At 38.4% G+C, this 144,179-nt stretch overlaps 4 protein-coding genes across 8 annotated transcripts; 3 read left to right on the forward strand and 1 right to left on the reverse strand.

Annotated features, from left to right (window-relative positions):
* Positions 1-16,724: 16,724 nt before the first annotated feature.
* On the forward strand, positions 16,725-18,713 carry LOC107766132 (putative glutamine amidotransferase GAT1_2.1). Its single transcript, XM_016584873.2, has 4 exons — positions 16,725-17,053; positions 17,159-17,889; positions 17,987-18,196; positions 18,338-18,713. Exons 1-4 carry the CDS (start codon positions 16,966-16,968, stop codon positions 18,587-18,589), a joined length of 1,281 nt encoding a protein of 426 aa, XP_016440359.1. The 5' UTR covers positions 16,725-16,965; the 3' UTR covers positions 18,590-18,713.
* Positions 18,714-20,867: 2,154 nt separating this feature from the next.
* Positions 20,868-27,838, reverse strand: LOC107777235 (kinetochore protein NUF2 homolog). 2 transcript variants are annotated; one of them, XM_075249880.1, is made up of 11 exons: positions 27,538-27,838; positions 27,231-27,449; positions 27,011-27,101; positions 26,759-26,938; positions 25,730-25,819; positions 24,918-25,025; positions 24,028-24,081; positions 23,288-23,402; positions 23,050-23,207; positions 22,871-22,966; positions 20,868-21,218 (listed from the first exon to the last, which is right to left on the reverse strand). In XM_075249880.1, exons 1-11 carry the CDS (start codon positions 27,696-27,698, stop codon positions 21,138-21,140), a joined length of 1,353 nt encoding a protein of 450 aa, XP_075105981.1. In that variant the 5' UTR covers positions 27,699-27,838; the 3' UTR covers positions 20,868-21,137. The 2 variants fall into 2 exon arrangements, with proteins under 2 accessions (XP_075105981.1, XP_075105982.1); XM_075249881.1 differs by having other exon boundaries at positions 27,231-27,444; positions 27,538-27,813.
* A 7,946-nt stretch (positions 27,839-35,784) lies between these two features.
* LOC107791391 (LEAF RUST 10 DISEASE-RESISTANCE LOCUS RECEPTOR-LIKE PROTEIN KINASE-like 1.4) lies at positions 35,785-56,173 on the forward strand. 4 transcript variants are annotated; one of them, XM_016613452.2, is made up of 5 exons: positions 35,802-36,701; positions 45,683-45,736; positions 54,471-54,506; positions 54,593-54,946; positions 55,026-56,173. In XM_016613452.2, the coding sequence occupies exons 1-5, from the start codon at positions 35,876-35,878 to the stop codon at positions 55,910-55,912; spliced, it is 2,157 nt and encodes a 718-aa protein (XP_016468938.1). In that variant the 5' UTR covers positions 35,802-35,875; the 3' UTR covers positions 55,913-56,173. The 4 variants fall into 4 exon arrangements, with proteins under 4 accessions (XP_016468939.1, XP_016468938.1, XP_075105984.1 ...); XM_016613453.2 differs by lacking the exon at positions 45,683-45,736 and having other exon boundaries at positions 35,785-36,701; XM_075249883.1 differs by lacking the exon at positions 35,802-36,701 and having other exon boundaries at positions 44,782-45,736.
* Positions 56,174-80,185: 24,012 nt separating this feature from the next.
* On the forward strand, positions 80,186-80,632 carry LOC107791390 (uncharacterized). Its single transcript, XM_016613451.2, has one exon. It carries the CDS (start codon positions 80,186-80,188, stop codon positions 80,630-80,632), a length of 447 nt encoding a protein of 148 aa, XP_016468937.1.
* Positions 80,633-144,179: the final 63,547 nt, after the last annotated feature.

A 144,179-nucleotide genomic window follows, 5' to 3' on the forward strand; every position in this document is an offset into this window, starting at 1 on the left:
TGGGATTTTTGGGTGGAGTTGCGTATTGATTTGGTGCGGGAGGATTTTGTGGATATTGGTTTTGTGTGCTTTGGGGAGGTGCTGGGTTCTTTATGTTCTGTTGGTTGATATCAGGGACATTCAGGGTGAGTGACAAGTTTGCCAAGTTGCGAACCTACTCAAGTTCTTCTTGTAATTCCAATATCTTTTGTTCCAATCTCAAGACTAGGTCATTTGGTGCTGGAGTACTCTGTCCATCTGAAGTTTCTGCATTCTCAGCATTCTCCTTTCGGATACCACTTAAGTCGTCCATTTTTGTTTTTACTTTGCTTTTTGTATTGCTTGGAAGAGGAGAAGGTGGAGGGCCTCTAGATCTGGTATGGTACGCTAATGATGCCAGTATGAGTGAACCAACCTAAGGGAATAGGAATAATCAAAAATAAGAAAAAACAAAAAGGTAACAAGTCAGTGAGGATTCTAAAATGTTCGTAGTATTTAAACACATATTGCGGAAATGTAAATTCGCGTCTTAATTTAGGAGCCTCGTTGTGCCCGAGGTAGGCCTAGTGACAAATAGATTTGGAGAACTTTAAATGCCAATAAATGCTTCATTTCATAACATGAAAAATAGACAAATCCCAAATGACACTAAGATAATAGAAAAAATAAGTCACTACTGGCACTTGGCGTTATTACATTTTTAGAAAAGCAAATAAATCTAGCTTATTTGGTCCCAGAAGGACCTTCCCCAGATTCGATCTTCCTGACTCCATCATATAGGTCCCCCAACTCTCACAGACCCAATAGCAAGTAGGCATTGGCCAGATGTCCTCCTTCAGCTCCTTTAGCATTCCGGCAATCCTCGGTCCTCTTTATGACTTTACCTCCAGCTCCACTATTCCTCGCCCTAGATACTCCAATTTCTTGTTGGAAGTGACTGCCATTTCTTTCCATTCTTCGATCGACCTCACATTCCTCTCTTGTATTTCCCGATACTCATTCTAAAAGTCGCGGACCCTCTTACGCAGCCTGTTGTATTTGAGTTGAGCTTCAGCTTCTTCGTCTATGATTCTATTTCCTCGACTGGCCCCTGGCATAACCATTCCTTTCAGATTGTCTTCTAACCATTCCGGGTAGAGAGGTTCGCACCCTGCATGATACCTGTCTGGCTCAATGGTGTTCTTTTCTACAATAATCTTGCAGTGCCACATATGCTGAGCTTGGAATTTGTAAGGGACATCGTCGTCTTGAAAGTTTGCCCTGAAATGACTCATATTGGCAACTTTTGGTACAACCTATTTCCTGGATGCTTGCCTCATAACTTGGATATGGACATAGGGGTATATCCCTCTCAACCCGACCAGCACCAAGTGTGGAGCATCCCTGGATCTGATAATTAATTTGTCTGCTGGGAACCATTCAAACATCCATTGCACATGTTCCTCGATCAGACTGTCGAAGAACTCTACCCATTCTTTGGCACTTTCCGGCTGAGCAAACCTATCTGGAATGTAAGTCATCCACTTGGGGTGATGGAAGGCAATATGGTCGTTCCAAGCTCTTCGCGAAAATTCTTGGTGATAGTGACCCTTTTGGAAATGTTCTAACAACCACAACTGCAGCAACAAGTTACAACCCTTGAAATGCTTGACCCCTCTTTGACAGCACTCCAGAGCACTGTAGATTTCGGCTATGATCATGGGGACTATGGTGTATGTCTGTCCATTAATCCCTTCCATCAAAGTCTTGGCGACCATGACCAACCTAGTCTGGATTCTTTCCTTTTTCATTGGGAACACTATCAATCCTAAGAAGCATACGATGAACACTAACACTCTACGGTGGATGTGGCCCAAAGAAGTGAGAGAGAGCTCATCATGGTAGGTACGACAGGACTTACTATGGCCATACCTCTCATACAGATATTCGAAGGTTATGTAAGATTCCTTCAGGTACACTAGGTCGGCATTCTTCTTCAGCCCCATCATCTTCAAAAATCCTTTACCAGTACGGTTCTCTGGCACCAATAGCCAGGGACTATCCTAAATCAATCCTGCAAGCCCTCCAATTTCTTCTAGAAGTGGTGTCATTTCTATGTCGCCGAAACGGTACACAGACCTCTCACTATCCCAGAACGAAGTGGCAGCCTCGATCAACTTGTTGTTTGGCTCAATGTCTAGCAGGGAAGGCAAGTTACCCAGGTACTTTCTTAGATGTTTCTTGTCACTCGAGGAAAGGTCCTCCCACCAATCTAGCAGCAATGGTGGGATGTTGCTAACCATACCGAATCTGGGGACCTCGTGCCTCATTTTCTGCAGAACAAAAGGGTTATATGCTTTATTTGAAGTTGTATTTATGCAATTATGATTAGCATATTGGCATTTAGTTCTCCAAATTAATGCATAGAACGTGGTTGTGTCCGTTGGGATTATGGAAACCCCGATGGACTTTTGGATAAGGCTCATCTTAAAGGATCATTATGTGGACAACATATTGATCCGACTAGGTTCGACCATGATGCATGCATAATTTTGACTAGAGTGAGTTTACTATGGGGGTTTCGACTGGTACCCTCAAGCGAACAACTTGAGGGGGAAAGGCACGGAACCGTCGAATGCACCGCTTATCGACTAGTTTTACCGCAAATAAGCCTTTCCGAATTTAAGGGTAATAAATAGGAAGAGCGCAACCACTCATCAAGCACTGCAATAGGATTTGATACGCACGAGTGGAATATGATGTGGAGCATGATTTATGCAACAATAAATATCATTTAGTCAAGTATTTGCACATAGAAAAATAAATGTGGTATTTAAATAATTAAAAAACAGTTACGGAAAAGAAAACAAAGAGACAAGTCAGTTTCAGGAAAATAAAAAAACCATGAATGCTTGAAAGTAATTAAAATCCAAATAAAGGGGGGAAAGGGTACACGGGATAAAGCATGCTTAGACTAAAATAAGTTCGTTATGGTAAGAGCCTAAGATATCCCCAGCAGAGTCTATATGCTGGCGCGCCCCCTTTTTTCCCTTTTGACGGGGAAGTTTGGGTTTCGACATTCATGGGAGTAATAACTCATTTCCTTTCGGGAATTTGGGTATTTTGAAGAGTAGCCACCTAACGGATTATGATGTATTAGCGAACCTAGAGCGATTAACTCTTAGACTAGTTTACATTACCAGAGATTTAGGGTAAGGGATCGAAATAACCTTGAGGGGAAGGTGTTAAGAACCCCTCTTGGTCCACAACGGTGGGTTCCGGCCGAACTTATACTTAGAAATTAGTCCTTTTAACAAATAAACAGTTTAAACACATATTTGCAAATAAGGGCAAGTTTTGGATATTATATGACTCAAATAATGAGAAAAAAGGAAAAGACTTGAACCTATTGCATACATATAGAAAAGTAAAGTTTAAACATTGAGAATTTGGGAAGGAGGGGTCCTAGGTTGGTTAGCCTACAGGATCACCCCACACAATGCCTGGTAAACACTTCTCAATAAGGCTACACATGACATTAGTGCATAGTCATCATATCCCTTTCTACCCAATCCCCTCCCCTGGGTCATAGCCTAAAGCGTTCTAGCAACCTTGAAAATTTCCTATGCGTGCACTACCCATCCTTCCTCGTGACCCTGGAGGTATTTTAGGACCTCTATTTTTTGGACAATTCTAGAAGGGATAATAGTCTAGGCGTCAATCAAGAATAGTTGGGACTGCATTTAAAGGGAACACCTTATAGGCCCATAGTTACCTCCACAAATATAACAAGTAAATGCACGCCTTCAAATAATAGTCAAGTATTTTAAGAGAAAATCCTTGAACATGATATCTAGGTGAGCAGAAATTATACAGTATTAAACTAGGGCAAAGTGTCAAAATCCTATTTAGTTTGCCTACTGATTTAGATCTGTTAAATCTAGATAGTTTTAAATAACAAAAGCACAGTTTCAGAGTTGCAGAATTTAAATCGCTCTATAGGCTTGCCTAAACGCAACACAGTGATGTCCTAAGAGCATGACATCTACATTGATGCAGTAAAACAATGAACAATTTTAAACAGACAATTGAGATCCTATAGACATGCTTTCTAGCGTTAGTAAATTAAGGTAGTGTTTGAAAAGTCATTTAAAGAAGCGGATAGTTGATTAAACCAATTCAGAATGAACTAACATGGATTAAACTGATTTGTTTAACTAAACAGATTTTAAGTTCTCTAGGCAGGATTTCATATTTTAATTCCTATAGGCATGGTATCTAATTGTTAAGAGCTGATTTTTGAACTTATAGGCATGATTTCTAGTGAGACGAATGTAAATACATGTTGTAGAAGAAACTGAACTCAATCACTTTACACTCTATAGGCATGATATCTAATTATAAAGTTGATTTCAACCCTATAGACATGATTTCTATTATTGAAGTCATTTAGATCCTATAGGCATAATTTCTAATGTTGTGAAAGCAAAGCAAACATAGCAAATGCATTAACACAATCCTATATGCATGGTATCTACCCGAGTTACCCAACATGTATATAGCTACCCACCCTTTTTCACTAATCACTCCAATGTTGTTTACAAATAATTATTACAGACCAGCTAAATAAATTACATAAACAATAGAGAAAAAGAAGAAGCTAACTATAGGAAGCCTGAAGCAAGCCCAAATGACTTCCCCAAGCCTCCAATAGCCTTAAATGCCAAAGTTCCATAGACAGTATCATGTCTAGGTGTGTCAGAGTTCCCTAAGGACCTCAAGGATCCCGGGCAGTGCCCACACCTAGACTTTTTCTCATACAAGAACTGATTTAAATGTAGTATGGAAAGGCTAGATCTGAAATGCCAGAGTTTAGAGAGATCTCAAGGATCTCAAGGCAGTACACATGCTAGAAGGGCAGAACCTAATATTCTAGGAGTAATGTGAGATTGTATGACACGATTTTGAAATGATTTTGATATGAAAAATAGTGTTGGAAAGGGCTCAATTAAGTAAAGAAGTTTTTTGAAAAATAGGAATTGATTAGTAATAAAACAGTTTTGAAAATAGTGAACTTGTAAAAAATCAACAAACCATTCAGGCACAGGTTTCACTCAAGGGGTATGGGAATTGGGAACACATAGAACATATTAATGTAACAACAAGAGCACATAAGTTTCTTTTTCAGAGTTCTTTATATGGTTTAGCATTCAATCACACAGCTATAGTACAAAAATAGAACAAACAATTGAGAACATAGTTATACTAGGCAGAGTTGAACATAGGGTCAGAAGTACTTAGGGGTAGCAAATATTCTAGCAAAGTAGATTACTATCAGGGATTGGGTAAACAAACAGACAGGCAATCAAACATACATACATGGAGTAGAGTCAGATTGAGACATACTAGAGAAAGAAATATACAAGTCATTAGAAATGTTGATCATAAGTTGTACAGGTAGAACTCATATATGCTAAGTGAAACTAGGATTTAAGCATGCTAGTTACATATCGAAAAGCCAAGTAGTAGATAGGAATCAGTAAACTATTGCAGTAAGAGAACACATAGAGTATTGAACTTGTAATTAAATAAGGACATACCAGTTAAGGAGAGCAGACACAAAGTATAGAGCAGTGTAGTGAAATGACTAGCCTTGGTTTACAGCCGGCTAGTTCAATGGAAGTAGCAAGTAACATAAAAGAGCAGAAAGCTAAGTATAAGAGAGAGTTTATGAACTAGTCTCGTTGTTGTTGTGAACTTAAAATTGGGGGGGGGGGGTTATATAGTAATAAAAAACTTACAAATAGGGTAAGAGATTAATTAAATAGCAAAATCAAGGAAGTCACATGCAAATCAGCAAGATTTTCCCTTAATTAAGGGACATCGAAATCAACGGTAAAATATACTAAGTATTTAAGAAAAAGAATCAAGTAAAGTTTTAGGTATAGAATAGGTAATTAGGGGTAAATGCACGGCAGTTTAATTAAGGAAATAAATCAGTAATAATCAGCGGAATACAAACAAGGCAGGGAAAAGCAATTCAATCAAATGGAATAGAGAGGTAAGAATCAAGAATTAAATGGAAAGAGTTCAAACTAAACCAGGAAATAAGGGATTCAGAGTAATCAAGGGTTCAGAAATCATGAAAGAGGCAGCATGCTTAGCATATAAAATAAGGTAGAGCATGAATAGTCAGGATTTCACATGGCTTTAACAAAACCCATAGTTAAACGACATTGATTCAAGGAGAAGTATTCAAGTCTTGCATGAATAGTCAATATGAACACAAGTACATAATATCAGTGAAAGGTCAATTAGATGTACTGATATCCAGAAACCAAACAAAAAAACCCAAAAAATTAGGGTTTTCAGTACAAACGGGCTAAGGTTGTAGCGGGATCATAAAATCAGTTAAAATGTATGAGAAGCAGAAGATTAAGCACGAAAAATCATTAAACAATTTTTTAAAAAGAAATTCCGGAAACCCTAGTTTTAGGAAAAGATGAAAAATCACTTGAAATCATACGATTCTTGTAAAGAATCTCAAGGCTATTGTAAAAATCACAGGAAACAAACTCAAATCATCTTAGATCTGTACAAATCTAGGAGGTTTAGAAAAGAAATTAGGGTTTCGAAGAGGACCACACAGAGATGAAGAAACCTATTTAGAAAACCATAGATCGTAGCTAATATAGGATGATCTCACCCCGAAACCACACAGGAATGGCCTGGAATAGGCAAGGGATGAACCCTAGATGCAGGTTGACATAGCCCTGGTCCCTTGAGGGCCTTAGAGATGGAAAGAATGACACGAGCGAGGCCATTGGAGGCCTGAGAGGTGGTGATAAACCACTGGAGATAGCCATAGATGAGGGTCAACGTTTGGAGATAAGGGTTAGGTTGAGAGAGTTTGAGAGCGGAGGGGTTTTCAGGGCGGCGGGGTAGGGTGTAAAATGAATTAGGTTAGAGGGGGTAAAGGTTAGTTTAATTATGGAAGGGGGAACCTGGACCGTTGATCAAAAAGATCAACGGCCAGGATTTGGCCGGGTATTGGGTTGGGGCGGATGGGTATTGGGCCTGGGTAGGTTTAGGTTTAGGAATTGGGCTGGGTATTGGGGCTGAAATTGAAAAGAAATTAGGCTATATTTTAAATAGTCATTTTAACACTATATAATTTACAAGAAATAATAAATGATTTCTGAAAAATAATTTCGTGTATGAAAATGCATTTTAAAAATATAAAAGATCATTTTATGCATCAACAACGTAATTATACATTAATAGGGCTAGTATTGCAAATATATGCAAATTAGCTTAAAAAATATAAGTACAATTATAAAAAATGCACTAAGATATTTAAACAATATTTGGCATAAATATAGAGTTTAGATGGCTAAATCACCACAAAAATAATTTGAGGTATAATTGTTGGGAATTTTATAAGTAAAAAAGGGAAGAAATAAATCAATTTGAAGCCTTTAAAATTATCAAAAAAATTATAAAAATGCTTATGCATGATTATATATGCATATATGCTAATTTGAAAGTATATATATGTATTAAAAATATATAGAAAAAAATTGGGTATCAACATTGATCGTATTGTATTGTTTGTGACCAGATTCGGGACGTTCTAAGACCGATTTGCGAGGCAAAGGCGTATTGGAGTAGGGATTTTGCTTGGATTGAGGTAAGTAATTGTTCTAAATCTAGTTCTGAGGGTATGATACCTCGGATTTGTATGTTATGTGATTGACTTGGAGGTGACGCACATTCTAGGTGATGGGTTTGTGGGCGTGCACGTAGGAATAGGAACTTTATCCATTCCATGGAAGTTTTAAAGTTGAATAACATGTTGCTAGCTATATATTCTCCATGTGTTATAGAAATTTAACTACAATTCGTGATAAAAATCATGTTTAGGCTATGTGTTGATACTGTTGGGGCCACAGAGGCCGTGTACATGTTGAATTACCTGTTATTTGTTGTTTGCACTCAGTCTCAGATTCTACTTGCATATCATATCTCACTCTTTATTATTCTTTGTTGATACTTCATGTTATTGTTGTTTGGGATAATTTTCGGAATCAAAGAAAGATAATAAATGGCTCTTATGGTGTGACTTGGAAGAAAGGTTTCTCTGTAGAGGAAAGGCATAACAATTTCTTCCTATAATTTATGACTTTTGAGAGCTCAAGAGACTGGAGAGGTTGGTGACTGAGCTAGGGCTTGAGCGCGGAGCTATGAGCGATATGTATATATATGGATCGAGTTTCACACCGCAACGAGCCTTAGGACTATGATATGTGGATCGCGTTACACGCGCAACGAGCCTTAGGGCTCTATATGTGTGGATCAGGTTGCGCACCGCAAGAAGCCTTATGGATGTTTAAATATTGATGGGATCGGGCTGCAAGCTGCAGCGATACAGCGCCTGGGCTGAAGGAGCCCCTCCTAAGTCTGTACAGCCCTAGTGAGTGCAAGTACTTATTGAGTATGGGTGTTGAGTGCCGAGTGCCGAGTGCTGAGATATTGAGAAAATTGAGTGACTGTTGCTATGAGAGGATGCTCTTGATGTCATTATTATTACACTTAGCTGTCATATATCACTGTTTGGAAGTTTTCTGAAAGATGTTATTTTCTATTTTACTCGAATTTGATATGAGATAGCTGATATGGCCTAAATTGTCAAAATTGAAGCATGCCTAATTTTTCCTATGTTGAAAATTACTTAAATTTTAACTATAATTGTGTAGCTCATCACTATCTTCCATTTCTTTATCTAGTATTGCTACTTGTTGAGTTGATTGTACTCATGCTATACCCTACACTTCGTGTGCAGATCCAGGTGTTTCCAGACATAGTGGGTGTTGATACCTTGTAAATCTGATCTTTGGAAACTTCGAGGTAGTTGTCCGGCATTCGCAGCCCTTATTTTCTCCTTCTCTATCTTTTCTTTTCATTGTTTCTAGTTTTGGACTATGTTAGATAGTGTATTCCAAACTTGTGACACTTAGATGCTCATGTACTCTGTGACACCCTGATTTGGGAGTTGATATTCCGCGCTGCATATTGGATCTTTCTATTCTGCTTATGGGAAATTGTGTATTTAAAGTGCTTTAAAACCTTTTTTGTCAAAAGTGTTAGAATTTTTGGTAAACGTAAGCTTGCCTAGTACCACGATAAGTTTCTGTCACGACCCGGATTTTTCACGCTCGGGAGTCGTGATGGCGCCTACTGGTGAAAGCTAGGCAAGCCAATCATTCTAATTATTTTACCCTTAATGTTTTTCAATCCCTTAACAATTGCGAGTTAACATTTTATAAACAACGGAAATATTAAAGAGAAAGAATGAAATTTAACAATTCAAGCTAATACTGATACAAATCCATAACATAAACCACTCAGAACTGGTGTCACAATCTCACAGACTATCTAAGAATACTACAAATAGGGTCCGAACAAAATAGATACATGTCTGTCTCTGAAATAGTAAAGAAGAGAAGAAAGACTAGATAGAAAGGGGACGCCAAGGCTTGCGGACGCTTGTAGGACTACCTCGGGTCTCCTGATGGACTGAAGGCAGCAACCTCAATGTGGTCCAAAAGCTCCAGCACTGGGATCTGCACACAGTGCAGAGTGTGGTATCAGCACAACCGACCCTATGTGCTGGTAAGTGTCAAGCATAACCTCGGCGAAGTAGTGACGAGGCTAGGACAAGACTACCAAATAAACCTGTGTAGTTATATTATATACAACAAGTAATCACGACATAATCTAGTAGTTAAAGATGGGAAGGGGAAACTTGCTTGGGGAAAATATCATGTACTAACCGAAATTTAGTAAGAAGCATAAGAAACACCAAAATTCAACTATAAGCAATAATAAAGAGCACAATAACAAGTGCACGGCATCACCCTTCGTGCTTTTACTCTCGTTCTCACCATAAGAATCAATATATTCAGCACGGCATCACCCTTCGTGCTTTTACCTCACATAATCATGGCACGGAATTATCCTTCATGCATTATCACTCATATCATGGCACGACATTGTACATCGTGCGGCACGACATCACCCTTCGTGCATTAATAATCGTAATATCGGCACGACATCACCCTTTGTGCATTAACACCTACTCACAAATATCACGCACGACATCATCCTTCGTGTTTTCCACTCATCCTTACCCAAGCAACAATCACAAGCAATTCGGTCAAGGGAATCAATAAAATCATAATAGAATCCTGGCAAGGGAACAATAGTATAACAATAATATCCCGACAAGGGAAACAATATCATAAGCAATAGCGTCACGGCCAGAGAGACAATATCAAGAATAATAACATCTCGGCAAGGGAAACAATTTCATAAACCTCTTCTCTTTTCCACAATTACTTCACACCTCAATTCTCAACATGGAGCCAATGCTCGACAATGTTCAATTACCAAGAATACTTCCATAAGCTTTGTTCAACATTAAAATCATCATATCAAGCATAGAAAATACAAAACGGATTCACATCAATAATAGTATAAGACTCACGGGCATGCTCGACACCAACGTATAGATAGTCATCACCACACCTATACGTCGTACTCAACAATTAACACATAGCACATAAGACCAAGACTCTTATTCCCTCAAGCTAAGGTTAGACCAAACACTTACCTCAATGCCACGAACACAATCAAGCCTCAACTACCGCTTTACCCCTCGATTCCACCACCAATTTGCTTGTATCAAGCCACAATTTACTTAATGATATCAATAAATGCTAAATGAATTAATTCTAATGCATAAAAATAGGTTTTTCTAATGATTTCTCCAAAAAGTCAAAAATCGACCCCGGGCCCACATGGTAAAAACCCAAGGTTCGAACCAAAACTCGATCACCCATTCCCCCACGAACTCAAATATATAATTTGTTTTGAAATCAGACCTTAAATCGAGGTCTAAATCCCCAAAATTTGAAAATCCTAAGTTCTACCCAAAATCACTCAATTCCCCATGAAAAACCCTTGATTTTGAATTGAAATCATGTAAAAAGATGTTATAGATTATAGAAAGGGAGTTGGAAATGACTTACTAATGATTTGGAGAAGTTGATGCCTTTGAAAAATCGCCCAAGATGTTTTTAGGGTTTGAAGAGTTGTAAAACTGAATGAATTCCCGTCAAAATCCCAATTAACTGGTCGTAGATGTCACAATTGCAACGGGAGCTTAGCAATTGCGAAGCTCGCAAATGCAAACCAGGCTTCTCATTTGTGTACCTGTGCATTTTCTGCTTCCCTTGCAATTGTGAACAAGTTTTCGCAATTGCAATGACTGACTCTCCCCTGATAGCTTCGCAATTGCGAAGGGAAGATCACATATGCGATCATAGGCTGGCCAGACTTCCTCGCATTTGCGATGAATTCCTCGCAATTCCCAGGTCTGATAGACTCGCAATTGTGACATTTGACCTTGCAATTGCGAGATCAGAGCATGCAACACATACCAGATGAAAATTTGAAACTTCCTAAGTCCAATTTCACTCTGTGGCCTATCCAAAACTCACCCGAGCCCTTGGGGCTCCAAACCAAACATGCACGCAAGTCCAAAAATATCATACGGACTTGCTCGTGCGATCAAATCATCAAAATATCATCAACAACTATGAATTAAACCTCAAATTCATGAAATCACTCAAGAACATCAAAATTACTATTTTCTGAACTATAGGTCCGTTCAATTTAATTATTATATAAGACCTGTATCGAGCTGTAAAACCAAAATACGGGCCCGATACCATTAATTTCAAACATCTTTACCTTTCCAAAATCTCTTATAATTCTGTTAAACAATTTCTTTCAAAAATTCATTTCTCAGGCTTGGGACCTCGGAATTCAATTCTAGTTATATGCCCAAGTCCCATATTTTACTACGGACCCTACGAGACCGTCAGATCACGGGTCCGAGTCCGTTTACCAAGAATATTGACCAAAATCAACTTTAATCAATTTTAAAAGCCATATTCCTTATTTTACTTAGATTTCACATAAAAGCTTTCTGGAAATGCGTCCGGACTGCACAGGCCAATCAAGGTGAGACAAAAAGAGGTTTTTAAGTCCTCGGAACACATAATTAACTTTCAAAATGTGTGATGACCTTTTGGGTCATCACATTCTCCACCTCTAAAACAACCGTTCGTCCTCGAACAGATATAAGATAAGTACCTGAGTCGGAGAAAAGATGGGGATATCGGCTCCCCATATCGGACTCGGACTCCCAGATCGCTGCCTCAACACTTTGATCTCAACTAACGAACCTGCCGGTCTAGAATAGCTACCGGCTCCTCCTCATAGGACAAGTCCTTGTCCAACTGGACAGTGCTGAAGTCTAACACGTGGGATGGATCGCCGTGATACTTCCGAAGCATGGACACGTGAAATGCTGGATGCACGACTGATAAACTCGGGGGCAACGCAAGTCTGTAAGCCACCTCTCCCACTCGATCAAGAATCTCAAATGGGCCAATGAATCTAGGGCTAAGCTTGCCCTTCTTCCCAAAAAAGTTTTTTATTTGATATTTAGATTATTAAAATTATTAAAAAATAAAATGAATAGGGGTTGTTTTGGCGGGTGTAATAAAATTCAGGAGGAAAAGTAACCGTTCCAATAGAAATTTTTACAATGAAAGCGTTCCCGTAGATAGTTTTATTGGGATGGTTCTTATAACCGTTGCACCAAATGCATCTATGGCAACGGCTGTTTTACAATTGCAACGGTTCTATAGTTAAAGTGTGTTGATATCACCTTAATGCCACTGTAACGGTTGTAACCGTTACCATATGTTCTATGGCAACGGTTGTTGAACCGTTGCTAAAATAATTGTTGCCATAGGCCCATTTTCTGGTAGTGACCTCTCGATTTCGGCAGGCACTTCGATCTTGATGTCTCGTCCTCGAGCTCGGATCTGATTCATTGCGAGGTTACCCCGATGGAAGTTCCTTGTCTCAATCAAATAGCAAAATCGGGTAGGCCCGATTTTGATTGTATACACAACTCAAATAAAATAAAATGATCCGCAAATATTTCTTATGTTTTTTATAGATCTTCTATGTTATTTTATACTGATCTTCTATGAAAAGGGTTATATAATTAGAATAATATTTGTGACTACCAAATCAAATCTCTCACAGTAAAACACTGAGTATAAGATTTTTACTTTTGACTTATATATTATAAATTATTGTAATAATAGTGGAAATAAATGTTAAGATAATGACTAAAAAGTTAGTTCTTCAAATCAAAGGGTAACATGTGAATAATTTAATGAATTTAAAGTTGGTAAAAATTGTAAAAGTTATAGCGAAATGAGATAGTGTTAGTGTCAAATATCAAAATGCATGTAATGCAAAAAGTGTTATATGACGTGAAAAGAATTATATATGGAAAGAACAAATATGACAGCCTCACTTTCAAGGGGATTATTTTAGACCCAAAATCGAAATTTTGTGGATCATAATGTTTTCACTTTTTTGGTAAACCCCTCCCCCAATTCTTTTTCTTGACGGCGCTGGAAATAACGTGCCTTTTCTTTTCTAATTTTCCGCTTAGTGATTACTCCTTATTGATTATTACGCACTTCCTTCTCTATCGGTGTTATGTTAATGATGAATTGTCCACCAAAAAGTTTGTCTTTTTTTTTCGAGTAAGAGTTGTTAATGCACTTATGCACCGCCAAAGATTATAGTGGGATAAGAAAAAAAATTCATCATTAACTAAAAGTCTCACGTTCGAGCTTAGCGGGAACATAGTCCTCTTTAGTAGAAGGGCGAGAACCCTCTAGTGAACATTTATAGCCGGAATATAAATTAGTCGTGTCAACAAATTTCGGACAAGAGATTAAAAAAAGTTGAGAATACAATAGATTCGTCTATGAGTACCCAAAACAAGAAACTCGTGGAGGCTCACGCAATACTAAGCTAGAAAATTCGCAGTAATAATACTGAATTTCTGAGTAGTTAAAAGTCCATGAAAATTAAAGTGGTGACCCTAGTCTATGATAACAGACTCTAGATGACTCCAGGGGAATGGAAGAGCCACTTAATTTTTGCAACTTAATAAAAAGACCTGAAGAAGACTCCTTGTCGTCCTAATCGTGGAATCAATCATAAGAGCAATTAATATTGAGAAGTCTTAAATCCAAGGAAAATTTAGCAAAAATATACACTTCAGCGCAAAATCCATGAAGGAAAAAGATGTGTTGCATATATACAGTATTATCACTTAATCATAGCTAAAAGATACTTATCTTTACTTTAGATTATATCGCGTAGAGGGACATTTACATCTATACCCGCTTTTTGGGTCACGTTTTAACTTGTATCCGCTTTAAAAAAAAATTACAAGCGTACCTACTTTTTCGCGTAACTTCAGCATACGGGGCTGAAGTAGCAAAGACAATCACGCAAAACTTCAGCATTCTAGTATACGGGCCTGAAGTAGCAAGTTTGCTGAACCAAGTGTGCTTAAGTTTTTGTTTGTAATTGTTGAACTTAAGCATAGTAGCTGGAGTTTTGTTCTCTATTTGCTGAAGTTTTTGTTTGTAATTGCTGAACTTAAGCATAGTAGCTGAAGTTTTGTTCTCTATTTGCTGAAATTTTTGTTTGTAATTGCTGAACTTAAACATAGTAGCTGAAGTTTTGTTCTCTATTTACTGAAGTTTTTGTTTGTAATTGCACTAAACAAGGTGAAGTTCTTTTGTCCTAGATTCATTAGTTTTGTCATAAAGCTTGTTCAAAAACTTCAGCAGAAGATGCTGAAGTTATTTAATTCATTTGTAAAAACTTTAGCACCAAATAAGCTGAAGTTTTTTTGTCCTGGATTCATTAGTTTTGTTATAATCAGACTACTATAAAATAAAGAAAGATTGTCAACAGTATCTAAATCATAAAATTTTGGAAACAAATAAATGTGGAAAGAACAGAATTATCATGAAAAGAATCACTAAGTATGACCTTAAACTTCCCGTACGTGGAAATATTCACAGATTATTGTCTACTAACCTACGTAGTTATTTATAATTTATTTTTAAATAATCTAATAAACATACTTATGGCAATCATCCCATGAACTGAAGTTAACAGCAGCAGCAGCAGCAGCAGCAGCAGCAGCAGAAGAAGAAGAAGAAGAAGAAGAAGAAGAAGAAGAAGAAGAAGAAGAAGAAGAAGAAGAAGAAGAAGAAGAAGAAGAAGAAGAAGAAGAAGAAGAAGAAGAAGAATGAGAGGGAGAAAGGGGGCTTAAGTTGTTTAAAAAGTGGGTACAAATTAAAACTTTTTAAAAAAATGGGTATAGGTTAAATGAGGGCGACCAAATAGGGCGCCCCGTACAATTTCTAGCGGAGAGGTCCTTAAACTTATACCGATATTAACGGGGCATTTGTATCTATACCCGCTTTTTGGATCACGTTTATACCTGCTTTGCAAAAAAAAAAACTTTTCGCGTAACTTCAGGCATACAGGCCTGAAGTAGCAAAGGCAATCACGCAAATTTCAGCATTCTAGTAGACGGGCCTGAAGTAGCAAATTACTGAACCAAGTGTTGTTTGAAGTTTTTGTTTATAATTGCTGAACTAATTAAACATTCTAGTAGCTGAAGTTTTGTTCTCTATTTGCTAAAGTTTTTGTTTGTAATTGTTGAACTGAAGCATTCTAGTAGCTGAAGTTTTGTTCTCTATTTGCTGAAGTTTTTGTTCGTATCTGCTGAACTTAAGCATTCTAGTAGCTGAAGTTTTGTTCTCTATTTGTTGAACATCAGCATGTTTAAGTTGAAGTTTTATTCTATATTTGATGAACTTCAGCACGTTTTAGCTTCACAACCCATGCTCTCAAGATATGTCAACAATCTTACCATAAGTTGAATATGAGGACAAAATCGTGAAGTACTCTGAAAACTCAACACATGTTTGTGAGGATTTCCCTATAAAACCATCATATATGAATGGACTTCAATTGATTTCAAGTAATATAATCTAATATATAGTTAAAACCACATTTAAATTGTAATTTATAGTTATATATAAACTTCCAAATTTGGACTGAAACTAAATTATCAAGCCCAGGTGAAGAGTGTAACCTATGAACTGAAGTTTCATAGTAGCACCAACAGAGGAGAAGAAGAAGAAGAAGAAGAAGAAGGAGGAGGAGGAGGAGGAGGAGGAGGAGGAGAAGGAGGAGGAGAAAGGGGGCTGAAGTTATTTAAAAAGTGGGTACAAGTTAAAAGTTTTAAAAAAAAAAACTTTTTTAAAAAATAGGTATAGGTTAAATGGAGGCGACCAAATAAAGCACCCGTATAATTTTTACGATATTAACTAATAATCATAATCAAATATGAGATAAATGTAATTTTAAATTTTATCCTGACATTAGTTTCCCTATCCTAGTAACCAAATGACTCCTTAAAATTTAATTATCTAATTAGTGTAAACATATGAATACTTTCGAAATATGCAAACTGCACGAGGTATTTTTCACTTGTTCACAAAAATGTCGTGATGAGAAATTATTGCAATCTCTATACTTGATTTATTTTGCCTATATTGGGGAGAAAGGTTATCCGAATATAGGCAGATCCACATCAGCAATTCCTCAGCGTTGATCCGTCTTAGAAAAGCCTCCATTAATGTGCATTTATCCACGTGTTATCCAACATTAATTATTTAACAAAACCTCAAAAGTTGTTTATTATTGGATCAAATCTTGTACTCTCTCCTAGTCACCTTATACACAACTATTACTAATAGTTACATTCGCAATTACGCGGCGATCATCTTATAAAACCGCACACTTTTCTCTCTTAACCGTTCACTAATTCAACTCTATGTTTCCCATTTCTCGCCCCCTAAATAGCTAAGCTTTATCTAAATTGGAATTTCAAACTCACTATATTATACCCCTTAATCTTCTTTTGTTTTTACAATTTAGATACAAAAAAACAATTAAAAAAATTATATTACTGCCATGGCTGCCGATCTCTCAGTAGTCCTACCTCGTGTCCTCATCGTCTCTAGACGTACCGTTCGCAAAAACAAGTTCGTCGATTTTGTTGGTACGTTACTTCTTCGTCTCTCCTCTCTTCATTTTCTCGCATTTAAATGGAATGAATTTAAAAAAAAATAAAAAATTGTTGATATCATTTTATTATTATTTTCAGGAGAATATCATCTTGATCTTATAGTAAGTTATGGAGCTGTACCTGTCATTGTACCTCGAGTTTCAGGGGTTCATATGTTATTAGACAGTTTTGAACCAATTCACGGTGTTCTTCTCTGTGAAGGAGAAGACATAGACCCTTCTCTATACAATGATGAACTCTCTGATCTTTCACCTGATGAATTAGAAGAAATCAGGAGATTACACGCTAGTGATACTGCAATTGACAAAGAAAAAGACACAATTGAACTCAGATTAGCTAAGCTTTGTCTAGAAAGGAACATACCTTATTTGGGTATATGCAGAGGTTCACAGGTACTAAATGTTGCATGTGGGGGCACCCTTTTACAAGATATTGGCAAAGAAATATCAATAAACCTCCCTGAAAATCAGAGGGTAAGTCACATGGATTATGATAATTATGATGGTCATAGGCATGTGATCAACGTTGTCGCGCAAACGCCGTTGCACCATTGGTTTAAGGATTCTTTAGAAGATGAAAAAATGGAAATTTCAGTCAATAGTTATCACCATCAAGGAGTTAAAAAATTGGCTCAGAGGTTTGTTCCTATGGCATTTGCACCTGATGGTTTAATTGAAGGATTTTATGATCCAGATGCTTATAATGCTACAGAAGGTAAGTTTATCATGGGACTTCAATTTCATCCTGAACGAATGAGGCAATCAGATACTGATGAATTTGATTATCCTGGATGTACATTTGCTTATCAGGTAACAAGAAATTGTCACATGTATTTATAATATAGCACTATATTATACTACTATTTAAAATCTTATTCTTACACTTTGTTGAATGTAATTTTGACAGGAGTTTGTAAAGGCTGTAGTTGCTTATCAAAAGAAGCTAATTAGCAACTCAACCAGAATCCAAAAACCGTTGAAGCTTAATCAAGAAATGGAGAAGAGGAGGAAAATTATAGTCAGAAGTTTTTCCCTTGCGAGAGATATATATGAAAGAGGTCGAACCATGCAGCCATCTAAAACTGCTGACCTAGATGCAGGAGCAGAATTCCTTGAGGTAGGACATAATTCTCAGCAGCCAAAGTTATGCATTACTAAAGGCAGATTTAGGACGGGTTTTGTGGGTTCAACTAAACTTACGGACTCTTATCACATAAATTCACATGTATATCAAAACTTGATTATGTCAATTTTGCAGTCTAATACAGCATTGAGTTTGGCACAAGAGGCAAGGTTAATGCAAATGGGAGCAACAGTAAGGAATGCATCATCCTATTTGGAAAAACTGAAGATGAATGAAGAGAAAGAGGCATTGGCGAGGAAAGTAATGGGGAAAATGTCAATGGAGCAACTATCTGATCTCAAGTCATTTTACCATATGATGGGACAGATTTGTTCAGAAGTTTTGGAGAAAAAACTCCAAGGAATTGTTAATGAAGTTGCCTTTTGAGATCTATATGCACGAGTTCTCCTTTTTAAACTTTATTTGTTGTCAAGTTTATGTACTTGTAAAGTAATGTGAATGAAAATCCTTTTTTGGATCAAATCACTTGTAGTTTTGCTCAAACTAGTCCGTCTGCCACTACATAGCCAATTGCCTAATTTTATTAAGATATCCGAGTCGTAACTTAAGCAAATTAATGTTAAATGCATCAATTAGAGATACAAAATTGAAACAATTTCCTTTTTCTTCTTTAACCATTTTACCCTCGTATTAAAAGGTCTACACAGTACGAATAAATCAAGATAGATCTAGTTTGTAGTTAGATTCTTTTTCCGTTATTCATTTTGGTAGATTGATATAAAAGCACTTGAATTTGCTGGAGCAATCCACTCATACAGACAAATTACGGGGTTTTAATTTCATTTTATAAATATAACATCTACCAATGACTATAAAAACATGAACATCTCATTTGATAGAGATTTTATTTTATCGCATTTTAACGTAAAGCATACTTTGACGTTCAAATCAAAGTTGGGAGAATCAGGTAAAAATGATGTTTATTAGAGTAAATAAAACCAAAAAGGAAAAAATCTTTGTAAAATTTTTGATAAACCAAAAAATCAGTGAATGAACAAAATACTCTGTTCACGGGTACTATATTGAGGAAAGTTTCAAGTCTGTCCTATAAAGAACAACGCGACAAAATAAACATAGAAATAAGTTGTCCCAATGGTCCGAAGAGGGATAGCTAACATTTGATGCAGTACATTCTTGGAACAAGGTTATATGCGATATGATGTACTATGTAATATCATGGTGCCTAACCAAAAGGACTGTCGCTTCTCATTTCAGTATTTAACTACTCCAGACTCATTCGAGGTAAAAGTTTTAAACAGGATATCTGAAGTGACTAAAGAAATTTAGGCTTCGCAATTATTTCTCAATTGAGTGTCCATCTGTGTCTCGGGATAAGAAGAATTGGACAAAGGTGTAAAGTTGAGAGAAGAACCGAGCCTTAAAATGCACTCCCTCATCCTCAAATTAGTAAAAATTGCACGGGGCGCTCTATTTGGTCGCCCCCATTTAACCTATACCTATTTTTTTAAAGTTTTAATTTGTACTCACTTTTTAAATAACTTCAGCTCTCCTTCTCCTCCTCCTTCTCCTCCTTTGTTTTCTTAAGATATTTTCAGTACGATAACATAGGTTAGCATCTGATCTTTATTGGGAGTTGGGACAACTAAATTTAAGTCTCAATAAATTGATTACGGCTTATCAATAATAATGAATCAACTAACATAAGCTGCAAGATTTCTTTTTATTTTTTTCGCATTTTTTATGTAATCTTTTTTTCTTTGAATCAAATGAATTGATATGTGGGGTTAAACTTTATAATTATTTGATTTATTTCCACTCAAGGCACCTTTTTCTAATGTAATTATTGATCTGCTCCAAAAAAACAATCAGAAAGAAGAAAAAAAAACGAAGATCCAATATAGTGATTGTATGGGTCAAAAAACTATATAAGCTTTTTCAAAAACTTCAGCTTATTTAGTGCGGAAGTTTTTACAAATGAACTAAATAACTTCAACTTCTTCTGCTGAAATTTTTGAAAAAGCTTATCCAGGACAAAAAAATTTCAGCTTTATTTAGTGTTGAAGTTTTTACAAATGAACTAAATAACTTCAGCATCTTTTGTTGAAAATTTTGAAAAAGCTTTATGACAAAACTAATGAATCCAGGACAAAAAAGATTCAACTTATTTAATGCTGAAATTTTTACAAATGAACTAAATAACTTCAGCATCTTATGCTGAAATTTTTTAAAAAGCTTATCCAGGACAAAAAACTTCAACATATTGCCTTTGCTACTTCAGGTCCGTCTACTAGAATGCTGAAATTTTGCGTAATTGTCTTTGCTACTTCAACCTCGTATGCTGAAGTTACACGAAAAAGTGGGTACGCTTGTAATTTTTTTTTGCAAAGCAGGCACAAGTTAAAACGTGACCCAAAAAGCAAGTATAGATGCAAACGCCCCCTCAAATTATGTCGTGTTTCTCTTTTACACGTCTCTTAAGAATATATATTAAATAGGAGATGTTTTTGACTGTTATATCTTTATTTATATGTTAAGATATAATCTCTTCATTAAATATTTACTCATAATTGAGGTATTTGTAATCTTCGGGAACAATTAATACTAAGGGTAAAATGAAGGGGAAAAAAAAAAGAATTAGTTTTGAACTTCTAAATTGACAAAAAAATTGAGACAACTATGTTCAGAAATCACGAAAAATAATTTGAGACAAAGAGTATAAGCTAAGGTAAAATATAGACAACTGTACACAACTGTATCAGAATTTCCGAACTGAGCAACAAACCATGCCTTTCAATTCTTACATGTTGCAGATCATAATATCGTCATCTGAGTCGTGAAGGTTTTCACCATTCCCGCTCTTTCCTAAGGGAGAAAAAGAAGAGGGATTTGGACACTCCAACTTGTTACTGTAGAACGGCTCTACTCTACTTCATAAAATTGACAGAATAAAAGATCAGCTCCTTTTCTCAACAACTACCTGGTCCACTTCAGTGGGCGGTAGCAAGTCTACAATTGAGCTTGAGTGCCGATAAAACTGACATGAGAGCAAGATTATCAATCAAACATGATCAACAAGACACTAAAAAGCAGTGCTATCGCTTCTCAGATATCTATTACCGTGGCAAAAAACACATAAAGCAATATTTGCGTTCGAAGTTAGCAATGAGAACACAGCAGTGAAGCAATGCAAACCAAATAACTAAAGGAAAATTCTTTTTTTTTTTAAAAAAAAAAAAAAAAAACACATATACAGCATAGACAAAGAAAACTCTTGGATATACTGTTGAGAATCGAAAAGAGCAGAATCAATATACTAAGCCCATCTTCAAAAAGTGTTTCTCCTAAAAAGAAAGGTCAGAGGGAATTGAAAGAAGGTAATAGTGGCTACCAAACAAAACTAAAAATAGTTAGTTGGAATGTGAGGGGACTAAGCGACAAAGAAAAAAGAAATTTGATGAAAATGATCATAATAAATTGGAATGCAGATATATATATTGTCCACTGGAAACAAAAGTCTGCTCTTCAAATATCTCCTTCTTTCGACAACTTGGGGCAGCAGGTGGGTGGAATGGACAGAAATGGATGCACAAGGAAGTAGTGGGGGAATCATTGTGTTTTGGGATAAAAGATGGAATTGCAAAGAAGAATTATTTGGGCTCCACTCTGTAACAGTATTTCTGAAGGAATCAAACATAGGTTTTAGCTGTATCTTTCCGGAGTTTATGGGCCATGTAACAGGAAAGGAAGAAAGAATCGTGGCAAGAGTTGGCAAAAATCAGTGATCTGGCAGAACTTCCATGGGCAATTGGAGGAGATTCAATGCAGTAAGATTTCAGGACGAACGAACAGGGAGAACTGGGAGAATAATTGACCTTGAAAGATGTTATGGAGAACAAAGGAAGCACCTAAAGCAGCTTGCTTTGGTTGGGGTAGCAGCAAAAGATGCTTGCGTAACTCAAGTTGCATTACAGAGAAGAGGCTGTTCTCTCTGCAGCAGGTGTATTTCATGTGAAGATACAATTGAAACCAGCAATCATCTCCTTTTTCATTGCAAATTCACTTGGCAGAATTGGTCCCTATTCTTAAATATTTTTGGAATTCTTTGAGTGATGCCCCAGGATGTGAGAAGTCTATTATCTTGCTGGCAGGGTCAAAAGATTGAGAAAAATAGAAGGCAAATATGGAAGACTATGCCATTATGCATCACGGGGACTACTATATGGTTGGAAAGAACTTAGTAGATGTTTCAAAGGAAGGATACAACACTCTTCTTTTGTAAAGTATAGATGTCTAGAATCTTTGTATTCATGGTGTAGGTTTAATATGTTAGACAACCCAGCCTTTCTTTTGGAATTTCTGGATGCAATTATGTAGACGAACTTGATACTCTCTTTTGTACTTCTATAGTACCTCCTTGGTACTATTTATTAATAAAATACCTTACTTTATCAAAAAAAGCATAGACAAGTAGGGTTTGAGTGATCTGCTTATAGTGTATCTATCATTGACCCGGAGGGAAGAACGCCTTGAGGATAATGGGGGGGGGGGGGGGGGGGGCTTACAGACAGAGAAAAGGATCCAGATTAACACAGCCATCGGCCTCAATTATATTAGCTCCCATTGTTTGAATCCCCATTTGAATTACCAAAATAGATATGTAGAAGATAGATGTCGAGGGAATTGTACCTCTGCTACAACTTCTTCGCAATGACGGCCCAACTCTTGGCATTTGGATGCTCCAGACTCCCTTACTGAGTTAATTTTTGCAGTTATTGCATCAGCCTAATGAAAAAGGTGGTATTTAAGTACGGAGCAAACCCGAACAAGATATACTGTTTTAGCAAATAAAGACATGATAACAGTACCTCTGCAAGCACACCTTCCACCTCTTTTTGCCTTGCTTCAAGACCATGCCTCTTTGATTCCATTTCCAAATTAAAAAAATTCATTTCTTTGGCAGCCTCCTCACAACTAAGATCTCTTTCTTTCTTTAATTGCTTTCTTAATTCTTCCAATTGGTCCGCTGGATAAGATATAAATTTAGTGTTGGAGGTAAGAGGAAATTACAGATGAAAGTAATAAAACAGCTCAAAGCACGGCTACCTTTTCCTTGCCTTTCAACTAGTTTAGCTTCAAGGGATTTGTCCAGTACCTCCTCGTCACTCAGCTTTTGTTTGAGAGCCTTAATATCTTTCTCAATAGATTTAGTTGAATTAACCTGTCAATATCATTCATATTATTTGGGCAAAATGTAAAGGGATTCATGACTGCTTTGCCTAGAATGATGACTATCAAGTACAAAAATAGAGTAAAACTCTAGACAACCATGGTCTACAGCGAGTGACTCACACAACATTAAATTTCACCGTAGTCATTCTTAGACTCCGTTGTAATTTCCTCTTCTTCTTCTTTTTTTGATAAAAGGAAAGCAATATACAACCAAAAGGAGAAATTAAGTGGCATGTGATGATGTGAAATTCGGACAGTTCCATGTCATCAACGGAGATTCAGAATATTTGACATCTTATATGAGAATGCACAAGGATTTACTTCAAGTCATCATACATGGACTTACACATAGAAATAATTCACATATATTTCTCAGCCCCATTATACACAAGTTAGCTATTCATAAATTATTCCATTTCCTTATTCTACTGAACAAATTTTTCACTTGTTTCCATACAATAGTAAATGATTCAAGTAAAATAATTTATAACGGAAAATTAAGAGGTATCCTCTGAAAAACGCAGAAGAGCTATGACAAATTACTAATCAAACAAAAGAGCTAAGAAAAACTTTATCTCAAAACAAGACATGCAAATACTGCAGAAAATGGTAACCTGCTCCTGTATAGCCTGCATCTGATTGAAGTGCTTGGACATTTTTTGGTGAGCCTGATATTGAAAAGACAATTTAAAAATAATTAGAAACAAGTAAAAGCAAAATGAGAGCGAACGGCACAAGCATTTCCACTCAAAGTTGTACATCTTAACAATTTCATTGCAACTGGTATGAAGGTAACAGTTTTTACATGCAAGCGTACATGTCATAAATTAGTTATAATCATCCCAGCCAACTCTTCTTCAGAATGAGAAAAATTGAATGCAGACGGTACATTCACTCAAATTCTTTCTTTCGCAATTTTCTATTTTCCCTTCTCAAGAAAAAGCTTACGACATGTCCAGCAGCAAACTGGCCACACATGCCAATCAAATATTCTTACCTTGTAGAATAAGCTGCTAACATCTAGTAAACAATTATCCAATCAATTGAACGCATAACTAAACACTTTGTGCAATGTAGAAAAGGGTGATTTGGCCAAATAGGCTGTTTCTTCCTGGCCAAGTAGCACATTCGTGGAAAAGGGGATGTCATGACCCGTGAGGCACTCATGCACGGAGTAAACCACTCGAATAAGAGGTTAGTACACAATTCCACCTTTTATAAATCTCCAAAAAGTTCTGCAAGTTTTCTTGTCAAAGATTTTCCTGTTCTACTTAAAACCAGTAACATAGAATCAAGGAGTTAAGATTCTATCTATATAGCTATTAATTGATCAGAAATCAAAGTTCAAACAAACTCAAACAGGTCGAAAATAAAAGATTATAAATTATGAGTATGAACGCAAATGGACGCTCGATTTCTTCTAGTGAAGCTAAGATACTAGTATATAGTACTTATTCGTTACTACACGATAGGAAAGTAATATAGCATTTTGCATGTGAAGTACCTTTGTGTAAACCTCAAGAATGGAAGTTTTATTTTGAAAAGACTGCATTGCTGCTCTTTCAGCATTCCTTGCCTCAGCTTGAAATGATTTCTTTTCCTCCAGTGCTCTCTAAAAATTTCAAATAGTCAAAGGATAACACTTCAAATGTGGGGAAAGCTGTAGTAACTTGATATCAGAGGAGCAAGTGCAGAAAATTTGTGATTAATCTCACCAATAGAATCTGTACTGATCTAACTAAAAGACAGGTAGAGTTATTGAAACCAAGCCACATGCAGCAAAGAACCAAGTGATATTGTTTTAGCAAATAAAGATCAAAAATCTTAGCATTTCTTCAAAAAGCTTAGCTACTAAAGTAGAGATTCAAATTTTCACGAAAACTTGAATTACCAACACAGAAACAAAGTCTACTGCTTAACAGTTTTGACCATGAACTTTTAGAACAATTCAACCATGAACCTTAGCTTGTGCCGCGCAGTCCAGTTCAATCAAGACAGCAGAAAAGAACAAAGGATGATATGTCATAGGCAGGGTTCTATTCTACCACTAGACAACTGGTGCAGGCAGATATGTGATAGGTTCACCAAAGAAAAAGAAAAAAAGCAAACAAATCCAGCTTAGAAACTTTTCTTCAGTGTGTAAATCAGTTTTATTTGTAATTGTATTCGAGATAAATAGACCTGCATGCGTAATGTCATCAAACCCTTGCCTTGACAAGTAACAAAATCACATCCTTTGCACAAGATATCTAGAAGACATAGCTGATGCAGATACTCAATATAAACAAGCTCAAGGGTCCATAATAAAACTCATACCTGAAGCTTAACCGGTGATTGGACAATCTTAGAACGTAAATTGGCATTTTCATGAACAGCTTGTACCAATGCAAAGTCTGCATTAGAAATCTGGAAGGAGGCGCAAATGCAAATGTTATATTAGCTTAGAAACACATACTCCCTCTGTCCCAATTTATGTGACGCACTTTCATTCTCAGTCTGTCCCAAAAAGAATGAAACTTTTCTATTTTAGGAACAGTTTACTTTTGAATTTCTTATTTTACCCTTAATCATATGATTTATAACCATACAAATTTCTCTGACTTGTATTACACTACAAGTTTCAAAGTCTTTCTCTCTTAAACTCCGTGCTCAATCAAACTGCATTGGATAAAATGGGACGGAGAGAATATCTTTTTGGAACCAGCGTGAATCCTAAATGAATATTAAAATATCAATGTAGTCACATTTAAATTGCATGGAGGAAAGTGTAGATAAGAGGAAATATTACTAAAGTCTCAAATATACCGGCAAGAGCTACGCTCTAGCTTGTATTGAATAATAACAACCAAACCAAGGTTATAGCCTAGCGGTCAATGAAGTCGGCGAAAATCATGGAAGACCAGGGTTCAAATACCAACAGAGACACAAAAGTATTAGATATTTTTTTCCCATCTAACAAAAAATAGGTAGGTAGAGTTACTCGGTACTTTTGATGGGAAGTAGCAAATAACTGTTGAAATAGTCGAGGAGCGTACAAGATGAGCAGACACCACTATTATACAATCAAAACTACATTTCTATGCAAAGTAAGTTGGGGTCAATAATACCAATCCTCATTGACCATGTCGCTTCATTTAAACACATCTCATACCAATATTATACAAAATAAAAATAAAAGGTACTAGAAGTTCTCTACAATTTCTAGTAGCATATAAATATTTGACAGGACAAAAAGATCCGCGAAACCTTAAGACCTAAAGACCTAAAGTAGAGCAACACCATGACAATCAGCAATTCATGAAGCAAATATGATATTAGAAGGAGCTAACAAGCCAAACAACTAACCTTCTCATCCATCTCTTTAGTCCTCTCCTTAAGTTTTTTTAATGAGGCTTTCAAGGACATTTGGTGATTGTTAAGACCAGAAATGGTTTGCCTCAGTTCCTTAACATTAGAGTCTATTTGTTGAACCATTGGCATCTCCCTTTCTCTTGATTCAGTATATTCCGCAATCTCTTCATTTATCTGCGAGGCACAGTGTAAGTAACTCGAGAGTAACTTTGAGAAACAAGCTTCATGTCAAAAAGTTTTTACAACCTGAGATATTCTAGCCTCCAAAGCTCGTCGTTGCTCATCAATAAGAGTCAGCTCTTCTACAATCGGACTTATAGCACTTAATTTAGTGTCCCTATATTATCAAGGCATATAAAAAGACAAATCCATATGTTTGCCTCAGCACTAACAGAATAGAACCAATTTATGTGCAGGCAATTGGGCTTCCAGAAAAGAAAAAAAAAAATGGGAGAGAGAAATGGACCTGTGAAGTGAAAAATTGAGCATAGCGCCGACAAAGAACCTAGTGCGCTCAGGGTCAGGCTTGATTAAATCCCTGAGAGTAAATGGTTCGGGACAATCTAAAGTAGTCAACATCTCCCGTATCTTATGAAACAAATTCATGATCCGAAACGATTCCACATGAACATCCGGGTTCTCTAGGTGCTCCAGAGCAGAAAAATCCACCTGGTCATCATCTTCCCTAGCAACCAAAAAAAATCAGAAAAATAATGAAAAGGATTAGGGCTTTTGCCCTAAAGGGTGGCAGGGGTGGAAGAAATGTACTGAACTGGAGAGAGTCGACATGGAGAAGAACGGTGGAGTAGAGGTTGGTGACGAAGTCGGGAGTGGGTTTGAGGAGATCTTGGTCGGAGACGGTGGCTAGTTGAGATTCGGCTAATACGGCGATGATGTCTTGCCGGGAGAGCGTTGGATAATCAAATCTCGACATTAAGGAAATTGTGGAGTGCAGTCAGAGATGGTAGTGCCCCTTTTTTAGTTGTGGAGTGTTATCGGCAGTGTGCTAGCACAGACACACACTACGGCAACAAGTTCTTCCCGCCCATACCAAAAGGAAGAGAGTATTTTTATTCAAATAGTGGCTATAGCATGTCTGGACAAGTAGTATTTTTATTTTGAGAATTATTATAAAACAATAAAAAAAAAAAGCCTATTGCATAGAAAAGTAGGTAGAGCGAATTCTTATTGATTTGGGATCAATTACAATAGAACCCCTCTATTTATAGGGAAAAAGTGACTTAGTCACCAAGTAACAAATTCTAGAATCTCTCTAGAAAAGGAAAAAAAATACACATATCTAATAATACGCCTTTTGGTTGCCTCGTTAAAAACCTTGCAAGGAAAACTCAGTGAGACAAAACCTTATAATGGAAAAAGAGTGCAACGCGCATTAACTCCCCTTGATGAGAGCATTAATTCACATCCTTGAGCCTTCGCATCCCAATCTTGTACACTAGCTTCTTGAAGGTTGACGTCGGTAGAGACTTGGTGAACAAATCAACCATATTATCACTTGAACGAATTTGTTGCACACTAATATCACCATTATTTTGAAGATCATGTGTGAAAAATAACTTTGGTGAAATATGCTTTGTCTTATCTCCTTTTATGAATCCTCCCTTCGATTGGGCTATGTATGCTACATTGTCTTCATACAAAATTGTGGATAGTTTGTCACACTTCAAACCACATTTGTCTCAAATAAGATGTATTATAGACCTCAATAACACACATTCTCGACTTGCTTCATGAATAGCAATTATCTCAGCATGATTAGATGAAGTAGACACAATTGATTGCTTAATCGATCACCAAGATATGGTAGTGCCTCCACATGTAAACACATAGCCTGTTTGAGATTGAGTCTTGTGTGGATCGGATAAATACCCAGCATAGGCATAACCAAAAAGATCAGGACTGCAATTATTGCCATAAAATAAGCCCATATCGGTAGTTCCTTGAGGTCGGAATGGATCCTTATTCACATCAAGTGATCGAATAACCATCGGAGTACTTAATGGATGCGCTCCATCTATGTAAAACCGTTTCAATACCTTTTCTATGTATGTGGATTGATGAAACAAAATTTCTGTTTGCCAAATGTTCAATTTGCAAACCAAGCTATAATTTTGTCTTTCCGAGATCTTTCATCTCGAATTCCTTCTTTAAATAATCAATTGCCTTTTGGAGTTCTATAGGAGTTCCAATAAGGTTTATGTCATCAACATATATGGCAAGTACAACAAATTTTGATGTTGTTTTCTTTATAAAAATACATGGAAAAATGACACCATGTATATAGAATTCCTTTAATAAATACTCACTAAGACAATTATACCACATTCGTCCTGATTGCTTTAGACCATACAAAGATCTTTGCAATTTGATTGAACATTTTCCGGGACTTTGAATTATGTGCGTTAAGCATTTTAAATCCCTCGGAAATTTTTATGTATATCTCATTATCAAGTGAGCCATAAAGGTAGGCGGTAACCACATCCATTAAATGCATGTCAAGCTTTTCATGGACATCAAAACTAATGAGATAATGGAACGTTATAGCGTCCATAAGAGGTGAATATGACTCTTCATAATCGACACCAGGCCTTGTGAAAATTCTTGTGCAACAAGGCGTGTCTTATATCTTTGTACCTCATTTTCTCATTCCTCTTGCATTCAAAGACCCATTTATAGCCAATAGGCTTAACATCATTAGGTGTTTGGACTACAGGCCCAAAAACTTCACGTTTTGCAAGTGAATTCAACTTTGATTGGATTGCTTCTTGCCATTTTGGCTAATCAAGTCTTTTTTGACATTCTCCAACAGATTGAGGTTCAAGATCCTCACTTTCTTGCACAATGCTAGATGCAACATTATATGCAAAGACATAATCCACCACTATATCCATTCGATTCAAATTTGTCTTAATATCGATTGGTTTTATTGATAGTTCCTTATTTTATTGAGTCTCGGGCTCAGTGGATTCCTCATGAATCTCAGAATTTATTAAATCGTAGATTTCTTCATGAGATTCTTTCGTAGTGTCATTTTGATAATTTGTTTTCCTTTTTCTAGGATTTCGATCTTTGGAACCCAATGGTCTGCCACGTTTTAGGCATGCTTTTGACTCATTGGCTATGACACTAGAAAATTGTCCAATAAGGACATCAATACGGATTAGAACATTCTCTGCAAGGATATGCGATTTTGTTATCCTTTTTAAATCCGTAAATGCGTTTGGCATTTAATTTGCTATTCTCTGCAAATGGATAATCTTTTGTACCTCTATTTCACAAATAGAGGCACGTGGATCAAGATGAGATAATGATGGATTTTTTCACAAAATTTTCTGTTTGATTTCACCAACTTCTCCCCCTAATTTTGGGAAAAGTGTCTCATCGAATCGACAGTCTGGAAATCATGTAGTAAACAAATCCCCCGTCAATGTTTAGAGGTAGCGAATAATGGAGGGCGATTCAAACCCAACATATATTCCTAACCTTCTTTGCGGACCCATTTTGGTGCGATATGGCGGTGGTACATGCACATATACTGCGCATCCAAAAATTCTTAAATGGGATATATTAGGTTCATGACCTAAAACTAATTGCAACGAGGAATATTTATGATAATTTGTCGGTTTGAGACGAACTAGCGTTGATGCATGCAAAATGGCGTGACCCCAAGCAGAAATGGGTAACCTCATTTTCATGAGTAACGGTCCTGCTATCAATTGCAGGCGTTTAATTAAAGTCTCTGCAACGCCATTTTGAGTGTGAACATGAGCTACATGATGTTCCACTTTTATCACAATTGATAAGCAATAATCATTAAATAATTGGGATAAAACCCAACAGTATTATCAAGTTTAATAGGCTTAATTGGATTATCGGGGAATTGCGCCCGTAATCGAATTATTTGTGCTATTAATTTTGCAAACGCGAGGTTGCGTGATGACAATAGGCACACATGAAACCATTTAGAAGATGCATCTATTAAGACCATGAAATATCTAAACGACCCACTAGGTGGGTGAATAGGTCCACGAATGTCTCCTTGTATACGTTCCAAAAACGCAGAGGACTCAATTCTAAACTTTGTTGGTGGTGGTCTAATAATTAACTTGTCTTGATAACAAGAAGTGCAAGAAAATTCATTATTTAAAAGAATCTTTAAATTTTTTAATGGATGCCAATTTGAGTTTTCTATAATTCGTCTCATCATAATTAATCCAGGGTGTCCCAATCAATCATGCCAAAGTACAAAAGTATTGGAATCAGTAACCTTTTGGTTTACAATAGAATGTGCCTCAATTGCACTAATTCTTGTCCAATACAGGCCACAAGACAAAGATGGGAACTTCTCAATAACCCTCTTTTGCCCAAAGACATTCTTGATAATGATGAGATATTTGCCCAGAGACATTCTTGATAATAGATTATTCTCATCTATTGTCTCAATATGATATCCACTTCGACGAATATCTTTAAAACTCAACAAGTTCCTCTTGGACTTGGAGGAGAACATTGTATTCTCCATGATAAGTATTGTTCCCCAAATTTTATGTTATTGTAGTTATATTTAACTAGGTAGAAATAATGTGTGAAAGTTGTAGAAAATTATAGATAAATTGTATTCCTCTATATCGGGAGATATTGGCATATCAAGTAACTTTAGTGTTCTAGACGAACATGCATGAAAATAAAGATAAATTCTGTTATGAACAGTTTGTAAAAATTTTGTAGATAATTTGTAGAAACATTGAAATTCTGTATTTTCATATTAATTTTTCAAATGATATGTAGTTTTGTTGTAAATTAAAGGTAGAAAACAAGCCATTGTGAGTCTTATTTGACTCATTCCTCACATTCAACCTATTCTACAAATTCACGCCTTTTTAAATACAATACAACCATACTTTCTTGAATTTAAAGGTATAGTCCTCTGCAAAAGTTAGCTCCAAAACATACGAAGTGGAATAACAAGCTCCCATCAAAACTTTTAACACAAAAACACAAAAGCTCAAAAATAAATAAACAACAATCTACAATTTATCTACAATTGTTGCAATATAATGTATGTCATGTCTACTTCTACTTCTTCTTCTTCTTCTTCTTCTTCTTCGAGTTTCAATATGAAATTCAGCCAAAACCCAAACCATATTGAGATATAAACTCCAAACCATATTCCCAATTATTAACAACAACACCCAATCCAAACAAATAATCATTTTTGAAAACCCAAATTTGAATTCAAAGCTTCAAAACTTTTTAATGGCTGCCAATGGTGGAATTACTGCTCTCTTTCCCTTTCCTCTTATATTACTGAAGGAACCCGAAATCATAATCATCAAATCGACCAGGCTTGTGCTCATCTTCCCCGGGCACAAAAACATTGTGACAAGATTGCAGAGATGCCGACAGTGCCTTGGCTATGGAAGAAATAATGGAATTTTTTATACATCAATCATGGGTGTGGGAGAAAAATATGGGTGAAGGTGTGAGAATTGGAGAGAGAAACGTGGGGGGAGTGGTATTAGAAGGAATATACGGTACCATTAAATTAGGAGTGTAATTAATACCTTTAAAAATCACTAATGATATATAATTGATAATTAGGTATACTAAATGTAATTATATCAAATCTTAAACATTGAGGGTAATATAATTTCCTATATGGCATAGGAATGTAAAAAATCCTTTAAAATATATTACAATAGGTTAAAATACTGTCATGTGTATATTACGTAAATCCTTAAAGCTTCTAGATACTCCAAAGCATAAAAAAGTTGTACAATATTAAATAAGACTAGCCTTAGTGTACGCGCGTTGCGCGTGTACCCCATCTCGATGAATAATTCTTTTTTAAAACGAAATCACATAATATTATATATATATTAAAAAATGTGTTTGTGTCTGAGGTGTAATATAAAATTTTAAGCTTATAATTTTTACTAATATTGATTCTACATGGCTAACTCAATAAAAGAAGAAACTTTGTAACATAAAAGTCCTCAATCATTTTTCAATATGTTCAACTTAAACTTAATTTTTTTCCACGAGCAAAATGCCACATCGTTCTATTTCTCTGGTCAATAATTTGCATTATATGAATTATTTCTACTTTATTTTTATCTTGAAGAACTTTCTTTCTCTATCCATGCACACAGTCATACATGTAATGACTGTCAAGTATATAAATACCACGTGCAACAAGTCCTGCATAGTAATAACTAACTGACGAACTGCGCGTGTACCCCATCTCGATGAATAATTCTTTTTTAAAACGAAATCACATAATATATATATATATATATATATATATATATATATATATATATATATATATATATATTAAAAATATTTTTGTGTTTGCGGTGTAGAATAAAATTTTAAGCTTATAATATTTATTAATATTGATTCTACATGGCTAACTCAATAATAAAGATACTTTGTAAAATAAAAGTCCTCAATCATCTTTCAATATATTCAACTTAAACTTAGTTTTTTCCCACGAGCAAAATGTCATATCGTTCTATTTCTCTAGTCAATAATTAGCATTATATGAATAATTTCTACTTTTATTATTGTCTTGAAGAGCTTTCTTTCTCTATGAATCCCATTTAATTTGTTACGTATCTTAACTAAGAGCATTCTTCGATATTTTTTTATGCAAAATATGGTACCTATTGTTAATCTAACTTTACTTAAGATGTCATCAAAATACAGTAGTATAAAAATAACTAAATAATATGAAGTTTAGTTTCTACCAATTTTCCTCAGAAAGTTACTATTTGTATATGTGTTTTGACAGACCGATGACTATTTGATTTTAACACTTCTCAAATGCAAATTATTTTTTAATACCGCTAACCATTTGAATTCACAAAATTGAGTTAGCTTTTTCCAATGGTATTCAAATGATGCAAAGCAGATTTAATTTTTCCTGTAAATAACTCTTATATTACCTTTCGTTCACGAAAATTCATTGGAAATGCCTACTTATTTTTATTAAAGTTTATCATTAAAAAGTTTGATAGACAGTGCCGATAGGAGTAAAACAAAGACATGAAAATCCCTGTTGAATCCTTGGCGATACTTTTGATACTTGCATACGTGAATTATAGAAGATAAGGGTAAAACTACTGCTAATATAAATTCTTTGTGCTCAAAGAAAGAGAAAGTAAAAACTAAAAAGATAATATTGAAAATTACTTTTATGTTATGAATCCAATAACCCAAACAACTTTTGCAAAATTAGTAAAGAATCAGTTTTAAAGTGATGATTATAAATAAAATATTGTAAACAAAAATTACAATTGACAACCTTTCAATTTGTAATTATGTTCAAGAATACACGAACGTTTATTATTATATAACTTCAAGAACAAAACTATTAGTTAGAAAGTTTACCTCAAATTACAAGCAAGTTGTCAATAATATCAATGGTTTTTGATAAAGCATATAAAGTATGAAAATTATTTTGGTCCTAGAATTCTTGAACTATGCAAAATTTGTAAATAAGTCAGTTTTAAACTGATGATCGTACATAAGATATTGTAAACAAAAATCACATTTGACAATCTTTCAAGAATGCATGAACGTTTGTTATTGCATAACTTCAAGAACAGACTACAAGGTTAGAAAGTTTACCTCAAATTACAAGTAAGTTGTTGATACTATCAAGAGTTTCTGTTAAACAATATAGAGTATGAAAAATATTTTGATTTTAAAATTCTAGCAATCTAAAGCGAATCCTAAACATAAATAAAGAAAAGACACAACATAAAAGAATTTTATACCTTCAAAAGCAATTCAATTTGCGGTAGTAATTTACAATTGCAATAAAAGAATTATAACTATGAGAAAAGCCCCACGTTAGTAATAAATACAACAACAACAACCCAGTGTAATCCCACAAGTGGGGTCTGGGGAGGGTAATATGTACGCAGACCTTACCTCTACCCCGAGGGGCAGAGAGGCTGTTTCCAGGAGACCCTCGGCTCAAAGAGGCAACAAGAGACACTATATTAGTACTATCAATAGACTCATAATAAAACAACATAAAGTACCATAAAATCCATAACATAACATAAATACCATAAAAAACAAAGTAACAACAATATAAGAGATATAGGAAATACGAGAAAGATGTAAGGTATTAATACACAGGAGATAAAGCCCATCATCAGTAGTTGATCAATAGCATCCTAAGACTACTTCCTAACTGGCTAGTCTCACTCTAGTGCGTTGTAACAAAGACATCACAATTTCCCTAACCTACCACCTTAATGCTCGATCTCCACAATTCTCTGTTTAGGGCCATGTCCTCAGTAACCCTAAGTCGCGCCATATCCTGCCTGATCACCTTTTCCCAATACTTCTTAGGTCTCCCCCTACCTCTCCTCGTACCCACCACCGCCGGTCGTTCACACCTTCTCACCGGTGCATCAGTGTTCCTCCTCTGAATGTGCCCGAACCATCTGAGTCTTGCTTCCCGCATCTTGTCCTCCATGGGGGCCACACCCACCTTCTCTCGAATATCTTCATTTCTAATCTTATCCTTCCTTGTATGCCCGCACATGCACATCAACATCCTCATCTCTGCAACTTTCATCCTCTGGATGTGTGAGATCTTCACCGGCCAACACTCGGTCCCATACAACATAGCAGGCCTAACCACTGCCCTATAAAATTTATTACGTTAGTAATAAATAAAGAAAGAAAAACCTAAAGGAAAGCCAACGACAATGAAGAAACCTAATCCTAAACAAAGAAAAGCCTAAAGAATCTCAAACTTAAACAAAAGAAATTGTGTAGCCCATAAAAATTGAAATAAACGACAATTCTTATTTTTGGTAAAAAAAATTATTAATGATTATAACTACAATTATGTCCGGTATAAAATATACTTGCGAAGGATAAAAAAGACGAACGACATTTCGATAAGGACTTCGCTTTTAATATAGTATAGATAAAAATAACTACAGATAGCGGACAACGGAGTGCTCTAATATAAATTCGGCCGCCGTTTATTTGTTCTTTCTATACGCCTACTAGAGTACTAGTTAACTAGTCGGTGCAACAATTTGTGTCTGGGCATTCGACATGGAAGGCCTTCTCTCCTTTCAATTTCTAGCTTACACGCTACTCTTATTCTTAATTCATCTTCCTCCTCTTTCTTCCCTAGAAAACCAGTGGTTTGCCAGCTGCGGCAAATCCTTCCACTGTGGAAACTTAGCTGGGATTAGTTACCCTTTCTGGGGAAATGACCGACCAAAGGAATGTGGTTATCCTGGATTCGAGCTTCAATGTGAAGATCAAGGTAGCACCATAATACAAATTTCAAACGTAAATTACTTAGTTCTCGATATTAAAATGGACGCCCAAATTATAACAGTTACTAGAAAAGATGTAGCAGAAGGGATTTGTCAATTTAACACGACAATGGATTCCAATATATTTGAGTATGCTTTGAGCTTAGTGAATGTCACGGTTAATTACGTGTGTCCCCCTTGGACCGGAAATACTGGAATTGCACCTTCGGCTGGGTCGTTTAATTGTGCGATAAACGGATTGAGTTATAAGAATGATTTGAACGGAGTTGGAACATGTCATGCTAATATAGTTGTACCAGCTCGTAAGGAGTACTATTCGTCTGGAGGAATAATTGGAAATTTGGGGGATTTGAAGAAGTTGCTGGAACAGGGGTTTGATTTGAAATGGAAAGTGGATAGCAGTCCTTGTAAGGAGTGTGAAAAGTTTGGGGGAAGTTGTGGATTTGATGCTGGTGCGAAACAGTTCACTTGTTTATGCCCTGATCATCAATCTTCTTCTTCGTTAAACGCGTGCACCACCGGAATTCCTGCAGCTGGTTCAGGTTCCCCTGGAGCTGGAAAAAGTAGTCCGCTTTCATCCCTTGCTACACCGTCGGGTACGTTTTGCCTTAGCCTTCTTAACCACTCCATTTCCCTACCATTAACTTTGAATTTTAATCATCTCAAAGATAATTGTTGAAAATGGCAAACTCCCACATCAGTGGGAGACATAATGTTTAGGATTTAAACATCGGTATAAAGAAGTCCTAATGTTTAGGATTTAAACACACATCTCATTTGCCTTCTTATCTTCTTAAGTCATTTGTATCTTCTCTCTTTAGTATTATTTCACTTGTATTTTTGGAGTGAAATAAAATATTGGTTGTGTCCGAGGAAATATACAAAATTGGCCGAACCTCGTAAATTCTGGTGTTCCTTTTATTGTTGTTTTATTGTCTTATTTATTATTTGGTGGCTGTCATAATTTTTGGTATAGTAGTTGTGACTCATTCACACTATATATATTTGGCTTCCGCAACAATTGGTATCAGAGTCAAAGTACTGTCTAAGTATGCTCTGTGGTTGCAGCATAATCTGATCTTCCATATCAGAAAAGATTTATCTTGGTAACTGAGTCAAGGTTCTGTCTGAATATGCTCTATGGTTGCAGCTTAGTCTGATCTTCCACACCAGAAAGGAAATAATCTTGATTTGTGTCGTCAGCTATTAAATAATATTTGTGTCAAAGATGGGAGACAATAAACAAGCAGAATCTACATCAAGTGTCAACAATATATTATCATTGGCATATTCGATTATGACAAGAATTATGTCAAATGCGAAATTTGCGGTAGAAATTTTTGTCGGTTTAGGACATTTTGGGATGTGGCAAGGCGAGGTTCTAGATGTCTTTTTTCAACAAGGGCTAGATCTTGCCATTGAAGAAAAAAGACCAGATGTTATTGGAGAAGAAGATTGGAGAATTATCAACCGTGTTGCTTGCGGTACCATTCGATCCTACCTTGCTAGAGAGCAGAAATATCCATACACAAAGGAAACTTCTGCAAGTAAATTATGGAAAGCACTGGAGGATAAATTTTTGAAGAAAAATAGTCAAAATAAATTGTACATGAAGAAGAGACTGTTTCACTTCACCTATGTTCCTGGTACCACGATGAATGAACATATCACCAGTTTCAATAAGTTGGTCACAGATTTGCAAAATATGGATACAACTTTTGATGATGGTGACTTGGCTTTGATGTTGTTGGGGTCACTTCGTGATGAGTACGAGCACCTTGAAACAACTCTACTCCATGGAAATGACGAAATTTCTCTCAGAGAAGTTTGTTCGGCTTTGTACAGCTATGAAGAAAGAAAGGGAGAAAAATAGAAGGGCGGAGAAGGAGAAGCACTGGTTGTGAGGTGTCGTCCTCAAAATCAAACAAGGACAAAGAAGAGAAGATCCAAGTCAAGATCTAGACCCAGCAAAGATGAATGTGCCTTTTGTCGAGAAAAAGGGCACTGGAAGAAAGACTGTCCGAAGTTGAAGAATAAAGCCAAACATAACAATGGAAAGACCATTATGGATTCAAATGTAGCTGATGGTGATGATTCAGACTTTTCATTAGTTACAACATAACCATCAACATTATCAGACATATGGTTGATGGACTCGGCTTGTAGCTATCATATGTGTCCCAACAAGGACTGGTTCGTGGATTTTCAAGAAGGAGAATATGGAGTCGTCCACACAGCGGATAACAGCCCTCTTACCTCATATGGCATTGGTTCAATACGATTAAGGAACCATGATGGAATGATCAAAACATTAACAGATGTTCGATATGTATCGGGTTTGAAGAAAAATCTCATCTCTGTGGGAGCCCTAGAATCAAAAGGGATCAAAATCATTGCAGAAAATAGAGTAATGAGAGTATGTTCCGTGCACTAGTGGTAATGAAGGCCAATCGGAAGAACAATAACATGTACCGTTATCGCGGTAGTACAGTTATTGGGACAACGACAGTAACATCCAGTGACGAAAAAGAGGAAGAAGCAACCAGACTATGGCACATGCGCTTGGGACATGCTGGAGGTAAATCCTTGAAAACTTTATCAGATCAAGGATTGTTAAAAGGAGTAAAGGCTTGCAACTTGGAGTTTTGCGAGCATTGTGTCAAAGGGAAACATACAAGGGTTAAATTTGGTACAGCGATACATAATACTAAAGGCATTTTGGATTATGTACACTCTGATGTTTGGGGTCCTTCCAATACACCTTCATTGGATGGGAAACACTATTTTGTAACCTTTGTTGATGATTTTTTCCGAAGAGTGTGAGTGTATACAATGAAGAGCAAAGATGAACTGTTGGAAATTTTTCTCAAATGGAAGACGATGGTGGAGAATCAAACAGGCTAGAGGATCAAGTATATTCGCACAGACAATGGAGGTGAATATAAAAATGATCATTTCAATAAGGTCTGTGAAAATGATGACATCGTCCGACACTTCTTTGTCAGACATACACCACAACAGAATGGAGTGGCAGAACGTATGAATCAGACCTTGCTGGAGAGGTACGATGTATGTTGTCCAATGCTGGCTTGGACAAAGAATTTGGGCTGAGGCAGTTACATATGCATGTCACCTCATTAATCGCTTACCATCTACTGCTATTGATGGAAAGACACCATTTGAAAAATGTTATGGAAAGCCTGCTGTAGATTATGACTCTTTGCACGTATTTGGCTCAACTGCATATTATTATGTGACAGAGTCAAAATTGGATCCAAGGGCAAAGAAAGCTATTTTTATGGGGATTACTTCTGGAGTCAAAGGATATCGCTTATGGTGTCCTATGACAAAGAAAGTAATATTCAGCAGGGATGTTACCTTTGATGAATCTGCTATGGTAAATAAGGTAACAATAGATACCAAACAAAATGAGGGTGCTTCTAAGCAGGTGGAGTTTGAGGGAAAATTTATTTTTCCTACACAAGAAGCAGAGGAGGAAACAAATAAAGATTATCCTCTGGAAGAATAGCCAGTAGAAAGGGAGATTCCAACTCAGGAACCTCAACAACAACTTGAATCAATAGCAACTAGCAGGCCAAAAAGGACAATAACAAAACCTGTTCGTCTCATAGAGATGGTTGCTTGTGCCGCCTCAATTATAGCTGATGATCTTCCTACCACTTATAAAGACGCAGTCCAAAGTTCAGAAGAAGATAAGTGGAGGGTTTCCATGAACGATGAAATACAATCTCTTCATCAGAATCATACATGGAGATTTACCAATCTGCCGAAGGGAAAGAAAGCAATTAGAAGCAAATGGGTATTTGCAAAGAAAGAAGGATTTCCTAACCAAGAAGATGTTCGCTACAAAGCAAGATTGGTGGCCAAAAGATATGCTCAAAAGGAGGGAATTGATTACAATGAAGTGTTTTCTCCAGTTGTAAAACATTCCTCCATTAGAATTATGTTGACTTTGGTAGCACAATTGGATTTGGAACTAGTTCAAATGGATGTAAAAACTGCATTTTTACATGGAAACTTGGAGGAGGAAATCTACATGACTCAGCCAGAAGGATTCAAAGTTGCTGGAAAGGAAAATATGATATGCAAACTTGAAAAATCATTGTACGGATTGAAACAATCTTCTAGACAATGGTACAAGCAATTTGATAAGTTTATGTTGCGGCAAGGGTACAAGAGAAGCAAATACGATCATTGTGTGTATTTGCGCAAGATTAAAGATGGTTCCTTTGTATATCTTCTCCTATATGTTGATGATATGTTGATAGCTTCCGAAAATTCGGAAGAAATTGATAAGTTGAAGATTCAACTGAAGAAGGAGTTCGAGATGAAGGATCTAGGCGAGACAAAGAAAATTCTTGGCATAGAGATAATAAGAGATAGACGTTCAAAGAAACTCTGTTTACCTCAGAAAGAATATTTGAGAGTACTGCAGCGTTTTGGCATAGATGAGAAGACTAAGTCGGTTAGTACTCCACTTGCTCCCCATTTTAAGCTAAGTACTACTATGTCGCCAAAAGATGAAGCTGAAAAGGAGTATATGTCAAGGGTACCATATGCAAATGTTGTTGGTAGCTTGATGTATGCAATAGTCCGTACGAGACCTGACATTTCACAAGCTGTTGGAGTTATTAGCAGATATATGCATAATCCAGGAAAGGAGCATTGACAAGCTGTGAAGTGGATTCTATGGTATATTCACAATAATGTAGATGTTGGGTTAGTTTTTTAGCAGGAAGACAATCAGTCTGTAGTTGGATATTGTGACTCAGATTTTGCGGGTGATCTGGACAAACGAAGATCAACTACAGGTTATGTGTTTACTTTTGCAAAGACACCAGTTAGTTGGAAGTCTACTTTGCAGTCAACAGTTGCTTTGTCTACAACAGAGGCGGAGTACATGGCTATTACAGAGGCTGTGAAAGAGACAATTTGGCTTCAGGGATTGCTAAAAGAGCTTGGTGTTGAACAAAAAATTATCACAATTTTTTGTGATAGTCAAAGTGCTATTCAGTTAGCGAAGAACCAAGTTTATCATGCAAGGACGAAGCACATTAATGTTCGGTATCATTTCGTACGAGAAATCATAGAAGAAGGTGGAGTCACGATGAAGAAAATTCATACTACAGAGAATCCTGCTGATATGCTGACAAAAGTGATGACTGCGGTCAAGTTTCAACATTGTTTGGATTTTATCAACATTGTTGAACACTGAAGATTGAAAATGGAGACACAACCAAAATTTGTTACTGAGAGAAAATTGAAGATGTGGAATTTTGCCAAGGTGGGGATTTGTTGAAAATGGCAAACTCCCACATCGGTGGGAGACTTAATTTGGGGAGAATTTCTCCCTATAAAAGAAGGCCTAATGTTTAGGATTTAAACACACCTCTCATTTGCCTTCTTATCTTCTTAAGACATTTGTATCTTCTCTTTAGTATTATTTCACTTGTATTTTTGGAGTGAAATAAAATATTGGTTGTGTCCGAGGAAGTAGGCAAAATTGGCCGAACCTCGTAAATTCTGGTGTTCCTTTTATTGTTGTTTTATTGTCTTATTTATTATTTGGTGGTTGTCATAATTTTTGGTATAGTAGTTGTGACTCATTCACACTATATACATTTGGCTTCCGCAACAATAATTCCATCTAACATTATAATAACTGAAACTAGGTACACGTATGATAGGTTATACTACTGTGACGGTAAATGTTTTACATTATCAGATAATTTAAGTTAAATTCTTAAGTTCTATACTATGGTTAAGTGCAACAGATAGTTTTATTGCAGAAATGATGATAGTTGTGTATCCAATGCTTGGACCGAATTCCATTTGAATTTGGCATTTGTTTGAAATTCTTTTTAGGGTGAATAGGAACCAGCTAGAAAAGGAAATAGAGGAAAAACACCTCGAAGATATTTGAACCAGTGCACTGCACCAAAAGTTTATTATATAAAATTTTGTGCATCGGGCTCAGTAGAAAGCAAGAATAACATATTTCAAATATGAGAGTCAAATATATATATATAAATTGGAGTTAAAAAAATCTGATTAATTCTCTTAAAGAGCAATGGTGTAATTAAATGAAGTCGAGAGAGTATTTTCTTCGATTTTCATAGTAGAAGCCAAAAGGAATTCATTCTACTAATTTGTGGTTCTCGACGTTTCCAGTCTCTCGATTCGAGATACAAATGAAGAGTATGGATTTTTTCCTATTAATTAATTCCCAAGTTTCTAGCTGAAGTCGTATAGTTCCATTTATAGATTTATAATTATGGTTGGGGGAGTTGAGCGTTGGGACTTGGGAGCGAGGTGGCTGCTGGTAATCGTCACGTCAGTATTTGGCATGTCACTGAACGAAGAGCGGTGCGTAGATAAGGATTTCCAACCCAATTTACACAATATTTTGTCTACTTAAAAGTTGAACACGTCCTGTTTGCTACTATCATTCGCAGTGCCAAAATGGACTTGAAAATGTAACTGTGGCCCCCAATCAATTTCTTCCAATTCCATACTAATGTTAGCACCTGGGCTTCAATGGACCTGGGTTGTTAAACTAGCACCTATTAAGGGGAGAAATTTAAAAATAGTCATATTTACAAGTGGTTATTCAAAAATAGCTACAGTTTCAAAAGTAATCGAAATTTAAGTCACTTTTCATGTAAAGATAAATTTGAACGAAAACAATATTCAAAATTCGGAAAATACTCCAGTATAATATACTAGAACTCTAGTATATTGTACTGAAGTTCCAGCATCAGTATACCGGTCCAGCATAATATACTGAACTAATATACTTATTGGAGTTCCAGCATAATATGCTGGAAGTTCATACATAGGTGCACCGATCTCCAGTACATTATGTTGGAACTTTCCATGTTGCAGCAAAATAGTGACTATTTTTCAATGACTTTGCAAATGCTGACTATTTTTAAATGACCAGTCCGAAAACTGGCTAGCCCGTGCTATTTTTACCCTATTCAGAGTGAAGATTAGAAGCCCAATTCCTTTTTTTTTTTTTTGGGTTTCAGGAAAGCCCAGTTACTTATCTGTTGTATTCCTTTTACTAGTTGGAGCTAAGACTGTACAAAGGAAATCGACAAACCACATCAACCTGATAATCCGAGTCAAACAGGAAAAAAACCCGACTATGGTCCGGGTCTTCCTTCTTTCACTAATTTGGAAGAAGAGGAACCATCATTAGTTGGGTAATTTTGTTGCTTCATGGTGTCAGTGGCGGAGGCGGGATTTCCGCCAAGAGAATTCAAAAAAGAAAGTTGAAAAAGATTATAACTAGTGGGAATTGAACCTAAGACTTTACAAAAGTTTTGAACCGCCTTTACCACTAAGCTATGCTTTTGGGTTATGTCAAGGGGATTCAAAGCTTAATATATAGAGGTAAAAAACAGATTTTGCCTTATATATACAATGTAATTTTTCGGCAAAGGGACTTAGGGTGAACCCTTCCGCCCCTCTAAATCCGCCACTGGGTGCTGTTATGGATTACTTCAGAAACTTCTTGTATAGTTAGCTCCGTTGGAGGCCTATCTCTCATAGTACTCTTCAAGGAAGGTGGCTATGGAATTTAGGTGCATTGTAGGTGTATTGGAATTTGTTGTTAATGGTAATATTTACATTATTACCACACAAAAAAATTACTTCGCGTCCTAATGTCTAATATTTGTTATGTAGATGTGAGAAAGACTGTCGGGATGATATACAGTCTAAAAAAATTAAAAGATTTTAATTTATCTTATTTAATAAGATTATTATCTTTTTAGAGTAGATTTTTTATATTCCTCGTGATCTAAATTAGATTACATATTATCCCTTGTATAGATCTTTATCTTATCCCTGATTTTATATTTTATTTCCTAGAGATAAATTTCTGATTGTCTGCATTGTGCAAGGTTCCATATCTATAACTAGGGTCCTCCTTGCACTTGTCAAAAGCACTTCATTTGATGCATTATATTTTTGAGTTGATTTGGTCTATCACTCCTCCTATCCATCTCTGTTCTTTTCTCTCCGTTCTTCCTCCTTCATTTCAGGCTACATTGGCAGGTGCATCTTCATTCTAAAAAATGTATCTCAACGAATAAGTCCACTTTTTTGTCTGTTTCTTTTTTCTTTTTCAATTCACAAAGGTTCTAATATGTTTTGGACAAATAAACCTCACCAAATAATCCTCAACACCAGTTATCTATGAACTAGGAAGTGGTCTAAGTCTGATAAGTGCCACCAACCGGGTTGATCATAAGCAAATTATAGTAAATGTGGTTGTTGGATAGTCCATGACATACTTGTCCTAATTAGATAGTAACGCTTAACAAACCTCAAATCGTTTTCTTATGTCCAAGTAATTTCCGATTGACTCTCTCTGGAGTAGACTTCCTAATCCCAAATAAAATAATCATATAAACAAAAAATACAACTAATAAACACTGAATGACAAAGGAAACAGGTAACATGATATCTTTTTTTCCTTTCCCCTACTCAAAAATCAACGAAATAGGTAGGTTTTTCTTTTCTTTTAAGAGAGCAATTTTAGTTTCCTCCACAGGTTAGTTTCACTCTTTAGCTTCAGTCAATGTGATACCATGACTCCTTTAAAAAATTTCCATGACTTCCATTATTAATAAAAGTGTAGTAGTCATCAAGTGAAGTCATTTTTATCTCCCAATTTCCTCTGTATATCATCTTCTTCATGCTTTCAGTCCACCTACTTTTCTACTCACCATAGACTTCGTTAATAAACCATTACCCTTCTTCCTTTAGCCACATCCATTTTCTCATTTCCTCCACATGAATTCGCAAAGCTTTTACTTGTTCTCTTTGCTCTCTCTGTTTTCCTCCCTTATACTAATTCATGTACCTCGAGGTTCAAGTAATCCCGATGAATTTTACCAGACTTGTGGGAATACATATAGCTGTGGTAAGATTACGGGATTAAGTTATCCTTTCCGCGGTGTCAATGATCCTCCCTACTGTGGCTACCCTGGTTTTGAGCTCAACTGCAATCAGGATAGTAGTACTACTATGATCATCAACAAAATCAAGTATCGAATTTTGGACGTACATCAAACATCCCAAACAATAAGAATTGTGAGGGAGGATATCATGGAATCAACGTGTCCTGTTGATTTGGTTAACACCACTCTGGATTACTCCCTCTTCGACTATGCCACTAGCTACACAAACTTGACCTTCCTATACAATTGCCCTGTTTCGCCCAACTTTGCGGAAATGGATCATATGGCTTGTAGAAATAGCAAATATGACAATGTTTTTATATTGCCCGGAGCTCAAGGCCCGGGGAAGTGTAATGCTAGTGTCACAGTTCCAATCCTCCAGATGAGTGGTGCTACTGTAGGGTCCATGAATTCAACAAGTTTGGGAGAAGTACTACAAGAAGGGTTTGATATAAGATGGAAAATGGATAGTAAAGCCTGCAGTGAGTGTACTGACACAAAGGGGAGATGTGGGTATGATGCTTTTATGAAGCAAACGATTTGCTTTTGTCCTGATCCTCCTTATGAATCTGCTTCTTGTTCAGTTGCTGCTTTTGGAGTCTCACCACCATTACCAATATCTAGACCATCCCCTGCAGGTACATATTCTTGTTTTCCTAAGAACTATTTCCGCCTCGATTTGCCTTCTTAATCTTGACTTAGTCGATGGATTTGGTTCATTTAGTCAATGGGGTTTTATTTTTCTTCTGTCTAATTAGCTATTAATTTGAGCTAACTCTAGGAAGACGACGACAAGGAAAACTGTTACTCCGATGTAGATACATATATTTAAATTATATTACAAGTTTAACCACTTGTAGATAACTTATTCCCTTTATAATTATCATCGCCGCTTAATATATAAAGTAATCCTAATTGGGTATAAATAATGACAGTTTGAAAGTACTTAAATTCATGAAAATTAAACATCCCAACTTAGATATTGCACTGTTATAGATTTTAGTTGCCCAAAATCTTTTACTAGTTAATTTGTTCATCCCTGATATCGTGTATCACTTCCACTACTGTGTAAGTCTAGTCTTACCGTTCAATAGCTGTCATTTTAGGTGGTGTTAGGTATGCCTCCACCAACCAACCTTTGATCATAAAGTCTATTGTTGACATCTTCTTATTTCTCTTTTCCACAATGAGCTTTTCTTCAAAGTTTAAAATATCGTGATAGTTGTTGGTTAGCTAATTACACATGAATGATGTAGTTGATATCTCAGTATCAAGACTCAGTAAAACAAAGCAAGAAATCTAACCACTATTAGCATTCGTCTTCATTAACAAATTTTGCAAGACACATGATATTCGTTATTAACATCATGGCTGAATTAGTACATTAGGTTGGGAGAGGGGAGAGGGGTGAAGGACGGCTGAGATAGTCCAATTTTGGGCAATCCTTATCTCAGGAGCTAACTTCTGGGGTTGAGTTAGTGGAAAGTTCTATTTATCGGTGTATAGAGGCATTTGGGGTTGAGGCATTTGTCCAACTTTACTATGATCAATATTCTGCCACCAATTCTCATCTTTTATGCCCTCGATTAAAACATGTAGAACGGATCTCTGGAATCCGTATGCTAACTCCGTCAAATAACCCCTTTTCATATTTCCTCTAAAATTATGCTTGAACTTAATCCTTAGATTAAGCCATTAAGGTCGTCCTCTCTTTATCAGTTCGAAAAATTGTCACAAAAATTGACAAGAGTATACGGATCTCTGGTTTTTGAGACATTATTTTGAGCCATTCACCTAGGTTCTCTCAGAAATCGTAACACGGGTGTTGCTCCAAAACGCACATGCAATTATACGCGGTCGTCAAGTAATAAAGTGATTAAAAGTCGGATGTCGAACCCACGAGGACTTATGATTAACTATTAACTAAATTAGACTATCCTAACTATCTAAACGAGAATTAAAACTAGAAGTATTTGATTTTAAACTAATTAAAATAAAGAAAAATAAATAATGAACTTTGAATAGAGGAAGAGCAGATTTTTATGTTATCAATGTTATGAAAACGAACTAGGGTTATGGGCTATCTAACATTCCTATTGTATTCTTCAATTGAATTGAGTAACTAATTATCTAGTTTATTGGTTAACAGAGATAATATTGCTCATAAGAATCTGGCGAGTTCTTATTCGCCTATTCAAGCTAACCTAAGGCCTATATGTTTATGGAACTAGAATCAACAAGAACGCATTTATAATTCTTGTAAATCAACCAAGCAAGACAATTAAGTATATGTCTATCCTAACCGCGAATCCATTCCCCGATGCTCAAGTTCAAGAACTTGCTCTACTCAATCCTATAAGCAATCTAGAATTCCCACTTTCGAGTTCAATTCTAGATTCGTGTATAATATTCAATTGGTGATCAAACAATTCAATAATGAAGCGCAAGATTGAATAAATAAACTAATACGATAAATCAAGAAATCAAAATCAATATCCGAATAACAATATTCATGAAAGAACCACAACCCTAGAAAGTGAAGCTTAGCTCCACATAGACATGATAGCCAAACAACAAATCATACAAAGAAACATAAAAATTACTAAGTTTTGTTGAAGAAAAGATAAAACCTGGCCTCCACAGCAGATTTGTGCTCTCCTTTGGTCAAAAGTTCTTCACAAAAACGTTCCCCCTTTAAAATTTCTTTTAACAAGTTAGGATTGTATAGAATCGAAATAACCTTGTTCCGAACAAAGTAGGAAAAATCCTCCGGCGTAACGCGCTGGCCCTGGCGCAGAATGCAGTAGCGTTTTGCGAATTCCACTCTTTTCTGCGGCGAACTTCCAACTTTGCTAATAAACATTTTATGCTTTCTTCTTTAAATCCTTTTTAATCTCCAATCATCAACCAATCATTATGTTCCCCCCTTGTTTTAATTGCTACAATTCACATTTACTTTACTTCACTTCATGCCACGTAGACAAACATCCTAAGGCCTCCATTTTTCTTCATTTCATGTGCTGCTCCAAAATTGTCTCATCCATGTAGATTTTTTTCTATCCTCCTTCCGATTATAATTTCTTGCTATTTTATTTTTACATAATTTTGCTTCGAATCTTTCTATTTGTGCACCGCTTTATTCCTGCACAGTTAAAATATAATATTAAGCATAAAGTAATATAATTAATACTCAAAAGATGATTAAAAGTACTAGAATATGAGGCAACAATGATTAAATATATGCATTTTTGGCCGAACATCAACGGGTAAAGATTTATAGCATGTACCCGAATTCGGGCAATTCATGGATGAATAACTTGACAGTATACCACTGACCGTTTTCTGCTGATACACCTACCTCCACAAAAGTGTGGAGGAAATGTTCACGTTGAATTTCTTGTATTTTTTTTTTTATAAAATTTTCCAGATGTCTGGTTGTATTAATTAGAAGAAGTGTACAAGAGAGGGAGTAGACCTTACCTCCAAAAATAGAACAATAGGATAAAAACTTGATCCTACAAAAAAACAGGGACAGTTGAATATGACTGATATGAAGAATATAGCAGACCTGTGAGGAGCAATCGTGGAATGATCTTATAGTCCCTCAGGTTGTTCAAGTCTTGACGCGTTGGAAGTTTCCATAGAACAAACTGTATAGCCAACTTTCTGGTAGTTTGTGTCTTTCGCGTGTAGTATGTCATATTATGACCACTCTAGTCTTAGCTAGATGGTTTCTTTCATAGGACTAATTAATTCATACTGACCAAATCTAAATATTTGACTCTTATCATAATTAAATTTTGTGAGTCACGGTAGTAGTTGGATATAAAATTATTTTTCCATCTGGGAAAAATAATTTTATTAGTACACAATTTTTTTGAAATTAGACCAAGTCTGCTACCCCTAAATTCCAATAGGAGCTTCTGTATCTCGTTTGACAATATACGCGAAATTGGTATCGTTTGTCAAATATTATTGCTATATGTTGACCAAAGAATGACAAAATAAAGCACCCCATCTTTTCCTTTGAATTTTACATCTCATCTTCCTAATTGAATTTGGTGTTCTTCCTAACCTTTGTATCTTCCTCTTCTCTGCCCCTTAGTTCCTCATCTCCTCCCCACCTCCTCTATCTCTTTTCTAGACGAGAAGATCGTAGAACTGGGTAAAGCTTTTCTACACTATTTCTAGTTGGTAACTCTCTTTCTAGATGCTAATTCCTTTAATCAGACAGAAATGCATCAACAACTCCATCCATACTTTTTGCTCTTTAGTACCTTAATCTTTGTCTTGATCAAAATACCGGGGTTGTTCTGTCAAGATGACGAGCGATTCAGGATGTGTAGTGAGCCAATTCTCTGTGGCGACATCGAAATAAAGTACCCTTTCTGGGGAGGTGGTAGACCAGAGTACTGTGGTCATCCAAGTTTCGAGATCAACTGCGAGAGTAACATCCCGAATATTGCTATTGAATCAACAGCATACAAAGTGATAGCGATCGATACTCCTACTCGAATACTAACCTTGGCTAGAGATGATTTACTGAGTAATATTTGTTTGGACAACCCTGAGAACGCCTCCTTGGATTTTAACATTTTCAGCTATATTTCCACTGACCAGAATATTACTCTGCACTATGGCTGCACCCTCGTCTCTGGTCAGCAATTACTAAATGACCCAAAAGTCTTTAATTGCAATAGCAACATATTTGGTATTTACACAATGATCGGGGTTTTGTTCGACTTCTCTCGGGTAAGATGCGAGAGCGAAATAATAGCTAGGATCAATCAAACGAGTGCTGTGGCATTAGCCAGCGCTACAGCAACTGTTGAAGTTCTGAGAACAGCCATTTCTGGCGGGTTTTCAGTTAATTGGACGGCAAATATTGAAACGCTATGCGGACAGTGCGACAAGTCAGGTGGAAGATGTGGATCCAACCCAGATTCCGCAGCCTTTGCTTGCCATTGTGCCACGGGTACTCATGCTTTCAACTGCACCGACGCACAAAATCAAGATGGCGGTAATCTCTTTTCTCTACTATTCCCTCATGATTTTACTAGAATCTAATTATTGAGCGTTAAGGTCATATGGCGTTGATACATTGGTAAGTTCGTCCGTTCATTTCCAAATCAAATCACCATTCCAGTCCTTTCACCAAAAGATTTCAGTTATATACTGAGTGACAGTATAATTTTTTTTTTTTAAGATCAATACTTATCACGAAGATTTACTTATAATTATTTTATCAGTGACTTATATGTCAGTACATAAAATTAAACTCTCTTCCAATTCTCCTCAAACATAACTCCAGCCATAAGTACGCGTTTAATTGAGGTCCGAATTCCAGATGAAACTCTGAATACTAAGCTCTAGCCTCTATCTAACTAGTTCCGGCTCAAATAGTTTCTTCCCCATGTTAAGCATTGCTCATTTCCCCTTTTTTCCTTTAATAGGTTGTAGCATGCTTAAATTTATCTCATGATAAGTCTCCTCCTACTTAAATCCAACTAGTTGCATCAACTTTGTACCCGGCGCCCTACACGGACCAAAATTAGACTAAGGTACAAGGTTAAAATTTAAAGCTTTATCAAATACTTTGTGCGTGTTTACATTATTTTATTTGTCCCATTGTTCGTTGATCGTCACTTTCTCCTCCTTCTTGAAAGAGTAAAATTATTTAGGATTTGTTAAAATAACATGTGCGGAGTTATATATAAACTTTCTTATTCTATTATAGATTAAAGAATGGAAAGCTTGTACAGAGAAGAATCAAAGTGTGACCCATATAGTAGTAATATATTTTCTGTGAGTGTTAGATGTTTGAAAGGTGGTTTTCTTTGTAGAAAAAATGATTTGGCAAGGTTTACAATAGAAAAATAGAGATTTAAGTTAAAATGAATGTAATAATATGTTTATCATTGATACTCTCACTGCATCTTCAATAAAAGAAGTGAAAAAGAGGGGAAAAGGCTACTAACATAACTCTGTCCCATGCCTAACATTTAGTACTAATTTATTTTTGTCGATTTTACAAAATCCCTTTTTCTGTTTTTTCCTCTCTTTTAACACCAAAAGAAAATTCAATATTGGCGTTGTCAAAAACTCAAAAATCTACCTATTCTTAAACCGAATAGAATAGCCAACATGGTAAACATTTTAGAGTATATGTTAGAGATGTCAATTATCCCTCTGTCGCTCATTTCATCTTGCACCCAAATAATATGACGGTTTAGGGGTCGTTTGGTATGAGGTATAAGAAGGTATAAGGGTGGTATAAAAATTTAATATCACCTTAATATCATGTTTGGTTAGCAAACTAGGTATAAGTTATCTCGGTGTTAATTTTAACACTGGGATAACTTATACCTTATAGAAAATGGGGTGATTAGCACCGGTATAACTTATACCTTCTTCTTAGAAATTATGCAATTGTCATTCTTAATACAACATACCAAACAATGAATAAACAACATCCCAGCATAACTTATCCCAATATAATTTATACCGGCATAATTTATATCGGAATAAATCGTATTCCAACCAACGACCCCTTATAGTGTCGGACTTGACCTTATCACCGTCAAAAGCAACACTAGTACTTAGTAAAAGGTTTTAGAGAAAACAGTAATTAGAAAAAGGAGATCCCAAAAAGGCCTATTGTAATGTCGGAGAAGATTAATTTTGGAAGAACCAAAGAAAATGACAAACTGCAGATCAAATATTTGCTGTATGGTCATGCATGTTTTTTTTTTTTTTTTTTTTTTACATATTGTTCGGAATCGTTCTAATTAAATTTATAGGTGATAATTTAATTTAGATAACTTAATTTTTATATTTTAAAGCTTTCCTGTTGCCATGTTTGTTTTCGAGAAAACGATGAGTATTGAAGTAAGTATTTAATTTATTTAGATGTTGAGCATTGACCAGTGTCGGTCCATGAAATAGAATCATGTCTAGTCTACGTCCAAAATATTAAAAAAAATGAGAAAATAATTTTAAATTATGACAAAGAGTACAACAATTCTCTAACTACCCTAAAAGAATATAAGTGTATGTTTCGTTGAACTATGATACAGAAATCCCGTTCTTTATTTGTAGCGCTTACTATTCTTTTTGTTAGTTCTATTTTTAATTCAAACATGGTTGGCGTTTGAATGAAATGACAGAAAGAAAATTTTGTTAAAAAAGAGATCGATGACATTCACATTTCACCATTAGACTATTATCACCTAATTTATAATTTAATAAGACACCAGTAATAGGGCACATAAGTAGCCAAATCATGAGGGTGAACCAAACGACTTTTCAAGTGTGATAATACTATTACTTCATCCTTTTAAATATAGATAGTGGTAACTCTATTCACTAATGTTTGCATACATGGAACAAAATTATTTAATGTATCTTTTATTTCTATTGGAATTTGCATGCTAATTTTCTATGCTTATTACTCACTTAATTGATTATTAAGCAACTACTATTACGTACTATTCAGATCTTGGATTATACTCCAAACACCTTTTCAACAATAATGCCAATACTCGCTCATTGTCCAAATGGCTCTCTCATACACCCATGGCGCCACAACTGCTCTCTTCTTCGCCACCGCCTTTATTTTCACAACATCCTCCTTTTAACTGTGCATGACCGCACTTTCTCCTGCGGCTACATCATTGATATCACCTTTATCCATTTTCCGGCGGTGACCGTCCTGACTACTGCGGCCTCCTGAATTCAAACTACGCTGCGTTGAATATCAAACCGAGTTCACTCACCAATCACTTACCTACAGAGTTCTTTCTATTAATCGGTCTTCAAGAACCATGACAATATATAGGTAGGCTAGACCTGTGGAACAATACTTGTCCTCCTCAATTCACCAATACTACTCTCAACTCTACTTTCTTCAGCTAAGACCATAACGAAGACGAAGAACTCTCCTTTGAGCTTCGGCTGCTACGTTGCGGCATTGGTTTTTACGCCCCAGAATTTGTTCAGCTGTAGTGTAACTGGTTTGAATTTCACCTGCGCCTTCTATTTACTGGGTCCAATTCCAAGTGACCCTTCTCTAAAGTCATAACGCGTGAAACTGTTGTTACTACTCCCTCCATTTCAAATTAGACGAATACTTTCCTTTTTAGTCTGTTCCAAAATTGTAACATAAATAACGCATTTCTAAATTTGAAAATAATTCAACTTTAAACTTTCATTTTACCTATTTTACCATTAATGAGAAGCTTTTATAACCACACAATTGTCATGGTCCTACAAAGCTTTTACCCCTTAAGTTTTTAAGACCACAAGTTTCAAAAGTTTGTTTTTTTCTTAAATGCCGAGTCAAACTACCTCGTCTAAATTGAAAAGGGGAGTATACCGGTATTCAGAGACGGGGGCAAAAGGCCATATAGCAATCAGACTACTCTCGGGGAAGCATTAATGCAGGGGTTTAGTGTGAAATACGATGTCCCCTACGATGGACTGTGTTATGGGTGCACGAGGCTAGATGGAAACTGTGGATTTAATGTGGGGCTGGCCAGCCAACTTGTATTTGTGGAGCAATCCCTTGTCTTGCCTTTAGAACATGAAAGTTCCTCAAAAGGTTTGCTGGGAACTTTATTCTCTGGTTTTACTACTTTCTAATTACGAATATTAATCGTAGAAGTCGATAATTTGGAAATTTGGACGGAGTGAGAACTGCTACACGTATTTATTGTTGAACACATAATTAAGCAAATAAAAGTGTGCTCTCTATAATAGTTTAAGTTTCTAGATGAGATGGTCAAACATTTCAATATTTACTTTCTCACCTTATTTGTCAACAAGATTGTTGAGCTTTCTTCCTATGTTTTTTCTTTTTCTCTGGAAAGCAATGACTTTCAGTCTTATTGTCGATTGTTCTAGTTGATGAATCCTAAGTTCAGTCTGAAACATTGTTTCTTCTAGTTCTACATAATTGCATTGCCAGGTTTAGAGGTAGTCTATCCATGTGTACAGGGGTCTTTCTAATCTCATCCTACTGCAAATATGTATTTGGCATGAGTAGATGCTAGAGGCGTTTGATTCAAGGGATACACCTAACACAAAACTGAACTTGGAACAAAGTGTAAGGCAAAGTTATTTAACTAAATTCTCTTGATTGGTTTTTAGATTTCCATGGTATGTTTGTTTCGGGTATCCCTGGGTATTCTTCTGACAGCGTGCTTATTCCTTATAGTTTGTGCTTTTCAGATCTATTACTTGACCATATACCTCAATTTCATATCACCACAGTTTTCTTAGTTTCTCCTTATTCCAGCCAGGTTTAGTTTATGTACTTCAGCATCTATATATCGCGTTTATCACTTAATTGACAGTATTATGATTGTTTTGCAGATAGTGGAAAGAAAAATCAGACGCCACTTGCAATAGGTACTGTCTTTAGTTCTAATTTTATAGTACAACTGACATGGTCAAATGCCTTGAGAAGATTTTAAACTTTCTTCTTTCGATTGCAGGCCTTAGCGTAGGAGGTGCTGTATTTGCCGGTATTGGCATTGGATGGCTAATCTTCTTCTGCAAACAAAAGAGAAAGCGGACTGCAGCACAGACTTCACCTGTCCAAACTGAAAAGAAAGACCTTCCAATTTTAAGCTCAAGCAATGGCCTGACTACTTCTTCTCCTAATTCTTCAACCACTTTCACCAGAAGCATTCCCTCTTATCCCTCGTCCACATCTGAAGCTGATTATGGGAGGGGAAGCTCCTATTTTGGGGCTCATGTCTTCAGTTTTGCTGAACTTGAAGAAGCCACGGATAATTTTGATCAATCTAAAGAACTCGGGGATGGTGGTTTTGGCGTCGTGTACTATGGTATGTACTGCAAACTCCTAATTACATATTATTATTTGGTAAGAGAGTGTCCTAATAATTCTAAATAATTGTTAATCAGGCAAGCTTCGTGATGGTCGTGTTGTAGCAGTCAAGCGCTTGTATGAGAACAATTTCAAGCGTGTAGAGCAGTTCATGAATGAAGTTGAGATTTTAACTAAGCTCCGCCACCAGCACCTAGTGACATTATACGGTTGCACATCAAAACGAAGCCGAGATTTACTGCTTGTTTATGAGTACATATCAAACGGGACAGTGGCAGATCATCTGCATGGAAATCGGGCCAAATCTGGTTTACTCTCTTGGCCTGTCCGAATGAACATAGCCATTGAGACTGCTGATGCACTGGCTTATCTCCATTCCTCAGTTATAATACACCGTGATGTCAAAACCAACAACATTCTATTAGACAATGATTTCCATGTGAAAGTTGCTGATTTTGGGCTATCAAGATTGTTCCCAAATAATGTCACACATGTCTCTACTGCTCCACAGGGTACACCCGGCTACGTTGATCCTGAGTACTACCAATGTTACCAGCTCACTGAAAAGAGTGATGTTTATAGTTTTGGGGTGGTCTTGATAGAGCTGATCTCATCATTAGAAGCTGTGGACACCAACAGGCACCGCCAAGATATTAATTTGGCTAATATGGCTGTCAACAAGATCCAAACTCATTCAGTACATGAATTAGTTGATCCAAGTCTTGGATTCACGACAAACAGCTCTGTGAGGAGGATGACTACCTTAGTCGCTGAGTTAGCTTTTCGTTGTCTGCAACAGGAGAGAGATATGAGACCTTCAATGCAAGAAGTGCTGGAGACTTTGAGAGGCATCCAGAGTGGGGAGTCGAATGCACACAAGGCGGAGGTACTCGACATTGTGGTAGATGATGTTGGACTCCTCAAGGGCTCGGGCTCCCCTTCCTCACCACATTCCAGTGGATGAACTATCACTTTCAGGTTGGTCGATTTCATTGCCTAGATGAAGAAGCAATTACTATTTTGACACTAGTGATTAGTGTCATGGTTCCGTTAGAATCTCCCGTCTTTTATGGACACTTAATTCCTTAGTTTTGCTTAGATGTAGTTATCTTGGTATACTACGATATGGTCTCTGGGAGATTATCTACTGCTGTTCGCATAAAGAATGTAAATATTGAATAGAGCTGCCAACATTCTAGTATATATGTGCTATAACTTTTATGTACCTCTGTTCTTTGTTCATTTGGGTTGAGGACATGAAAGCCACAAATAGGAAAATGGAGCTATAAAGCCCCTCATCCCCCACCCCACCCTATTTAGTGTATTGGTGAGCATATTTATAAGGTCGAAAAACAATAATATAATGCAGAAAAAAGGTACTGCAGCAGAACAAATTCTAAGCCTATATGTAGCCTGGAGTGCTACATTAATCTTATAGAGGACATGTTTTGATAGTAAATGGTAAAGAAGAAAAGGAATAGAACATTAATTCGTGAGCACACCCTAGTTTGGCCAACCTAGTGCATCAAGCTTTTGCTTTAAGCGGAGTCCTGGGAAGAGCTGGATCACTTTGGGTCTATTGTATAGAGTCTTATTTTGTAAGGCTCCAAGAGACATTTTTTACGACCTGAAACCTCCACCTCCAAGCCTTACTAGATTGCTTAGTTATCTTGTGTCATGTCAGAAGAGTATTTTGACAGAGTTGATGGACATTCAATTGTCCATTTCGTGCCAGTGTATCCTAGAATGCCATTCATCAGTATAAATTGTGAAATTTTCCTGCTGATCATGTAAATTAGGTGAGGTTAATTATACTAATCAGATTAGATCTCATTTGCACACCCTTCAGAGATTAATTCTGCATTTACTCACTCGTTCGTCAGTAATAATTGGAACTACTTCTACAAACAGGTCCAGAAGACAGTTTTCGTTACTTGTAATTTGACTTGCTGAACATAGAATTGAATGTTTCAAGGTTTCCAAGTCTAGTTTTGTTTTATAAGGAAAACTGATAAAGAAAAAGAAAGCAATTTTAACATCTCGAGACGATAAAGCCGCCTTTCTTTAACCAAACAGGAGAGAAGAGAGAAGAACGAAACATAACATCCGCTCACACTGTTTCTATCCTCCCTTCTTATTTTTGTCGCTCTGTCTTTTCATCAAAGTGTTAACGCCAATGTGGTTGAGGTACTTGTAATCCATAAAATATACGAATAGTAAAAAGAGATCTAAGCGTATGTTGTTGTTCAAATGAGTAAAAATAACAGTAAAGCCCGCAATTATTTTTTCAAAGAAGTGGCTTAAAGATGAAGTGATATTACTAATAGGCAAGAATGCTACACGTGGATGTATCTCAAAGGAAAGACTAGCATTCACATTGAACAACAAATATTAAACCATAAGAATTTCTGGTTAAACGACAAAAAGTGATAATGCAACTTACGATTATGGTGACTATAGGCTTAACGCCGAATCATGAGATGGTCATCATCCTGTTGTCTGATCCGTTGGTCACACACTCCTCATAGGCATGCATTTGTAGATAACTTTGAATATTTTAAATATTTCTTGCCCTAGAATTTTGGTAACAACCACCCTATTAATAGCCAAGAAGTCAAAAATTCTAATGAACAAATTTTAAAAAATGTAAAAGTATCACACTTGAAATTTAAAGGTGTATACGGTGGAAATCGGGGCTACCCGATTTCGTCCTTTGATGGAAAAGAGATACCATGTCGAAAGACCAGGATGTCGAGTTCGGGGTCGAAGTTTCTTTCTAAGATCGAGGTCGACATCACTAACCGAGGTCAGAAGAGGGCATACTTCGAGATGATGCCGGTATAGTTCAGTAACGGAAAGAGCGAGATACCTGCAACAGACCGAAGATCATGGCGTGAATTTCGGAATGGATTGGTCCTTGGCGGTTAATCAGTTGTCAAATATGATTTCCTACTATAATTAGAAGCATACCTTATTTAGGATTCCCCTATTATATAAAGGGGGATGCCATTTATTTGTAATCATCATTGTTCACTGAGAAGAATATATACCACTCATTACTTTTTTGCTATTTCGCTTTACTGTTCATCAGAGTTGCTTTATCATCTGCTATTCTTATTGTCACACCTCGAGACTACCACAAGTCGAGGTCAAAATTTGACTAGCATACTGATTTGAATTATTTTATTTTCTAATTTATCTATTTATTTCCTTGTTTATCAATTGGCATTGGATTGAATCACATATCCTTAAAACCACAATATAAGTTTAATTATTACTCGAATTTTAGGGTAAACAGTTTGGCGTCCACTGTGGGGCTAAGGATAATAGTGATTGTTTAATGCTGATTCTGATAGCACACATTATTTCACGCTTGTTCTTGTCAAGTATTTTTTCTTTGACGTTAAAACATGTCGAACTCCTAAAACGCACCCGCACATGGTGATAATGGCCTCAGATTTCACGGGGGGAACGACAATATAATTGCTCCAGGAGTCGAGTACCACCGGTTAATCTCGGGGAAGCACCAGTTGCCGATCCGATCGATGTCAGTTCGCATGTTGCTTTAAATGCGGACCTGGGCGTAGACCCCAAAGGGAGTGTACGCAGGGAAGGCCGATGTGGTGGCTAAGGTACATAAGGCATAAGAGATGTAGGAGTTAGTCTCCAGGTGATATTCGAGATGCTATAGGCTTAGCAGGACGCTATTGCTCAGCTTCAAAATCAACATAGAACTCCGAGTGGGGTTGAGCCGGAAATCACTCGCCGTACCGAGCCAGTGCCAGAGAGATCGAATAGTAATGGATCAGGGATCGATCCTGCAGTAACGAAAATGCTCGAGGAGCTCACCAAGAGAATCGAGTCAGGAGAGAAGAAAATCGAAGCTAATGATAAAAAAGTGGAGACATACAACTCTCGAGTTTATCAGATACCAGGGGCATCGCCAATCTTGAAAGGGATGGATTCGAAGAAGTTTGTACAAAAGTCGTTTCCTCAAAGTGCGACTCCGAAGCCTATTCCAAAGAAGTTTCGTATGCCGGACATACCCAAATATAATGGGACCAACGATCCCAACGAGCATGTTACTTCATATACATGCGCCGTCAAGGGTAACAATTTAGAAGATAATGAGATCGAATCTGTACTGTTGAAAAAGTTCAGAGAGACTCTTTCAAAGGGAGTAATGATTTGGTATCACAACTTGATGTTGATACCCAATTTTTTCCTATAATATTTTTTGAAATGCATATATATCTTTAAAACTATGCATTAGCATCAATGGGTATTTTTCCATAATTTTTAAACCCTTAAAATAATTTATTTCAATATTTTTCTTCATATAAATTATTGTAAAATTGCATCACAAATGAATTTAGAACATGTCTTGATTTAATATTACTATTATGGTCCTATTGAGTCCAAATTATTTTATAAATATCCAAATTGACATCTTTTGGCTATAATTGCAATAACATTGCAAATATAGCCCATATGTACATTTCTTGTATTATTTTACCAGAAATTAGTACTTCGTATTTTTTAATACTAAACAACCATTTTTAAAATATTTATATGCATGAAATTCATTTTCTATAATTAGTAATTATTTTTAATCAATTGTTTGGGGTATTTAATAACTAGCCTCTTTTATTTCAATTTTGTCCTAAAATTAACCAACTCAATACCCCTTATAGACCATCCCAAAAGATCCCAGGCCCAATACCCACTTACCCGACCCAAAACCCTCATCAAATCGTGGTCGTTGATCCTTTAGATCAACGGTCCATATTAAAACTTAACTTTTTAATCAAACGCCCCCCCAAACCCTAACCATTCTCACCAAACAGCCGCCCTAGAATCCCTAATCCTCTCCGTCTTTCTGAGATCCAACTTTAACCCTATCCGCCGCCACCCAAAACCAGCCCTAATCCCTTTGATTCCTATTCGATCTATGGATTCATATGGTTGTACGAGGCCTCTACTTGTCTCCTATTTCACCTGGTTGCTCGATTTTGTGATTTCGTGGAAGGACCTCGAAGAGATCTGGTCCAGATCTCGTTCAAAACTCTTCAAGAGTCTTTCTATGGTCTGTGAGTGCTTTCTATTAAAGTTTTACGGCTCAAATCTTTTATTCAAAGGCTAGATTCTCTTTACCCTTTCGCTTTTCTTCAAGAAACCTAATGGTTGGACTTGAATCGGTTTAGATCTTTGTAGATCTGGAGCGATTCTGAGTTCATCGCTAATTTTCCTTAAGGTTCCCTTATTTCTTTACTGATTAATCGATTTTCGAGCACTTTGTCATATTAGGGTTTGGTTTTCTTGTTGTTTGTTGGTCGAATCTCTGTGCATCTGAAGTGTTTTCAAATTCCCATCGTTGTTCTTCAAGGTTCTTTTACTTCTCTACTACTTACCGATTTTTAGCACTAGTCTACTTTAGATTTTTGACTTCTCGGACTTCTGTTGTTCGAAACCTTGTATGTTTGAAGTGCTTTCAAGTTTCCATGACTGCTTTCTTTAAGGGTTCTTTGACCTCTATACTGGCAATCAACTTTAAGTATTTTCAAATTAGGGTTCTTCCCAAACTTCTCTTCAAGAGTTCTTCTACTTTCAAATGTTTAATCTAGTCATCTCTTGAGGTGTTTGGTTAATTTTCGTATGTATGAACTCTAGATGTTCTGATGGTAACACTGATTTCTTCTATTATGTTTATTTTTGTGAACTAGTCGTATTAACTGACTCTATTTAGGGTTTTGAGTGATTTTTCTATTAAATCCAGTATTCTTTGGGATTTTGTTGCTTAATTGATTTCTATTTTGGGAATTTGAATGATTCTTTCCTAGTTAAAATCAGTATTTTCCAGAATTTTTACTTATTTTCTTATTGTGACTAATTACACTTGCCTTAATTAGTTATCAGTAATTTGGGAATTTGATGGACTCCTTATATGGTGTGGTGTTGATTTATTACCTTACTTGGGTCCCAGTTCTGACCGTTAATTGATTGCCCCCAACTAAGGGGTCTATTCCAGGCTCCTCTATGGGAATTGATTCTGTGACTGATTAATTGCTCCTAATTGATTGAACTGTGATTCTTTTACCTTATTTTGATTCACCCCTTAAGTGCTATATAAGCACTCTCATTCTGTTCCTTCAAGGACACGAACATTAGTTCACCATTACTCTTACACTCTAAAAAACTCTCTCTCTATTCTTCTGTGTTACTTGTGATATTCATTGGCCTGGCTGACAGCCAAGACTAACCATTGCACAACCTTTGCTCCACATTCTGTGTTCTGCTTTCTAGCTGGTTTGCCCCTGATTAATTTTTGAAATCTAAACCCTATGTGTTTCATTACTGCCTTAGTTCATCAGTCATGAGTTCCATTCTTGTTCATATTCACCGTCTTGCTTAGCATGCCTAATACTGTCTTGTTTCAATAGGTGATTAGTATGTCTCAACTATACTTGCATGTCTACTGTTTATCCAGCATGTCTAAATTTTGTTTTGTTCTATATGTGATTATCATTTCTAAGCTATGAGTGCTTGTGTGGTGCTTGCCTAGTCTGTTCATTTAAGTCTTTGCCTACTTTGCTAATGAGATTATGCTAAGTCATCTAGTCTCTCAAGGCAACTCTAGTTGTGTGTACTGTCATGTCCAAGGTCTATGTGTTCTCAACATGTATCTGCTGTAATCTTTGTAACTAACTTATCAATTCTACAATTCTTGAGAATTCTGTGCATCTGTTTGCTTATGTATACACTAAGGTGTATTTTATGTATCCCCAACCCCTCTCTCCCTGTTTGGAATCTGTTTGCCAAAGTGTTTCTGAATTTGGTTGCTCTGTGATTTCTGTTCTGATTTCAAAGTATTTTCATACTTTTCTCAAGTTGTTTTACCACCAAACTAATACTGGTTTTTAGAAAAATCTATTCATATCTATACTGTTTGCTAAAACCTTTTCAAATTATGTCAAGCACTCTCACTTACTCTTAGGTTATTAAGTCCTGCCCCTCTGGTATGTGTACTGCTTAGAGATCCCTTGAGATCTCTCTAAACTCTGGCATATCAGGGTTGGCTCTTCCACACTACATATGATCAGTCTTTATTTGAGAAAGTCTGGGTGTGAGCACTGCCCGAGATCCTTAAGGTCCTTAGGGAACTTTGACACACCTAAACACAAATGTGGCAATGAAATCTTGGGCATTTGAGACTACTGGAGGCCTGACACACTAGGGTTTGCTTTGGGCCTACTTCAGGCTCCCTATAGCTTAATTTATATTTTATTTATGTAATTTTTATTCAATCATTGGTCTGTAATAATTAATTGTAAGCAAATATTGGGGTGACTAGTGAAAACGAAGGGTAGTTATATGGTACTGTGGGTAAAGCTGGGTAGATAATATGCCTATAGGTGTTTATTTTATACTATTGTATGTTAGATAACCTGCATATGGCTTTACTTCATTCAAAAGCACTCTACTATTGAATGTTTGAAAACTTGCCTAGGTGTTTACTCTAATCACTATTGCGTACTAGATAACATGCCTATAGTGTTTATTTTGGCTCAAATGTGCTTTGTTAGATAACATGCCTATAGGGTTTGCTTTGGTTGAAATAAGTTCTACCTACTTCGCTTTACATGATTAGATGTCATGCCTATAGGGAATAAAATAACTAAGGTTCAACTTTTATTACGGCATATATTCAAGTCTGTCTCTTTAGCAATCATGCATGTAGGTTTAATTGGTTGTCACACTTGCTCAGTCAATATACGTGTCTAATAAGAACTAATAGCAGTTCCACTCATTAGAGATAGAACTCATGTCCATAGAGTAATTATCATATGCATTAAGTACTAAAACTGGAACTTCATAAAATGTCTTATTAAAAGTCACTAGAAAACATGCCTATAGGATAAAATAACTTCAAGTTGTTTCCCAGAATCGTGACTGTATATACACACTTAGGCAAGCCTTATGATGCTAAATAATTATGAAACTAATTCTGTTTATGTGTGAAATTATACAGGCTTAACATGCTACAAAACCAGTAGGCAAACTGGTTAGGATTCTTCCACTTTCTTTAAAACAAGCACTGCATGTTCTGTTTTATGATGTTCATCTAGATATCATGTTCCTAGGCTTTTTTTGAACTTATTCAAAATCCGTTGTTTGAGACGTGTTGCTTATTTTCTTCTGTACATATAGAGGTAAACATGAGCCTTAACTGCTTTCCCTATTTGATTGTCCTATATGTTCTTTGTTTGTCGCCTAGATTTTCCCTTTTAAACACCTTAGGCTGTGTAGAACTGCCCAGATTTAGAGGTCCTAAACTCCTCCAGGACCACAAGGAAGGGACGGGTAGCAGTACGCTTAGAGGTCGTTAATTAAACTCGCTTATATAACCATTAAGGAGGGGGGTAATGGGTAGTAAAAGGATATGATGACCTGCACGCTAATGTCACGTGTAGCTTCTCTAGTTAAGAAGGATTACCGGTCATTGCACAGATTGATCCCATAGGCTAATCAACTTAGGACTTTCCTTTCCCGATTCCTATATGTGTTTAGGTTATCTAAACTTCCTTTTTCTTTGCATATACGTGTGTTTAAGTTGTCCAAACCTCTTTTACCTTCAAAATTTCCTTGATCATTTATGTGTTTAGACTGTGAAAAACTACCTTTACTTGCAAATACGTGCTTACTTGTTAATTGACTGATTCACATAGTTTAAGTTCGGTAGGGGCCCATCGTTGTGGACCGCGAGGGGTGCCTAACACCTTCCCCTCAAGGTTATTTCGAACCCTTACCCTAATCCATGGTAATGCAAACTAGTTACACGAGTTAATTACTCTAGGTGCCCTAACGCCCCATAATCCGTTAGGTGGCGAATCTTCAAATACCCAATTCCTAAAAGGAAATGAGTTGTTCCCCTATGAATGTCGAAACTTTGACCCCGAGAGGGAAAAATGGGGAGCGACACCTGCCGCCAAATTCTATCGACTCATTTGCCATGTTAGCAGATTCTTTCGTAAAGGCACACGTCGGGGACATAAAAGTCACAACAAGAAAATCGGAGCTTTTCAAGGTAAGACAAAGTGATAACGAAATGCTGAGGGAGTTCGTATCCCGATTTCAAATGGAACGCATGGAGTTGCCACCGGTCACAGATGATTGGGCCATTCAAGCTTTCACCCAAGGGTTGAACGAGCGGAGTTTGATAGAATCACGTTACTTAAAATAAAATTTGATCGAGTATCCAGCTGTAACTTGGGTGGATGTGCACAATCGATATCAGTCAAAGATTAGGGTCGAGGATGACCAATTAGGAGCCCCTTCCGATTCAGTATATCTAAATAGGTCGGCAATTAAGACCCAGAGGGACGTCGACAGAGAGCCAAGGTCGAACAGAGAATGATATCAACCATATACCGCAGATCGAAGGAACAATGGTTCAGGATGCAATCCCGCCCAGAATGATTGAAGAAGTGATCGAGAATAGAATTCTCGGGGATTTATGAGCAAAGGTGGTTTTGATAAGCACGTCAATCCCATAGAGGCACCTCGGTTATCGCAATGTAACTTTAGTATCGATGCATCGGGTATTGTATCGACAATCGAAAAGATCAAAGATACTAGGTGGCCCAGACCCATACAAACTGATCCTTCCCAAAGAAACTCAAATTTGATGTGCAAGTATCATGGCACTCATGGTCACAGGATCGATGCAGGAAATTAAGGGAGGAGGTGGCCCGTCTATTTAGTGAGGGCCATCTTCGAGAGTTCCTCAGCGATCGGGCCAAGAATCATTTAAGAGAAAGGGACACCAATAGGAAAAATGAACAAGAGGAACCCCAACATGTCATTCATATGATCATCGGAGGGGTCGACATTCCACAGGGACCCATATTCAAATGCACTAAGGTATCAATCACTAGAGAAAACTGAACCTGAGATTATGTGTCCAAAGGCTCCTTATCATTGAACGAGAAAGAAGCAAAAGGCATTTCTCAGCCACACAACGACGCTCTGGTAATTTCTATTTTATTAAATAAAGTTCAAGTTAAGTGTGTTTTAGTGGATCCAGGTAGCTCAACGAATATCATCCGATCGAGGGTCGTGGAGCAGCTCGGCCTACAAGACCAAATTGTGCCCGCAGCTCGGGTCTTAAACGGCTTCAATATGGCCAGTGAAATAAGTAAAGGGGAGATTATTTCACCGGTGAACATAGAGGTGTGCATTCGAATCGATTTATCGATAAATCGAATCGATTATTTGTTATCGGTTTATCGATTTATCGATTTCGATTTCGAAATTTTTCATATCGAGTTATCGATTTCGATTTCTATTTTGTCCTCTTCAGTTACCAGTTTATCGATAAACCGATAAGATATACTATAAAGACAAATATACCCTTATTCTATAATACCCTTTCCTTTACCTTAAGTCCCTAACCCTATTATTTCCTCTTCCCTTATTCTTCAGCACCGCTTCACAGGTTCTTTTTTCACATGTATTCCACTTTTACCTTTTCAATATCTTTTCTTGATATTTGATTTCTCTGTTAGATTTTGAGAAGACTGGGGTGTCTTAGATACTTTTGAGCTTTTTCTCACTCTGTTTGTTTTTGGGAGCTCGTAGATGGCTTCATTTGCTAAATGATTGCTTGAGGTGAACAATGAGGCTTTATAATGAGTTCTTACCTGCAAGATTGCAATAATATTGCCAATCATTAAGGCTGGGTGCTTTTTCTAGGTTATGTCCAGTTAAAAACATAAGTACTTGCAACTTTGAATGTTAACTGAATCCTTTATGATGGTGAATTCTTTGGCTCATCCTTTGTACTGCCACAAAATATGAAGGCTGGGTGCTTTTTCTAGGTTATGTCTAGTTAAAAACATAAGTAATTGCAGCTTTGAATGTTAACTGAATCCTTTATGATGGTGAATTCTTTGGCTCATCCTTTGTACTGCCACAGAATATGAAAAGGAAGATTTTACTGCATTTTGTTTTTTGCTACAAGGCAGTCTCAGTTGAGATTGTTAATGACATGTCCAAATGAAGCTTTTAGAATAAAACTTAAAGACTTTACTACGTTTAGCAAGGAATCTAGGAAATTTACTTCATTGGCTAATTGTGATTTATTTATAATGGACTCCTTATTCTTGTAAGCATAATCTTGTTGCCTTTATCTTCAATTAGCTAACAAAGAATTTATACTAGTCAAGCATTTGACAGTTTTGAGGAGCTTCAGATCAATTTAAATATTGATTTATTGTGACTTTTTTTTGTTCAATTTTTTTTTTGATTTTTATTATAAAAGTATTGTTGGATAAGGATCTTATTTAAATTGATTTCTTTCCATCCATAATTTTTAGGTCAAGAGCGAGGAGTGCTGACTTCGTCTTGCTTTGCTTCATTCAACTCATTTAAGATTGTAAGTTACATTCTTCATTCACTTCACATCGCTGAAAATGATAAAATTGATCAAAGTGGTTGATGAAAGTAGAGGTTCTGAGTCTACTACTGCAACTACTCACTCGATAGTTACAAAACAAAGGAAAAAACGATCTCGAGCATGGGATTTTTTGAAGAAAAGGTTGATGCTAAAGGAAATAATAAATATGTATGTAGATATTGTGGACAAGAATATTTTGAGACAAAAGGCAAAAGTACGACACAAATGAATAATCATATCAGTAAATGTCCAAGGAATCCTTATAAAGTTGAAAAAGTCAAAAACTATTACAATATCAACCATTATCGGGGGGTAATAAAGGTGATCTTATTCCATGGAAATTTGATCAAGAAGAGTGTAGGATGGCTTTGTGTCATATGGTGATTGTTGATGAACTTCCATTTAGTTTTGTTGAGAAGGAAGGCTTTAGAAACTTTATGAAAGTGGCACAACCTTGTTTTCATATTCCTTCCCGTACTACTATTACACAGGATTGTTTTGCTCTTTTTAATGTGGAAAAAAATAAATTAATAAAGTTTCTTAAAGGAACAAGTCAAACAGTAAGTCTTACTACTGATACATGGACTTCTATTCAAAAAATTAACTATATGTGCATCACAACCCATTGGATTGATACTGAATGGATTATGCATAAAATAATTATTAACTTTTCTCCAATTATTAGTCATAAAGGTGAAGATATGACAATGTGTATTATTGATTATTTCCGTGAGTGGGGTTTGCAAAAGATTTTCACTGTCATAGTTGACAATAGTTCAAATGATGTGACCGTCGAGAAGTTGTCTGACAAATTAGATGATTGGGGAACCAATTCCATGAATGGTCAATACCAGCACGTGAGATGCATGGCTCATATTATAGAAAGATGGATTTAAAGAGTCAGGTATTTCTATTGCTCGTGTTAGATGTGCATTCAGATACATTATACAGTCTCCTACTAGGTTGAGGAAGTTTCAGGAATGTTGTGAAAGTGAAAATTTTGTCAAGAAGTTTTTATGCTTAGATGTTCCTACAAGGTGGAATTCCACCTACTTGATGTTGAGCAGGGCTATTGAATATGAGCGTGCAATTAAAGAATATTCTGATCATGTCGGCTTGTCACGTTATCTTATGTTTGATGCTATTTTAGATGGAAAGCCTGTAGGTATGCTTACAAGAACTGATTGGGATGATGTAAAGAGAATTGCACAATTTCTTGAAATATTTTAAAAACTCACTTTGAAGGTGTCCGGATCACTTTATGTAACATCAAATGCCCATTTTCTTGAAATTGGTCAAGTTTCTATTTACTTAAATCGATTAATAACAACTGAAGATGAACTTTTGAGTGAGATGGCATCAAGTATGTGGAAAAAATTTAAGAAGTATTGGGGTGAACCAAAAAAAAATGAACAAAATAATTTTCATTGCTTGTGTTTTGGATCCTCGCTACAAGTTTACTACTGTTAGTTTTGTACTTAAAAGATGTTTGGAGATGAAGGGACAATTATTGAAAAAGAGGTTCATACTTATATGAGTTCATTGTTTAATGAGTATGTCTCTAAGTCGGTTTCAAAAGATACTGGTGGTAAAGTTTCTACCTCTTTGCCAAGCTCTTCATTCAGCACAATGGAAACTTCAACTCCTGGTTTAGGTAAACTTTTAGATGAAATAAGGAAACATAAAGCTGTAAGTGGAGGTGTAGATTCTAAAACAGAATTGGAAAAGTATCTTGTAGAAGATCCTGAAAGTGAAAGATCGGACTTTGATAACTTGGCTTGGTGGAAGGGGAACTCACCTAGATTTCCTATTCTTGCTAAGATGGATCGAGATGTGCTTGCTATTCCTATTTCAAGTGTGGCATCTGAAAGTGCATTTAGTACAGGAGGGCGTATTCTTGATCAATTTAGGAGTTCATTAACTCTTAAATTGGTTGAAACTCTAGTGTGCCTTCAATATTGACTTTGGAGTGAATCGCTTCCTGTAAATGTTGAGGAAGATTTAGATTTTCTCGAGACACTCAAGAAAGGTATGTATATTTTAATTAATTTTATTGTATTGCTTAAGATAGTTAAATAATGTATTAATTGCTTGACTTGTTAATATATATTCTTATTAGATTTTACTAATCTTGGCAAAGAAGCTTCCACCAACGATGTTTGCTAGAGTTTGTTAGCTGCTATGTAAATTCTCCATTTCAAATAATATACTTGTAAAAGAATGTGATGTATTACAAAGTTCTTAATATTTTTCTTAATTTCTTCCAGGTTTAAAGCTTGGTAGAAACTATGCGATCAGTTGCATAGGGGTACCTATTTTGACAAAAGATGTCACTGGGAAGATCATTCATGTTGACTTCTTCATGTACAATATTCTTGTGGTCATATTATCACTATTTTTGAGGATGTTTGATGTGATGTTCGTTGCAACAATGTAGTTATGGTAGCTTTAGACAACTCTATTCTTCAACATATTAGATGATGCCTTCTTGATTGAGGGCCTAGTAGAGCATCTAGATTACATTGCTATGCCTCTTTCTCACTATTTTGCTATCAAAGAATTTATTCATTTGGTGTTGGCGTATGTGCATATCTCAGTGGTCCAACTTAGTCAAAAGCATCAGATTCAACTTGCCAATTCCTTCTATCTTTCTTATATTAATATATAGAGAACGATCAGTTGCATAGGGGTAACTATTTTGACAAAAGATGTCACTAGGAAAATCATTCATGTTGACTTCTTCATGTACAATATTCTTGTGGTCATGTTATCACTATAGGGTATTCTTGTGGTCATAAGTTAGTGCTCTATTGTACAGTAGCAAGGCCTTAATCGTTAGTCAAACAGTATTCTTGGTGGCATAAATTTGATCCCTTACTTTAGTTTCGTTGCATGTATTTGTTGACACAATTTTAATGTTATAAACGGTGTTTGTCTTATTTTAGATTCTTTTTGTCCATATTAGTTAGGCATATTTATAGCGATATACTTTCCGTAGAATCTCGTAAATTTTCTTATTGGTGTAATCGATAACCGAATCGATAAGCCCCAAAAATCGATAAATCGAAATCGAAAAAATCAAAACCTTATTGAAATGATAACGATAAGCGTATGTACAAATCTATAATCGATAAGGGTCAAAATCGAATCGATAAATATAATGCACATCCCTAGGTGAACGTGGCTGGAACCATTCAAGATACCAAATTCCACGTGATCGAGGGCGACATGAGGTACAATGCCCTACTCGGAAGGCCTTGGATCCACAATATGAGGGTAGTCCCTTCGACTCTCCACCAAATGATGAAATTCCCGATGTCAGATAGTGTAAAAATAGTATACGGAGAGCAGCATACTGCAAAAGAAATGTTTGCGGTCAATGAGGTAACACAGATATCAACATTATCAACTTTGGAAAAGTCGAGCATCAAAGGTAAACAGGAAACCAAATAGCAATCACAGCCACCAGCCTCGACTAAATCGAGGAAGTAGGAGATAGAATAAGACGAGGAGGATTTTCTAACCCCCTCAAACCTTTACTGTTCTCGAAGATTCCGATGCCACCAAATCAATAGTCGAAGAGCTGAAACAAGTTATATTGATCGAATAAATAAAATGTTCGAAGAACAAATAGGTAAGTCAATGGAAGTTTATATCGATGACATGCTAGTTAAATCCTTGTGCCGCAGAGGACTATTTGGCTCAGTTACAGGAAACGTTCGAGATTTTGAGGATATATAACATGAAGCTCAACCCCGAGAAATGTGATTTTACGGTCGGTTCGGGCAAATTCCTGGGATTCATGGTATCAAATCGGGGGATTGAGATCAACCCTGATAAAATCAAGTCCATCGAAGACATCACTATTGTGGACAGTGTAAAGGCGATGCAGAGGTTAACTGGACGGATAACTTCTTTAGGTTGATTCATCTCGAGGTTGTCGGATCGAAGCCACAGATTTTTCTCTCTACTCAAAAAGAAGAACGATTTTGCCTGGACCTTGGAATGCCAATAGGCATTAGAGGAATTAAAGCGATACCTGTCGAGCCCGCCACTGCTTCAACCTCCAAAGGCAGATGAGAAACTTTATCTTACTTGGCAGTATCGAAAATCACGGTAAGTGGTGTCCTGGTTTGAGAAGAGCACGGTACGTAATTTCCCGTTTATTATGTAAGTCGAACCCTAGGAGAAGCAGAAACTAGATATCCACACTTAGAGAAATTGTCACTTGCACTGATAAGCGCTTCTAGAAAGTTAAAACCATACTTTCAATGTCACCCCATATGCGTGTTAACCACTTACCCACTTTGTAATATTTTGCACAAGCCTGAACTGTCAGCCGATTGGCTGTAAAGCCCCGTGAAATTTTTTCTGAAAAACCCGAGATCTCGTAGTGCCAAGTTAGGAATATGTGTTAGAAATTCGTAAAATTAAGCTCGCCGCAGTTCGGACCCTTTGGATTGATATGTGCATTAAACAGTAAAGGAATAATGTTTTTCTAAAAAAGTGTGTTTCTAAGGTCCATTATGCTATCGCATAATAGCTATGCGGACCACATAGTCGCCACAGAGTTAGACAGTTTGATGGTTAATTTTGAGGCCAACTATGCGGCCAATTATGCGATCGCATAATCAATATTCGGGCCGCATAGTCACCGCATAATCCCCTTGAAATTTTTGCGAGGGGAAGTTCTTCGGTGCATTATGCGAACACAGAACAGGTATGCAGACCACATTCTTATTGCATACCCGGGCAGTTTGTTCAAGTTTTGTGGGTCATTTTTGCGGTCCCTTTTGCAGGCCACATTTTCATTATGCGATCGCAGATCGTGTCGGGGGTCGTATTTTTCAACTTTTAAAACTTGACCCCATTCCATTAAAAACACCCCCTTAGACCCCTTTGATGCGAATTTCCTGCAAATAAAGTGAGAGAGGAAGTTCTAGAGAGAGAGGGTGATCTTCATCAATTCCCCACTTAATCTTTGCCTAAACCCTTGAAGATTGTCAAGTAAAATTTGCTAGGCCTTCACCCTAAGAGGTAAGAACTTGTGCCCTAATCTATAATTTCAAAATTTCTATTAAAATAAGTGATTAACAAGTGGGCTCATGGGTATAGGGATTAATTATCTTACATGCACGAGTGATAATGGGGTATGAGAATATTGTGAGTTAAAAGGATAGCAATTGGGGTATAAGGTGATGAAAATCTCTCACAAGAGGGTCCTAAAATCACAATGCACACTTAGTGCTTGATAATATACTCAAATGAGCTAGAATCTTAATCATGTCTCTAATTCTTGGTTCAATTTGTAATTTTCATAAAATAGATCGAAGTTGCTAGAAAATTCCGAAATTATTGTAAGGATTTAAGGAAAACTCCATTGAGGTATGTATGGCTAAAACCCCCTCTTCTTAGAAATTAAGCTTCCATGGTGTCTGTGCAAATGTTGTAAGTCTGAACTTTGCTTGATGTAGTACTTGTTATATCAAATGAATTGGTATTGTGAGAACATATGTGGAAGGTGCGTTTCCATTTGTTTAATGTGCTATTCTTTGTAAAATTGAGATTGTGTGGAGAACATGAACTATGTGCAAAAATGCCTAAATTTCAAGTCGAAGCTACATTGTGATTATTATGCCGAACTAGGTGAATTCCTCTTTATGCTTACAACTTGAATTGCTCTTGTGTGTGCCTATGACCTTAAAGGGCAAGGTAAATGTTGAAAAATGGGAATAATATGAAACATGAGTTATGGAATGTGGCCTAGTGTCAAGTATAATGTGGTAGTTATGGCCCCAAGTGCCGATGATCTAATGTATGTGAAACCAAAAATGGAATCGAAATGATTAATGAAAAAGGGTAATGTCTTGGTAAGACGGCCTAGCCGATCGGGCCATGATCGGACGCCATGCTATATACGTGGTGGTACTGTGTTGGTATTGAAATTGGAAAGTGAGAATGAAATAGTGATTGAGGTATATGTCTCAAATAAGACAGCTTAGCCGATTGGGCCATGATTGGACTCCGCACAAGAAAGCGGTGGTACTGTGAATGATGATGCAACAATATGGAATGCCCCAACCTAAAGTTACAAAAAATTGTGTGAAAGCTATGTGAACCCTTTTATTGGATATCTTAGTGATTGTTTGAACTTGTTTAGTCCTTATTATTTCTTTACTCCTGTATGGTTGTTCTTTCTAACAAGATGGTGTTTAGTGATACATACTAATACTATTCCATGGTACTAACGTCCCTTTTGCCGGGTGCGCTATATTTTTGAATGAATGTAGGTGGTTCTATAACGGACAATGTCGATTGAGCGTAGCAGAGTATCCTCCTCTCAAAGTCTTGGTGAGCCCCTTTTTCCTTCAAGGGGTTATGTTGTACATCTTTTGTTGCAAATTTTCACTTTTGAGGTATGGTCGGGGCCTTGTTGCTGGCGTTATCATAAATGTCTTTTGTATCCTTAGAGGCTCTGTAGACGTTGTGTTGGTTATGTTCGGGTATTGGATGGGTCTCTAGACTATGTTGTAATTCTAAACTTTTGCCTCCTCTAAACTGTAACTGCATAATTTTTGGGAATATAACTATTGTTTAAGGGCTATAATAGAAAATGAACTAGCGGTGTCGTATGAATGATCTTTCTTACTGTCTAACTTAAATGAAAACATGGTTTCTTGATCATAGTGAGTTGGGTAGAAGGTGTCAAAAAGGCTTGCTCAGTTGGGTTCACTTGATTGAGCGCCGGTTGCGCCTCCCGAGGTTGGGGCGTGACATTGGCCAAATGGGCCGTCGAACTTAGTGGGTACGATATTGAGTATCTACCCCGAATGGCCATCAAGTCTCAAATTCTAGCGAACTTCATGGCCGATTTCACGCCAACTCTCGTACCCGAAGTTAAAAAGGAACTCTTGTTAAAATCGGACACATCATAGGAGGTATGGATCCTTTTTACAGACGATGCTTCTAATGTGAAGGGGTCCGAGCTAGGAATCATTTTGAATCCGCCCACGGGTAGCACTATTAGGCAGTCTATCAAAACTTCTAGGTTGACTAACAATGAGGCCAAGTATGAGGCCATGATTGCAGGTCTCGAGCTAGCTAAAAGCTTGGGAGCAGAAGTCATTGAAGCCAAGTGTGACTCTTTACTATTAGTGAACCAAGTAAACAAAACCTTCGAAGTTCGAGAGGATAGAATGCAAAGGTATTTGGACAAGTTACATGTAACTTTGCACCCTTTTAAGGAATGGACTTTATAACATGTACCTCGAGAACAAAACAGTGAGGCTGATGCACTTGCAAATTTGGGTTCATCGGTCGAGGAAGACTATATCAGTTCGGGGATCTGTTGTTCAACTCTCAAGATCCGTGATCGCGGAAGGTCATGCCGAGATAAACTCTACATGCTTAACCTGGGATTGGAGGAATACATATATTAAATACTTGAAGAACGGAAATCTCCCATCGGACCCTAAAGAGTCGAGGGTCCTACAAACCAAAGCTGCTCGATTCACATTGACTGAAGATGGAACATTATACAGAAGGACATTCGATGGACCATTGGCAGTATGTTTAGGGCTAAGAGACACCGATTATATTTTACGAGAGGTCCATGAAGGCATGTGTGGGAACCACTCCGACACCGAATCATTGATTCACAAAATCATTAGAGCAGGATACTACTAGGATAGCATGGAAAAAGACACTAAGGAGTTTGTTCAAAAATGTGATAAATGTCAAAGGTTTACACCGATGATCCATTAGCCCGGAGAACAACTTCATTCAGTCTTATTCTCATGGCCATTCATGAAATGAGGGATGGATATCGTCGGCCCTCTGCCAACTGCCCCAGGTAAATCTAAGTTCATTTTATTTAGGATTGACTATTTCTCTAAGTGGTTGAAGCACATGCATTCGAGAAAGTGAGAGAGAAAGAGGTTATAGACTTCATCTGGGATCACATCGTATGTCGATTTGGGATACCCGCCGAAATAGTATGTGATAATGGAAAATAATTTATTGGCAGCACGGTAATGAAATCCCTTGAGGAACACAAAATAAAAAGGATATTAACAACACTCTATCATCCTAGTGGGAACGAACAGGCCGAATCAACGAACAAGGCTATCATTCAAAACTTAAAGAAAAGGTTGAACGATGCTAAGGGGAAGTGGAGAGAAATTTTACCCAAAGTCCTTTGGGTATATCGAATAACATCAAAGTCCAGTATGGGGCAACCTTGTTATCCTTAGTATATGGCTCCGAGGCCTTGATTCCGGTCGAAGTTGGGGAACCTAGCGCCAGATTTCGACATACAACGGAAAAATCAAATCACGAGGTTATGAATACTAGCCTCGAACTATTGGATGAAAAACGAGAAACTGCACACGTTCGGATGGCTGCGCAAAAGCAAATAATCGAGATATATAATAGAAGAACCAAACTCGCCACTTCGGAATCGGGGACCTAGTTCTGAGGAAAGTCACCCTTAATACTCGGACCTGAATAAAGGGAAACTAGGCCCAAATTGGGAAGGACCATATCGAGTCCTCGGTGTCATCGGAAAGGGATCTTACAAACTTGGCACAATGGAGGGCGAACAATTGGAATATATCACTCTTCAAACGGTATTATTGCTAAGGTATGGCTTTTCCCCTTTTCATTTGTATTTGATACTAACTTATTGTAGGTGTTCGATCGAAGACGTCGAGAAACTCTTCAACACAAGGACCTTAGGTTGTAAAGCACACATTGCACTCATTTTCCCTTAGATCAGTTTTTATCCCAAATGGGTTTTTCCGGCGAGGTTTTTAACGAGGCAACAATTATGTGCTACCTGAGGAAAATCCAATAATATCCAAGGCTTCTTTCCAATCAACCTCAAATACTGTGGGTTATCACCCTCGGATGTTATATTTTCGAGGAAAGAACTTCATGTTAAAAGGTCTCGATAGGGAAACTTTGTAATGGGCCAAACAATCGAATGAACTGTGTCCATATAGATTAGTCAAGTCCCGATGGCAAAACATGTACGCATGTATAAATTATTCCAAGAAGCATTCTTTATATATCAAACATCTTGTGTCTCAAAGAAAATTTTCTACAATCGACATATTTGAGTTATTTGAACTTGTGAGAAATGACTCAAGCGCCAAGCACAATTATGCCTCGAACACTCGGGGACTGTCGTCAACGATCGACATATTCAAGTTATTTGAACTCGAATTCATAAGACCTCAAAGAGGCACCCCTCGATCTATAGGCCAAGGCCATCATTCTCGCGGACTAACACTTCGAACAAGTTCAAAGTGTTATTGGGGAACAAGCCCAAGTGGCATACCCAAAGGCTACAGCCAAATTAATTCGGCTCGGAGACGTCCGAATCCCGCAATAAAAATAGGCCCTCGAATTCTTTGAAAAATCGGTTAAAAAGGCTACCCTCGGCAAATAATCAAAAGGGCTTCGATAAAATCAGCCCTCGAAAAAACTTAAAGTTATCAAATTATCTTAACACAAACGTGCTAAGGCACAAAAGACAGATGGGTTTCAATCGATATCGAACTCTCAAAAAACCTAATGAGTAAATAATACATTCTAAGGCATAAAGAAATTTTTACTAAGTATTTTAAGCCGAAATAGGGGAATAATATACATATTTTAGAGGCCGTATCGGCCCAATCTAAAGAGCTTGAGGGACAATATACTTAGAGTTCGAGATCTTGTTCTCACTCGATTGGGTTCAACTATTCTGACCCAAATAAAAAATGACTTGGCTATGGCTCGGGGACTCATCATTATTCAACACAAACCCTAAAGGGCCCATGCTTTCAAGTTCGAACCTTATTCAAACTCGACTGTGGTTACTTCAAGGAAGCCACCCAAAACCAAAATCTCGAATGCTCTAGATTGTGCTAGAGTTTTACAATGCAAAAAATGTGTTTGTAGATAAAAATTGAGAAGACATTCAAAAGGGAAAATTTCTTTATATATATAGGCAAAAATATGTACAAGGGACCGACGGGGGTCCTACAAAAAAAAGAAAAGGAAAAATAAAATCCTAACAATACATGGGACTGGTCCAATCTTCTTTTTTGTAGACGCATCATTGAGATCAACGATGTTATCAACCCCGGTAAAGCAATCTCAGAAGGGATCCTCTTCACAAGGGACTCCACCTATGTTGGGTATTTGTAGAGCCCGAGCATCCCTTATAGCCTCCTAAAAAAAGGTCGGAAGAGAAGGAGAGTGACCTAGTGTCACAGCCCCGAGCGAGTCGCTCGGAGCGCTCTGGTCAGCCTTAGGGGTTTCAGAACCGGCCCCCTCCAGTATATGATTGTTAATGGTTGAGGGATAATCTCAACCTCGGGCGATTCAGGGGTTTTTCCCGAATCTTTCTTTGAAGCCTTCGCATCACGAGGCAGGGTCCCGACAATCGCCCCCGGCTTGGAAGACTCAGCGGCCTCGACCGGCTTCCTTGCTCGAACCACCAACGCCGAATTGTCGCCCTCATCTTCATCTTGTTCTTCCCCCAACTGGTGGACCGACTCTATAGCTACAAGGATGAGATTTCTCTTGCGTCTTTGAATTGGAGCCCTTTTAGGTTGGTGGTCCTCGGACTCCGAGACCCTCTTCCTCTTGTTATCTTTCCCCAATTTCGGAATAGGGGACTTGGTCTCTTCCCCTGGCGGGGCCGACCTTTTTTCAGAGACATCTCCAAGGCCTGCATAAAAGAGAGTCAAGTATAAATAAAGAGAAACGTTACATAAAAAAGGCATCTAAAGGTAAACTTACCATAATTTTTAGCTTCCCATCTGCCCCTTGCCAAGTCACGCCAGCAACGCTCGGCATGGGAGGAAGTTGAGGCCAACTTTCGAACCCAGTCTTCGAGGTCGGGGACCGCGCGAGGCGTCCAAAAAACCGCTGCATAACAGATGAAAGTATTACATAAAGCAACAAAAAAATAGAGTACAAAGATTAATGGGTAATACATTACTTACGATCGGGGTTCCACTTTTCGGGGAACGACAATTTTTCCTTGGGGATGAGGTCACAAGTCCTTACCCGCACGAATAGGCTCATCCAAGCCCGATCCTTGTCCTCATTGTTGCTCGCAAAAAAGGCCTTTGTCGCTCGGCGTTGGAGCTTGATCAACCCTCGAAAAAGCCGAGGTCGATATAATCGTATTAGGTGGTTGAGGATGAACTCCAGCCCCTGGCCTTGGTGGAAAAGAAGCGGAGCATGATCATTATGCGCCAAAATGAGGGGTGAACCTGGCCTAGGGTGACATGGTACCTCTTGCAAAAATTAATAATGACTGGGTCGATATGACTCAGTGTGAAGGGATAAGTGTAGACACTTAGGAACCCCTCCACGTGAGTGGTAATACTCTCTTTGGGAGCAGGGATTTGTACCACGACCTCGCACCCTATCCACAATCTCTCTTTACAACCTCGATGTGTTTCGCCGTTATCGAGCAAATGTATCTCGACACGTGCTCACATCGGCCAGGGATCGATGGAGGATTCTTGGCTTTGAAGTTGGATTTTAAGACACAAGGACCGGGAACATACTCGTGAGGGAGCGGTTCCACCGGCGTTTTATCACCGGCCAATAGGGAAGAAGAGAAAGAAGCCTTCTTCTTTTGTGGGATGGTTTTGGAGGTTTTCGCCATTGGTTTAGGTAGAAGGAAGCGGAAGGATGTGGAGTTTGGTATTATTGATACTAAAATAGTTAAATCAACGGATGGTAAAAGAGAAGAGATGGAGAGAGGAAGAGACTTAGAAAGCTTGGTGAAGGTGGAATAAAGTTTTGATTCAACCAGGAAACTGGTATTTATAGACTCATGGCGACGGTTCGGTAGCGCTAATGGCCGGCCACACACTGACAAACATTAATAATTTGGGACTGTATCGATGAGATGTTTCGGTCTCCTCGACCGCTTACGTCACGGGGATGACATCATTCTCGGGGTCTCTAGAAAATCGAGGCTCAAGTTGTTTCTTATCATTTTACTCTAAGAAACAAGGGGACTATCTATATACGGTGGAAATTGGAGCTACCCGATTTCGTCCTTTGATAGAAAAGGAGATACCACGTCTAAAGGACAGGATGTCGAGTTCGGGGTCAAAGTTTCTTTCCAAGATCGAGGTCGACATCACTAAACGAGGTCAGAAAAGGGCATACTTTGAGATGATGCTGGTATAGTTCAGTAACGGAAAGAGCGAGATACCCGCAACAGACCGAAGATCATGGCATGAATTTCAGAATGGATTGGTCCTCGACGGTTAATCAATTGTCAAATATGATTTCCTACTATAATTAGAAGTGTACCTTATTTAGGATTCCCCTATTATATAAAGGGGGATCTCATTCATTTGTAATCATCAATGTTCACTAAGAAGAAAATATACCATCATTACTTTCTTGATATTTTGCTTTACTGTTCATCTGAGTTAGTTTATCATCTGCTATTCTTATTGTCACACCTTGAGACTACCACAAGTCGAGATCGAAATTTGGCTAGCATACTGGTTTGAATTATTTTATTCTCTGATTTATCTATTTAATTCCTTGTTTATCAATTGGCATTGGATTGAATCACATATACTTAAAATCACAATATAAATTTAATTATTACACGAATTTTAGGGTAAACAAAAGATGTAATCTAAAAACTTTTTGAGTCACTTTTAACAATTTATGTACGCAAAAAGCAATTCCTATTCGGACTTCTATTGAGCGTATATAGAGTATAGGAATAGAGTTAGTGAGTAACATTTAATAACTAACGTATCTTAGAATTAAAGAATGGAGTGTGGTCCTTTAATCTTATCCTTGGATAAGGAAACATGAGAATCGAGTCCAAGCAATGTATACACATATGGTACATGGGATTCTGAATGTGGTCCAATCCTTGGACAAATTAAATAAGCACGAACAAGTTCAAGCAATGTATATATCACATATAGAACATGGAAATGTGAGCTTGTAAAAATAGCATGCAGTATCATATTAAAATACTGTGGTAATGTAGATTAAATTAGCTCTTAAATAAGTTTACAAGAAAATCTTTTCACCGTCAAAGTTAAAAATTACTTCCACCGTCCATGTTTATTTGTCCATGTTTAATCCCCCCTCCCCCTATGAAGTAATTAATAAAATATCAATTTTACTATATTACCCCTAATTATTAGTGATGGAAAACTAACATTGGCTATTATAAATTTAAAATATTGAAAATAATAAGGATAAAATAGGCATAAAATGATATATTATTTTTTGATTGTTCAAACTGCACAGGTAAAAAATGATATATTTTTAGTGTAGTCGACAAGTAAAGATGGACCGAGAGTGTAAGAGTTTAATTTCTGAATATTGATAGTGTACAACAACAAGTAATCGTATATATTGATAAATTAAAGATGTAAAAATGATTTACTTTAACTAATTAAACTAGAATGTCATTTAGAATGTACTATTGAAGTAACTAAATCCAAGACTAAAGTGAAAAAGCAAATTTATGTGGAGTGGGGCCCATAAGTGAAGACTGGTTACGAACTTGGGAAAAGAGGCCACGTTTCAGAATGATGCCGCAACAGGCTTGAAATGAAAGTGGGATAAAGAATGCCTTAAAAGACCCAAACAGACGGTCCATATTCCCCGGCCTTAACGAAAGCCGTCTGTATTCCCCGTCTCTTCATTCCCATTTAATAATTTTTTACTCCAAATTTATTTACCAAACAAGTTACAACGTGAATCAGTTTCTCAGATCGAAGCAAATTAATGGCTACTTTGCAGAAATTCAAGCTTCTTGCAACTCAATGTGCAGTAGCAGGAAGCCCAACGAGGAGCCCAACAACAAGCCCAGTTATTCACCTCCGCCGACGGAAGACTCTACGTATGCTTCTCAGCCGTAACCGTAGGCTGCCTCGCCGGGAAGTCTGCTCGCCGGATCGGCACCGAGATTCGCCGGAGAAGGGGAAGGAACTGGTTGTCAGTCACAAGCTGAAGGACTTGTTTGTTTCATCGCCTCCCTCCTTTGAAAACACACTTTCGGGGAATACGAGACAAGGACTCTCGCCGGCAACCTCCGGTGCCGGTGGCGGTATTAGTGCGGGGTCAGCTGTTCGGAGAATTGGGCTACGTTCGCTCCGACCATTATCGGCGACTTTCCGGCAACGGTTACTTAGGAGGGCTTGGCGACCTGTACTTGTGAGCATACCTGAGTAAAGTAATTCAGTTGGTATATTGTACCCCGGTTAATTAGAGCAAACTAAATACAATCATATATCTAACTTAATCCTCTCTGTTTTTGTTCCGAAAAAAATCATTTTCGTAACTTATTCTGCATTTATAAATTTTTAGTCGAAATTCCTTGAGTAGCTTAATTATCAAGATATCACAGTATCATTAATTATTTGAAATTTTACGAGTAACATTGCCCTAACCTTTGATCGTAAAAAGTTTTCTTTGGATACCAAAATTGATAGGTGTTCCATTGTGATGTCTTGCCGGACCTAGGTTTTATTGCTATCACTTTTAGCACGCGCCAGAAATTATTTACACCTTGTAATCGAAAAAGTATATAAAATTTGTATAATTTTTGTATATAACATACATAATATATATATACAAAATATATATATTTTTATATATATATATACACACAAAAGTATATAAATTTCATATATTTTTTCGGCTATTATTTTACAGTGGCTATATAATATCATTTTTTCTTTTTTAATCATTGTCTATTCAATTGGATTTTATATTTTGTTTCCTATTGATATTGTCCACTTTTACGTGGCACGCCATTTAAGGAAAAAATGAAATACTTATTTTATAATTTTATTCATAATAATGATAGCATTTTCAAAATTTTTGAAAAATGATTTGAGGAATAAGTAGTTAATGATAAGGGTAAAATAAGAAAAAGAATTTTTTCTTTTTCTTGATTTAGTTAGTGGACAAATAAAAATAAAAATTTATTTTTAGACAAGTAAAAATGAAGGGAGCAAATATAAAAGATTGGAAAATTAAATTAGTCACCTTTTGTGCCTAGAGCAAAAGGATTTATTAAAGTTTTACTTTAGTTTGCTTGGTCATTTAAACATTGAATTCTGGACTCTTGCTTCTAATTTCCATGGAGGAAATTTGTCACTTGCTTTTTTGACCTTTTTCCAACACTCTAGTGGTAGTAATAATAGAGGAAATGTCATAGGAAAAGCTAAAATTCATCAATATGGAGGGTTTTCTTTAAAGATCAAACTTTGTCATTTCGATGAGAAGATTTGTCTACTTTGTAATTTGAACTTGTAAAGGAGTTGGGAATCACAAACATTATGGAGGACATAATGGTTGTGTAGCATGAGATTTAGCAATTTGAATATAGTAATCATTCAACTTCCAGCATACGAAAACCAAAGTTTTTGCTTCTTTAACCTTTATAATTTCGAGTTGTTGAGGAAGATTTTTAAATTTTTAATGGCGCCTATGATAAAATGATTAATGAGCTAACAATAGTTTGATTTCTTATGCTTAAATACCCATATGAATGTCGGGGAGGGCGATTACATGATGAAATCAATAGGTGACAAATGCATTCATTGTCTCTAATTCAAAGTATACCTATGTAGATAAAGAATTCTTAAAAAAATATACTCCTAAGTTTGAATTCATTTTGTTACAAAGAAGTAGTGAGTGGCTGAGTTTAATTGAACTTGTATTTAAGTTATATATATTGAAGTATAAAAATTATTTACATTATAAGTATAATTAAATTAAATTTACGAGAGCGAATTTTCTTTTTATTTATTAGGTTACCATATCATGCTTGATAGAAAGAGTTATTTTTAACGGAAAATGGTCAAATATATATGTCCCTATACTATCGAAAATAGTTTAAATATATTCTTCGTTATACTATCTGGTTATATCAGACTCTATTGTTATACTATAAAATACATATAACCTTATTTTTAGCGGAGTACCCTGTGGCTGCACCTAGGGGTGTTCAAAATCGAACCGAAATCGAAAATCGAATCGAAATCGAAGCTTAATGGCTTATTGGTATCTGGTTAACGGTTTAACGGATGGGGAACAAATTGAAATTTTTTCATTAACGGCTTATCGGTTTTGGGACGGATTATTCAATTTTCTTAATGGATAATCCGTTAACCCGTTAGGAATATATATATATACATATAAAATTTATTTTATCCATATATATATATATTAAATAATCAAAAACCCTTCTTCCACTTCCAGTGCTCTATCTCTATTCTCTATTACTAATTTACTATTAGACAAATTTTAATTGCTTGCTTCACGCATTCTTTTCAATCCTATCAAACCAAAAATAATTTACTTGATTGCTTCACGTATTCTTACCACCTCCAGTAGGTGCAGGGGAAGTACCAAAACTTAACAAACAAGAGATAATTTAACGAGTATAATCTGCTGTTAAATTGGGTTTAACACATACATCTACAGGTATGCTTGCATGTAAAAAAAATGCCAGTCCGCACACGCTTCGGCAGGTGTTCTTGCATTGTTTAGAAATTAGAGCGACATCTAAAGAAAATTGGAGCAGTTATAAAACAAGAGCAAGAAATCCCATTCTTTGACCAACATCAGCGTACATTTGAAGCACAGCGAAGCAAATTTTGGACCCTTACTAAATTTGGTAAATTGCGTCATGTGCAATATAGATTGAATTAGGCTGATAAACCTCCCGATAAGAGCTAAACTGATACCAATTCGTCTGATATCTTATCGGGTGGCTAGCGAATTAATACATCTAAAAGCCGATAACCGACCCAAAGTTCACTTTTTTGTAAGTGAACCATATTAAAAACAAAAGGAATTGGTCAATTTAATCTGATGCAACCACGTGCCACTCCATTAAATATAAGAGTATATTTGTTTTATAGTATAATGGTAGGGTCTGATATAATCAGATAATATATAATGAAAGACATATTTAAATTATTTTCGATTATATAGGAACATATTTGACCCTTTTCTGTATTTTTATTGTTGTTGATCAATTTACTTGGTCTATAAAATAAAAAAATTACATTGTCAGTGCACAAAATATACCCTTTTTTCAGACTACATTTTTTTAGACATTCATATGGAAAAAGATTTTAAAAAAGTGAGAATGCCAAAATAGTTTTGTTCTTTCTTATTGTTGCTATTGTTGTATGTACACTCGTTTTAGGGAAAATTTTTATTTTGTGTCTCATACAACTGACACTAGTTGTATGAGACAATCTTTTTGTCTCACGGTTTTATGGACCCAGATTTCTGTGGACTCAAAAGTATAAGATTGGGGTCCACAAATTTGTGAGATAAAAAAGAGCCTCATACAACTAGTGTAAGTTATATGAGACACAAAATAAAACTTATCCAAGATAGTACGTAACAGTGAGGAAGAATCTTCATACGCATGCATTGGTAATTGGTTTAACGGTTAAATAATGATAGGAACTGCACGAACCATGTTATTAAAGATAGGTTTTTTAACCTACAAGGCAAGAAATCACTATTTTAATCTGTATTTTAGTAAAGTAGCAGAACTTAATGATATTCTGAGATTGAAACTTAGGCTTGGTTTGGTAATGGAAAAGGGTATGGTGGGGCAAGTAGGTATGAAAGTGTCATAGATCATGACGACAAAGTCCAATAGGAAAGAGATAAAAAGTAGATTTTGATGATATAATTTAAAGTTCTGTCTCATTTTAGCTCGTATTTTAGGTTTGCTCCTATACTTGCGCTTTTTGACGAGGTCAGTGGGCCCTATGATTTTATTTATAACTTAAAAACCTATGAATGAGATTGGACACCTGTCATTTGATTTTTGAAATAGTGCACAGAATCATCAATTTGTCTATTATCTTATTGTCGATTTTTGGCTTTTCTTCTATAGCTGTTACGTTAGTTAGTGCAACTTGTTTGATTTTATCATTTTGTTGGTTGATTCAACTTAAATATAATGTTAATGTAAATTGTATTCATTAAGTTCAAGTTTAGGTGCATTTGTTGTTTATAAAATGAACGAGGTTGGGTTGATATAACCAATTGTATTTAAGCATCAAATTAAAATTAGTTGTCATCCATACCTTTAACTTTTAGCATACTCGGATTATATATTTTTTAGAGAGTATAAAGTTCAACTTTCACAACCCTGATGGAGTCATGAAATTAAAGGTAGCTCCTTGCTATCTAGCTGTAACTTTTTCTTGGTTTGCCTTTTGTTCATGTTAAACATGGGCTTTAAAATAATGAAAGGATTTAGAGTATGAGAGTCAAATTATGTATTAAAAAAATTTATTATGATTCAAATACTAAATTTTCAATCTTTAAAATAAGATCTACATTATATAAGTTAAAAAATACTATTTTTATAATTCTTTTAACATGTATAATTCTTTCCAGACAACTCACGGGCGCACCAATGATATGGCATATTTTGTCTAGCTCTCCATTTATCATCTAGTAAGTGTTGAAGTTAAATCACTGGATTAATGCACCTATATTTGTATATACACATATACATTTGACAAGCATGTGAATATATGGCCTACTTATAGTAAGCTTTTTTCTTTTGGCAAGATTGTTTGACCAAAAAGCGTCTAAGTTTTTTTGCTAAACTAATTAAATAAGAAGATTTTAGGTAAATCTCAACCAACGATAATTTACTCTAGATCCAAGATAGAAGAAGGGAGTAAGCAAACATAGCACACATAAGATTTAACTGTAATATTGATTAAATCTCATTATATAAGAAGAGGATGCCGATTTCCATAATGTTGAACAATAATGAGGAATATATAGATGAAAAAGGTCACCGATCTCTAATAAGATAGAACTCCGTACATGTGTGGCGAGACAGATGATCTATGTTGAAGATCTGAGCTTCATTGCTTCTCAATATGGTGTGGCAAGACTGATGATCTATGTTGAAGGTCTGAGCTTCATTGCTTCTTACCCCTTTCTCCAGAGAGAGAAAGGGATGAAGATCTCTCCCCTTTTTAGGGAATATCTCTGTGTTTTTATCTGTCCCACCCCCCCTTGCTTCTTCTTCTCGCTTAGTTTATATACTAGATCTTCTCTCTTACTCAACGGTCATTAACCATAGTACTTAAGTCACTTGACTGTATTACGGGCTAACCCCTTGGAATGTCGTGTTATCTAATTCTCCTCCCAGCTATCTTAAATACATTACCTTGGTCGTGGCCAAGGTGCATGTTGTTACAGCGTGGTATGGATACGACAGTTCCAGGTAACTTTTCACCGTCCTTTATCAAGCTGATCCCTGTCTGGTCAGATTTTGACCCATACAGTTATTTCCTCCGCTTATTGTCGCCTGTTGGCCAGCTCGATGAGCAGACTCAGTTGATTCAAATATTGGGAGAAATCTCAACGCTTTATGCGAGAGGCGAGTACCTCATGGCGAGGTAGCGGCATGACATCTCGAGCGTTGTATAAAATCGTTACGTCAGTTTAGAGTGTCATTAATACCTCTCATGGGTTATTATGGCGCACGTTTTCTATGCGTTACGTTGTTTCCCGTGCCCACTTCCATTTTCTAAATAGCAGCATTTGGGTTTCCCGCTCAGGGCATTCATATCCCTATAAATAGGGGAGACCCCTTCATTTGAATGTTACGTTTCTCAATCGCTCAAGAGATTCTTGTAACTCTTCTTCTTCTTCTTCTTCTCCAGTTTCTCATATTTTTGCTTCTGTGAGGATTTGCTGTGACTGCTACCTTTTTCCCTTATCACTTTTGTTTTTTTCTTTTAATCAAAGAAAAAATAGCTAGTACTTCTTCAAACTCCGATAGAGCTGTTGGTGCTCTAGTGCCGGAAAATGATGTACCCCTAATAGAAGGGGACAAGAGATGGTGGAGGATGGGGGATTTTTGATGGTAGATGAGGTGGTTCCTCGCCTAGGGAAGGCGAGTATCGATTTCAATAGCCCTGCTAGAGATGAGTCGGAGCCTGTTCCTTCTACGATGATTGTTGCAGCGCTCACGACACTTTGGTCTAAATGGGGGATCCCTGATCATATTGAACTGGTATCGGCAGATTAGGACATAATGCATTTACACCGTCCGAGCTACTGCGCGTTTTATGTGTATCCCTTTGTCATCGGGTACACGCCTCCTCTTCCTTCCTTGGTGGTGGATTTCTGCTGCTTCTATGAGGTGTGTCCGACTCAACTCTCTCCGTATGCGTACAAGCTTTTCCTTATGCTTGTCAAGTACGTAGAGCTGGCTGGCCGAGGAATTTCTCTACAACACATGCTTCATCTCTTCGCCCCCCATTTTCTCCAGGATACGACGATTCACATACGTCACCGAGGAACCAAGAGTTTGGTGGTGAAAATGGACGACAAGGTAAATCGCCGCTTTTGGGAGAGCTTCTTCTACATCCACACAGAGAACGTTGTATCAAACCCGGCGGGGTTTCTTGAGACGTGGAATTTTGCCTGTAGGACTTCTTTTCTTTTTTACTTTATATATTTTCTCTCAAGATGGTTGTCGGTCATCTCCCTTTAATGACCTCGTTGAGGGTTTATTTTTGTTTTTGAAGCCGAGAGAGTACCTCCTCCGCCAGTTGCCAATATTCGCGAGTGGGTGAGCGCGATCATTCCCCATACGGTGGGGATTCGCAAATGGGCGCCTTTCCATGAGAAGTTCGTGTGCAAGCCTCTTGTTGGTGAGTTGGCTTGTTGTGGCCTGTTACTTTGTTGTTTGCTCCATATTTTCTTTTACCTTATCTTTGCTTGATTAAATCTCTTCTCATTGGTAGGTCGAAGAGGAGTGAGAAGGACGAGGGCTCCTGCACTCACTTTTTCCAGTCGACTTCCTCTGCCCGACGCATACAAAGGGCGCCTGCGGGTGAGAGAACTCAAGGTGTGGTTGCACGGCAGACCACGTCAGTGACCGGGCCTGTTCGTTTGGAGGTTGTTCCCTAGTCTGATATTCCGGTTCTCGTCGTCAATTCAACGGGCGAGCCTTCTCACAATAGTAGCGAAGAGGCACTGTCAATGAGGAGGAGGTTATTAGAGGGAGCGTCTTTAGTTGAGGCGTCCTCGAGAGGCGACCCTACTTTGGTGGTATCTGAAGCTGGTGGCGACGCCGATCGGGCCGCGGAGGCAACGCCTATTCTGGTTGCGGATAAGACCACCATAGCGGGGGAGGGGGGAACAGAGTTTGGGGGTTGCCGCGATTGTTTCGAGCGGCCCATCATCATCTCGGCAAAACCGCGCCCTTCTTCGACCAATGAGAAGGGGAAATGCGTGGTTGTGGATGATTATGAATCATATTATGGCATCAACCCTGAAGATATGATGATGTTCGAGGAGGGCTTTACCAGGGTCGAGGTAAGGGCGGAAGGTCCTTCTCGTATGCTCGAGATTCCATAGAATTTCAACCTATTGGAGGACACGGTAGAGTTGGTGCCTCAATTCGGCCTTCTGTGTTCTGCAGCTGAAAGCGAGTCTCTTCGAGAGATCAACGATTTCGCTTTGTCACGAGGTGTGGCCAGGATGGCCTTGAGGGTGAGTTTCTTTTGCCATTTTCTTTATTTTATGCTATTTTGCCTTCGCTAGTTCCTCTCTTTTTCTTCACCTTTTTTTTTTTGTAGACTTACATGCTGGAGATTGAGAGTGCTCGTAGGGCTGAGACTAGGGCCAAAGTCTTTCTGAAAATGGCCATGAAGTATCCCCAGTACCGCGACAAGTGCCGTGAGATGTAGGGCGGGGGGAAATACTCAGTCTGTTAGAAAAGAGTTGGAGAAAAAGGATGAGTAACTGATGCGGTCTATCCATAGATGCAGCGAGCTCGATGAGTTACTCCATGCCAAAGACGAGGAGCTCGAAGCGGGCAAAGGGGTTGCGGCGAAGTGTGAAGACCTTCAGGCGAAAGTGTTATCTTTGCGATCCGAGCTTGAACAAAACACCACCAGGGTCACTGATTTGAGTGCAGAATGGATGGAGAAGGTGGTCGAGCTAGAAAAGAAGGTGACCGAGTTGGAGAGAGCCGAAGGGGCTAGGGTGTCAGCTTTAGCGAGGGCGGCGACGCTAGAAGACATTATCTGCGTCCTCAGGTCTGAGCAGGAGTCTGATAGGGCAATGACCACGCTGAGTGAGATGCGGATCGAGGAGCGGATTGGTGAAATTCATCGGAAAGCTTCGAGCCTAAGAGACTGGGTCGTGGCTCTTAAGGCCGAGAAGGCGCAACTGTTGGCTCAGGCTATCCCTCAAGAATTTGTCTCTGCTGCTATCCCCCGCCATTTGTATGAGCTATGGGTCCATGCTGAGGCCCAACGAGATATATAAAATGGTTTGTGGGAGGCCAGGAGTGTTTCTGAGGCCGCTTTTGAAGATGCTCGGGCGAAGGCACGCGAAGCTCGTCTTACTAGCGGCTACGACCCTACGACATCGGATGCCAGTGAGGGTGCTGATATTGAAGATGGACTTCCTTGTGATGATGATGATGCTGCGGAGAACAATGGTAGAGATGATGCCTAGTGAAAAAAAAAATTCTTGCAGGTTTAGTACTTACTTTTTTTTTCCTTTGTTATTTGTTTTTATCTTTTTTTTGGGGGGGGGGGGGGTGCGCTTTTAGCCTTTTGTAAGGGCGAAACTATTGTAATTATATCTGAATAAAATAATTGTTTCGTCTTCGGTTACATAACTTTTTTATTTCTCTCTCCTTTCTCTTTTTTTTTGAAAAAGACCTTCGAATTTCCCGGTAATTTTTAATTGGTAAGTCGAACGAGGCCAAGTTTAGTTTGCTCGATCCGAGCGAGATCAGATCTCGTTTCGTGAGTTCGAGTGAAGTCACCTTTGATTTGCAAATTCAAGTAGGTCGACTTCTGATTTGCCAATTTGGGAGAAATCCGTTTTGACTTGTATATTCGAGCGATGTTGAATTTAATTTGTCGACTTGGGCGGAATCAGTTTTGACTTGTATATTCGAGCGAGGTCAAATTTTAGATTTTCCAAATTGGGCGAAGTCAATTTTGAATTGTATATTCGAGCGAGGTCGAATTTAGAGTTGCCAACTTGGGCGAAGTCAATTTCGCGTGGAGAATTTAGCGATGGCAGGGGCGAACTCCTGTGAGGTTGAACTATGATCCGTTATGAGTTTGATAGGGTCGAACTATGACCTGTCCTTTCTCGAGCCGATCCCTGTCTGGTCAGATTTTGACCTATGCAAAGATGATTGAAGCTTTAGGCAAAAGAAGAAGTACCAATGCATGCAAATGCCCAATGAAGGTATCTCTCATTTCCTCTTTCCAATAGCTGAAAATGCACAATATATAGTTATAGTGCCATACACCGAGAATCCGAATACTTTTGTTGCGTACTATATCAACCACTTGTATAAATCTAACATGGCACCGCTTGCTTGTAAAGTCAACCACTCTTCTTCTCTTCTGCATATTCAATTGAATTTATTACTTTTAGTTTGAACTTTATAAAACTTTTAGAATTTATACATATAATAAAATTAAATTTATTTTGAGCTCATAAATTCAAGAATATATATATATATATATTCGCCTCTGTCCCCTCCCTCAACAAGAAAAAAGAAAGAACTTATGTAATCCATATGGAAATCAGGAAACGACCAGATTGATTGCCTCGTCTTGCAAGACTATTTCAAAGATAATGTAGTGTGCAACGTACCACCATCACTGAAATTTGTGCAGTCCACTGGCATATTATCAATTTTAAAATGATTTTAAGTAAAAGAGAGAAAGAAAGTGATTTGAAAGAGTGGAGCAAGTGGAATGGAAGAAAAGTTTCTCTTTTTAAGTGTTTTGCATGATTTCGTAACAACTCGACCAGCATCTCTTTGATAAGTGACAAGTCTTCACGAATTATTGTAATTTGTCCAAAATGAGTACAGCCCCATCGAGAGCCAAAACATTGAATCATAAATAAACCATCGGCCAAATACATAGAAGGACCCTTAAAGTTGGCTGCAATTTTCACTTTGGACACCTTAATTTTGAACACTTGAACTTCCATCAAGTTGTACCTATTAGGAACGATTTGCAAAAAAGTTGTTTCTCACGTCTCTAAAGCGCGTGAGCTTATACCAAATCATATTTTTCTTCTTTTTTTATTCAAACAAATCTTATTTTTCAATATCACCATCACCACTAAGCTCTTACTTCCATCAATGTCAATCCTCCACCACCGCAACTATCATTAATTTTCCTTTCTCTGATAATATCAAATGTGTCAAACAAAATGTATCAAGACAAAAGTTACCTAAGCAAATGAAAAAAACAGCAGTAAGAAAAGTAAAACCCAGAAGCCAAAATGTAGACTTTTGCATAAAAAATATTATCTTAGGAGACAAGGGATAGAAAGAGAGTTGTATCATGTAAACCCATTTCCTCTGTTTGTAAGTCATATAAAGTAAGTTGCCTGAAAATTCTTAAAGCGCCATAAACAGAAACTAACTAAGTTGAATAAAGATCCTACTATGGGCTGAATCGGAGTTCAGGTTACCGGAAGAACTGATGGCACCGATTGCTAATGTTGGAATCTAAACCTCCATTGGTGAAATACTTTTGAGATAAGGTGTAATTAGATGATGATAGAGTTATACAACGAGAGAGGAGGCTGGCGGCGAAGGGTCTAAAGATGAAGGGCTGGGTGGGGGGGGGTGCAAGTGGTGGGTCTGATATTCTTTTTTCCATTTTTTTTGTTTGGCTCAAAGTGTTTTTTTGGAGTAATTGTAGTCAAAGCCACATGGCTTTCTCTCATTTGTGATTTTTGCTTTGTCATTGCGCGTGAAAGTCTCGCAGTTTATATGTTTTGCTGGCAAGTTATGAAGGGTTTAATAGGCACACACTAATTGCAGTTAACGGTGCAATAGGTACAACTCTAAATTAAAGTATTTAAGTGGAAATTGGTACCAAGTTTAAGGGGCTGACTATGTATTTGGCCTAAACCGTCTAACATCTCCCTGTATAAAGAAAACAAAAGCTATATAACTCTTGTAATATACTTCGGTATTGGTCTAAATTTGGCGATTTGGTAATAGTAGATAAACGGGATCAAGGACGGGGTCGACCACGGTGTAATAATGGGAAGCCTTCATCAAGATGAATGTTGTCAAGGACGAGCAGCTGAAGTGAAGAAATAACATTAGGACAGGTTCAGATATGGACACGAGGAATATTCCTTTGGATATTCCTTATTTTGTACTTTTTTAGGATTTCTTGGAAATATTCCGTATAAATAGTAAGAGATAGAGAACAAAAAGAGGGATTCATCTTCTCAGAAAAACACATTGTAAAAGGTTGACTTTGAGAGAATATACAATTGTTGTCTTATTCATCGATTATCTTATACCAGCAAGCAGTATTTATTCTTTGTCCACGAGATCCCAAGATTCTATAAATCATCTTTACTTCTCTTCTTTCCACGTCACTGTCAAGACCAAGAACCATCCAAGTCTCACAATAATTGGGTGGTAGATTCTTTCTCGTTTTCTTTACTGCCATTATCTATATTTATTGCATATTTACGTTATCACATTATTAGCATTCATTGAATATAAAGATGCTCTTTAACGTTGCCAAACGTCGTTCACTACATCGATTCCTTAACACTTTTGATCTAGAATTTATTATCCTTAACTAAGATCCATCCTATATCTCATCATTAATTAGTTTAACTAAAAGATTTAACACATTTTGGTCAAATAATTTGGCGCCGTCTGTGAAAAGTTTTTTAGTTAAAATTTTAGTTTCTTCTAGATCATAAAAAAGGACAGCCATCTGTTCCTCGTGGACACGAACTAACAATGGCAGGAAAAGGAGATGCAAGACAAAAAACAATAGCAGATGTCACTACCAACATTTTGAACACCATCAACAAGGATGACAGAGAAGATAATGAGAATGTAATGTCGAGCGTTACACCCAGACGGAGTAATTCACCTCCCCCTCATGAAAGTGTAACCGCTTCACGCGAAAAAGGGATCTTCCACGTCCACAGCTGAGGAAGCACTACCAACAATGAAGACATTATTACAGGAATGGCTGACAAGTACCCTAGATGACATACTCGACAAACCCGTTCAAAGGGCGAATAGAAATGCCGCGCCAACTGATACCACGACGACTACCGGTGAACAACTTGCTCCCCCGATAGGTAACACTCACACCGCTTTTGATGCAGGTAATGATGCACTGACAACCATTCTAAAGAAAATGGAAGAAATGGAGAACGAAAATAAAGCACTCCGCGACCAGATGAGAGAACATCAAGAAAGGGTAGATAAGATACCGGGCGCCCCGAAACTGCTACCAAAGCGGGATGCCGGCCGATTAATCGAACAACCATATAGCGAGTAGGCAGCCCCACATGCCATACCCAAGACCTTCACAATTTCACCATATTTGATGATATATGATGGCACACAAACTCGGAAGATCACATCATTCACTACGTCACAACTGTAAAGGGCGACGACCTATTAAAGGAGAAAGTACCGTTAGTATTTGTCACGACCCAAACCTAGACCCGGTCGTAATGGCGCCTCTCATGAAGATAAGGCCAGCCAACACTTACCCATTTCAGTTTTAAGCAATTAAAAATTAAAAATTAAGTCTAAAACATGATAATTAATCCAAAAGTGAATAGTTAACAGTACAGTTGTGGATGATAAACCCAACACAGCCCGATACCGGGGTGTCACTAGTCATGAGCAACTAGAAATCCGGATAAATACAATAAGGGTCTACATAGTCCAATACAGGTCTAAAATAGAGAAAGATAAGATAAGGGAAGAAGCTCTAGGCTGCGAACACCGGTAGCTACCTAGAGAATCTTTGAATCTGCCCGAGCTGGAAAGATCAACACTCGCTAGTGGGATCAATAACGCCTGAATATACACACGGGGTGCAGGAAGTAAAGTGAATACTCCAACCCAGTGAGTAATAATCATAAATAAACAACTGAGAGATATGAAAATACGAAAGGCACATTACATGCTATAATGAAGCAGTAAAACCAGTAGAAATAGTGAAGCAGTGATAAGTGTAAAGTCATTTTTAATTTAGTTAAAACTTCATGAAATGCCTTTTTAACAATTAAGCAGGTAAATGACAGACAAATAAGGCATATAAGCACATAAAGGATTGCCCATTGGGCACAATGTCAACAATACTAGTCCCTCGGGCTATCTCTCACATCACAATGGGTACCCGCGCTCACTGAAGGTGTGCAGACTCCTGGAGGGGCCCCTTACGGCCCAAGAGCAATATCATGCCATTTCATGGCATCATCAATAGGCCCTCAGCCTCATATCAACAAGCCATCTCGTGGCGTATAAATCTCAGGCCCTTGACCTCATAATCATAATTAGTGTTTTCTCACAACATAGGTCCTCTGCCTTACTCAGTTAGAATCTCACAACCACTGGGGCAACAGTAAAACATAGTTCTCAGCCCAAAATATCATTTAAAATGTCATTTAAGTGTTAAAGCAGAGTAAACATGGTTGAATTATGAAAACAGTAGAATATAGCATTACTGAGTTCAAGTATAAAGTCAAAACAGTGAGGAAATATCAATAAAAATCCCGTAAGGGTTCAAATAGTTGGCGCGAAGTCCAAATATGGCATTCAGCCCAAAACATTATGGTAGAAAATAGTTTTCAGTCAAATACTCGGTAAAACATTCATTCGGGGCGGACTAAGTCACAATCCCCAACAGTACACGACTCCACGCTCGTGATCTAGCATGTGCGTCACCTCAATATAACATAACGATGTGCAATCCGGTGTTTCATACCCTCAAGACATCATTTACAATCATTACTCACCTCAATCCGGTCCAAACTCTAGCTCGCGACGCCTTTGCCCCTCGAATCGGCCTCCACTCGCGTCGAATCTATCCAAAATCAGAATCACAACATCAAAATATGCTATAGGAACGATGTCCAAGCGAAAATAATCAATTTACAACATAAATCCCGAAATTACCAAAACCCGACCCCCGGGCCCCCGTCTCGGAATTCAATAATTTTTACATCAATAGATTCCTTATTTCCCCACGAGATCATACATATATCAAAAGTTCTGAAATCCGACCTCAAATGGTCCTTCAAATCCTCAATCAAAGGTCTAAGTTTCCAAGCCCTAATTTTCCCAAACTTTGATCCTTAAATTTCATTAATTACAAGCCTAATCCGTGAAATAATACCATAGAAACGGGTTTTAGGTCCAAAATCCTTACCTCAATGAAGTTCCCTTGAAATCTTTCTTCAAAATCGTCTAAAAAGCTCCAAAGCCGACTTAAAAATGGTGGAATAGCTCAAAAATCATGAAGGAAACAATTTATATGTTCTAGCCCAGGCATTTTCGCATCTGCGCTCAATCCACCGCATCTGCGGTACCGCTGCTGCGGTCAAGGCCACCGCATCTGCGGTCCTCACTTAAGTCCCAGCTTTCCACATCTGCGATCCACTATCCACACCTGCGCCATCGCAGGTGCGGTTCTCCAACTGCTTCTGCGATTTTTGACTCCCTAGCTCCTTTTCGCTTCTGCGGCCCTGTTCATCGTATCTGCGACATTGCACCTGTGGTCCCCAATCCGCATGTACGGAAATAGCAAAAGCAGAAAATCTACAACTCACCAAAATTCGAAACTTCTCCATCAACCATCCGAAATCACCCCGAGGCCCCCGGGACCTCAACCAAAAACACAAACATATACCATAACCTTATTCAAACTTGTACCAATTTTCAAAATACCTCAAACAACATCGAATCAACCAAAACACATCGGATTCAAGCCTAAGTTTCTAAAATTTTTTGAATTCCGCTTTTGATCAAAAACCCAACCAAACTAAGTCCGAATGACCTAAAATGTTTGCACACACATCCCAAATGACACAACAGAACTATTGCAACTCATGGAATTCCATTCCGGCCCCTATATCAAAATCTCACATATCAACCGGAAATCGCCAAAATACCAACTTCTCCAATTCAAGCCTAAATCTACTCTGGACCTCTAAAACACATTCCGATCACGATCCTAAATCCCAAATCACCTCCTGAAGCTATCAGAACCATCGGAACTCACATCCGAGCCCTCTAACACATAAGTCAACATCCAGTTGACTTTTCCAACTTAAGCTTCCTCAAAAGAGACTAAGTATCTCAAACCTTACCAAATCCTTTCCGAACCCGAGCCAACCAACCCGATCATATATAGAACTGATAGACAAAGTAATAAGAAGCAGAAATGGGGGAAACGGAGCAATAAATCATGAGACGACTCGTCGGGTCGTCATATCCTCCCCAACTTAAACAAACGTTCGTCCTCGAGTGAGTCAACAAACATATTTGAAGCCTCAAACAGGTGAGGATATCTGCTCCGCATCTCCCGCTCAGTATCCTAGGTAGCCTCCTCCACGAGCCGAGCTCTCCACTGCACTTTCACTGGAGCTATATCCTTTGATCTCAACTTTCGAACCTAACGCTCCAAAATAGCTACTGGCTCCACATCATAAGTCAAGTCACCATCCAACTGAACCATGCTGAAATCCAGAACATGATACGGATACCCAATATACTTCTGGAGCATAGAAACATGAAATACTGAATGCACATCCGACAAGCTGGGTGGCAAGGCAAGCTCATAAGCCACCTCCCCAATCCTCCAAAACAACTCAAAAGACCCAATAAATCGAGGACTCAACTTACATTTCTTTCCAAATCTCATAACACCTTTCATGGGTGAAACCTTCAACAAAACCTTCTCACCAACCATGTAGGACACATCTCGAACCTTCCTGTCAGCATAACTCTTTTGCCTCGACTGCGCTATACGAAGCCTCTCTTGAATCACCTTCACTTTTTCTAAAGCATTCTGTACCAAGTCTGCCCCCAATAGCCTAGCCTCACCTGGCTCAAACCAACCAACTGGAGATCTACACCGCCTCCCATACAAAGCCTCATATGGAGCCATCTGAATACTCGACTATTAGATGTTATTATAACCAAACTCTGCAAGCGGTAGAAACTGATCCCATGACCCTCTGAAATCAATGACACAAGCATGCAACATGTCCTCTAATATCTTAATAGTGCGCTTGGACTGCCCGTCCATCTGAGGGTGAAAAGTTGTGCTCAACTCAACCTGAGTACCCAACTCTCGCTGCACAGACCTCCAAAACTACGAAGTAAACTGAGTGCCCCTATCTGAGATGATGGAAACTGGGACACCATGAAAATGAACAATCTCCCAGATATAGATCTCTGCCAACCGCTCTGAAGAATAGGTAGTACACATAGGCATGAAGTGCGCGGACTTGGTCAGCCGATCCACAATCACCTAAATAGCATCGAACTTCTTCAAAGTCCGTGGAAGTCCAACTACAAAGTCCATAATGATCCACTCCCACTTCCACTCTGGAATATCCATTTGCTGAAGCAAGCCACCCGGTCTCTGATGCTCATATTTCACCTGTTGACAATTGAGACACTGAGCTACAAATCCCATAATGTCTTTCTTCATTCTCCTCCACCAATAATGCTGTCTCAGATCATAATACATCTTCGCGGCACCCAGATGAATGGAATACCGCGAGCTATGGGCCTCCTCCAGAATCAACTCATGAAGCCCATCCACATTGGGCACATATATTCGACCCTACATCCTCAACACCCATCATCACCAATGGTCACATCTCTGGTATCATCATGCTGAACTCTGTCCTTAAGGACAAGTAAATGCAGATCATCATATTGGTGCTCTCTGATATGATCATATAAGGAAGACCGAGAGACCATACAAGCCAATACCCGACTGGGCTCCGAAATAGCTAACCTCAAGAACCGATTAGCCAAGGCCTGAACATCAACTGCAAGAGGTCTCTCCCCAACTGGAATATATGCCAAACTCCCTATACTCGCCACCTTTCGGCTCAAAGCATCGGCTACCACATTGGCCTTCCCCGGATGGTACAATATAGTGATATCATAATCCTTAAGCAACTCCAACCACCTCCGCTACCTCAAATTAAGATCCTTCTGCTTGAACAAGTGCTAAAGGCTATGATGATAAATAAACACCTCACAAGACACACCATACAGATAATGCCTCCAAATCTTCAATGCGTGCACTATGACAGCCAACTCCAAATTATGAACGGGGTAGTTCTTTTCATGGGGCTTCAATTGACGAGAAGCATAAACGATAACTCTACCCTCCTGCATCAATACACACCCAATACCAACTCTTGAAACATCACAATACATGGTATATGAACCTGAAACTGATGGCAAAACAAACACTGGAGCCGTAGTCAAGGCTGTCTTGAGCTTCTGAAAGCTCTCCTCACACTCATCCGACCATACAAATAAAGCACCCTTCTGAGTCAACTTGGTCAAGGGCGATGCAATAGATGAGAATCCCTCCCACCACTTGGGAAAAGAAATCTACAATGCCTATTGCGCCGAGGTGAGAGCCGACGAGGACGACCTTAACAGTCCAATCCAACGCTGACATCGGTTCAAGAAGAATAAAAAAGGATCATTTTAACGACGGCCGAAGGGATCAGTCGGGCCCCGTCTCAGCTGAGAAAAACATCAACCCTACATCAAAACACTCATCCTACCATCTTCTCGACATATGGAAGTGTCTCCCAGGCCGCACTCAGGGACTCAGCGAAATGAAACAGGTATGCCTCCGCTCTTATCTGCTCACAATTTTTGTGTTTCTTCTTCGGAAATAGTGTACACACTAGAGAAGCTTGGCACAAAGGTGAAGTGGCTGTAAAAAATGAAGTCTGACCTTAGTACCCAAAAGTCAAACGTCTATTGTGAATTCCACTAGAGCAGGTTCACAAAACCGAGGACAACATAGCCCTACGACAGGAAGTAGTGAACATGCTGAACCAAGGGCACCTGAAAGAGCTGATGAGTGCTTGCACAAATGCGACTCGAGGACAAGATAGTACCACGCTGCATAATACTAATGGATTCTAACAATGCAGTCGAACAAACCTCAAGAGAAATAACGCTGCCCATTCTGGGCGGGGGCGTCACCCTAGAAACAACGTTCCATGTCATGAACCAGGACATAGCTGACAACGCATTTATAGGACGACCATGGATACACGCCATGAGGGCTATCCTGTCTAGTTTGTATCAAGTAATTAAATTCCCTACCCCGTGGGGCATATTCAGTATCCGAGGCGAACAACGGACAACCCAAGAATAATACCACATCGCCCAAGACTGCACATTTACTCAACAGCTGAAAGGAACAAACTCAGAGGCATAGCAATTATCAAAGTCGAGGTCCCAACTCAATGATCAGAAAGACGTTATCAAAGATCCCGACGTCGTAGAAGCCACGGGATCAACAATAGAGGATCTAGATCCTGTCCAACTGGATAGCAGCGACAAAAATAAAAAGGCTTATATAGGCCATAAGCTCTTCGAGCCAGGTAAATTTCATGAGTTTTTAATCAATAATGCCGATCTGTTTGCTTTTTCCTACGCAGATATGCCAGGTATCCCGAAAGACGTTGCCACACATAAGTTGAACGTCGACCCCTTCTACCCTCAGTACGATAAGGGAGGAGAAAAATCAACATCATAATCAACGAGGCAGTCAGTGAGGAAGTAGATAAACTACTCGCTAACGGCTCCATCCGAGAATCGAAATATCCACAATGGGTCGAAAATTTAGTCATGGTGAAAAAGAAAAATGGGACATGGCAGATGTGCGTGGATTTCACATACCTAAACATGGACTGCCCAAAAGACTCCTTTCCTTGCCTCATAATGATTAGCTTATTGACGCAACGGCAGGGCACAGGTTGTTGAGTTTCTTGGACGCCTACTTAAGTTACAACCAAATCCTCATGGAGGAAGAGGAAGAGGAAAAGACTACTTTCATCACCCACCAAGGAAAATACTATTATCGAGTCATGTCGTTCGGCTTAAAGAACGCAGAGGCGACTTATCAAATATTGTTAACCAAAATGTTCAAGGACAAGCTCGGCAAAACTATGGAAGTTTACATAGACGATATGTTGTTCAAATCGAAAAGGAAGGAAGACGACATCGACCATATGAAAGAAGCCTTAGAAATACTAAGGCAGTATGGTATGAAGCTGAACCCCCAAAAATGTGCATTCGGCGTAACTTCAGGCAAGTTCATCGGGTTTTTGGTGTCACAAAGAGGCATCAAGGTCAACCCCAACCAAACCAAGGACATTGAGGGAGTATCCGAAGTGTTAACCAGCAAGAAACATGTGCAAAAATTAACGGGTCGCATAGCTGCCCGGTCAAGGTTCATCTTGCGATCTTCGGACAGATGCCACAAATTCTTTAACGTGCTCAAAAAGGACAACGGGCTCCAACGGAATACAGAATGCATCGAGGCCTTAAGAGAATTGAAGGCGTACTTGTCATCTCCCCCGCTATTCTCCAAAGCAGAACCCAATGAGCGTCTCCTTCTATACTTGGCCGTATCAGAGGTTGCAATAAGCGCAATGTTGATCCGCGAAGATAAAGGTTCGTAGTTTTTGATCTATTATATTAGTAAAACCCTCGTCGACACTGAAATGAGGTATCCTCACCCCGAGAAATTGGCCTTGGCGTTGGTCATAGCTTCACGAAATCTTAGACCCTATTTTCAATGCCACCCTATATCGGTGGTGATGACCTTTCCCCTACGAGGTATCCTGCATAAACCTGAGTTATCGGGAAGATTGTCCAAATGGGCCATAGAATTGAGCAAGTATAATATAACATATTAGCTGCGAACAACGATAAAATCACAGGTACTCGCCAACTTCAATGCCAAAATAATAACCGAGGTCGAAAAAGAAATTTCTCGTACCTCCTCTGGTTTACCCGACCTATGGGTCCTATACACTGATGGCGCATCCCACGCGTCAAGATCTGGATTGGGACCCATCCCGAAGTCCTAACAGGCGAAGTCTTTCGCCAATCCATACGATGCCCCGATATAACTAACAATGAGGCCGAGTTTGAGGCCGTAATTGCAGGATTGAAGCTAGCTCTCAAATACGGAGCACGACGAGTTGACCTTAGATACGACTCGCAACTCGTTGCCAACCAAGTCACATGGACTTTCCAAATCAAAGAATAGAGGCTACAAAAGTACCAGGCAGAAATTCATAAACTGCTACCAGAGTTCGATGAATGTCAACTCGATCAGATACCTCGAGCACAAAACATCGAGGCAGACGGTCTCGCCAATTTAGCAGCGGCCACCAAAAACATCATGAAGGAAAACGTGGTCACCCTCCTACACTCATCAGTAGACCAGCTCGATGTACAATGTGTAAATTTGACTTGGGACTGGCGCAACCGTATTATAACAAATTTGCATGAAGGAGTACTCCCAGTAGACAAAAAGGAAGCCAAAAGATTTTGAATGCAGGCGGCCAAGTACAACATCATAAATCACGACCTATACAAAAGAACGTTTGGAGGCCCCTTGGCAAAATGCCTAGGGCCGATTCAAACAAGACGCGTGCTCAAAGAAGTACACGAAGGCCACTGCGATGCCATACCGACAACTAGGACCTCGTTAGATGCCTCATTCGAGCTGGTTATTATTTTCCCACAATGAAGAAGGAAGCCGCCAATTACGTCAAAAAGTGCGAATAGTGCCAAAAGTATGCTCCTATGATACATCAAGCAGGCGAACACCTCCACTTTGTTACTTCATCATGGCCATTCATCAAATGGGGAATGGACATCGTTGGACCTCTCCCATAATACCAGTCAAGGTTGGGGAACCCAGCCTTAGATACTCCAATAGAAGCAGACAAAACAATGACGAGAACAGAAAACAAGACCTCGACGAGGCAGAGGAGCGAAAAGACATAGCTTACATAAGAATGGTATCCCAAAAACAACAAGCAGAACGGTACTACAACAAAAAAACCAAAATACGACCACTCAAAGTCGGAGACTATTTCCTCAAGGCCAAAACACAAGCAAGCAAAGATTCGAGAAAGGGCAAACTAGGAACCAATTGGGTCGGGCCATACAAAATCACGGCAGAAGTAAACAAAGGATCATTCCAACTAGAAACAATGGAGGGAAAGCTACTACAAAACAATTGGAACATTGCCCATCTCAAATACTTCAACTTCTGAAAATAGACGCCCTCCATGTCTTACTCTTTTTCCCTCACCCGTGTTTTGTCCCAATTGGGTTTTCTTGGGGAGGTTTTTAACGAGGCAACAAAGGGGATGTCTCGAAGTTTAAGTACGTTTCATCGCCCCAACCTGTCGACTACTTTGCCAGGCCGAACGATGAAGGGACTGGATACATTAGAACTTCTCCAATATATGTATGAAAGGAACGAAAAGATGTAATATTCTCCAATGAATGAAATAAAGTAGCATCTTCACGCTCCAAGTCTTTTTACATTTTACATTCGACATCGCTCGAATTATTTCACATTCGACCATGCTCGAATTATGTTACATTCAACCTCGCTCGAATTATGTTACATTCGACCTCGCTCGAATTATGTTACATTTGACCTCGCCCAAATTATGTTACATTTGACCTCGCCAGAATTATGTTACATTCGAACTCGCTAGAATTATTTCACATTCGATCTCGTTCGAATTATTTCATATTCGATATCGCTCGAATTATTTCACATTCGACCTCGCTCGAATTATGTCACATTCGAACTCGCTCGAATTATGTTACATTCGACCTCGCTCGAATTATGTTACATTCAACCTCGCTCGAATTATGTTACATTTGAACTCGCTCGAATTATTTCACATTCGAACTCGCTCGAATTATTACACATTCGACCTCGCTCGAACTACTTAATATTCGACCTTGCTCGAAATCTTCAATGTTCGACCGCATCGAACATTGATATCATCAAAAAACCATGGGCCTCCCCACGTAGAAAAAAGAAGAAGAACACAAATCGAGTAATACATAGAAAAAAGGTAGTTGTTTCACTACAATTATCATATTGCAATATATTTGTACAAATGGCCCAAAGACGCCCTCACAAAAATAGCAGGACAAAACAAAAATAAGTATAATGGTTTTACGCCGTGTCATCTCCATCAGCGTACTCGTTATCATACCAAGAATTAGAGGTGAGCCTGTCTGCATCATCATCATCAACATCATCCCCGTCAGGCGTACCGAGGGCGTAACCACAAGCTTCACGAGCCGCACGTACGTTAACACTGACACCCTCGAGTTCTACTTCGAAAACTTTCCTGTCAGCCTTCAGGGATTTATACACATCAAGCTGAGCCTCGGCGTGAACCCACATCTCATACAACTCCCGTGGCACAACGGGGTCAGCAGAAGTATGAGACGTAGATGGCTATGACTGCCATCACACTTCCTCAGCCTTCAAAGCAACAACCTGCTCATTTAATACGGACAACTCTACCTCCAGATCCTAGATCCGCTTTTCTAACCTCACTAACTTGAGCGCTGATGTCTCCACCTCATTATTTCACTCAGACCTACAAACACGGAGGGCATCATCTAAGGCCGTTGCTTCAGACATGGCGGCCATTCTGCCTTTCGGCACGAGTCAAATTTTCGACCTTAATGCTCAACTCTCCCCTTAGATCGACGGCCTTCGCTTCCCTCTGCCCAAGTTCAATAGTTAAGGAAGCCACATGCACTTGAAGGTCGGCATTCTCATCCATTACCCCCTTGCTTACCTTGAGCTCATCCTCCTTGGCTTTAAGAGCCGCCTCAAGCTCGCTGCACCGACCGATGGCTTTCATTGGCTCATCATCATCTCCTTTAGCTCCTCAACTTTCCTCACCAACTCCTCCCCCTTTTGTTTAAGCCCGTCACGAAATAGCTAAAACTCACTATCTTGGTTAAAGGCGTCGGATAATGTTTGGTGCTTGGTACGGTACTCTTTGCACTTAGAGGTCACCTTCTTAAAAATGGTCGTCCTTCGCTCCCTCGCCGATCATGCTCGATCCCCATGATGAGAGTATGACATGCAAAAGAAAGAAGTCAGTATGAGCAGATTACGCATGCGAAATAAATCCTAACATTAAAAAGCACTTACTCTCAAAGCCATGCCAGAAACACTCAGCGATAGCTCTGCATCACTCATCGTCTGTAGTGTCGTGTTCTCTGAAGCCGTGCACAAGGGGGCAAAGGACGACATCACCCGTTCAGATTTAGCCAAAAGGTCATAACCCACGAGAATAAATACGTGCTGATTAGGACTCTCCGTACTCAACTCCACAAGAGTATTTCTCTCCAAGAAGGCCCGTACCTCTTTAGGATCGATGTCCGAGCCTGAACCATCATCCCCCGCAGGCACCGCTCTATCCCTCTCTACCGATGATGATGCTCCATCCTCTATGGTCCTTACAAACTCCTCGTCATCATGAACCCCCTCAGCCCTAGAGGGCCTCCCCTCTGCAGCAGTATCTGTCGTAAACATGGCCCCTATGTCTAGTGTAAGTGCAGACGCCAGTTCCGGAACAATGAGCTTCTCCAGTTCAATATCAGTGACGATGGCCTTCTCGAGCTCCATCATTTGCCTTTATCTCGATGGCGACTCCTCTCCATTAGACAACTCGTCTATGAGATGATATATAGGCTGGGAAGAGATCTCATCCCGCACAACAGTTTGAGGGGCAGAATCCCTCATCGATGGAGTTTGAGTACAATCTCCACGAACGGATTCGGCCAAAACAAATTATACCTGAGCTGATGTGATAGCTTGGCGAAATGCCGGCACTGGAGCTTTCTTCTTAGAAATTCACCGACCTAGCACCAAAAGGAGGTCGCATCAACGGGAAATGATAAATAACAAAAATCTGAAGCAAAAACAATACTTACCAGACAGGTCCTTAGGTCCAAAACGCTTGTGGAAAGCTGACCAATCACGAATCCCTACCAAATGAGGCACACGCGAGCCACCCAATATTCAATGTCGAAGACAGGAGAGGATGCACGTCTTTCAGCTGAAAAATAAACCACGAGTGAGCTAAAAACAAAAGTACTAAATAAGACAACAAGCGCACAATAGAGACACTTACGATTATGATTCCACTGCTCAGGAAACCCTGTCGGGTTTGTCACACCTCATTTTTTAGCTACACCCCCGAAAGGGGATGTATAAAGGAGTTTTTCCAATTAAAGGACAATCGAAACGAGATTTATATTAAGAAATTCAGAGTTGCCACTTGGGAGATTTGTGGTGTCCCAAGTCACCGGTTGAATCCCGAATCGAGGAGAATATGACTCTGTTTAACAGCCCGCAAACCAGAAATCCGAGTAAGGAATTCTGTTAACCTGGGAGAAGGTGTTAGGCATTCCTGAGTTTCGTGGTTTTAGCACGGACGCTCAACTATTATATCCGGCTTAATTATCTGATTTTAATACAGGTTTTAACCTATGTGCAATTTTAACTTTAAACCGCTTGTATTCATTTTTAAAGAAGATTGCAACGTTATTAAAATACGTCTCGAACCACGTCACATAAATGCACCCGTAATTTTTGACATATTTTAACATCGTTGGTATTTGGATTTGGGTCACATAAATGTGCACCCAAATTTAGGAAAAGTAATTTTATTAAAATATCGCACCTAAAACAACTACGTGTTTTTAACTTTGTGAGGGCCATGGAAATTTACTAAATGGCACGCCTCGAATTCTAAATATTTTTAAAGACATAATTAAAGAGGGCCACGCGATTTGTCATCTTACTTGGCGCGGCGCACCTCAATTTCATTTTTAAAGGATATTCAAACTATAGCTTGAAGGGCCATGAACTATGAGTTATCTAGTTATGACTCACCTCCAATCTACTTGATGGGCTTAATTAATTAACACTAAATGTAGTTAAAGGTTCCATTTAAATTAGCCAAAAGGTTTGTGTGAGGGAAAACTAATTCATTGCACAAAAAGGCTTGAGCCCACACAAAAGGATTGGAGGCCCCAAACAAAGGAAATGGCTTGGCTCTGACTCAAAGAAGCCTTCTGAATTGGGCTACTGCATCAACAATGTCCTTGCTTAAACAAATCATATCCATATAATTCAGCCTAAACTTGATCTAACAGAAAAGGGAATATATACTTAATTGTACTTGCATCACCATTGAACCAAGAAGAAACAGATGCCAACTAAGGAATGAGTTCTTAAATCCAAAATATGAGGCCAAATAAAACTGACATGAGAATGGTCATAACACCTTGACATTGTAATGTATAACACCATGATAAATGTGCTCGAGAAGGCTGACAGAATTGAGGAAGTAAACAAGCTTTTCCAGCAGATGAAAGATAGTGGAATCAATCCAGATGTTGTCATTTACAATACACTAATCGAAGTTCATGCAAAGGCAGGTCATCTTAAGCAAGCTTACAAGTTTATCAAATTGACTGCCAGAAGCACAAATGCTACAGCTTATCATCGACACAAAGAAGACTGCCAGCAGAACTTATCACCATTAAGCTATTTGAACGAATCGATTTGAAGTCAGCCTTAGCACAAGTATTGACTAGTTGTGTGCTAAATTCCCAAACAGAACACCATGGCTAACAGTGCAGAATATTTGAACAAGAGCAGGAAACAGAGCTACCTAGACAGTGCAAAACAGGGCAGGCCAACAACTGCTCAAATTGACTTCTTCAACAGCTCGAAGGAGCATAAGTCTTGTAGCAGAAACAAGGCATGTAAATTTTCGAACAAAGCAGGAAATAGAGCTGCCTAGACAGTGCAAAACATGACAGCTTTCAACAGGCTGACAGTCCAAACAAATATTCCCAAAATGCTGCATATTTCAACACAATTCATTGCTTGAATCAGTTGTTTTTAGTAGCACGACATAATGGAATTCTTATAGATGTAACAATGCAGATAACTTTTCGAGCAGGGGAAAAGAAAATAGAGCAAATCTACACATATACAAGCAGCGACACAACTGAGTTTCAACACCAATTCAGCATAACAAAGAACATCAACAAGTAGACTGGATTATCAATAGGCAGAAAACAATACTTGTTTCCAGAATGCTTTCGGGCTCCAACTAAGAAGAATGTACTAAATGTTCATAAAAATCACAACATAATATGTCGCTAGAATGAGATTCGGCTAACATTTTCACGACTACCCAAGCTTCAACCAAACAAAGCAAACTAATGGAACAAACAACAAGAATTCGAAAGTAAAAGCGTCGCAGATTCATACTCTGCTAGCAACCACAGGTTTCATCAAATGTAACTTATCACGTCGACAATGCATAAATTTTAGCTTAATCAAGACTGAACTTCTTAACCATGTTTTAAGCCGTCTAAACAAAGTAGTACAGGAGAGGAAATGCACCTGAATGCGCAAAACTTCAACTACTTCCAAGAGCAGAATACAAGAAGGTTTAGTAGTGGAAATCCAAAAACAAAGCAACAGCAAAGAAACAGGACTTAGCAGCCACGAAGGAAGCTTGACCAGCAGCTCTCAATAGTGATGAGCTCACTTAAATCAACTTCACTTGAACGGAAATCATGGAAGGAAAATGGAACTTTTTTTTCTTCGAATTTTCAGAGTTTTGGAAGCAAACTAAGAACAAGCAAAAAAAAGAATTCGAAAATATTTCCGTTCTCTTTCAGATATCGAAAAGAAAACAGAATGAATAAAACCTAAGAAAACACAGAACCAAACCTCCATTTTTTTCCTCTGATTTTTTTTACCCCAAAATTCTCTGAAATCCTCCCTTTATAAAAATCAGAAACAACCCTTTTGAAAACAAACCTTTGATGAATGTGGGGCTTGGATTCAGTGAAATCGATCCAACGCCTCACACTCATCCAACGAATCATTCTCAGAACCTTCCAATCGCATGATATATCTCACCTTCGAGCGAGTGACAGGAGGGGGAATCTTTGGTGTCAGAACCGTTAAAAATGGCAAGAAGAGAGAAAGGGGAAATGCGTGGTGTGAGGTTTGATGTTCACTCGCCATGGATTTTGCCTGAATTTGGGGCTTGTTTGCGTGTTCTTCGGAGAAGAAGAACACTAACGCGTTGGGTTTGGGACTTAGGGCTCGCCCGTTCGCTTCTTTTAGTTATGAATTATTTGGGAACGGGTGGGGTCGGTTTAAGGCAGACGAGCAGGTAAGGCTGGAATTGGGTTGGGCCTGGGCGGACTGGGTCAAATTTGTTTGGGTTGAATGGAATTTGGGCCTTGCATTTTAATCCATTACTCAACAGCCCTATTTTCTTAATTCTCTTTTCCTCTCTTTTCATTTGTTGTTTTTTCTTTCCCTTCTTAATTAATTAAAACTTAAATTAAAACTCCTAAAATTAATTAATTTAATAAATTAAGCTAAATACCTAATATAATATTTACAAGCATTAATTACTTCTAAATTAAAGGGGAAATTATTGATTTGGAATTAAAAGGCTAGAAATGCAAAAGTAAGCCAATTTTGTGATTTTCATTTTAATGGAGCACATAATTTAATAATTAACCTTAAAATGTGAAAATCAATCCTAAATACCAAATCACGGTGTTTTTATATTTTTTTCATGAATAAAATAAAATAAACGTGCACAGACAAATGCAAACAGTCGACAAAAAAGTCACAAAAATCCACAAAATTGCAAATAGTGGGAAAAATTTATTTTTCTTGAATTTATGGGAGTAACCCACGTAGGGCACAAATTACGTGCTCACGGCTTCCCTTCTTTGCTCGGAAACGCGAAGAGTTTTCGTGCAAAGATAAAGTGAGCGGATACGAGCGATTTTTGCCCGTTTGAATACTCTGTGGGAAGAATTTTTTGAAAGATTTGACCGCACCCTGCTTCCGAGGTTGCCTACATATCCTTGGCTAAAAAGGAATCAGGTCAGTGTAGTTCAGAAATATTTGGTAGTTGGGACTACCATGAAGCTGTGATTTCATTATTGCTGATGCTGCTGCTACTGCTTACTGAACCTCCTTATTACACCATGTCAAAATAAAACAAGAAGCTAGACTAGACTATGATCTATGGATTACAAAGGTCCTATCTATATCTTCAAACTTGATCTTGTGCTTCTTGTTGCCTTGTTGTCTCCGTTCTCTCAGAGACATCCGTTTGTTGCAACCTTGAATTGTAAACTGAGATGTTTTCCGCTTCTTCAGATAAGCCTGACTGCTGAACCTGATATGTATTCTCATGCTATCCAGGCGGGCTCCTGACTTCAAAATGTGAATGTATTCCCATGCTATCTAGGAGGGCTCCTGACTGCTGACTTGAAATGTATTCCCTGCTATCCAGGCGGACTCCTGACTTCAAGATGTGAATGTATTCCCATGCTACCCAGGCGGGCTCCTGACTTCAGCAAAATAGACAAAACAAAGAAGATTGTCTGCCCCAGTTTGGTGGCTGGGCACAGATGTAAGTGCAAAACGGATCACATTGCCAAATATCAATAAAACTTGAAAACCAAACCTTGAATTGTACTCCCTTGTTCTCCAGGCGGGCTCCTGACTTCAAAATGCGAATGTATTCCCATGCTATCCAGGCGGGGTCCTGACTGCTGACTTGAAATGTATTCCCTGCTATCCAGGCGGGCTCCTGACTTCAAGATGTGAATGTATTCCCATGCTATCCAGGCAGACTCCTGACTTCAGCAAAATAGACAAAACAAAGAAGATTGTCTGCCCCAATTTGGTGGATGGGCATAGATGTAAGTGCAAAACGAATCACATTGCCAAATATCAATAAAACTTGAAAACCAAAACTTGAATTGTACTCCCTTGTTCTCCAGGCGGGCTCCTGACTTCAAAATGCGAATGTATTCCCATGCTATCCAGGCGGGCTCCTGACTGCTGACTTGAAATGTATTCCCTGCTATCCAGGCGGGCTCCTGACTTCAAGACGTGAATGTATTCCCGTGTTGTCCAGGCGGGCTCCTGACTTCAACATAGGCAAAACAAAGAATTCGAAAGCTAAAACTTAAATTGTACTCCCTTGTTCTCCAGGCGGGCTCCTGACTGTTGCGCATTGAAAGTATTCCCTACTCTCCAGGCGGGCTCCTGAATTCAACTTGAAATGTATTCCCTACTCTCCAGGCGGGCTTTTGACTTCAACAAAATAGACAAAATAGAGAAATTTTTTTCTGCCCCAGTTTGGGTATACGGGAACAGATGTGAGTGTAAAACTAAATCATATTACCAAGTGTTACTAAGAATTCGAAAGCTAGGTCCCATTATGCAGGGGGGTCCTAACAACTCTTAACTAAATGACAACTTTAAATCTAAGTTATATCTTCTACAGGTATGACTTCTGCTAAATCTTGCTATCTAAGAGAATCTTTAAACTATTCCCCATTATCCAAGAGGGTCCTGAAAATTAAAGGTCAAATTTTATCTTAAGGGTGACAATTTTCATGGCTAAATTATACTACCCTACAGCAGAGTTTACGCTACATGTTGTTATCCAATCGAAATCTTAAAGCTAAGTCCCATTATTCAGGAGGGTCCTGAAGACTCCTAATTAAATCCTATCTCGAACATGAAAACTTCTAAGCTAACTTATATTCTTTTGGGATTCATTTATGCTAGATTATGTTATTTCTGAACTTCAAACTAGGTCCCATTTTCCAGGAGGGTCCTGAAAATTAAAAATCAAACCTGTTTGGTGACTGCCTTTCTTTATGGAGGGTTTCTCCGAAACAACCGAAATTTTCTGCCCTTGTTTCAATCAAAGAAAATCTTGTTAGTTTAAATTGGTGGTTAGTTGATGGCATTCTTGCTGAAGATCTTTCCGCTGCATTGTTTTGTTCTGACTGGCTTCCCCGAACTGGTCCTGAACCGCTTTGACTTTCTAACTGACTTTCAAACCCCATGACCTTTGACGAATCGAGTGTCCTATACCCATGCTGTTGTTTTGCCTCTAACCCCTTTATCCGAACATTTGCGTCTCCCATGACATTACCAAACCATTCCACCGATGAAACTTCCGGTGATTCCTTGTACCCCCCTCTTACATCATGTTATCCTTAGTATGCTCCGACCACGATGTGCTTTGCAATTTTGGAAGTTGGTAGTGAGCTTTGACTTGCTTTGAACAAGACTGACATTAAAACATCTTAGACAAATAAACCCAAAAGAAAAATGAAATGCAATGACTTTGCGGGTTAAGGATAAGAAGAATCCGAAACTAGATGACTGCTACCCAAGGAAAAAGAAAAAAGAAACTTATCTGAGTGGAACAGTTGGTACCAATGATCATGACAAGCATTTCGGATTAATCGGCCCAATCTGTCCGACCAATCAACTTTCAGTTGTCGTATTTTGTTGCCTCAGAACTTCCATGACTTGATTACTTTACCCAAACCTTGACCTTGTTCATCCTGCGGTGCCTTAAAAGGTTTTCACCATCAGACCTCTTTCATACATTCATCTTTCAACTCACCTTCACCTTATAGTGCCCGTGGGGGTTTTCACCAATAAGACTCTCTCATTTTTATTTTTCCTGCTTGAACCTGAGTGTTGCCCTTGACATGAATTACCTTTACCTGCTCGACTTGGCCTTTCTCGAAGACTGATCAGAAGGTCTTTCTTTGGACCATAATGTAGGCTTTTGGACAGGGTTAGAAAGAAAGGGTATAAAAAGGTTCAAAACAATTCAAATGGGTTAAAATTACAACTTTCGGAATCGAGTTTCTTACAACATCCACAACTTCTGCCCCAATTTCTTGCTTGGGGACTTTTGGATTTTTGTTTTGATGGGACCGAACCGTGAGGCTACCTACGTATCCTTAAAAAGAATCAGGTCGAACGTAGTTCATGTCATAGAAATTACTTCGTTGTTGTGATTTTTCTTTTCTCTTTTTCTTTTCTTTCTCTCTTTTTCTTTTGTTATTCTTCTTTTCTTTTCTTTTTCTTTCCTCTCTTTTTTTGCTTTTTGCTTTTCTCTTTTCTTTTCTTTTCTTTTCTTTCTCTTTCTTATCTCTTTTCATTTTTCTTCTCCTTTTCCTTTCTTGTTCACTCTTTCTTTTCCCTTTCGCTTACTTATCCTCCGCACTTGCGTTTCTGAATTGTGCCGTTGATCCCGAAAGAGGGGTATGAAAGAAAATAAATAAGGCTCAAAAGGGGTGACAAGGGATAAAGTGTTTAGATAGCAGAACAAAACGCGTTCGTCATTTCAATCTTCAAAATATGCCAAATACAAACAAGTACAATCAAATAAGGAAATCATACATAGTATCTTTTGACTGCATCGGAATTGATAGCCATTTCTACACATTTGCCTTCTATATCTGTCAAATAGAATGCGCCATTGGACAATACTCTGGATACAACAAATGGCCCCTGCCAGTTTGGGGCGAATTTTCCTTTTGCTTCAGCCTGATGAGGCAATATACGTCTCAACACTAGTTGACCCACTTCGAACTTCCGTGGACGTACCTTCTTGTTATATGCTCTCGCCATTCTTTGTTGGTACAATTGGCCATGACATGCCGTTGCCAATCTCTTTTCATCAATCAGACTTAATAGCTCCAAACGGGTTTTGACCCATTCAACGTCATCAATTTCTGCCTCAGCAACAATCCGAAGGGATGGGATTTCAATTTCTGTAGGTATTACTGCCTCCGTGCCATACACCAACAAATAAGGAGTAGCCTCTACTGAAGTACGGACAGTAGTGCGATATCCCAGCTGTGAACACCTAATATTTGACAACATTTAATTTTTTATCACTTCTTTTATGTAAATATTTTAGGGAGTTTTAACCTACTATTATTTTAGCTTTATTACACTTTTTATTATAGGATAAAAATACCAAAAAAATTAAAAGGTGAATTATCACTATTAATATTATTTTATTTTTTTTATATAAAAAAATCCAAAAATATATATATTTTTTTAAATAATAATAATTTCGGGAATGATTTAAAAAATAAGAAAAAGGGAAATATTGAATAAAAAAAATATAAAAGTAAAAATAGGTGAAATTCTCATTTAAAAAAAGTAAAAGAATGTAGAAAATTTTAAAAAATAAAAATTTTTGTGAAAATTTTAAAAAAATTAAAAGAAGGTTGGAATTAAAAAATAAATATAAAGGTATCTGAAAATTTAAAAAATTTAAAGTAATTGAAAGTAGCATTTTTAAAAGAAAAAGAAAAGATAGTGGTTTGTTTTTTTTAAAGAAAAGTTAAATAAAGTGAGATTCTCTTTTAAAAAAATAAAAAGTGAGATTTTAAATAAGATAAAAGTAATTAAAGTTAGAATTTTAAAAATAAAAGTAAATAAAGGTGGGATTTCTTTTTCTAAAAAAATAAAAATAATTTGTAAGTGAGATTTTTTTTAATTAAAAAATAATAAAATAATAAAAAAACAAATCTGAAAATTTCGAAAATTTTGCTATAAATAGAAGAGAAAATTTAGGAAGAGGGGGGTTCAAAAATAAGAGGAAAAACTAGATAGAGAGAAGAAAAAAAGAGAGGGTGGAGAGAGCGGTATACACTCAATATACACTCTGGATAGACTGGATATACAGGGACAAAATTCATTTTGGAGAGAGTAAAAAAGATAGAACCAAATTTTCTGAAATATTGAGAGCGGAAGAACACCATAGAGAGTTCAAAGCTAGAAAGAAAAAAACAAAGAGAGATTTCCGGACTATTTTTCTTCTCCATTTTTACAAGTTTTCTCCGTGTTGCTGGGATTTCTGGATTGAGTTGTTGAAGCTACTGTGTTGGGCTTTCTGTTGCTGTGTTACATACTACTTTGCTGACCTTCTTCTTCTTGTATTGACAATATCAGGTACACAACTGTAACTTTGGCATATTGTAAGTTGAAATGTGAAAGCATGAATACATACGAAGAATGGAACTTTGAAGTTTTAATTTAGCTTTTTCTTTGTTTCTTTTACTTATTGTATTTAGGCTATTTCATGTATTATTATTCTGCAAATTTCTGTCGCTTTGCATAACTAGGCATCTTGTAGTGATGTATTAAATAATACTTTGCTTTAACTTGATTATTAGGTAGTATATATTTAAGTATGCTCATTACTGTCAAACTGTTTAATAATTGGAATAAGAGGAAAATAATATAAGTTTGTTTTTTAGTGAATCGGCTTGGCAAAACCGATTAAGTTCACTAGCTATGAAGGTTTTAATATTGTCAACAGTAGGTTAATCATGAATGGGTAGCTAAATTTAGTTAAGGCCAAACAAGACTAGATAATGTTTAAGTTTAATAAACTTTCTAATAAGCTTTAGTAATTATGGTTAAATCTAGTTTCAAATGGTTGTGAATAATTGATTCCAATAGTTTTTTTTATATAACAATGCGAGCTTCAATCTAGCTATATTTGATTTCTTTTGAATATTAGTTGTCGAATTTCTTATTTTATTTATAATTTCGAATTCTTTTTTTTTAGTAAAATTCCTTTCCATTAATATTTGTCTTAATCTAGCAATTAGTATGTTACGTTTTCTTAATTTTTTGAAAGATCCTAATTAATTAGGATTTTCTTTATTTATTTTAGAGACTAATTTTAATAGAAAAATGTAGTCATTTTAGGATTGTCCATTTAAAAAAATAAATGAGATGAGCCTCGCCTAGTAAAACGTTTAGATTGCGGGGCCCTCACAAATGTATGTATTAATTACTTAGAACTCGGGATCGGCCGCTTAGCAAAATTCACGGCTTTTTCCAAAAATAACCACGCGCTAGTCGTTTTAGGCACGCATTCTAATAATCTTACCTTCTTAAACTCGGGTGTGCATTTCATGCGACCCAAATCCAAATCCCAAAACATTGAATAAAATGTGTTCCGGATTGCGGGTGCATTTCATGGGACGCAATCCAAAGACATGTTTTAAATGATGTTCACATTCTTTAAAAAATAATAATAATAATAATAATAAAAGCGACTAAAAGTTAAAATTTGCACATAAGTTCATAATCGTATAAAAACCAGATATTTAAGCCAAATATGACAGTGGAGCGACCGTGCTAGAACCACGAAACTTGGGAATGCCTAACACCTTCTCCCAGGTTAACAGAATTCCTTATCCGAATTTCTGGTTCGCGGACTGTTAACAGAGTCATTCTTTTCCTCGATTCGGGATTAAATCGGTGACTTGGGACACCATAAATCTCCTAAGTGGCGACTCTGAACTAAATAAACAAATCCCATTTCGATTGTTATTTAATTGAAAAAACTCCCTCTGCGCTCTTGCGGCGCGGACGAAAGAGGAGGTGTGACAGCTCTGGCGACTCTGCTGGGGATAAATACCCAGAACCACCGGTTTAGGGTTAGAAATTCGAGCTTAATAAATTATTGTATTTTGACTTTATTATCTGATATTCTCATATGATCTGTGCTTAATATGCAAAATAATGCTTTTACCGCTTTGATATTTTGTGAACTGTATATAAACTGTGCCGAAACCCATCTCTTCTCTGAGTCTTCTGAATCATGAAGAAGGGTGCACTTCGTGTGACTTCTTTTCTGTTTAGAGTCAATCCCATTTTTAGAACGAGGTTCGGATAAGTTGCAAAGCCGGGTTGAGCTTCTGTATCCCCGGTACGCTACCCCCCCTCGGCTCGAGCTGTCCGCTTGGGTAAGCCAGGTCTAAAACAAATACCCAGGTTCTGAACCTAGAATAACTCAACTTCAAGCCGGATCCCTAGTAGGAACGCGTATCTGCATCATGTGCATTTTTTGACTTAGGAGACTCAACACAGGGGTTGGGTCCATCTAGGAATAGCAACCTGAAACAGAAAAGACCATCCTGATGCATCCTACTTACGCTCTGTGCATTTATTTGTTTCGAACCCGCATGTTGACCGGCTTCTGAATCTAAGGGAATGTTAGAAAAATTTTGAATTTTTTTTTTGAGAAAAAGAAAAAATAGCAAGGGGAGAGTTAGATGATTAATTTAGAAAAAAAAAACAGTGTCCAAGTACTGTCGGAACTCTGCTGAAATTTTGAAAAAAAATATATTTTATTTTTAAAAGTTGTTTGTTTACCCAAAAAAACAGAAAGTGTGTAGGAAATAGTCCTTTATTTTAGTTTGCTTTGTTTTTCTTAAAAAAAACGGAAAGGAAAAATAGTTTCTTTTGCTATAAAAGAAATATGTTTGTTTTCAAAAATTAGTTAGTTTATTTGGCGAACTACGCTGGTTTGATTCTCACCGGATGTGAGATACGTAGGCAGCCCTAATCGGGTCCAACCTCCCCTTTATGCTAAAATAGCCACACAAAAAATAAACATGTCAAAATTTAAATTTTTTTTTGTCATAAATAAGTCGGGTGATGTCCAACCTCTCCTTTGCAAAAGTAGCCAAAACATGTCGAATTTTTGTCATAAATAAGTCGGGTAATACCGCTCATGTCAAATATAGCCAAGTGTCCCCAAAAGGGACGCCGGAAGGCTGACTTTGCATAAACGGCCACATTTGGTCATTCTTTTAGAATTTTGACCAGTTATCCACACAGCCTTAAATTCTTCGTCCCCGAGGCGCTGAAAGGCCATGTTTGCAATATCGGGTCTTTTATTCTAATTTTAAAAAAAAAAACAAGAAGAGAGTCATAAATAAGTTGGGTCACGCCGTTTTGTCAAAATTAGCCAAATGTTCCCAAACGGGACGCTGGAAGGCTGATTTTGCATAAATAGTCACCTTTGGTTATGTTTTGATTTTTGACCCTCATAGCCTTAAAATCTTCGTCCCTGAGGCGCTGAAAGGCTGTGTTTGCAATACCGGTTCTTTTATTCTTATTTGAAAAAAAAAACAGGAAAAGAGTCAAAAAAGTTGGGTCACGCCGTTTTGTCAAAAATAGCTGAATATTCTCGAAAGGGACGCCGGAAGGCTGACTTTGCATAAACGACCATCTTTGGTCATTCTTTTGGGTTGTGACCAGTTATCCCACACAACCTTAAAATCTTCGTCTCCAAAGTGCTGAAAGGTCGTATTTGCAAAACCAGGTTTTTTATTATTTGAAATAAGAAAATAGTCAGTGGTCAAGTGAATACTGTTTGGTTTTTAGTTAAAATAAGTCGGACCGGCTTCGGTGATGTCTTAAACCGTTCTTTCCGAGATAGCCTTAAAGTATCTTTCAGTTGTCGAAAGGCTATTTTCGTAAAAGAACGAACAAGTTTGTGAAAGGTCGTAAAATAATTGAGAAGGGGCCACGTGTGAAAAACAACCATTTGGTTAAAATTGGCATATAGGGGAAGGAATCTGGCTGTTTGTTTTTGAGTTTGTAATTCTTTGATTAGAGTATGCGGGTTATTTGATTTTCGAGACCGTTTGTTGTCTTTTGTCAAAGTCTGTTAGTATGGTCAGTTTTTAAACTTTTGTAATCAAGTTTGTTTTATTATGAAAATTGAAAATTCCAAAAAAATATTTTAGTATTATTTATCTTTTATTGGTCCGAACTACGCTAGGTCTGATTCATGCGGGGACATGATACGTAGGCAATCTACATAAGGTTCGACCACCGCTAAAAAAGAAAAAAAAAAGAAAGTGAATAAAAGAAAAGAAAACGAGAGAGAGAGAGAGAGAAAGAAAAAAGAAAAAGAGGGAATGGAGGGTTTCCGAAACACTTGAAAAAGGCACAAATAAAACAAGCCGGGAGGATGCATGAGGTAGGAGCAAAAATATGTTAGAAATGGTTAACTGCCTAAGAACATTGCATCCTCCAATGTGCAATTACAATATCTGTTAAAACTCTAACGCTAATAAGTTTGTTGTTTGTCCAATTCCAAACAGTTAGTTGTTAAAGCGTACTGGCACCATACCATTATCAAACAAGATCAATAGGGCCTATACCAGAAAGCATGACTGGCTCAGAAAATAGTGTTGAGTCGGAAAGGACGGCACATCAGATGCTGAAGGAGGCGATGGCCAATATGGAAAACATGAGATTGGAAATGAATGAAATGCAGCTAGCCATGGCTAAGGTGCAAAAGGGGCCCGAACCAGTTGTCACTCTTACTCCCCCACCGGGACACACGCCAGAATACCCTTCCCCCGGCCCTTCAACAAGCTTCCCAAGCCACCACTACTATCAGGGGAGAGATGCCTATGATTCCCAAGCTCCGCCACCCAATCAGAACCCTCCACTACCAAATGTTCCTGTCTTTGTGGCACCTCCCCCAGCCACATTACAAAGATCGTCTAGTGAACCACTGTTCCAAATTCACAACACCCAATATTTTCCTCCTGAACCCACTTTTAAAGTTCCTGAGCCATACACATATACACCCCAATTTGGGATCCCAGAGGAAGCTGAGAAACCGGTTAAGAGCACAGAAAATGAGGAGGTGATTCGAAAGGTCAAAAGCCTGGAGCAATCCTTCAGGAACATGCACGGGTTAGGCCACCAAGTCAGCGTGGCCTACAAGGATCTATGCCCTTTCCCTGACGTGCAATTGTTGGCAGGGTTCAAGATGCCCAAGTTCGATTTATACGAAGGGCATGGAGATCTTGTGGCACATCTACGGTGTTTTTGTAGCAAGATGAGGGGAGATGGTGGCAAAGACGAGCTGCTGATAGCTTACTTTGGCCAAAGCCTAAGTAGGTCAACACTGGAATGGTATACACGACAAGATCCGAGCAGGTGGTACACCTGGGACGATCTAGCACAGGCTTTCGCAGGACACTTCCAGTACAACCTTGAGATAGTCCCTGACCGTCTCACATTTCTAACGTTTGAGAAGAAGCCCGGGGAGAGATTCTGGGAATTTGGGTTCCGGTGGAGAGAACAGGCAGCCAGAGTTGATCCTCCAATGAGGGAAAACGAAATGGTGGACTATTTTCTGCAAACTCTAGAGCCAACGTACTTTGGTCACTTGGTGACGTCAGTTGGCAAATCCTTCAATGAAGTAGTGAAAATGGGAGTTATGATAGAAGAGGGACTTAAGTCCAATAAGATCCTGAGTTACTCGGCAATCAAGGCAACGACTCAGGCCATTCAGAGCGGCACGGGAGGTGCGCTTGGAAAGAAAAAGAGAGAAGAGGTCCAGATCGAGAGGTCCTTCCCCTCGATACCAACCCAGACCTCATCACCCAAACTACCCTCACACTCCAAATTACCCTCCACAACCTTACTACCCGCCACAAGAACCACACTTCTCCGTACACCATGCCCAGACATACGCTTTGCCTCCAGCTCGCCCGCAATGGCACGCACCGGCTCCCCAAAACACATACCCACCTACACAAAACACCTATCCGCTGCCAAGGGCCTACAGGAACCCTTCACGGGCAGGTTTCCGGGGAAATCAGGCTTTCAAAAATGAAAGAATACAGAGAACATTCACTGAGTTGGGAGAAACCTATACTGCCTTGTTCCACAAATTAAGGCAGTTAGGCTTGTTGAGTCCTGTTGAGCCCAGATTGCCAAATCCCCTTCCCAAAAATATGGACCACTCGGTAAGCTGTGAGTATTGTTCGGGGGCTCCCGGACATGATACCGAGAAGTGTTGGAAGTTGAAACATGCAGTGCAAAATCTTATTGACACTAACAAGATTGAGGTTCAGACACCAGAGGTACCCAACATCAATCAGAACCCGTTGCCGGCACACCATGAAACCCACATGATCGAGCTAGTGCACGAAGGAGGGGAGCTAAAGAAACCCTCACAAACAGTGATGATGATCCGTGCCAGTTTAAAAGAAAAGTCGACCAGTGGAAAAGCGGTGGTATAGTTGGAAAAGGTAGATGACAAGCCAGTTATGGTGTTGGGAAAAGGGTCCAGTGGGGCAAATGTACAGTTTGTAGGGCTGAAAGCAAAAATCAATAATCGAATGGCTACTCCTCTTCCTATACGAAGGGAGTCTTGGTAATGGGCTCTGATTTTCTTTCTTGTTGTCTGGATTATTCCAGGGTTGTAATCCAGATTTCTTTTTGTGCTCGCCAAAGTGTGAAACCTTGCTATCCCTTATTTTAATAAAGTGAAAGTTTTTTTTTCTTCATTCCTTATTTTGTTTTAATTTTTCTTCTTCTTTTTCTCTTTTGAACAGTTCTCTTTATACTGGTTCTAATGACATGGCATGCACGACGGATCTTCAACCTAGTCTAAAAAGAACAATCTGATTTCGAACTTATAGTACAAGATTGTGATGATAAGTCGGAATACGATGAAGATGAAACCTTTGAAGAATTAACAGAGAGTTGAGCCAATTTGAAAAAAAAAGAAAAAAAAAGCCCAAACTCAAATGACACGGAAGCCGTCAATCTAGGGGATACGGATGATATCAAGGAAGCTAAGATAAGCATCCACATTGAACCAAACATCAGGAAAGAACTAATCAAAGCACTTATTGAATTCAAAAATGTTTTGCATGGTCATACGACGACATGCCAGGTTTAAGCACTAATCTAGTGGTTCACAAATTGTCCACTAACCCGACATTTCCTCCCGTCAAGCAAAATTGAGAAAGTTCAAAACCGATATGAGTGTGAAGATTAAGGAAGAAGTAACCAAATAGCTGAATGCTAAGGTTATTCGGGTCGCTCCATATCCTGATTGGTTGGCTAATGTGGTGCTAGTGCCAAAAAAGATGGAAAAATCAGGGTGTGTGTTGATTATCGCAATCTGAACAGAGCAAGCCCAATGACGCTTTATGTTTAACAGATATCGAAGGGAAATGCGTCGACATGGCTATCAATTCTGACGCAGTTAAGAGATATTATATATCGAAGGGAAATGCGTCGACATGGCTATCAATTCTAACGCAGTTAAGAGATATTATGTATGATTTCTTGTAATTGTAATTGTTGTTTGTTTGTACTTAGCATTTATCGGAGAATGAAATGACAGAGGCAATTCTTTCTTCTATCCAAACACTTTAACCTTTGCTTCCCCTTTTTGAGCCTTATTTATTCTTTCATACCCCTCTTTTTGGAATCAGTAATGAAAATGAAAGAAAAAGAGAAGAAAAAAATAATGACAATAAAGACAAAAGAAAAGTCACAAGAAAAAAAACAAAGGAATTAGGAACTACGTTTGACCTGATTCCTCAAAGAAGGATACGTAGGCGCCTCACGGCTCGGTCATAGTGTAACAAAAAAATAAAAATCCCCAAGCAAGAAAAACTGGGGCAGAAGTTGTGTTTGTAATTTTGGGAAGAAAGTTCGATTCCAAGAGTTGTAATGTTTTACCCATCAAAATGATTGTGAACCCTCTTGATACCCTTTTTCTTTTAACCACACACAAACCCCGATTGATGTCCAAAAAAGACCTCCCGATCAGTATCCGAGAAGTGCCAAGTCATGCAAACGGAAGTCGGGAATAACACTCTGATCCCTAGTAGAGAAGAGGATCATAAGCTGGAAATGAACTGATAGCCGAAAAGAATCCCCAGCAGAGAGAGTCATATCAGCAGCACTCCAATCCCTAGCTGAAAAATAAAATAAAATGAGAGAGTCTTATCGGTGAAAACCTTCACAGGCACCATAAGACGACGGGAGTTGAGAGAAACGAGAGAGTCTTATTAGTGAAAACCCCTCAAAGGGCACTATGAGGCAACAAGACAAGATTGGCGGAAAGGATCCGCATTTGACAAAGAGTTGAGTGAATGTTTATCCCCAGCAATATGAGGCCGTCCGAAGGGTTGATTGATACAAATAGACTGGGTTGATTAATCCGGAATGCGCGACATAATCGTTGGGATCGGTTATATCATTCAGATAAGTTCTTTTCTTTCCTTTTCCCCAACATTTGTTCAGAAAGACTTCTTCTTTTTCTATTTTTTGAGATCATCACTTTTTCATTTCTTGGTTTAAAGACTTTACCTCCCCAGCAGTTTGTTTTTGAAAAGGATTTTCAGAGCTTACTACCAGTTGCCAAAATGATGCAAAGCAAAATGCAAATAGGACAGGCCAAAGATAAGGCGATAAAGCGAAAAAAAGAAGTTGGTCGCAAGACCAAATGATGAATGGGTCTAGATCCCAAGAGGACCAAATTTCCAAGGGAAGTTGGAGAAAAACAGGAAAACAACAGTTGAGAAAATTGTGGACCTAATTCCAAGAGGGCCCCCAGCAAATCATCGAGATATAGGAGCATCCCCGACATATTTTTGACCAAGTTCTAAGAGGGTCGGACAACACAGAGTGGGGAAGGAAGAAAAGGAAAATTCATCCCCAGCAAAATAATCCCCAGCAAGTTTTGATAGCGTAATGAAACACTGAGCGGGGAAGGGAGAAAGGGAAAAACCATCCCCAATAGGAGTGGCACGACCACTCACCATGTTTTAAAACTAACAAATTTTCTTTGATTTGAAGCAGGAAAAGGAAATCTTATTAATGGCGGAAAAACATGCCACAAGGAAAATCACCAAAACTGGGGCAGAAAATTTTCTGCCATTGTCGAAAATTTTCTCGGAGGAACGAGGAAATCAATTCAAGTTTGAAGAGATAGCAAGACAACACGATTTTAAGAAAAACAATCGGAGGTAAGACAATTTCAAGTTTTGAAGTCGGGAGCCCGCCCATATAATAGAGGTATACAGTTCACTCTTTAAATTTCAAAATTTGAAGATGGGTCTATCCGCCCTCGAATAGGATATGATGGGTCTATCCGCCCTCGAATAGGATATTTTGGGTTCATCTGCCCTCGAATAGGATATTTTGGGTTCATTCGCCCTCGAATAGGATATAGCAAGACAACACGATTCGAAGAAAAACAGTCGGAGGTAAGACAATTCCAAGATTTTGAAAATGGGATCATCCGCCCTCGAATAGGATATTTTGGGTTCATCCGCCCTCGAATAGGATATTTTGGGTTCATCCGCCCTCGAATAGGATATTTTGGGTTCATCCGCCCTCGAATAGGATATTTTGGGTTCATCCGCCCTCGAATAGGATATTTTGGGTTCATCCGCCCTCGAATAGGATATTTTTGGGTTCATCCGCCCTCGAATAGGATATTTTTGGGTTCATCCGCCCTCGAATAGGATATTTTGGGTTCATCCGCCCTCGAATAGGATATTTTTGGGTTCATCCGCCCTCGAATAGAATATTTTGGGTTCATCCGCCCTTGAATAGGATATTTTGGATTCATCCGCCCTCGAATAGGATATTTTGGATTCATCCGCCCTCGAAAAGGATATGATGGGTCTGTCCGCCCTCGAATAGGATATGATGGGTCTGTCCGCCCTCGAATAGGATATGATGGGTTTGTCCGCCCTTGAATAGGATATGATGGGTCTGTCCGCCCTCGAATAGGATATGATGGGTCTGTCCTCCCTCGAACAGGATATGATGGGTCTATCCGCCCTCGAATAGGATATGATGGGTCTATCCTCCCTCGAATAGGATATGATGGGTCTATCCGCCCTCGAATAGGATATTGAATTTAATCCTTCCTCAAAAGGACATTTAATTTATTTCGACCCGGGTGGTCATGCTTGTATAAACATTGCCAAAATATATATTTTCATAAATCATTTCCAAATGCATTTTATTTTCAAAGTTGCTGATGAAAGTCAGGAGCCCGTCTGGAGAATGGAGGGCGTTAAACTCTAAGATTGTTGAAGAAGTTAGGAGCCCGCTTGGAGAATGGAGGTTGTGTCATCTTTCAAAAGTCAAGGTGGAGTCAGGAGCTCACTTGCAGAACAGGGGAATACATTGAAGTTTGAAGTCAGTAAAGCAGAGGGTTACAACAAAAATCCCCAGCAGAAATCAGAAGGAAGACCACAAGTCGAGCTAGAAGTAAAGAAATACCAGAGGAAACACAAAGCAACAAGGCAGCAACAATCACATGACCAAGCTCGAGAATAAATCTTTGTAATTCATAGATCATAGCTTAGTATAACTTCTTGTTTTCTTTCTAGCAACGGTGTAATAAGGAGATCGAAAAACAGTGGTAACAGCATGCAACAGCAGTAACAGTAACATCGCAATCCCATGGTAGTCCCAACTACCAAAACTTTCTGAACTACACGCGACCTGATTCCCTTATAACCAGGGATATGTAGGCTGTCCAAAACCAGGACTCGGTTGCGCCTTTCCTTTTTTATTTTCTTCCTATTTTGAATAACGATATGATCAAAAATTAGTCGCATTGTTCACTTTATCTTTGCCCGAAAGCTCTTTGTGTTTTCGAGCAAAGAGGGGCAGCTGTGAACACCTAATTTTTGACAACATTTAATTTTTTATCACTTCTTTTATGTAAATATTTTAGGGGGTTTTAACCTACTATTATTTTAGCTTTATTATACTTTTTATTATAGGATAAAAATACCAAAAAAATTAAAAGGTGAATTATCACTATTAATATTTTTTTATTTTTTTATTTTTTTTGTTTTTTTTTATATAAAAAAATCCGAAAATATATATATATTTTTTTAAAATAATAATAATTTCGGGAATGATTTAAAAAATAAGAAAAAGGGAAGTATTGAATAAAAAAAATAGGTGGAATTCTCTTTTAAAAAAAGTAAAAGAATGTAGAAAATTTTAAAAAATAAAAAGTTTTGTGGAAATTTTAAAAAAAATCAAAAGAAGGTTGGAATTAAAAAATAAATATAAAGGTATCTGAAAATTTAAAAAATTTAAAGTAATTGAAAGTAGCATTTTTAAAAGAAAAAGAAAAGATAGTGGTTTGTTTTTTTAAAGAAAAAGTTAAATAAAGTGAGATTCTCTTTTAAAAAAATAAAAAGTGGGATTTTAAATAAGATAAAAGTAATTAAAGTTGGAATTTTAAAAATAAAAGTAAATAAAGGTGGGATTTCATTTTCTAAAAAAATAAAAGCAATTTGTAAGTGGGATTTCTTTAATTAAAAAATAATAAAATAATAAAAAAACAAATCTGAAAATTTCGAAAATTTTGTTATAAATAGAAGAGAAAATTTAGGAAGAGGGGGGTTCAAAAATAAGAGGAAAAACTAGATAGAGAGAAGAAAAAAAGAGAGGGCGGAGAGAGCGGTATACACTCAATATACGCTGGATATACAGGGACAGAATTCATTTTGGAGAGAGTAAAAAAGATAGAACCAAATTTTCTGAAATATTTAGAGCGGAAGAACACCATAGAGAGTTTAAAGCTAGAAATAAAAAAACAAAGAGAGATTTCCGGACTATTTTTCTCCTCCATTTTTACAAGTTTTCTCCGTGTTGCTGGGATTTCTGGATTGAGGTGTTGAAGCTACTGTGTTGGGCTTTCTGTTGCTGTATGTTGCTGTGTTACATACTACTTTGCTGACCTTCTTCTTCTTGTATTGACAATACCAAGTACACAACTGTAACTTTGGCATATTGTAAGTTGAAATGTGAAAGCATGAATACATATGAAGAATGGAACTTTGAAGTTTTAATTAGTTTTTCTTTGTTTCTTTTACTAATTGTATTTAGGCTATTTCATTTATTATTATTCTGCAAATTTCTGTCGCTTTGCATAACTAGGCATCTTGTAGTGATGTATTAAATAATACTTTGCTTTAACTTGATTATTAGGTAGTATATATTTAAGCATGCTCATTACTGTCAAACTGTTTAATAATTGGAATAAGAGAAAAATAACATAAGTTGGTTTTTTAGTGAATCGGCTTGGCAAAACTGATTAAGTTCACTAGCTATGAAGGTTTTAATATGGTCAACAGTAGGTTAATCATGAATGAGTAGCTAAATTTAGTTAAGGCCAAACAAGACTAGATAATGTTTAAGTTTAATAAACTTTCTAATAAGCTTTAGTAATTATGGTTAAATCTAGTTTCAAATGGTTGTGAATAATTAATTCCAATAGTTTTTTTTATATAACAATGCGAGCTTCAATCTAGCTATATTTGATTTCTTTTGAATATTAGTTGTCGAATTTCTTATTTTATTTATAATTTCGAATTCTTTTTTTTTTTAGTAAAATTCCTTTCCATTAATATTTGTCTTAATCTAGCAATTAGTATGTTACGTTTTCTTAATTTTTTGAAAGATCCTAATTAATTAGGATTTTCTTTATTTATTTTAGAGACTAATTTTAATAGAAAAATGTAGTCATTTTAGGATTGTCCATTTAAAAAAATAAATGAGATGAGCCTCGCCTAGTAAAACGTTTAGATTGCGGGGCCCTCACAAATGTATGTATTAATTACTTAGAACTCGGGATCGGCCGCTTAGCGAAATTTACGGCTTTTTCCAAAAATAACCACGCGCTAGTCGTTTTAGGCACGCATTCTAATAATCTTACCTTCTTAAACTCACGTGTGCATTTCATGCGACCCAAATCCAAATCCCAAAACATTGAATAAAATGTGTTCCGGATTGCGGGTGCATTTCATGTGACGCAATCCAAAGACATGTTTTAAATGATGTTCACATTCTTATAAAAAATTAATAATAATAAAAGCGGCTAAAAGTTAAAATTTGCACATAAGTCCATAATCGTATAAAAACTAGATATTTAAGCCAAATATGACAGTGGAGCGACCGTGCTAGAACCACGGAACTTGGGAATGCCTAACACCTTCTCTCAGGTTAACAGAATTCCTTATCCGAATTTCTGGTTCGCGGACTGTTAACAGAGTCATTCTTTTCCTCGATTCGGGATTAAATCGGTGACTTGGGACACCATAAATCTCCCAAGTGGCGACTCTGAACTAAATAAACAAATCCCATTTCGATTGTCCTTTAATTGGAAAAACTCCCTCTGCGCCCTTACGGCGCGGGCGAAAAAGGAGGTGTGACACCAGCAATGCAAACGGCAGCTTTTCATGCCACTGTCTAGAACCTTCCACCATTTTTCGACGTATCTTCTTTATATTCTTGTTGGCTGCCTCGACGACTCCATTCGCCTTAGGGTGATATGGGGTGGAATTGCGATGTGTAATCTTAAACTGCTGACATGTCTCCATCATCAAATGACTGTTGAGATTAGCGCCATTATCCATGATGATTACCTTCGGAATCCCAAACCGACAGATGATATTTGAATGCACAAAGTCGACCACTGCTTTCTTGGTCACGGATTTGAAAGTTTTCGCTTTAACCCACTTAGTGAAATAATCTATGGCTACCAGAATAAATTTGTGTCCGTTTGATGTTGCTGGCTCGATTGGCCCAATGACATTCATGCCCCAAGCAACAAAAGGCCATGGTGCAGACATTGTATGTAATTCAGATGGTGGAGAATGAATCAAATCTCCATGCACTTGACACTGATGACATTTGCGCACAAAACTGATGCAATCTCGCTCCATAGTGAACCAATAGTAACCTGCTCGGAGAATCTTCTTTGCCAGAATGTACCCACTCATATGCGGTCCACAAACTCCGGAATGTACCTCGGTCATGATAGTTGTGGCCTGTCTTGTATCTATGCATCTTAGCAATCCCAGATCTGGAGTTCTTTTTTACAATATCCTTCCACTGAAGAAAAATCCACTTGCCAATTGTTTTATTGTTCTTTTCTGATCACATGTGGCCTATAGCGGATACACTCTCATCCTGATGTATTCTTTGATATCATGGAACCATGGCTCCCCATCAAGTTCTTCTTTCACCATATTACAATAAGCATGCTGATCACGGACCTGAATCTGCAAAGGGTCCACATAAGCCTTATCTGGATGATGTAACATTGATGCCAGAGTAGCCAAAGCATCGGCGACTTCATTATGGATCCTTGGGATATGCTTGAATTATATCAACTAAAACCGTTGGCAAAGGTCATGCAAACATTGTATGTACGGTATGAGTTTCAAATCCCGTGTTTCCTATTCTCCCTGAATTTGGTGCACCAGGAGGTCCGAGTCGCCCAAGACCAAGACTTCCTGGACACCTATATCCACAGCTAACCTCAAACCCAGGATGCATGCCTCGTATTCGGCCATGTTGTTGGTATAGTAAAAACGAAGCTGAGCCGTAATAGGGTAGTGTTGCCCTATTTCAGAAATAAGTACCGCTCTTATTCCCACACCCTTCATGTTTGCAACCCCATCAAAGAAAAATTTCCATCCCGGATTCTCAACTTGTTCCAACTCATCAACATGCATCACCTCTTCGTCAGGGAAATAAGTTTTCAAAGGTTCATAATCTTCATCAACCGGATTCTCGGCCAAATGGTCTGGCAAGGCCTGTGCTTTCATTGTAGTCTGAGTTATGTAGACAATGTCAAACTCTGTGAGCAGGATCTGCCACTTTGCAAGCCTCTCTGTGGGCATAGTCTTCTGAAAGATATACTTCAATGGATCCAAGCGAGATATGAGGTAAGTAGTATAAGATGACAAATAGTGTTTCAGCTTCTGTGCCACCCAAGTTAAGGCGCAACATGTCCTCTCGAGATGAGTATACTTAACCTCGTAGGACGTGAACTTCTTGCTGAGGTAATAGATGGCCTGCTCCTTCCTGCTAGTGATATCATGTTGACCCAATACACAGCCGAATGAATTGTCCAAAACCGTCAAATATAGAATCAAAGGTCGCTCTGTTTTTGGCGGGACCAACACGGGTGGGTTTGACAAATACCCCTTTATCTTATCAAACGCCTCATGACATTCATCCGTCCATTCTTTAACAGTTTGAAGGTACGCTCACAAGTTGTTGTGAGCTGAGCGATGAACCTGATGATATAATTCAATCTCCCCAACAAACTCATCACCTCGGTCTTGTTCCTCGGAGGTAGCAATTCCTGGATGGACTTGACTTTCGATGGATTCAGTTCAATACCCAGGCGGCTGACTACGAACCCCAACAACTTTCCAGACGAAACCCAAAATGCGCATTTTGCAGGATTAAGCTTGAGATTGTACCTGCGAAGCCTTTGGAAGAACTTTCTCAGATCCCTGACATGGTCAGACTGCTTTCTAGACTTCACAATCACATCATCCACGTACACCTTGATTTCCCGGTGTATTATATCGTGGAATATTGTTGTCATTGCCCTCATATAGGTTGCCCCAGCAGTTTTCAAACCAAATGGCATGACCCGGAAGCAATACGTCCCCCACAGTATGATGAATGCCGTCTTTTCTGCATCTTCCTTGTCCATTAAGATCTGATAATAACCCGCGTAACAATCCACAAAAGAACCAATCTCATGTTTGGTACAATTATCAATCAAGATATGGATGTTCGGCAATGGGAAATTGTCTTTTGGACTCGCTTTGTTGAGATCCCGATAGTCAACACACACCCTGGTCTTGCCATCCTTCTTCAGCACAGGCACAACATTGGCTAACTAGGTAGGATACCGGGTGACCCAAATGACTTTGGCATCGAACTGCTTGGTGACCTCTTCTTTGATCTTTCCACTCATATCCGTTTTGAACTTTCTCAGCTTCTGTTTGACAGGGGAAAATGCCGGGTCAGTGGGCAATTTGTGAACCACTAAATCAGTGCTTAGACCCGGCATGTCGTCATAGGACCATGCAAAAATATCTTTGTATTCGAACAATGCTTTAATTATCTCCTCCCTGAGTTGAGGTTCCAGATGGACACTTATTTTAGTTTCACGGACATTATATTGGTCCCCTAGATTAACTGCTTTTGTATCGTTCAAGTTAGGTTTGGGCTTTTCCTCAAAATGACTTAGTTCCTTACTAATTTCTTCATAGGCCTCATCATCATCAAATTCGAACTCGTCATCACACTCAATTTCTTGTATTATTATTTCAGAGTTAGATTGACTTTTAAAATTGGGCTGAAGATTCCTCATGCATGTCATGTCATTGATATCAGCATAAAAAGAACTGTACAAAAGAAGAAGAAACAAAAATAAAATTAGAAGGAATGAAGGAAAAGGGACAATTGCATTTCATTGAATTTAAAGATAACAGGGTTTTAACACATCCAACTGGACGGAACATAATATCTGAATAACAGACCCTGGAATACTCTAGACAACTAAAAGAAAATCAAAACCCACTATCGAAACTCCCTTTGGATAGGAAGAGAAGTGGCTTCCCAGTTATTGACTTTTGCACGTGGTCCTACGAATTGCACATCTGCCTTGCTTGACCCTTCTCCGGCCTCAACCATGTTAACCTCAGCGAACAACCTTTCGAGTCCCTTCTCCAAGTCTCCATCAGCACCAATCAACGATCCAGGAACCTTTGACAACAATTGCTTTCTGACACCCGGCTTGACGAATGATCTGGACAGACGCGGGACTGGCTTTGGCAGTGCCCATGCTTTCTGTTTCATTTTGCGGGCTCGTCTCACATCTACAACTGTGGGCTTGAACCCCAGACCAAAAGTATCCAGATTCTTTGGAAGAGAAACTGGCTACACAATACCTTGCAGTGATGCACCCAAACCCTTGCCCGGTACAAAACCATTTTTCAACATTTCAACGACTACCATGACTGATGCCGCAACCATCTTTGGAGTTGGAACGCACTTTCCTTCCGGAATTTTCTCTACCGATACTGTGTCGAAAACCTAATAAACCCACGGTCCCTTGTCGTCGTCAACCTCTATGAACGGAACAATGGTATCATTGGGCACACATAAATTATCTTTACCGTGTACAACAATTTCCTGTCGATCCCATTCGAACTTGACGACTTGATGCAGAGTAGACGGGACTGCCTTGGCAGCATGAATCCAAGGTCGTCCCAACAGCAGGTTATAAGAAACAGCCACATCGAGTACCTGGAATTCCATAGTAAAATCAACTGGTCATATGGTGAGCTCAAGCACTATGTCCCCAACTGAATCTTTCCCTCCACCATCGAATCCCCGAACGCAAATACTATTCTTGTGAATTCTTTCATCTTCCACTTTCAGCTTGTTCAACGTGGAGAGAGGACAAATGTCCGCACTAGACCCATTGTCAATCAGTACCCGAATAACCACAGAATCTTCGCATTTCACCGTCAGATAGAGGGCTCTATTGTGCTCAGTACCCTCTACGGGCAACTCATCATCAGAAAAAGTGACTCTGTTTACCTCAAATATCTTGTTAGCTATCTTTTCCAAGTGGTTTACTGAGATTTTGTCAGGAACGTGGGCCTCATTCAGGATCTTCATCAAAGCCCGACGGTGCTCGTCTGAATGGATCAATAATGACAATAATAAAATCTGAGCCGGTGTTTTCCTCAACTGCTCTACAATGGAATAGTCCTGCACTTTTATCTTTCTCAAGAACTCCTCTGCTTCTTCCTCGGTCACAGCTTTCTTCACCAACACTGGGTTATCTTTTGAAGTCTTAGCTTTCCTCAACTCTTCGGGGGCAAAGCATCTCCCCGATCGAGTCAAACCATGGGTCTCACACACTTCTTCTCTAACCTCTTTCCCCTGGTAAGTTACTGTCACTCGTTCATAATTCCACGGGACTGCCTTGCTGTTGAATATCGGTAATTGAGTTACTAGTTTTATGATAACAGGCTCTGTGCGAGCACCCTTCATGACCACAACAGGTTTACTTGTAACCCCTGGTACCACCACTTTAGCTTTCTCTGGTTTCACTACAACAATACTTGACGACCCTTTCTCGGCTACCACAGCCGGCTTGCCGTCTACCTCTTTTAACTGGACCACTGATTTCCCGCTGATTATCTTTTCCTTGGGACTGGTTTCACTGGAACGGATCATCATCACCGTCTGCGAGGGTTTCTTAGGCTCCCCTCCCTTGTGTATCAACTCAATCATATGGGTCTCATGGTGAGCTGACAGTGGATTCTAGTTGATATTTGGTGCTTCTGGGGCCTGAACCTCAATCCGATGAGTATCAATAAGCTCTTGTACAGCTATTTTCAGTTTCCAACACTTCTCTGTGTCGTGTCCTGGGGCCCCCGAAAAATACTTACAACTCACCAAGCGGTCAAGATTTCTAGGTAGGGGATTCAGCATTTTGGCCTCGATCGAATTCAACATACCCAACTGTCTCAACCTGTGGAATAGACTAGTATAGGATTCTCCCAATGGAGTAAAAGTCTTCTGCTTCTGCAACCTCTCATTCTTAAAGGCTTGATTGGGTCGAAAACCTGTTCCAGGAGGATTTCTATAGGTTTTTGGGGGTGGATAGTTATTTTGTGGAGCTTCGTATGGATTTTGGGGAGCCTGCGCACGCCATTATGCGTGAGCGGGAGGTTGGGTATAGGTTTGTGCATGATGGACAGAAAAATAGGAATCTGGCGGTGGGTAGTAATGTTGTGGTGGGCTATATGGAGTGTGGGGGTAATTTTGGGGATAGGGTCGAGGCTGGTTGTAGTAATGTGGAAGGTTCCTGGATCCACCCCAAGCTGCTGACTCGATCGTCGCAACATCCTCTTTCTTTTTCTTCCCGAGTACACCTCCAGTACCGTTTTGAATGGCCTGGGTGGTTGCTTTGATCGCTGAATAACCCATGATCTTGTTGGACTTGAGTCCCTCTTCAACCATGCCTCCCATTTTCACGACTTCATTAAAGGATTTGCCCACCGCTGACACCAAATGACCAAAATAAGTGGGCTCCAAAGCCTGCAAGAAATAATCAACCATTTCACTCTCTTTCATCGGAGGGTCAACCCTCGCTGCTTGCTCTCTCCAACGGAACCCATATTCTCGAAAACTCTCACCGGGCTTCTTCTCGATCTTTGTCAATGACAGACGGTCTGGGATGATTTCGAGATTATATGGAAAATGACAGGCGAAGGCTTGGGCCAAATCGTCCCATGTGTACCACCTGTTGTGGTCTTGTCTAGTGTACCATTCTAACGCCGATCCACTCAAACTTTGGCTGAAATACGCCATTAGCAGTTCATCTCTGCCACCTGCTCCTCTCATCTTGCTACAAAATCCTCTCAAGTGTGCTACTGGGTCACCATGTCCGTCATACATATCAAACTTAGGCATCTTGAACCCTGCTGGTAGCTGAACATCGGGGAATAGACATAAATCTTTATAGGTCACACTTACTTGGCCCCCTAACCCCCTCATGTATCGGAATGATTGTTCTAAACTTTTGACCTTTCTGATCATCTCCTCCTGCTTAGGGTTTTTGGGCGGCTTCTTGGTTTCAGCTGTGAGATCAAGGTGAGGGGTGTAGGAATAGGGTTCCGGAACTTTGAAGGTAGGTTTAGGGGGATAATACTGGTTGTCGTGAGTTTGGAACAGAGGTTCACTGGAGGATCGGTGTAATGTAGCAGGTGGAGGTGCCACAAAAACAGGAGTGACTGGTGGAGGATGGTATGGGACTTGTTTGGGTGGATGAGCTTGTGATGTATGAGAAGTGGTGCCTTGGCATTGTTGGTAGAGGGGAAAGGCTAGAGATGAGTTCACAGTGGGAGGTTCCTGAGGTTGAGCCAATGGTGGGATATAAGTGGGGTTAGCGGGATAGACTGGCGGTGGATGCCCCTTCGCCCAGGCTTGGTACATTTCAGCCATCTGTTGCTTTAGCTTATACATTTCCTCCCTCATTGCATTAACGTCCATTTCTTCTACTTCTTTCGATGGGTCGACAATACTTGTTTCTGGTTCCTGATTGGCCATATTCAACCTGTTTTTCGATCGGGTGTTGTATGAATGAGTTGCCAGAATGTCAACCAGCTAACCACCTGCCTGAACTCAATTCATCATCAACAACATTATTAGTGGTTAGGTTTTCAACAAGTTGGTAATCGCACATTTGAGAGATGAATGCACCTAAGCAGTTAACCGTTTCTATCATGCATTTGTTCGGCCGCTTGCGTCATCCCGGCTTGGTCATTTTGCAACTTTCTTTCTTTTTCTTTCTTTGCTTTTCTTTGTTTCTCTTTTATTTCTCTATCCTCTCCTCGCCATCGTTTCTTTCCTCTTATTTATCTTATTTTCTTTTTTTCTCTTCCTCTCTCTTGTTTTCCCCTCTTTTCTTTTCCCCCTTTTTCTCTTTCTTTTTCTTTCTTTTCTTTCTTTTGGTTATGGTCGAATCTTATGGAGATTGCCTACGTATCATGAGCCCGCATGAATCAGACCGAGCGTAGTTCTGGGAGATAAGTGTGAAAGTAAAATAAAACATTTTTTGGGATTTTCAGTTTTATAAACATAGATGCTTCGATTACAAAGGCTCAATACGAACAAATTTCAAAAGACGAACAGACTCTGATGCAAAGACAAAATACCGACTCCGAAATTAAGCTATCATACTCCAAAGAAATACAGACTCAAAAACAGAAAGAAAATACAAACCCAACATGACTTATAGACTCTGACAGAAAAGGAAATACAAACTCAACGGAAAATCACGAGTACATCAATTCTCCTAGTGCCCGCGGGACATCATTCGGTCTTGCCACGGGCCTATGTGCAAGATCCCTTTGAAGTCGGTCCAAGTCGTTCATTATTTGTTTAAAAAAGGTCATTACCACTGCAAAGAATGTAGTGCGAGTCATATCCTCACAGACGTGGCACTTCATAACGATGTAGTCAGCGATGTTTCTAATTCTCTCTCTTATGACGCCCTTTTCTTGTAACAAACGCCCAATCTGCTGGGCTCTAGCCTCCAAAGTTTGCTCAGCAGCATAATTTTGTTCCTGAAGCTGTTGCAAACCTATTTCTAACTGCGCCAGTGTCGTATAACAATGTCCCCTTTCAACTTTGAAGTCTTTTGCCTGCTTGATCATTTTATTTTCCGTGGCAATGACCTTTTTCTTTAACCCTGCGACCTCATCGTTGTACCTTTCTCTCAACTGCTTAACCAGGCGTACCCGTTCGTCTGCGTTTTTAGCCAATTGTTTTTTAGCCTTGGCTAGTTCACTTTCTGCTTTGTTCAAATCGAAACTATAGTCACTCACTTTCTGCCTTAGGTTAGCTATGAGTTTTTCATCCCTGTTGCTTCGGGCTGGATTTTCTGCCGCTACTTTCATCTTCTGAATTTAAGCTCGAAGGGCTTCATTTTCTTTGGCTAGCCTTTTCTTTTCCCCTTCATCCGCCGCAATCTGCAAGCTACTCTCGAATTGAAGCTCCCTGATTTGCTTTTCCAATTTTCCTATTGTGGCCCTGTACTCATTCTCCTTAGCCACCCAAGCCCACTGTTCTTGTGACGCTTCAACGAATTCCTGAACGTGAGGCTTTTTGGCTGGTCTTTCTGGTTCAGCCCTTACAGTGTTCTTCTTTCTATACCAAGCAAGATAGGCGGGTGAGACTTCGCCTCTAGATAAATCATGCACTCGAGTGTTTACTGTCAAGTACTGGCATTCATTCCAAATAGAACGAACTGTCTCTTCATGAAATTGACCGTCAGAACTAACCTCGACCGCATGCGTACTAAGATCTTCATCTGGATGCATCACCTGACACCTTCCCAACTGTCTCATTTCCCATTAAGGAGCATAAGGTTGATTACCTCGCAGATCCATCAGGAGGAAATAAGGACCACTGGCGGGCATATACACAATTTCTTCAACAGGAAGTCAACCCAATGTCCATTCTATTTGCCCTACAATAATGGAGCGAAGGCAGGATACCTAATCTTCAAAACCCTATTGCCGCTTAAACCCTGCAATTCTTGTGTCAAACTCTTCAATACAACTTTTCTCTGTGGATCCGTAACTCATATACTGAGGGCGATGGCACATGTGCTCGATCATCCACATCTGTAATAGCAAATTGCACCCCTCGAAGAAATCTGCCCCAGCTTTACAGGTTGTGAGAGCTCGGTATATCTCAGACACTATCATAGGGGCGAGAATGCTCTTGGAATTGGTAATCAGGACCTTAACGACTCTGGTCACCCGCAAATCAATATTCCCGTCTTTTCGGGGAAATACCACAAGGCCTAAAAATGCTACCATGAAGGCGAAACGCCTATGCTCATCCTATTTTGTTCGGTTTCCTTTGCTACAAACCCCGCTTGCCGGATCATTAAACCCTCCTACATGCCCGTACCTCTGGTATATAAAATGTAGAGTAGCAAAACCATCCTCCAACTCGGAATACAGTACTCCCTTGCTTATATTTAGCAAATGCATGAACTTGTGAGAGTTAACGGCTCTTGGAGCGATCTGATACTTATGCCTCAGCCCTTCAGTACTTCCCATATAACCTGTTATCTCTTCCAAGGTTGGGGTGAGTTCAAAATTCGAAAAGTGAAACACGTTATGGGTCGGGTCCCAAAACATAACCAAAGCCTTTATGACATCTCCTCTGGGCCTGATTTTTAACAACCCGGTGAGAACTCCCAAATGTATATTGACCTTATCTTGCTCTGATTTTCCCAGATCTTCCCACCACATGTGCAACTCCAAAGGGATCTTGTTCATGACTGTTATCGACAAACTTGGACTCGTGCTCATTTTGCACATTTATTAGGGTGATTAAGCAAAGATCAAGACTCATTTGACTCAAAGACAAAATTGACACACTTTTTCTTTTCCCTTTTTTTCAAAAATAAAAATAAAATCCGGTTTTGCAAATACGGTCTTTCAGCACCTCGAAGACGAAGATTTTAAGGCTGTGTTGGCTAACCAGTGAAAACCTTGAAAAATGACCACATGCAGTTGTTCTTGCAAAAACAGCATTTCGGCGCCCTTTTAGGGACATTTGGCTATTTCTGACAAGAATGACATCACCCTAACTATTTTCAAATAAAAGTAAATTTTTTGTTCTTTTGGATTATTTGTTGCAAAAAGGAAGTTGGACCCGATGGGGGTTGCCTACGTATCTCACACCCTGTGAGAATCAAACTGGCGTAGTTCGGGCAAATAAAACAATTTTTTTTTGAAAACAAAACTCTTTTTTCATTCCATTGGCAAATAAAACAAACTAATTTCTTAAAATTCGGCAGAGTTTCGACACTATTTGGACATTGATTTTTTTTCAAAACAGGCGATTAACTCTCTTTAGCTCTCATACTGCCATTTCTTTCCAAATGCTCTCCTTTTAAAAGCCGGGCAGCATGCAAATCCGAAGCAAATAAATGCATAAGTAGCAAGTAAGATGCATCAGAATGGTCTTTTGTTTCGGGTGCACCTGTCCTAGACAGACCCAACCCCTATGATGAGTCTCCAAAGTCAAATATGCACATGATACAAATAAACGTTCCTACTAGGGATCTGGCATGAGGTATTGTTATACTAGGTTTAAAATCCATGGGTTTATTTGTTCTAGACCTGGCTTACCCGAGCGGACAACTCGAGCCGAGGAGGGGGCTGCGTACCGATAACCAAAGGATCATCCGGCTTTGCAACTTGTCCGAGCCACGTTCTATTTGGGATTTGACACTAACAGAAAGAAGTCACGACCAGCGTGCACTCCTTAGGAGAGAGAAGAGAGGGGTTTCGTTGCAGTTTATATACAGTTCAGATAATATCAAAGCGATAAAAAGCAACATTTAGCACATTAGGCCCAAACATGTGAATAAAATCAGATAATAAATAAAGCCAAATAAAACGATTCATCTAAGCTCGAATTCTTGAACCCTGAACCAGAGATTCTGGGTTCGATCCCCAGCAGAGTCGCCATAGCTGTCACACCTCCTTTTTTAGCTACACCCCCGAAAGGGGATGTATAAAGGAGTTTTTCCAATTAAAGGACAATCGAAACAGGATTTATATTAAGAAATTCAGAGTCGCCACTTGGAAGATTTGTGGTGTCCCAAGTCAACGGTTGAATCCCGAATCGAGGAGAATATGACTCTGTTTAACAGTCCGCGAACCAGAAATCCGAGTAAGGAATTCTGTTAACCCGGGAGAAGGTGTTAGGCATTCCCAAGTTCCGTAGTTTTAGCACGGTCTCTCAACTATTATATCCGGCTTAATTATCTATTTTTAATACAGGTTTTAACCTATGTGCAATTTTAACTTTAAACCGCTTTTATTCATTTTTAACGAAGATTGCAACGTTATTAAAACACGTCTCGAACCACGTCACATAAATGCACCCGTGATTTTTGACATATTTTAACATCGTTGGTATTTGGATTTGGGTCACATAAATGTGCACCCAAATTTAGGAAAAGTAATTTTATTAAAATATCGCACCTAAAACAACTACGCGTTTTTAACTTTGCGAGGGCCATGGAAATTTACTAAATGGCACGCCTCGAATTCTAAATTTTTTTAAAGACATAATTAAAGAGGGCCACGCAATTTGTCATCTTACTTGGCGCGGCGCACCTCAATTCCATTTTTAAAGGATATTCAAACTATAGCTTGAAGGGCCATGAACTATGAGTTATCTAGTTATGACTCACCTCCAATCTACTTGATGGGCTTAATTAATTAACACTAAATGTAGTTAAAGGTTCCATTTAAATTAGCCAAAAGGCTTGTGTGAGGGAAAACTAATTCATTGCACAAAAAAGGCTTGAGCCCACACAAAAGGATTGGAGGCCCCAAACAAAGGAAATGTCCTGGCTCTGACTCAAAGAAGCCTTCTGAATTGGGCTACTGCATCAACAATGTCCTTACCTAAACAAATCATATCCATATAATTCAGCCTAAACTTGATCTAACAGAAAAGGGAATATATATTTAACTGTACTTGCATCACCACTGAACCAAGAAAAAACAGATGCCAACTAAGGAATGAGTTCTTAAATCCAAAATATGAGGCCAAATAAAATTAACATGAGAATGGTCATAACACCTTGACATTGTAATGTATAACACCATGATAAATATGCTCGAGAAGGCTGGCAGAATTGAGGAAGTAAACAAGCTTTTCCAGCAGATAAAAGATAGTGGAATCAATCCAGATGTTGTCATTTACAATACACTAATCGAAGTTCATGCAAAGGCAGGTCAGCTTAAGCAAGCTTACAAGTTTATCAAATTCACTGCCAGAAGCACAAATGTTACAGCTTATCATCGACACAAAGAAGACTGCCAGCAGAACTTATCACTATTAAGTTATTTGAACGAATCGATTTGAAGTCAGCCTTAGCACAACTATTGACTAGTTGTGTGCTAAATTCCCAAACAGAACACCATGGCTAACAGTGCAGAATATTTGAACAAGAGCAGGAAACAGAGCTACCTAAACATTGCAAAATAGGGCAGGCCAACAACTGCTCAAATTGACTTCTTCAACAGCTCGAAGGAGCAGAAGTCTTGTAGCAGAAACAAGGCATGTAAATTTTCGAGCAAAGTAGGAAATAGAGCTGCCTAGACAGTGCAAAACAGGGCAGCTTTCAGAAGGTTGACAGTCCAAACAAATATTCCCAAAATGCTGCATATTTCAACACAATTCATTGCTTGAATCAGTTGTTTTTAGTAGCACGACAGAATGGAATTCTTATAGATGTAACAATGCAGATAACTTTTCGAGTAGGGGGAAAGAAAATAGAGCAAATCTACACATATACAAGCAGCGACACAGCTGAGTTTCAACACCAATTCAGCAGAACAAAGAACAGCGACAAGTAGACTGGATTATCAATAGGCAGAAAACAACACTTGTTTCCAGAACTCTTTCGGGCTCCAACTAAGAAGAATGTACTAAATGTTCATAAAAATCACAACATAATATGTCGCTAGAATGAGATTCGGCTAACATTTTCACGACTACCCAAGCTTCAACCAAACAAAGCAAACTAATGGAACAAACAGCAAGAATTCGAAAGTAAAAGTGTCGCAGATTCGTACTCTGCTAGCAACTACAGGTTTCATCAAATGTAACTTATCACGTCGACAATGCATAAATTTTAGCTTAATCAAGACTAAACTTCTTAACCATGTTTTAAGCCGTCTAAACAAAGTAGTACAGGAGAGGAAATGCACCTGAATGCGCAAAACTTCAACTACTTCCAAGAGCAGAATACAAGAAGGTTTAGTAGTGGAAATCCAAAAACAAAGCAACAGCAAAGAAACAGGACTTAGCAGCCACGAAGGAAGCTTGACCAGCAGCTCTCAATAGTGATGAGCTCACTTAAATCAACTTCACTTGAACGGAAATCATGGAAGGAAAATGGAACTTTTTTTTCTTCGAATTTTCAGAGTTTTGGAAGCAAACTAAGAACAAGCAAAAGAAAAAATTTGAAAATTTTCCCGTTCTCTTTCAGAAATCGAAAAGAAAACAGAATGAATAAAACCTAAGAAAACTCAGAACCAAACCTCCATTTTTTTTCCTCTGATTTTGTTTACCCCAGAATTTTCTGTAATCCTCCCTTTACAAAAATCAGAAACGACCCTTTTGAAAACGAACCTCTGATGAATGTGGGGCTTGGATTCAATGAAATCGATCCAACGCCTCATATTCATCCAACGAATCGTTCTCAGAACCTTCCAATCGCGTGCTATATCTCACCTTCGAGCGAGTGAGAGGAGGGGGAATCTTTGGTGTCAGAACCATTAGAAATGGCAAGAAGAGAGAAGGGGTAAACGCGTGGTGTGAGGTTTGATGTTCACTCGCCATGGATTTTGCCTGAATTTGGGGCTTGTTTGCATGTTCTTCGGAGAAGAAGAACGGTAACGCGTTGGGTTTGAGACTTAGGGCTCGCCCGTTCGCTTCTTTTAGTTATGAATTATTTGGGAACGGGTGGGGTCGGTTTAAGGCAGACGGGCGGGTAAGGCTAGAATTAGGTTGGGCCTGGGCGGAGTGGGTCAAATTTGTTTGGGTTGAATGGAATTTGGGCCTTGCATTTTAATCCATTACTCAACAGCCCTATTTTCTTAATTCTCTTTTTCCTCTCTTTTCATTTGTTGTTTTTTCTTTCTCTTCTTAATTAATTAAAACTTAAATTAAAACTCCTAAAAATAATTAATTTACTAAATTAAGCTAAATACCTAATATGATATTTACAAGCATTAATTACTTCTAAATTAAAGGGGAAATTATTGATTTGGAATTAAAAGGCTAGAAATGCAAAAGTAAGCCAATTTTGTGATTTTCATTTTAATGGAACACCTAATTTAATTAACCTTAAAATGTGAAAATAAATCCTAAATGCCGACGCACGGTATGTTTGTATTTTTTTTCATGAATTAAATAAAATGAACGTGCACAGACAAATGCAAACAGTTGACAAAAAATGCCACAAAATCCACAAAATTGCAAATAGTGGGAAAAATTATTTTTCTTGAATTTATGGGAGTAACCCACATAGGGAAAAAATCACGTGCTCATAGGGTCCACCACCAATTGCTCGGTCTTGATAAAGAAATATTTGTGCCAGAACTTCCAATTTGTTCTATCAAACATTCTGACTACCAACCCTCTAGTCCCACGATGCCGTAGGTGTATCATGGTACCTCTATAGAAACTTGGTGAAAATAAGTGCAGCAGATGACGAACATCAACCTCACAACTAACCAGCTCCGCTTACTTCGTCAGCATCAGAAAAGTTTTATACAAGTACGGAGAGAGTTGTGTCGGGCAAACATTGTAAAATCGGCAAAATTCCTCTACCAGCGGAAGAAGAGGAAGAGTATAGCCAATCAAGAATGGGTAGACATAGAAGGTGAAATACCTGGGTCGATGGACCTCTACGATATCGCCACCAGCCGGAACTATCTAGACGTGGGGGGATACGATACTTGGACCGAAGCTCTGCTGTATGAGATGGTCCGGTCTCGGAGATCACCTGAGCGAGAACGGGAACAGGCTCCTTGGAAAAATCATTTCTAGACAAAGGGTTTCTGGGAACTATCTCCTCCGCAGTAGGGGAGCTATCACACTCTTCAGCCATGAATTCCTCATCGCCGAGAGGGAGAGACACCGATAACGGAGTGGCATCGGAAACTTCATCGTGAATGTGAAGAGGTTGTGACATATTAAAACGACGAAACATATTCTACCAAACCTGAAGAAGGAGATTACAACTGGGGAAGGAGGAGAGGAATGGAATCGGAGAAGCAAAATCAGAAGCAGAAATTGGGGGAGAAGTTCGAAAAGGAACAACACTCACGCAAAGTAAAAGGTGGTGAAAATTCCGAAAATTGGAATCCCCGTCTATTTATAAGGCTGGGTGGCACGAGAATCAAAGCAAGGGATCGTCAATGGCACCAAAACCAAAGCAGTAGACACACAAACACTGCCTCGGGAAGATGCGTATTGATGACGCGCGTGACCATGACGTCACCTCACGACACCCACACCAACCACCTCTTCGATAGTTGTGTCGTTCTCCCCACCTCAACTAACTCGATTTATCCAACACATCCACATTTCTCCTCAATGGAAGAAAATCAGGTCCGCTTATCGAGGGCGTATAGGACCACGACCGCAACAAGCAAAAGGACTAACTGTATTGGTCTAAATTTTGCGATTTGGTAATAGTAGCTAAACGGGATCAAGGACGGGGTCAACCACGGCGTGATAACGGGAAGCCGCCATCAAGAGGATTGCTGCAAGGACGAGCAGCTGAAGTGAAGAAATAACGGTAGGACAGGTTCAGATATGGAAACAAGGAATATTCCTTTAGATATTCCATATTTTATACTTTTTTAGGGTTTCCTGGAAATATCTCTTATGACTAGTAAGAGATAGAAAACAAAAAGGGGGATTCACCTTCCGAGAAAAATACATTGTAAAGGTTGACTTTGAGAGAATATACAATTGTTGTCTTAATCATCGATTATCTTATACCAGCAGGCAGTATTTATTCTTTGTCCATAAGATCCCAAGATTCCATAAATCATATTTACTTCTCTTCTTTCCATGTCACTGTCAGGACCAAGAACCATCCAAGTCTCACAATAATTGGGTGGTAGATTCTTTCTCGTTTTCTTCATTGCCATTATCTATATTTATTGCATATTTACGTTATCACATTATTAGCATTCATCGAATATAAATGTGCTCTTTAATGTTGCCAAACGTCGTTCGCTACATCGATTCCTTAATACGTTTGATCTAGAATTTATTATCATTAACTAAGATTCATCCTATATCTCATCATTAATTAGTTTAACTAAAAGGTTCAACACTTTTTGGTCAAACAATTTGGCGCTGTCTGTGGTGAGTTTTTTTAGTTAAAATTTTAGTTGTTTCTAGATCATAAAAAGGGACAACCATCTTTTCCTCGTGGACACCAACTAACAATGGCAGGAAAAGGAGATGCAAGATAGAAAACAATAACAAGTGTCACTACCAACATTTTGAACACCATCAACGAGGATGACAAAGAAGATAATGAGAATGTAACGCCGAGCGTTACGCCCAGGCGGAGTGATTCACCTCACGCGAAAGGGGATCTTCAACGTCCACAGATGAGGAAGCACCACCAGCAGTGAAGAAATTATTGGAGGAGTGGATGACAAGTAGCCTAAATGACATACTCGACAAACCCGTTCAAAGGGCAAATAGAAATGTCGCGCCAGCTGATACCACGATGACTACCGGTGAATAACCCACTCCCTCGGCAGGTAACACTCATATGGCTGTTGATGCAGGTAATGATGCACTGACAGCCATTCTAAAGAAAATGGAAGAAATGGAGAAAGAAAATAAAGCACTCTACGACCAAATGAGAGAACATCAAGAAAGGGTAGTTAAGATACCGGGCGCCCCGAAATTACTACCAAAGCGGTATGTTGGCCGATTCGTCGAACAACCATATAGCGAGGAGCCAGCCCCACATGCCATACTCAAGACCTTCAAAATGCCACCATATTTGAAGATATATGATGGCACCACAGACCCGGAAGATCACATCATTCACTACGTCACAACGGTAAAGGGCAACGATCTATCAAAGGAGCAAGTACCGTCAGTGTTACTAAAAAAGTTTGGCAAAACCTTAACCGAGGAGCCTTAACTTGGTACTCACAACTACCTGCACGGTCTACAAAAATGTTCGAATAAATGGCCGACAAATTCGTCACCGCCCACACCGGAGCTAAGAAAGTGGAGGCCAGAGTGAACGACATATTCGCTGCTAGGCAGTCGCCTGGCAAGGGACTTCCTTGCTCGGTTTAACAGGGTAAGAATGAGATTACCAAATTTATCGGAAGGGGTGGCAGTAGCAGCCTTCCAAAACGGATTGAACAGGAATGGGTCGAGGACGACCAGGAAGTTGTTAAGAAAGCTTATGAAATACCCTCCCACCACTTGGCAAGAAATTCACAACGCTTACTACGCCGAGGTGAGAGCAGACGATGACGACCTTAACGGTCCAACCCAACGTTTAACGTCGATCCACACAGAGCCGAGGAAGGATCGCCGTAACATCAGTCGAAGAGATCAGTCAGGCCCATGCCTCAACCGAGACAGGCATCAACCCTACGTCAGAACAGCCGTTCCACCATCCCCTCGACATACGGAAGGGCCGTCTAGGCCACACATAGGGACTCAGCGAAACGAAAAAGGTATACCTCCGCTTTTAACTACTCACAATTTTGTGTTTCTCCTTCAAAAATAGTGTACGCACTAGAGAAGCTTGGCATAAAGGTGAAGTGGCCACAAAAAATGAAGTCTGACCCAAGTACCCAAAAGTCAAACATCCTTTGTGAATTTTACCAGGAGCGGGGTCACAAAACCGAGGACTGCATAGCCCAACGACAGGAAGTAGTGAACATGCTGAACCTAGGACACCTGAAGGAGTTGATGAGTGACCGAAGACGAGCCAACTTTGGCCGCGGACGAGAATAACACCAAAGTCCTCCAAAGCCTCCCACTCCTCTCCGCACCATTCAAATGATCATTGGTGGAGGCGACGAAGCAACAATAACCACATAAAGTTTACCACCACACACAAGTTGAAGCGGCCAATCACCCATGATCGGTATGATGACCTCGGAGAATGTATCATCTTCGATAAGTCAGATACCAATGGTTTGATTATTCCTCACATCGATGCTCTTGTCATCACTTTACGTATTTTAGATGTTGATGTTAAAAGAATAATAGTAGATAATGGAAGTGGCGCGTGTTTTATTCACCCTCGAGTGCTTGAACAAATGCGACTCGGGGACAAGATAGTACCA

This window comes from Nicotiana tabacum, chromosome 3 (genome assembly GCF_000715075.1).
Source record: "Nicotiana tabacum cultivar K326 chromosome 3, ASM71507v2, whole genome shotgun sequence".
In the NCBI taxonomy this organism is placed as follows: domain Eukaryota; kingdom Viridiplantae; phylum Streptophyta; class Magnoliopsida; order Solanales; family Solanaceae; genus Nicotiana; species Nicotiana tabacum.

Coding starts and splice junctions, on each gene's coding strand:
- LOC107791390 (XM_016613451.2), top strand. CDS start 80,186: ATGGCTACTTTGCAGAAATTCAAGCTTCTTGCAACTCAATGTGCAGTA.
- LOC107777235 (XM_075249880.1), bottom strand. CDS start 27,698: ATGTCGAGATTTGATTATCCAACGCTCTCCCGGCAAGACATCATCGCC. Junction 27,102..27,230: donor CTCAATTTTTCACTTCACAG/GTCCATTTCTCT, acceptor TTGATAATATAG/GGACACTAAATTAAGTGCTA. Junction 25,026..25,729: donor AATCACCGGTTAAGCTTCAG/GTATGAGTTTTA, acceptor TGAAATTTTTAG/AGAGCACTGGAGGAAAAGAA.
- LOC107766132 (XM_016584873.2), top strand. CDS start 16,966: ATGGCTGCCGATCTCTCAGTAGTCCTACCTCGTGTCCTCATCGTCTCT. Junction 17,054..17,158: donor CAAGTTCGTCGATTTTGTTG/GTACGTTACTTC, acceptor TATTATTTTCAG/GAGAATATCATCTTGATCTT. Junction 18,197..18,337: donor CAGGAGCAGAATTCCTTGAG/GTAGGACATAAT, acceptor TCAATTTTGCAG/TCTAATACAGCATTGAGTTT.
- LOC107791391 (XM_016613452.2), top strand. CDS start 35,876: ATGGAAGGCCTTCTCTCCTTTCAATTTCTAGCTTACACGCTACTCTTA. Junction 36,702..45,682: donor ATCCCTTGCTACACCGTCGG/GTACGTTTTGCC, acceptor CTTCTTGTTCAG/TTGCTGCTTTTGGAGTCTCA. Junction 54,947..55,025: donor TTTTGGCGTCGTGTACTATG/GTATGTACTGCA, acceptor ATTGTTAATCAG/GCAAGCTTCGTGATGGTCGT.